This window comes from Rhineura floridana, chromosome 6 (assembly GCF_030035675.1).
Source record: "Rhineura floridana isolate rRhiFlo1 chromosome 6, rRhiFlo1.hap2, whole genome shotgun sequence".
NCBI lineage: Eukaryota > Metazoa > Chordata > Lepidosauria > Squamata > Rhineuridae > Rhineura > Rhineura floridana.
The window spans coordinates 4,793,753-4,937,475 of NC_084485.1; the positions used below are offsets into that span (position 1 = coordinate 4,793,753).

Genomic DNA, 143,723 nt, shown 5'->3' on the forward strand with positions numbered 1-143,723 from the left:
CTAGGAAGGGGATGAACCATAGGAAAAGGGGCAAACCCAGAGGCCTCCCAGCAGGAGAGAGAACGGCTGAAGGGAAGGAGCTTGAATGAGAGTGGGCATTTGAATAGCTGTCTGCCATTTTTGCTCCAAAGGAAAAACTGGACCTGCCAGAGGTCATGTCCTCCTCAGTACCATGAAAGAACAGCAGTGGAAGGATACTGGCAACCTGCAGGTTTGAGATTGTGTCGCAGCTGCAGCCTGTGGATGGCGCAGGTGTTGTGAATTCTCACAAATTTTTGGCGATCAGCACATTGCTAACACCAAGGAAAGTAGCCTCTTGTAAGCTCACCAGGGACTGGGGCCCTGGACGACCCTGAGGGCACAGCCCAGGGGAGAGTTCTCCTGCACAAGTGCCACTGAAAGGAACAGGTGTTGCTGCGCAAGAGCACAGACTGTGCCCATTATGGTTAGTTGCCCCAATCGCCATGGTGGTGCCCCTTATCAAGGATCCCTTCCGGCCAGCTTGCCTTTCTGTTGCATGTACACAAGTACAAATAAACACAGAAGTGAAGCTGTCTTTCTCCGCCTCATCCCTATTTCTGTATGTTTTTAGAAGGTGGACATTATACAGCCACGAGAGTAGGTAGCTTGGAAGAATTTGGTAGCATGTGCCTCTGAGCATATGGTGACTGGTGGCAACACCTACAATCAGCCCAAAGAATAGAAAGAAGACATGTGCTGTGCTGATCTTGTTTTAGCAGGGAGGAAGCAACATTATTAAGACAGTTGATATAATTCAGATGGTCACTTTGAATATGTCTGATTTCCTTTGCAATTTTAGTGACGTTTCCTATAGGAAATCATTTTCTTTTGTTTCTATTTCTGTGAATATGTGAAGTACAGCAACTCTTTGCAAAATTTAGACTAAAAAAACTCCAAACATAATTGTGGAATAATGGCACTGACTTCTGCAGAATAGTCTCCAGTGGACCTCAGGAGTGTCTCAATTTGCACAAGATAAAACAGTGGGAGGTGAAATATATTCTAGCAAAATTCTAGGTGTGCTCTATGTTTTTAATTGACCGTGCCTACCTTGCCTTAAATGAAGTGGTTTAAAGATAGCAGGCTGAAAACATGCATCCTCTTCTTTCCAACAGCTAGAGTCATTGCTGAAGTAGCAACATATTGGAATCAGTCTGATTTTTCATCAAACTGCAGTTTCAGATTCAACTGTTAATGCACCCAAAATAGAAATAGGACATAACCTCCAATTTGAAACACAAAGGGCTGTCTTCATTATCATATGACATTGACCACTAAAAAGGCTTTGAAATTAATAAAAATAAATTTGACACAGATTTCTGGGATGAATAATGAGGGAAATAAAATTTTCAAGTTTAGATTCTCTGTAGAAACATTAGTAACACAGGAAAGAAGCAATGTAAGAAGAACACCGACAAACATAGAAAAATATAATTCTCTATCTTTGGAGATGGCAGGTGTTGCCACCACTCACCATATGCTCAGAGGCACATGTTACCAAATTCTTCCAAGCTACACAGCAAGTGGATTGGACTGTGAAAGACAAACCCAAATGGTGTTTGTATTTTGACAGATTTGTAGGGTGGTCCAATATCTCAGAGAGGAGGTCAGGTCTCCTGCTTCCCTGGTGCATTCACTACAGCTGCCCAACTTCCCTGCTTTTTAAAGTTTGATAGAAATATCTGTGGGCTATAGGTACATTCTTAAACCGCAAGGTTTTTTGCCTATGAATGAATTTATTAATGAAGGAAAACACATTGGGCCACAAAGTAATGCAGAGCTGAGCATGCTTAAAATTGTTTAGGAGAGGGGTGGAAAGTAGGGTGGCCCACATTTTCAACTGGGCATTGCAGCTGTGTGTTTATAGGAGCCTTCACAGGAAACTGCCTTACATCGGGTGCGGCTACTTGTACATCTAGGTCAGTATTGTCTACTCTGGCTTGTAGCAGCCTGTCATACCACCTGCTGCTTTGGACTAGAGATGCCAGGGACTGAAGTTGGAACCTTCTGCATTCAAAGCATGTGTTCTGCCACTGAGTTATGGATGAAAACTTACAGATCCAATGCAGAGACATTTGCTGGCGATCATACTTTTATTCCATGCTGCAAAAGGATTCCCCTGCTCATTCCTGCACATCAAAATCTGTTGAAAGCACAAGAGGAAGCTGGCTTGGCTTTCTCCTTTTCTCTTATAGCCTTCTAAGTTCCCCATCTGCTTGCTTGCAGCATTCCCTCTATTTCCAATGTCCAGACTATGTGCTGTTCCTTACCTAGGCGAACCAGCACCACCCAAGCACAAGGGGGGGGGTCAACAGGTGAGGGAGAAGCCCCAAGGTTTGCCGTAGAGGGCTGGGCACTAGGACCACCCGAATCCCAAATCACTTCAGGACGATTCAGGTAGACCTGGGATCTGTTCAGATGGGGTTGAGGCAGCCCCAAATCATCCTGGATTGGATCAGGACCATGCAGAGCAATCCAGGGCTGTGAAAAGGGTGGGGCAGCAGTCTGGCAGGGAGGAGGGAGGGGAAGCCTGAGTTTATCCCCTTCTTCCTCGGCCTCTCATCTGCATGTTTAGTCTGAGGATGGTGAGAGTTGTAGTCTGACAACATCTGGGGACCCAAGGTTGAAGAACAGTATCTTAGGGTACTGCTGTTATAGAAGAAGGGGTAGAGCTGGATAACCTTTTGGGTCCCTTCCAGCCCAGTGGCTGTAAGTATCCAACTGAACAGCTCTGCTACTGCTAGCACACTTGGCTGCACAATGGAAATTTCCCGTCCTCTCCTGTCCTCGCAAAACCTCTAAATTTGCTGTGGAGTGTTGGAGGAATCCCCAGAACATATTTACTGCACAGGGCGTGGCAGAAGTGTTTGTGCTAGTGTAACTACTTAGTTGGATCCTGTCCTCTGAATGTTAAAGATTAAGGCTTGGGCAGTAGATGGTGAAGAGGACTAGTAGGACAGCTGGAGATGACCTCAATGGCCCTCATATGTCCTCCTGCTAATCATTCATTATGCACTTTTCAGTGAATTTCCCCATCACTTTCCTAGCTGCAAAACTTGATTTTTTGAAAAGTGTATTTGTTGCATTTCGTCAATGGAGCACATGAAGGCATTTTCTCTCATGGCAAATTGCAGTAGCGTAGATTCCCTCAGAGTCCCAACACTGATGTACAAAGCCTATTTGGTGTACAAAGCCCTATGCAGCTTGGGACCAGGATACCTGAAAGATCGCCTACCCCTTATATACCCAGTCGATCACTGTGCTCTGCAGGTGAGGGCCTCCCCCAGATACCATCTTATCAGGAGGTCCGTTCTGCACAACATAGGAAATGGACCTTTAGTGTGACGGAACCTACCCTTTGGAATTCCCTCCCTTAAATATCCTCTGTGGCGCAGAGTGGTAAGCAGCAGTAACGCAGCCAAAGCTCTGCTCACAGCCGGAGTTCGATTCCAACGAAAGGAGGAAGTCGAATCTCCGGTAAAAGGGGTCAAGGTCCACTCAGCCTTCCATCCATCCGTGGTCGGTAAAATGAGTACCCGGCATACGCTGGGGGGTAAAGAAAGGCCGGGGAAGGAACTGGCAATTCCACCCCATATATACAGTCTGCCTAGTAAACGTCGCAAGAAATGACTCGCACTATAAGTGCGGGGACACCTTTACCTTTTACCCTTAAATATTAGACAGGTGCCATCTCACCTATAAAGTTTTATTTCTGGATATTGCCAGGATGGGAGGGGTGGAGTGGGGTAGGTTAGTTTTATTATTTATCCATTTTTATTTTTATGATGCTCTGCTCCTTCTTCTTGTAGTTTCCTTTGGTGAATTTATTCTTCATTTTGAGATTCATCTTACTTTTGTTTTTGCAGATTTTAACGGATATATCTGTAATGGAATTTGTAAAATCTGTTAAACCAATAAAATTACATTAAAAAAAGACAGGCACCATCTCTGTTATCTTTTCAGCACCTACTGAAGACCTTCCTCTTTCAACAAGCCTTTTAAGTAGAGACCTCATCCCAGTCTGCATCTCTGTTGGAATTGCTTTTTCAACGTCTTTAAAGCTTTTTTAAAAGCTTTTTTAAAACGATGTTTTGTTTTAATATATTTTAAAGTCTGTTTTAAGATGTTTTAGGGTGTTTTTAGTGGTTTTGTTTGCTGCCCTGGGCTCATTCTGGAAGGAAGGGTGGGATATAAATTTAATAAATAAACAGTAATACATAAAAATTGCCTCTGGAGTTTAGAAGAGGCCTGGTGAGTCTGTTGTCCCTCTGTTTAGGAAGCCCCAGTTTCTGCTGATCCCAAGGGACACCACTTTGCCACCTTGCTTAAAAAAGTAAAGGTGTCCCCGCACTTGTAGTGCGAGTTGTTTCCGACTCTTAGGGTGACATCTTGCGACGTTTACTAGGCAGACCGTATATATATGGGGTGGGATTGCCAGTTCCTTCCCCGGCCTTTCTTTACCCCACAGCATATGCCGAGTACTCATTTTACCGACCATGGATGGATGGAGGGCTGAGTGGACCTGGACCCCTTTTACCGGAGATTCGACTCTCTCCTTCCGTTGGAATCGAACTCCGGCCGTGAGCAGAGCTTCGGCTGTGTTACCTCCGCTTACCACTCTGTGCCACGGAGGATCTTGCTTAGCCTTACATATTCTTGCTTAGCCTTACATATTCTCCATGTTTTCTTTCTCTCTTCTCTCCCCCCCCCCAGCTATGAAGATCCCAGTCCCTCCCAGTCTCTGCCTGGCTTCTTTCCCAAATCCCTACATGCTTCTCTATTTGGGTTGGCTTTCCTCCCATGCCTCATGGTAAAGGCTTCCAGCTGCTACCTTTTGTTTCCCATTCCTTTAACTATTTAGAAGGGTAGGGCTGACACTCTCATCCAGTCCTGGCTTCAATGGTCAGCCAGGCAATTTCCAGCCAGGCAGTGTTTATATTCAGCTGTGATGAGGCCAGTAGTGTAGTGGGAAACTCAGGAGTGCAGGACCCCTTTATAATAGTCACAGCTACGCCCTCCCCCACAGCCACAGCCCTTCTTAGATTATGCAACCTAATATTACAGAATAACCTGGCCAGGTTCGAATACTGCTTTCTGCTTCTATATTGTTGTCAATGCCTTTTCGTCTAAAGCCCGGAGTGGGTTCCATTGCTCAGCTGACATTGGAGTCACCAGCCTCCACTGGGCTTAAGTTAGCTGTCATTCACTGGCGATCATTCGTGGCCGAGTAAGATTGTCTTCCAGGGTAAGGTCTTTAACAGTGGGTCTTTAAGTGACTGTGGAGGCCAATTGTGGATCCACACAGCCTCTCAAATGAGGACATAGGTTTCCAGATGGAAGATGGTCACGATGAGAATTTGTTTGACGTGCCTTCCGCTTAGCTCGTTTGTCCCATTCGCCCTGTATTCGAACTTCTTCAAAGTCCAGAGCACCTTTGATAATAGCCGACCTCCATTTGAGACGCTCATAGGCCCAAACTTTCCAGTTCTCGATGCTCATGTTACATTTTTTTTAGATTCACTTCAAGAACATCTTTAAACCTCTTTTGCAGTCCACAGAGGTTTAAAGATGATTTTAAAGCTAATCTAAAAATTTTTGGCAAGGGGACTGATCTTCCTCCTCCCAGCTATGGAATGTGCAGCCTGGGGGCTGTATCCATCGTTCTCCATCCACGGGTGCAAGGGCTCTTGCTCTGGCAGACAGGGCAAGTTTTAACATTGCGCAACAGAGGAATCCAACGCAGCACTTGTGCCAGAGGAAACTTGTTACACAACAGAGTGTGAAATCTATTGTGCAATAAAGTTGCCAGGAACCCGCTTATGCATCTCTTGTGCAACAACATTCCAATGGTGACAACATTTCCCAAGTGACCTTAACGTAGCACTACACTGGATATAAGCCCGAGTCTGTGTACACAAAGAATGCAGTCTGAGGAGTTGCAGCTGGAAGAGAGAAAAGAGCCAGAGGGCAGGTCAGCAAGCAAAATGGAGCTTTTGGAATGGAAACATCTGTCGAGGGCAAGGGCCCCCTTAGAAATCCCATGTGGCATTGATGCTGTGAATCTCCACCTATGCACAGCTTATTAATATATGTAAATAAATGTATCACAAAATGCTTCAGTCTTCAGTGACCCCATTCAAAAGGAAGGACCCCTAAAATCCCTCACCGCTCAGAGAATTGCAGCGCACCACTTTAACAGTACTGTCGTGCAATCTGCTTTCTAACTTCTGCTTCTCCCTTTCTGTGTGATCTGCCCCAGTGCTTCAGTCCCAGCATTCCTTCGGTATTCATGTGCTTGGTTCCTTATTATCCAGCTCTGGCATTGACACTACACAAAGGCAAGGTGGAACAGTTTCTACTAAGAAATGATTAATAACTAGACAGTAGCAATCCAATATTTGATTGGTTACTTCAGATCAATATGTGAATTGCGCGCACGCACGCACACACACACACACCCGCACGCCTACCAGCCTAGGCTTCCCTGCTCCCCTTGGCTTCCCACACACAGTTCTTCAACCACCAAAACTCTGTTGCCTGTCAACCCCCTTACTGTCCACATAGCACAGCTCCTCCTGTACCTGTGCCCTGGGTGAGGTTCTTCCCACTACCCAGCCGAACTGACCATTCATTTCCCTCACAGAGGTTTGTCAACATCCCACTTTTGTCCTGTACAGTAGGGCCCCACTCATTCCAGACCCCCGCTGTAAAGTGAAAACCGCTGTAAAGCGGAACCCATTGAATAGAATGGGGCACAATGCCCAAAAACTGCCGTAAAAGTAGAACAAGCGCCGTACGAGTGGGGCTTCAGTCTAATTGCGTCTAATTGAGACCGCTGTATTAGCGAATCGCTGTAAAGTGGGGCCCTACTGTACAATTAGAATGTTCATCAGCATTCATTCAGTGGCTGTTATTATTATTACAAAATAACAACCCACCCTTCACCATGGTTACTAGCCATGGTGGCTATGTGCTATCCCCACTGTTGGATGTAGTAAGTCCCTGAATATCCATTGCTGAGAATCACAAGTGGGGAGAGTGCTGTTAGTCTTGCAGGCTTCCCACTCTCCCCGTTCCCACTGTGAAAACAGGTTACTGGAGTAGATGGGCCTTTGGTCTGATCCAGCAGCCAAGCTCTTATTTTTATTTCATGGCATCCCAACCATTTGTTCAGTGCAAAGAGTCATAGGTGAGAGAGAGAGAGAGAGAGAGAGAGAGAGATGAGAGCCAGTTTCCAAGTCTGCTTTTAGTTCTCTGGGTTCTGCTTGCTTGCTCGCTTGTTGTTTTCCTTTAATGAAAACGCTTCATTGATGCCAGTGGGGCACTTTGTCAGAAATGGTCAGATCAGATGATTGTACGCAGGAGTACTTCTCTGAGTCATGATGAGTTGTTTTCTTGGCCAACCTCAGCCAGGGCAGCAGTGCCAAGCTTAGCCACTGGTGCCAGGAGGTGGTAAAGGATCCGGGGAGATAGAATGCAGGAGAAAGAAAGGGCTAGCAGTGGAAAAGGGGAGAAGAGGTGAGCAGGAGATGTGCAAAGATTCACACACACACACACACACACACACACACACACACACACACACAGAGCTGGTTCAGAACATCTATAAGCAAAAAAGAGCACAAATTTCATAGGAGGAGGGGCGGAGAAGGCCCTTGGCTCAGAGGCATATGCTTTGTGTGCAAAGGACCCAGGATCAGTCTGCAACAATTCTAGTTCAGGAATTCCAGAGCTGCCTGGGAAAGACCCTTTGGGAACGCCTACCAGATGGCATGGACACCACAGGGTGAGATAAAACATGGGACTGGCTCTGTGTAAGGCAGATTTGTGTGTCTCTGCTGCCCTTTTGGTTCAAAGAGATTCTTTTGTTCCTTTCATTCAAAGAGGGCAGGCATCAGGTTCCTATGGCTGTCAGTGCACTACAACAGCCTTCACCAATCTGGTGCCCTCCAGATGTTCTGCATGATAACTTGGGATGACCGTAGCCCAAAACACCCAGAGGGCACCAGATTGGTGAAGGCTGCATGAGGCCACTTCCAGGTAAGAGCCATCTGTATACCGTCATATTCAGACTGAGCAATTAAAGTGATGTTGGCACTTGTTGGAAGTGGGGCAAGAGCAACTCCTGTTTGGGTTCTTTTGTTTGTATTCCAGATGGAAGATAGAGTTTGGGTCCTCCAGCTGGCTAGGCTTGCCTACCTTTACCTGTGCTCTTCTCTACCTAACTTCCTTTTATTGTAAACTGATATGCTCAGGGACTCTGACCTGCCCCTCCTTCCTTTGTCTTCATCTCTGTCTTTGCTCTCTCTCCTGAGCCATGAGGGCAACTCCCATGTCTGGGCATTGTGCCTCCAACTTAGTTAGTTAGAACTAGGTACAGTAGGGCCCAGCTTTACAGCACTTCACTAATACAGCTGTCTCAATTAGACTAAAGCCCCACTCATACAGTGCTTGTTCCACTTTTACGGCGGTTTTCGGGCATCGCGCACCATTCTATTCAATGGGTTCCGCTTTACAGCGGTTTTCGCTTTACAGAGGGGGTCTGGAACGTAACCTGCTGTATGAGTGGGGCCCTACTGTGTGTCTTTCATATCTCCTGTGTATTTCTATAAATAAAGTAGCTTTTCTTATTTTACTAAGTCTTAAGTCTCAGTGATCTAAATGCAGGGGAAAAGCCTGCTTCTAAGGTAAATACACACACTGGCACCCACGCAGCTCAGACGCTGAGTATCTCTGCATATTTCCATAACAAGGGGTTATGACCTAAGCTAAGTTGAACTGCAAGTTGTGTCTGAAAGCTAAAAAGGCTAAATACTGTGTGTGATTTACAAAAGAGATCAAAAGGAAACTTTAGGTTAGAGAAAGAAAAGCAGAACAAAAGACAGGAAAACATGGCTGAAGAACCAGCACTTCATAGAATCATAGAATCATAGAGTTGGAAGGGGCCTTGTAGGCCATCATAGAATCATAGAGTTGGAAGGGGCCTTGTAGGCCGTCATAGAATCATAGAGTTGGAAGGGGCCTTGTAGGCCGTCATAGAATCATAGAGTTGGAAGGGGCCTTGTAGGCCATCATAGAATCATAGAGTTGGAAGGGGCCTTGTAGGCCGTCATAGAATCATAGAGTTGGAAGGGGCCTTGTAGGCCATCATAGAATCATAGAGTTGGAAGGGGCCTTGTAGGCCGTCATAGAATCATAGAGTTGGAAGGGGCCTTGTAGGCCATCATAGAATCATAGAGTTGGAAGGGGCCTTGTAGGCCATCATAGAATCATAGAGTTGGAAGGGGCCTTGTAGGCCGTCATAGAATCATAGAGTTGGAAGGGGCCTTGTAGGCCATCGAGTCCAACCCCCTGCTCACAGCAGGAAATCCACAGCTAGAGCATCTCCCGCAGATAGCTGTCCAGCCTCTGCTTGAAGACATCCAGCGAAGGGATCCCACCACCTCCCTAGGCAGTCGGTTCCATTGCCAAACTGCCCTTACTTAAGCATTCCAAGGCTGGAGAAGGACAATTATGAGATTTGGAGTCTTCAAATGATGGCACTTTTAGAAGGGGAGAATCTGCATGAAGTCCTGACTGATCCTGAACCCTCGGCAGTGGATGAAGCAGCCACTGCATCCTGGAAGCATAAGCGTGTCAGAGTTCTACTTTATCAGATGAGGCACTAAATGTTTGCATGGGCTTTAGGAATGGTAAAGAATTATGGGGAAAGCGTGAAAATGTGTTTGAGAGAAAATCTAAAAATCATGTGATGTTTATAACTTTCTGTACACATTGAAACAGTGTAGCACAAATCTGAGTACATCTTGAGTACTGTGTCCAGGTCTGGACACCACCCTTGAAGAAGGATGCAGACAAACTGGAACAGGTTCAGAGGAGGGCGACAAGGATGATCAGGGGACTGGAAACAAAGCCCTATGAGGAGAGACTGAGAGCTGGGCATGTTTAGCCTGGAGAAGAGACTATGAAGAGATATGATAGCACTCTTGAAGTACTTGAAAGGTTGCCACACAGAGGAGGGCCGGGATCTCTTCTCGATCGTCCCAGAGTGCAGGACACAGGATAATGGGCTCAAGTTAGAAGAAGCCAGATTTTGGATGAACATCAGGAAAAACCTCCTGACTCTTAGAGCAGTATGACAACGGAACCAATTATTTACGGAGGTGGTGGGCTCTCTGACAGTGGAGGCATTCAAGATGCAGCTGGACAGCCACCTGTCAGGGATGCTTTAATTTGGATTCCTACACTGAGCAGAGGGTTGGACTCAATGGCCTTATAGGCCCCTTCCAACTCTACTGTTCTATGATTCTATAAATTAATACTCAATTATCTCAGTGTGTCTTGGCAAGAAGGCATGTCCACTGATTAATAGATGTTTCCAAGTTCACCCTTCCAGTACACATGTCTGGTCAGCTCAGTGGTGTGTTGTGTGCTCAGAAGCAAAGTATTTCCACAAGGACAGTAAAACAGGCAATTGTGGGGTTAAGCCAGCAATGTGTTCGTGCCAAGGCCAAACTGCAGATGTTGCAGAGCAAGGGCACGGAATGAGATATAAGCGCTGGGCAAACCGAAAGCAAAGTGTGGGGGGTTGTATTGGAGCTTGTGATTCTTGTAACTGAATGTCTTTTGGAATAAAGACTCTTAAACCTTTTAACGTGTCTGAATCTCTACCGGACCTGAAATCCTTTAACCGGGATATTCTTAGCAATCTCTTGTGCCAACTGGGTTCGCTGCATCACACAGAACAACATGGTGTTCCATGGAAAACTGTAGGGAGGCAACTGTTGGGAAGACGGGAAAGACTGAAGCAGGCAGCTGCATTAGATGCTGGAAGTGGAAGCCCAGCACAAGCACTCAGTAATAATAATAATAATAATAATAATAATAATAATAATAATAATAATAATAATAATAATAATAAAACTTTATTTTTACCCCACCCTTTTCCAATAGGACTCAGAGCGGCTTACAACTAAAAACAACATCATTAAAACATACAGAGCATATTATTAAAAAAGAATTAAACTATAAGGGAAAATTAAAAACTATAAGATAAAAGTTAAAACAGCGAACAATTTAAAATAATAAAATCATATAATATGATCACCAAGCCTATGAAACATTAATCCTGGTCGTTCACTGTCCCAAATGCCCGCTGAAATAAAACAGTCTTTACTTGTCGCCGAAAAGACGGCAAGGAGGGAGCTGATCGTACCTCACTCAGGAAGGAGTTCCACAACCTAGGGGCGACCACCGAAAAGGCCCTATCTCGTGTCCGCGTCAAATGTGCTTGCGAAGGTGTACGGAACACAAGAAGGGCCTCACCTAAAGATCTCAAGTCCCGGACAGGTTCATGTAGGGAGATATGATCTGTCAAATAGTCTGGACCTGAGCCGTATAGGGCTTTGTAGGTCAAAACCAGCACTTTGAATTGTGACCGGAAACAAATTGGCAGCCAGTGGAGCTGTTGTAACAGGGGAGTTGTATGGTCCCTGTAACCAGCCCCAGTTAGTACTCTGGCTGCAGCTCTTTGTACCAATTTAAGTTTCCGAACAGTCTTCAAAGGCAGCCCCACGTAGAGTCCGTTACAATAGTCTAAGCGGGATGTAACCAAGGCATGCATCACCCTGGTCAGATCAGGCAGGTCCAGGAACGGGCGCAGCTGGCGCACCAGTTTTAATTGGGCAAATGCGCTCCTGGATACTGCAGCAATCTGGGCCTCCAAATTCAAAGCTGAGTCCAGGAGTACACCCAAACTGCGAACCTGAGACTTCAGGGGGAGTGCGACCCCATCCAGTACCGGTTGAACCCCTATTCCCTGGTCTGCCCTCCGACTGACCAGGAGTACCTCTGTTTTGTCAGGATTTAATCTCAACTTGTTTACCCTCATCCAGTCCATCACTGATGCCAGACACTGGTTTATGGTCTGTACGGCTTCCTTGGCTACAGGTGGAAAAGAGAAATAGAGTTGAGTGTCATCAGCATACTGATGGCACCGAACACCAAAACCCCGGACAACCTCTCCCAGCGGTTTTATGTAGATGTTAAATAACATGGGGGACAAAACAGAACCCTGAGGGACCCCATAGGTCAATGGCCAAGGGGTCGAGCAGGAGTCCCCCAGTACCACCTTCTGGGTTCGATCCTCCAGGAAGGATTGGAGCCACTGTAAAACAGTGCCCCCAAGTCCCATCTCGGCAAGGCGGCCCAGAAGGATACCATGATCGATGGTATTGAAAGCCGCTGAGAGGTCCAGTAGAACCAGCAGAGACACACTCCCCCCATCCAGTTCTCTGCGTAGGTCATCCACCAAGGCGACCAAAGCCGTCTCTGTCCCATAGCCAGGTCTGAAACCAGATTGAAATGGATCTAGATAATCCGTATCATCCAGGAATCTCTGGAGTTGGGCAACCACCACACGTTCTATTATCTTGCTTAAAAATGGGATATTGGAGACTGGCCGGTAGTTGCCCAATAAAGAGGGATCAAGGGAGGGCTTTTTCAGCAGTGGTCTTATAACTGCCTCCTTTAAGCATGATGGAATTCTGCCTTGTTGTAGGATTCAGAAACCCTAGCTGGAAGTAAGTGATTTATCTTGGTAGAAACAAGGGCAAGGAATCATTTGGCAAGGGTAATCTGTTCTCTCCTAGCCCTGTCTGGAGATGCCATTGGGGATTGAAACCCCCTTCTGCATACAAATCATGTGCTGTGCCACTGAGTCATGGTTGTGCTCTGAAGATTCTCAAAGGGTGGATAAACCTTGTTAAGGGGTCTAGAAAACGGGACACAGAGCGGACAACCTGCATTTGAAGCCCTCTGAGACCTCTCTAGTCTTTATCTCCCCCATCCATTATAACATTCTTTTGGTAAGCAATTTGCCCCTCAATTCAGCTAGAGAGGTAGGCATTCCTTTCTTCTGAGACCTTCTGAGATAGATCGGTTTGTGGTAGGGCTTGCTACGAATTTTAACATGAAAATATAAAATAAAGGTAAGAGTGGCAGTTGTCATGAGCAGAATGTCATTTCTCCCTCTACAACCAATCTCCACATTTTTATGAGTTGTTGTGCATTGGGGGGTATGTGTGTATGTGTGGTTTCTCTACCAAAGGGCCTTCTGGGCAGGTTTGAGACCCGGCAACCCAGCAGGCCTCTGTATAGCCTGAGATCTTAATTGCAAAGCATATGTTTAATCTACTGTAGTTAACCATGCAGGAACATCTTTCACTTGTGTGTTAACTTCAATGACCATTGCCTCGCTCAGGAATGTATTTTCTCAGTTCCCCCTACCTGTTTGAGCATCTAGCCAGAGGAACAGTTCAATGTCACCTGAAAGCGGACATACCACTTTGTGAACTTGAATCGATCCTAAAAAACAAACCGACTACATTTCTTTCACTGATCCTGTGCGTATTGGTATACTCAACAGGCTGCTTTTGCAGCCTGATTTTAAGCTATGAGCACAGAGACAATCTTCTGTAGAGTGCATTTCAGATTTTGTTTTGGTGGTGAGTTATGAATAACTCTAATTATACTGCCCTCTGTGTTGTTCTTGATGCATCTTCATTTGTTTTCCCACCCTCTGGATGTGGAAGTTAAGGGTGGCAGGAGCTGTCAGTATTAAAGGCTTTTCCCTCAGGGGTGTCACAACCAGGGTGCGGAGGGTGCGGCCCGCACTCTGGTGTCACCATGAGGGGGATGACACCCAGAGCCACCCCGCCCCACGCCATTGCCCGGCAAGGGTGCTCCAACTCCTCCTCGGAGGTGGGCAGGCGGGCGGGCGAGACTGGGAGCAGCGTCGGTGGGGCGAGGGAGGCGCGCCGGCGTTCCCAGGCCTTCTCTGGCTGGGTGCCCCTCCGGCGTGTGCCCTCCCAGGGGCATGGACGGGGTGGCTGGCCTCGAGTGTGCGTGCGCATGCAAGCCCAGACACCTCGTCCATGCCCCTGGGAGGGCGCATGCCGGAGGTCCGCACCCCCACCCCCGCACTCCCGCTAGTGACGCCGCTGTTTCCCCTTCTCCTTAATGCAAGATATTATTACGGGATGAGTAATAATAAGAAATGACAGTGTGTTAACAGCTTGCCATCATGGGGTGTGTGTGTGTGTGTGTGTGTGTGTGTGTGTGTGTTTGTGTGTGGTCTCCGAGTGTGAAGCATGTGTGAAGGCCTGCTGGTCATCATGATTAACTAGCAAAATTCCAATCATCAAGGGGTGCAAGATGTATGTGCTGGAGGGCATTCCCTTCACTGTCCACAACAGCATCTAGAGTGTAGCTCTTTACTTCTCCTGTAAGCAGCAAATCAATGCCCTTGGGAGGCACTCTTGGGATGAGGGCTAAATTTCCCCAGTACCCCCCAAAACTGTGGCAAAGGGCAGTTGTAGCATCCTCCAACCGTGTCCTAAATTACAGCTGTTATATTTTATGCAATAGAGCCTAGTAAGTAAGTAAGTAAGTACTTACTTACTTTGCAATAGAGCCTAATGGGAACCACAGGGGATCAGCTGTAATAATGTTCTGTGTTTTGATGTGTTTTCTCACTGGGAGCAGGCAACAGAGCAACCCAGGAGTTGAACCAAAGTATAGTATTATCAGGTTCTGCTTATCAGCTTCCCATGGGCATCTGGTTGGCCACTAAGAGATCATAGAATCATAGAGGTGGAAGGGGCTTATAAGGCCATCAAGTCCAACCCCCTGCTCCATGCAGGAATCCAAATCAAAGCATTCCCGACAGATGGCTGTCCAGCTGCCTCTTGAAGGCCTCCAGTGTCAGAGAGTCCACTACCTCGCTAAGTAATTGGTTCCATTGTTGTATGGCTCTAACAGTTAGGAAGTTTTTCCTGATGTCCAGTTGAAATCTGGCTTCCCGCAACTTGAGCCCATTAGTCTGTGTCCTGCACTCTGGGACGATTGAGAAGAGATCCTGGCCCTCCTCTGTGTGGCAACCTTTCATAGATTCATAGAATAATAGATTTGGAAGGGGCTTATAAGGCCATCAAGTCCAACCCCCTGCTCCATGCAGGAATCCAAATCAAAGCATTCCCGACAGATGGCTGTCCAGTTGCCTCTTGAAGGCCTCCATTGCTGGAGAGCCCACTACCTCTCTAGGTCATTGGTTCCATTGTCGTGTGGCTCTAACAGTCAGGACGTTTATCAGAGTACTGATAGGCCTTTGGCTTGATCCAGAAGAGTTCTTCTTATGTTCATATGATCTTAGCATGTCCCTTCACAGCTGGGGATCTCTATTTAGCCTTTGGAGTACAACACCCATCAGGTTTTAGGGAGGTGATACCTGCCAGGTAGAGAGGATGGGACAGAGAAACAATTTGGAGCCAGTTTTTGCAGTTTGAATTCACAAGGGGGGCTCATTATTTGTGGTAATTAACTAAAGCTGAGGTTCAGCCTTGAAAGGGTGCTGCAGCATCTGACACAGGATCTGTGGCTGTGCTGTCTGCTAGTAGGAGTCTTATTTGCTTCCAACAGTGTCTATGTGTACATCTGTCAAAAAAACACATATAACAGCAACACTCTAAGTTCTCCAGTGCTCTCTCTCATCCAAAGACTAAGCTCCTTTAACGCTGCCCCTGGACTTCTCGCCCTCAAAATAATGCCATTTAAAAATCCTTACAATGTGTATTGTACTATTTTCAAAGTGCTTCACATGCACTATCTTAGGAATCCATGCAATAGCCCTGTAAAGTAGGCCTCCATGTGATAGGGGCGGGGTGGAGATGAAGAGGCCATGGTTGCCTTTGTGATGTGTTCAGGGCTAAATCTGTGCCAAGCCTGAGCCACTGCATATGTTTGCCATATCTGGGCTTAATCCTGGAACCTGTGAAGTCAGAGTAGATAAAAGGGCCTCTGAGGTGGTAAAGAGTGCATTTCCATATCAGGGATTAGGAGAAAGGGTTTCCAAATCAGAGGGAGGCTGTTATTTCCAGAGAATTGCCCAATGTCTTTTTCTTGAAATTAAGCAGCGCTAGACATGTTTTGCTGCTGGTATAGTACAGTGGGGAGGAGAGACTGTCTGGGAGTCCAGAGTCTGTGAGTTCAAATCCCCGCTCATGTCTCCTGGCCAGCTAAGGATCATCCCCACAGCGAGTGGCTCAGGAGTTACATGCCCTGCCACCTGTGCAGCCGTGGGCAAGCTGCATAGTCCCAAGGAGCCCACTTGCCCCCTAGCTGGCAGTTGCGGACAAGGAAGGTGCAGCTGTGGCAAGCTGAGCAGGCCCTGGCCAGCTGGGCAGGACTAGCCTCAGATGGAGGCAATGGGAAACCCCCTCTGAACGCCGCTTACCATGAAATCCCTATTCATAGGGTCGCCATAAATTGGGATCGACTTGAAGGCAGTCCATCTCCATTTTCAGACATGTTTATGTCACAGCCACAGGTCAGGAGCTTGAACTGGAGGCAAATATGCAGGAGGAAAGCAGCACCTGGTGAAGGAAGGATTAGGTGTGTGACTTCATCCCACCCTCTTATCTGCTGCTTTCCAACAGGAAACCACACCTTCCCACTGCTGTTTTGCAGCGGAAAAGCCGTGGCCACACCAGCCTCCCCCAACCTGGTGCCCTCCAGCTGTTTTGGACTACAATTCCTATAACCCCCAGCCAGGACAGCCAGCACTGATTGCATGTGATTTGGAAGCTGCACCCTTCCACCTCCACCTGCCCTATTTTGCAACACAACTCAACCTCACAACGGATTCTTCAGTATGTTGCTTTTCCTTCAGCCTCTGAAGTTGCAGTCACCATTGAAAACTGCAGTAGCATTGGACTGATTTCGAATAAGGAGCCTCATTTCCTATTCAAGACTTCCCAATGCGTCTGTTAAAATATTTAAATCACCAATAGCACAGTAACCCATATTAAAAAGCTGACTCACCCTCATCGGTAAAATCGGTAAAACATCATCCTTCAGGCTCGGCTTCCCACTTGTGAAATGGGAACTCTGTAGCTTAGCTTCACAGGGACAACCATGATGCAGACTTTAAGAGCAAGTGTACATCCCCAGACTTGGGCTTGTTTGCTCAGCATCCACTGCATTGCCAATGCTGAGTTTTGAAGGCATGTACACACATCTGCTGGTCCGTACATTTGGCACCATACATTTAAAGCATATTTCGTCCCCTAAAGAACCGTGGGAACTGTTGTTTGCTAAGTTGCTGGGAAGTTGTAGCTCTGTGAGGGGGAAACCACCGTGCCCAGGGCTCCTAGGGGGGAAGTTATGTGATTTAAATGTGTGATGGCCGTGCTTTACATATATGGTGTGGATCAACACATGCACATATATCCTGTTCTATCTTATAAAATACCAGCTTTGACATATTGCTAGTGAAACCAGCTTCACCCCAACTGGAGTCCTTAAGCCAGGCCACACTAGATATGATGCTCATTGCTCACTCACATATAGTTTGTCTCCTCTACCATTTCTTTTGTCTTACAAAATGCTGCCACGGAGGCTTTAGTCAGCAAAAGTCTTGCCGGAGGGAGGAGGGAGCTTCTAGACCAGGGGTAGCCAAGGTGGTGCCCTCCCAATGTTGCTGGACTCCAACCCCTATCATCCCTGACTATAGGCCATGCTGGCTGGGGCTGATGGGGCTTGGAGTCTAGTAATAACTGGAAGGCACCATGTTGACTAGCCCTGTTCTAGACCCCTCATGCCACCCCCACTAAAGTTGTTCCCCCTGCTTCCCCTTCTCCCCAACAGACAAGATACAGGTCCTATATCCTTGCATGACAAAAAGCTACTGAAAAAGCTACTCCTTGGTAGACTGTGGGAATGCTGTGGACGTAATATATCCCAGCTTCAGCAAAACATTTGGCAAAGTACCCCATGATATTCTGATTAGCAAGCTAGCTAAAAGTGGGCTGGATGGAACAACTGTCAGGTGGATCCACAGCTGGCTACAGGATGGTACTCAAAGAATGCTTATCAGTGGTTCCTTCTCAAACTCAGGGGAGGTAATGAGTGGGGTATGGCAGGGCTCAGTCCTGGGTCCAGTGTTCTTCAACATTTTTATTACAGAGGAGGGCCAGGATTTCTTCTCAGTCATCCCAGAGTGCAGGAGACAGAATAATGGGCTCAAGTTACAGGAAGCAAGATTTCAACTGAACAGCAGGAAAAACCTCCTAACTGTTAGAGCAGTTCAACAATGGGACCAATGACCTAGGGAGGTGGTGAGCATTCCAACACTGGAGGCCTTCAAGAGGCAGCTGGACAGCCACCTGCCCGGGATGCTTTAATCTGGATTCCTGTGTTGAGCAGAGGGTTGGACTCTCTGGCCTTATAGGCCCAACTCTATGATTCTATTCTATGATTCTATGAAGCGAAAAGATTTTAATAGGAAGATGGCATGAGGAGGGAAAGGATTAAGAAGGCAAACAACTTTCCTCACTGGGTGAGATTCATTCCATTGGAGGTGGCAAGGATTGAATCTGGGACCTTCGACTGCAAGGCACTGTTCTGTTCTGTTGGGCTCTGGGGGCTGGGCCCCTCCTAACAACCTCTTGGTCACCCTCTTCCCTTAACACCCTACTGACACACCCCTTCTCTGCAGAGCTTGGAAAAGTTACTTTTTTGAACTACAGCTCCCATCAGCCTAATCCAGTGGCCATGTTGCCTAGGGCTGATGGGAGTTGTAGTTCAAAAAAGTAACTTTTCCAAGCTCTGCGAGTCTAGACCCAGCATCCAGATTGGCTAGGTGCTGCCAATTGCAAGGAAAGAGGGCTAAGTGGGGGTCTTTGGGTCTCCTTGCTTCTCCCAAAGGCTATTTTTCAATCAGAATTGCTTGGGATTTTTTTTTAGTTAGGGCAGCAAGAGCAGAGAACAGTGATGTGGACTCCAAGGAAGAAAGCAGACAGAGAGTGTGTGATTATAGCAGGTGTGTGAGTAACCTTTGGCCCTCCAAATGTTGCTGAACGACAACTCCTGTCAGCCCCAGCAAGCATGGCCAATGGCCAGACATCATGGTGTCCTGGCCAAGGCCATGGGAATCAGTCTCAGACTTGCTGGTGATCTTTTCTCCAGTATGTTTAATGAGAAACTTCACTCTAGAATGTTTCACACTGATAACACAAGAGTCTGCATCTCTGCACAGTGTAATCAGCCATTAATACTCAAAGCTAAGATGTTGTCGCAGCAATTAGACACCCTCCCTTACACCCCTTAAGTAAGTTCAGGTGGGCTCTTTCTACACATGCGAGGAAGGTGTTAGAGAACGGGAATGCATGCGCATGTGACTGCTCCTCCAAGGTGGAACAGTGGGGGCTGGCTGAACCTGCCGGTGCAGTTGCCTACATGCCCAGGGCAATAGAGGCAGTGGCACTTCATTGAGATCCTCCTCCTCCTCTAAAGGAGGTGCACGCAGCAACAGCAGCAACCTGGGAGGAGCTAAAGGGGAGGAGCTGTCACTGTCAAAAAGTACTAAAGCCTCCTGTCTCTGCACTTCCTGGTTGCAACGGACTAGGACCCTTCCCCTGGTCCCATTCTGCATCTTCATCATCATCTTCTTCATCATCACTCCAGGACTGTCCCGTGGGGCTCATGGCAGATGGGAGTTGGAGTTCTGCAACATCTGGAGGGTCATGGCTTCCCCATAGTGTTGGGGAAAGGGGAAGTATGCTCAGATGTTGGGAGGGGTTCTCAGCTGTTGGGGGGCACTGCCCTACTTGCTTTAATGACCAGCCTCTCCCTCCCACAGTCAAAATGACTCCCCCCCATGTCAGCTGGGCGGATTGTCATCACAAAAAAGTCCTGCTTCTAACCAGGCTCCGATCCCTCCCTGCCTTGCCCAACAGAGTGGTCCCTCCCTGCTAGATCTCCTTGGTCGTGTTATTGGCAAAGATGAGAGAAGCTTTCAAGTGGGGGTGATCTGTCTGAGGTTGGCTCTGAGTCATTCCATCTCTTGTCAGGCCTTTTCTGGTTCATCACCTCCCGGAGGAGAGAGGTGGCAAGCCCTCGGCCACATTCTGAGCTAAGAGGAAACGCTGATTCCATTTATGCACCTCTGAAGCTGCTGACAGGCCTAGTGAAGCCAGTACAGGGTGTCCGGAGAAAACAATTTTTAAAAGCCCTCTCTGACCCTTTTATCTTAGATACGCAGGCTAATTAGCTACAACAGAACTGGGGGGGGGGGAGAAAAAGAGAGACCAGAGCATTGGATGTTTTTATTTCAAAAGGACTTAGACTCAAAACATTACATCAGCCTCCCCCCCCCTGGGCTTTTTGGATCGTACCTATCCTTTAAAGGGGGCAATCTTATGTGATTTCTGAACCATCCTTCAAGGGCGGTTTACACATCTATATATGTTGGACTTCTCTGGCAATTGTCCACTTACATATATGCTCCCAGTCAGTTTAACCACACTTACTTCTCACACCAGGTCCTACACACACAGAGGCATTTGCCCTTTGCATATGCTTTTTCTCCTCTCCCAGTGCATGCTCTTGAGAACATTTTTTTGGCAATCCTTTCTCTATCAAGAAAAAAAAACACCCGAGATGAGCAGTGTAACTCACAACTGTGATATTCAGCGGAAATTCTCTCATTCACGTCAGTTAAACGGGGATTTTGTTAAGTGCAGTTGTCCATTAGAAAGAGTTTCGCTTAGTTTAGCGTAGGTTGCTCAGGATTCTATGCAGGGTGAGTGTGTGGTTTACCTGAAAGAAAGAAAGCTTTCACCTCGCTTCGCATCACTAGACTTGTTTTAAAAATAAGAAAAGACTCCTTTATTAACAGAAATATACACTTGATAGAAAAGGCTCTGCTTCTAGCTAACTAAGTTGGTGGCACAACGGCCAGGCTTGCCTTGTCCCCATGCTAGAGGAGAGAGACAAAGCCAAGCTGTCTCTTTCTCTCTTGGTGGTCAAAGAAGAAAGAGGTAAACAGGGAGGAGAGTTAGAGATGAGGTCAGCTTCCTAAGAGTGTATCCGTTTACACAGCAGGAAGACAGACTAGATGAGTACAGAGCAGTGACAGCCTTGCTACTGGAAATCTATCTCCCCTCTGGCATGCAAGGAGAACCAAATGTGGGTTGGCCTTGCTGCACTTCAAATAGATTTCAATGCTACTTATCGTAGTATATCCACTTTCAGTTTTAAAAAGCCCTGTGCTTCTAGTCCTCATTGCTGTGAAGAAAAGTTTGATAATACAGTATGGACAATGTCTGGTGAAATCTGGGATGCCAGAGGGGAAGTGGCAAGCTGAGTGGCACCCCTCATCCCATTGCTTCATGTAGCTCCTTGCTCCTCCTCCCTGGTCAGCAGAAACAGAATACATTATGCAGTATAGCATGCACATTTGCACAGTGTATTCAAACTGCAGAATTTAGCATCCCTTTGTGCAGAATCTGGAGGGGGTTAGTGCAGAGAAATGTAATAATTTGCTAGAGGCCTTAACGAGCTAGGATAGTTTTAGACTCAGCGTTTCTAAACACAGCACTCTGTCCACTGAACCATACTGTCTCACTCTCAAAATGTCACTTTGGAGCTGACCCAGAAAGCAGCCTCCCCAGCCTGCAGCAAACAATGAAGGATATTTCAGATCAGGGTGCTGAGTACTGATTTTCCACTCATTCTTGGTCAACAAGAAGGGGAAAATGATCTCAGGGAGTTCTCAGCGTGTCCATTCCTTCACCAGCGTAACTGTTGGGAATTGCAATTCTAATCACACATGGTATGCACTTGCAGCACTGTCTCACTTGCACATCCTGTTGCTTGCCAGAGTGACATCTCTAGTTAACTAGAACAAATAGCCTTATGTGATTATGATCCATAATCTTCCAATTTAGGGGTAATCTTTCAGAAGAGTTTATCTATGAACAAAACTATGATTATTACCATGGGAGCACCAGTTGCCTTCTCTTGTGCTAGTTGACAGGCATGGGGACATATTCTGGCCATCATCCCATGTTGGGGATAATGAATAAGTCCTTTCAGGATCAGGGGTAGCCTAAGCTGAATCAATTGTGATGGAATTAGAAAACCACAGGCAGAAGAATCCCTGCAAAGCCCAGACATGGTTTTTTTAAAGTTCTTATTGCTGAAAGAGAGGGAAATTAACAATAAGTCTTGGTACGATTGGGATCTTCGAGATTGCCTGGTTGTATGTGGTGCAAGAGATAAAGCTGCAAGAGACAGCAGCCAAGCAGATGAGCTTAGCATGGAGGAAATGGAGTTGGGTTTCATTGCAAAACTGTTGGAAGTGGGGCAAGAGCAACTCCTGTTTGGGTTCTTTTGTGTGTATTCCAGAAGGAAGACAGAGTTCGGGTCCTCCAGCTGGCTAGGCTTGCCTACCTTTACCTGTGCTTTTGTCTACCTAACTTCCTTCCCTTGTAAACTGACATGCTCAGGGAAGCTGACCTGCCCTTCCTTCCTTTGTCTTCTGCTTCGCCCTTCCAACGAGAGAGGAGACATCTTTGTCTTTGCTCTCTCTCTGTCCTGAGCCATGAGGGCAATTCCCAAGTCTAGGCATTGCACCTCCAACTTAGTTAGGACTAGGTATGCTCTTCCTATCTACTATGTATATCTACAAATAAAGTAGCTTTTTTATTTTACTAAGTCTTAAGTCTCAGTGATTTAAATGCAGGGTAAAAGCCTGCTTTTTAGATAAATACACACACTGGCACACTGCCGCTGAGTTACTCGGCATATCCATAACAAAAGCTGCATACAGGTTGTGATTCTACAACTGCACAGAACATGGAACTGGTCCAGAACTCCGCTTCCTGGAAATATAAGCTTTTAAATTTATAATTTATACTACTTTTCAGGTATGCAGCCTCCCAAAGTGGCTTGCAGAAAAGATTTAATTTTTTTTTTAAAGCTAAGTTTTCCTGTCCTCATGGCTACAAAGATGAAAATGTGTGGCTAATGTCTGCTTATCTTGGAGGCCAAAGAGGTGGCTGGAAAAGATTTCCAGTGGTTGGGATCCATGTGTGGCTCCAGGGTCATGCAGAGGCCTCTGCCCCTTCCTGTGGCTAGAAAATGCCAAATAAATTGTGTGAAATAGCAGAATACCTGGTGCAAATTTTGCAATATATATTCAGGTTAGGGTTGCCAGGTCCATGGCCTGATCCTGATCCTGTATCTTTAGGAGAAGAGAAGGTCAGCCAAGTGCAGGTGTTCTTGAAGCACTGTAATGGGAAAAACCACAAGGTGGAATTCTCCCTTCCACCTGCACACCTTTTAAAGATACAGAAGACCTCTTGGAGGCTGGGCCTGGTAACCAAGAGGTCTTCTGCATCTTTAAAAGTTGTGCAGGGGGAAGGGAGAATTCCACCTTGTGGCTTTTCCCATTACAGTGTTGCAAGAACACCTGCACCTGGCTGACCTTCTCTTCTCCTAAAGATACAGGATCAGGATCAGGCCCTGAGCCCGGCAACCCTCATTCAGGTAGCAGAATTTAGCTTTCCTTGCTGGCCTCCACCTTTCGGTATAGCGTAACGTGTGCAGTTCTGCCTGTAGTCCAGATGGCATTTTTCCCAGGAACGTAACTTCACGAGTCCAGCCTCTTTAATGTGGACAAATTGTGACTTCTGGCAAGATAAAAGAGTCTTTCTCTCCCTTTTCCATTTCCACCAGAGGATGTATGATAAGTTTTTCGGCTGATGTTTAGACACTCCCGGGATGAATGATAAAAGCTTTCTTCTGGCTGGTGGTTAAGGACCTGCCTTAGAGAATCCCTGCGTGCCGGACCTTCTCCTCCTTATAAACAAAGACAACTTCATTTAGCAGGAGAGGCCCTTGCCTTTTCTTTGAAAGGGTGGTTTGTAGAAACAGCAAGGCCCCTTGGTTTTCCTTTCTGGCCTGGTCCAGATCTGAGATACTGACACCATGGCTTGAGTAGCTTTGTGTTTAATGCCCACCCTTTTGTGACTCCATAATGGCGCTGCAAGTGCATAGTGTTTGATTTGGGAAAAGAACTCATCCTCAGAGTTTCAGCTGGAGCTGATGGGAGTTGTAGTCCCAACTATCTGGAGACCATCACGCTGGGGAAGGCTGCTGTATGTTTTGCCCTGTATATGGTAAGTAGCAGTGGGGGGGGGATTAATTTGGGGAAATGGTTGCCTGCTGTCTCACCCTCTCAAATCAAGTACTTTAGCCTGGCTCTCTTACTTGGGAAAATCTACCCAGACAGTGGCGTCCATCCTATTGCTGTTCTCCCCAGGCAACCCACAAGCATCTCCAGGATGCAACATCCACTCTATGAGGAGGAAGCCCTGCCCTCTAGACTTAGATGAGTGCTGCACACCAGGTGAATGTGCTCAGAAAGGAGTGGAAATTATTCTGCATGTGCCCTTTTATTGCTAAACCATGCTATGATCTAGGGCAGATCCCTGAAATTAAGAGCAGATCTGGGGTGAAGTCCTAGTTCAACTAAAATGGGGGAGAGGCTGAGCTTCACCAGTGTTCCTCTTGTTTATTTTGAGAAATGTGTAGAACATTCCGTGTATCAGAGCAATGAACAGGAAACCAAAAATAGAATATAAATTATACACCAGAACAAATACAGTTACAACGCTACAAAGTGATCAGCAGACAGTAATTAAAACATTATTTCGGGGAAAGGCTTGGGTAAATAAATAAATAAAAGTCTTAAGCATGCATCTGAAAGAGTGGATTGTTGGAGCATGCCTTATATCAAAAGATAATGAGTGGCCACAAAGCTGAAAGCCCTACTACTTGTGCAGTGTTGCCGCGCTTGGAGAGGTTCCCACGTTGGAGGGTTTAGGATTTTGAACAGTATTTGCCAAGCAAGCAGCCGGGGAGGGACTGAGGATGGCTGAGATGTCTCTCTCTTTTTGGTCCAAAATTATTTCCCATTTCCTCTGTCGGAGTCTTCTTGAAATGCACCTGCTTCTCCTTCCTGCCTCTCCTCTCCCCTCCCCTCCTTCGACCCTCAGAAACCTGTGAGTGACATGGAATGGTATGACTTTAATCAGGAGAAACAAGGCTGGAATTGCAGGGGACGGGGGATGATGATGACTGCTCCAAAGCAGCTTTATGTGAAAAGGCTCAGGAGGCACTTCTGGAATGCTAAATTGCCTCTGACAAATTGTGTGGCAGTCAACAGCTGTTAAAGAGGGAGATGAGAGAGACTGGATGGCTCAAGGGGATCTGTAATGGGAGCCTGCCCCATTACACATGGCACAGTCTGATGGCTCTGGGATGATGCAGGCAAACCAATTGTCAGATCATTCAGGAGGAGGAAGGGTGAGTCCCAGCGGGATTAGGGGCCACAGTTGGGGCTGTTCCCCTACCTCTTCTGGTGACATTATGACAGGCCTGAGTAGTATCAGCAATGCACCCAAGGGTTCATAATATACATGCAACACCTCCATTTTCTTCTTTGACACCACTTTACAATAATGCCTTATCTATTAAGTACCTGACAATTTTGGTTCTTTTTCTCAGTCTTAAATTCAGTTCTCTGAGTTTCTGCAGCAATATGCAATTTTTTAAATAAAAAACCTCATGCAAATTCCCCAGCATTGTGAATCCTCCCAGTAAACCATTCTTGTCTGCAGTTTTGACTAATGTACACGTGTTTGCAAGCATTTTCTCCTAATAGAATGTATTTTCTATGCTATTTTCACCAATATGTTCATTTTTTATACCCCTTTCCCCCAATTGGTCGGGGATGCTTTAAGTTAGATTCCTATATTGAGCAAGGGGTTGGACTCAATGGCCTTATAGGCCCCTTCCAGCTGGACTATTCTGTGGTTCTAATATATGCATTTTGTAATCATTGTTTGGCTGGAGAACTGCATTGCAAAATATGGAGAAGTGTGGACTTTGAAGGATGGCTGGTGCTTCAGTTCTCCTGGAAAGAATTTGAGGAGCACATTGCTAAGAACATAAAAACCAACAACAAAAAATTCTATAAATACATTCAAAGCAGGAGACCATCTAGGGAGACGATTGGACCCTTGGATGATAAGGGAGTCAAAGGTGTACTAAAGAACGATAAGGAGATTGCAGAGAAGCTAAATGAATTCTTTGCATCTGTCTTCACAGTGGAAGATATAGGGCAGATCCCTGAACCTGAACTAACATTTGCAGGAAGGGATTCTGAGGAACTGAGACAAATAGTGGTAATGAGAGAGGAAGTTCTAACCTTAATGGACAATATAAAAACTGACAAATCACCGGGCCCGGATGGCATCCACCCAAGAGTTCTCAAAGAACTCAAAGGTGAAATTGCTGATCTGCTAACTAAAATATGTAACTTGTCCCTCGGGTCCTCCTCCGTGCCTGAGGACTGGAAAGTGGCAAATGTAACGCCAATCTTCAAAAAGGGATCCAGAGGGGATCCCGGAAATTACAGGCCAGTTAGCTTAACTTCTGTCCCTGGAAAACTGGTAGAAAGTATTATTAAAGCTAGATTAACTAAGCACATAGAAGAACAAGCCTTGCTGAAGCAGAGCCAGCATGGCTTCTGCAAGGGAAAGTCCTGTCTCAGTAACCTATTAGAATTCTTTGAGAGTGTCAACAAGCATATAGATAGAGGTGATCCAGTGGACATAGTGTACTTAGACTTTCAAAAAGCGTTTGACAAGGTACCTCACCAAAGGCTTCTGAGGAAGCTTAGCAGTCATGGAATAAGAGGAGAGGTCCTCTTGTGGATAAGGAATTGGTTAAGAAGCAGAAAGCAGAGAGTAGGAATAAACGGACAGTTTTCCCAATGGAGGGCTGTAGAAATTGGAGTCCCTCAAGGATCGGTATTGGGACCTGTACTTTTCAACTTGTTCATTAATGACCTAGAATTAGGAGTGAGCAGTGAAGTGGCCAAGTTTGCTGACGACACTAAATTGTTCAGGGTTGTTAAAACAAAAAGGGATTGCGAAGAGCTCCAAAAAGACCTCTCCAAACTGAGTGAATGGGCAGAAAAATGGCAAATGCAATTCAATATAAACAAGTGTAAAATTATGCATATTGGAGCAAAAAATCTGAATTTCACATATACGCTCATGGGGTCTGAACTGGCGGTGACCGACCAGGAGAGAGACCTCGGGGTTGTAGTGGACAGCACGATGAAAATGTCGACCCAGTGTGCGGCAGCTGTGAAAAAGGCAAATTCCATGCTAGCGATAATTAGGAAAGGTATGGAAAATAAAACAGCCGATATCATAATGCCGTTGTATAAATCTATGGTGCAGCCGCATTTGGAATACTGTGTACAGTTCTGGTCGCCTCATCTCAAAAAGGATATTCTAGAGTTGGAAAAGGTTCAGAAGAGGGCAACCAGAATGATCAAGGGGATGGAGCGACTCCCTTACGAGGAAAGGTTGCAGCATTTGGGGCTTTTTAGTTTAGAGAAAAGGCGGGTCAGAGGAGACATGATAGAAGTGTATAAAATTATGCATGGCATTGAGAAAGTGGATAGAGAAAAGTTATTCTCCCTCTCTCATAATACTAGAACTCGTGGACATTCGAAGAAGCTGAATGTTGGAAGATTCAGGACAGACAAAAGGAAGTACTTCTTTACTCAGCGCATAGTTAAACTATGGAATTTGCTCCCACAAGATGCAGTAATGGCCACCAGCTTGGATGGCTTTAAAAGTAGATTAGACAAATTCATGGAGGACAGGGCTATCAATGGCTACTAGTCATGATGGCTGTGCTCTGCCACCCTAGTCAGAGGCAGCATGCTTCTGAAAACCAGTTGCCGGAAGCCTCAGGAGGGGAGAGTGTTCTTGCACTCGGGTCCTGCTTGTGGGCTTCCCCCAGGCACCTGGTTGGCCACTGTGAGAACAGGATGCTGGACTAGATGGGACACTGGCCTGATCCAGCAGGCTCTTCTTATGTTCTTATGAAAGCATGAATTTGAAAATGTCGGCTTTGAATGCAAACTGAATTGAATTCCTTGCCCATTGTTGCTTGTCCATGATTTAAACAAGGGAAACAGGCCAGTGGATACAAACTGGACATTGGACATAGCAACAGAGATTTAAAAAATGTATAGATTATTCCTTATATCAGAACAATGAAGAGAAAACCAAAATAATTTATATTTATACACCAGAATAAATACAGTTCAACACTACAAAGTGATCAGCAGACAATAATTGAAAAATTATTTTGGGAAAAGTGAGTCCTCTTCCTGCATAGATTGGAGCAGGATTTGGCCTCCAAATGCTCATGCCACTGGACATTTGTAGCAGCCGTTTGCAAGTTTAACCATCTGTCTGCACCAGCCCTTTGATGCTGGTCCCTTAGGTTCAGGACGACTTCCCGGTGGCTGTCCAGTGGAAAAGTTTACCAGCCCTCAGCTGTGAACTGCTGGCTAGCAAAGTGTGGGAGCTGTGCAGTGGTCTGCAAAGAGAGCCCGTCCAGGAGTGGCAAAACGCCAGTGCCACAGCAGTCCTTGAAACATCAGCAGAAGAGCCAGATTTACCACTGGCAGGCTGTCAAGGAGGGATGAAGGGAAACAAGTGGCAATTTGTCACTGCCAGCCCTCTCCAAAATGCAGGCAGGAAGGGAAGAAGCTGGGAGTGTGAGTTTAAGGGCCAGAAGAGCAGCCCTAATGCATCACAGGCTAACTAGTCCAGTCTATTACAATCCTGGACAAAGGAAGTGTGTAATAGCCTCCTTGGCCATTAATATGGTACTTGTGCACGCCTGTCGATCAGGATCGAATTGTGTTTTCCATTAAAAATGCATGAGGGCCTGGGCTGCAGCAATCGCATAAAAGCTGATGGGACTGAAGAGGGCAGCAGCTGGGATGTGGCCGCTTAAACAGCTCCTCGTGAACACTAATGTTATTTAATGCCCAAATTAGCAGCAGTCCTGTCTGAGGGGCTGCCGAGAAGGCTTCAGAGTACATGAGCCCCATAGAGCGGTGAGTGGATCAACACATTGGGAGTCATGTGAAGGCTCCATTGCTCACTTGCTTCTCATAAATCCCACTACAAGGCCTCCATGTGTGGCAACACACGCACCGGCGGCAGACTCGCAGTGACAAATTAGCCCCCTTTTGCTCTTTGCAATTTGCTCTTCCCACTCAAGGCAACTAGCTTTGCCTCTGCCACTTTCAAGGCTGCAGAGAGGAAACATGAGTCATCGTCCATTCTTCTGCCTGTCTCTCACCTCCTGCCCCAGCCAGTTTTTGAAAAGAAAGAATTGCCTTACTGGATGTCAGAGCAAAGCGTCATCAAGTCTAGTACTGTGAATCTCAGCGAGGCCATTCAGACGCCCCCAGGAAACTCATAAGCTGGGCAAAATGAAGCCAGATATAGCCACCCTTGGTTTGGCCATCAACACAACCTGGGGCAATCAAAGATGTGCTGATAATGATGTTATTTGTTATTATAATGTTATTTGTTATTTAATTTGTAAATTGTATTGCTTTTATTGTATTTAATACCTGTTTTATACCTGTTTATTTTTCTTTGTAAGCCACCTTGAGGGCCTTTGGCTATTGCTATTGTGGCAGAGCCACTGATAGATCTACCCCCATGCGTCTGGTTTTTCCAACCCTTTCTTAAAGCCTTCTGAACTAATCACCAGCACTTAAGAGCAGCCCTAGCTGGATCAGAACAAAGCGCTTTCTAGTCCACCATCCTGATGCCCACAGTGGCCACCGAGATGCCCCTGGGAAGCCAATAAGCAGGACCGTGATGGCACTAGCTTTCTCCTGCTGCTGTTCCCCAGCGAGTGGTAGCCAGGCATGGTGCCTCCGGTCCTGGAGACAGCATATAGCCACCATGACTTGTTGCCTCATTGATAGCCTTGTCCTCCATGAATTTGCCTAATCCCCTTTTAAAGCTATTTGGTGTCTATGACCAGCACCTAGTGCGGAGCCTTGAGCTGGAGCTGAGGAGGCAGCTGGACACTGAGCAACTCAGCAGGGAAATGTTCACCTAGCAAGGGTGTCAAGGGCCAGCTCAAGATCACCCCCACAGTGAGTGGCTCAGGGGTTACGTACCCTGCCACCGATGCAGCCGTGGGCAAGCTGCATAGTCCCAAGGAGCCCAGTTGCAGACAAGGAAGGGGCTGGCTTGTTCAGCTGTGGCAAGCTGAGCAGGCACTAGCCAGATAGGGAGGACTAGCCTCAGAAGGAGGCAATGGGAAACCCCCTCTGAATACCTCTTACCATGAACACCCTATTCAGAGGGTTGCCATAAGTCAGGATCAACTTGAAGGCAGTCCATTTCCATTTTAAGTCCATTCACAGGTTTCCTGTCTGCTCCCGGAATTTGCATGTTTCTTGTTCTCTCCTTCCGAACCCCCCAAAGCCTTGCTCCTCTCCCTCTCCCTGCTCCTATTTCCTGACACTTCCCTTTCTGTGGGATTCATGATACTTCATGATTCATTAGAATAGACAATAATGCTGGGAAAAACAGAAGGGAGTAGAAAAAGAGGAAGACCAAACAAGAGATGGATTGATTCCATCAAGGAAGCCACAGACCTGAACTTACAAGATCGGAGCAGGGTGGTTCAGGACAGGTGCTGTTGGAGGTGACTGATTCATGGGGTCACCATAAGTTGTTGTTGACTTGGAGGCACATAACAACAACAACCCTTTCTGTGACCTGAACTCACCCAGTTCTATGGCCCTTGAGGGGAACCACGGGGAAGGGCCGTGGCTCCGTGGCAGAGCATCTGCCTTGCATGCAGAAGGCCCCAGGTTCAGTCCCCAATGGCATCTCCAGGGAGGGCTGGAAATATCCCCTGCCTGAAACCCTGGAGAGCTGCTGCCAGTCAGTGTAGACAATACTGAGGTAGACAGAGCAATAGTCTGACTCTGTATAAAGCAGCTTCCTACGCTTCTATGCCCTTGGCCATCCCAAAGTCTCTTGCTCTCTGAGACGGCAGTCTGTGTCTGTGTTGGAATTGCTTTTAATATGCTTTTTTTATATAAAAAAAACCTTTTCCCCCTCTTAAACAATATTTTTTAACCCTTTTTATTTAAGATGTTTTTAAAGCTTTATTAAAGAATGATTTTAAAGTTGTTTTGTTTTAATGTATTTTACGGTCTGCTTTTATAATGTTTTACGTGTTTTTACTGCTTGTGTTTGCTGCCCTGGGCTCCTGCTGGGAGGAAGGGCGGGATATAAATCAAAGAATAAATAAATAAATAAAATCTTCACCGGGGGCTCTGCGCAACTCCAAACTGCTGCCGGAGAGGGGGGTACTCTGCAAGGCAAATGCGCACAGGCTGGGGCTGATTTTGATGTGCATCCAGCGTGCAGTGTTGCACCAGGTACTCTACGACTGGAGACAGTTCAGGTGCCTTCCGACAGTCTGATGGGAGCCATTTGTCTGGGACATGCTCCCAGGCCCCCGGGGTGATGCAGGCCTCTGAATGGGGCAGGTCAGTTAGCACTCTTCCCTTCCAGTGTAATAATACAATTCATAGTACAACTTCTGCAAAGATAAAAAAAAAAATTAAATACTGGAAATGTGGTATTAGTCTAAATAAAAAAATCTTTATATCCCTTATATAAACTCATCCTTTAAAACTACAGAACTGAGATCTGGAGATTTCCTGAATGCCACAGCAAAATATATATAGAGAGGATGTTTTCAAACTCTGTAAGCATTACAGGACAGTCAGATGAGTTTATATACACTTGATATCGGTTACACTTATGCTGAATTGTATAGTTGTTGTTTGTATATTTATTGACCACTGAAGAAGACTTTGTCGAAACGCGTTTGGTCATATGTTTTGATATTCTATTTCAGAAGCTGTTTTTGTATATATTGGTTATATTTACTTTTGCGCAATCAGCTATGATAGATATATACATTTTTTTCAAAAAAAAGTTCTCATAAAGCATCCACACTCTTATCATAGGCAGCCTTGAGGGTTTTTTTTGTTCCCAATTCCTTGTTTTTCCACATTTTAGTTTGTTGGGACACACTTCTTGGTTTCTTTTGGTAGGGTGAACTTGGTCCAATCACTATCCCATGGATGCGGCCTTTTGCTCCCTGGAGGAAGGGGTGAGGTATGAATGTGATTCAGAATGAGTCTAGCCACCATCAGGTATATCCCCAACCACAGCTGGATCCCCTTCTTTAAGAATCATCGTTGTTATCCCTAACTCAACCAAGAATCCCCTTCTCTGGGACTCCATCTGTTGCTCCACAGCACAAATGTCTCCCATCCATAATGCAGTTTCAGCCAGAGAACTCAGGCAGCAGCTAAAGCATCTCCTCTAAGCCAAGAAGAGCTTGCAATCTCCTAATGACAATTGGCTGGCTATTTGGCAGGGACGAGCCTCTGAGAAGCCACAATTTCTCACTTTTATTGCTTTTCTGCATTTAGCAGATGCCTCTCATGAACCAAGTGCCCTGTTTAATTACATTAACGTAATCTAGGACGTCATGCAGCAGAGTTGCCAGTTCATCAAAAGTTCTGCTGACTCGTTTCCACAGAAATAGCCATCCTCCCCACCCCAACCCTCCTTTTGGCCTGCCAAATATTCAGAGGCCACTTCTACAGCAAAAAATCTATCACAGGATATCCTGGCAAGAGAAAGATGTCAATACAAGGCAAAGAAAAATGAGGCAAAAGCATGTGTGTGAGAGAGAAAGAGATGGGAACGTTATTTATTTACTGTTGCATTTCTATCCCACCTTTCCTCTAAGGAGCTCAAACTGGCATGCATGGCTCTCCATATTTCCCTCACAACAACCCTGCGGTTAGGCAGACAGTTGGTGATTGACCCAAGGCCACCCAGTGAGCTTCATGGCCAAGTGGGGATTTGAATCTCCCAGGCCCTAGTCCAACACTCTAATGAAGATTAAAATATGTGAGTCTCTCACGCAATTGTAAAAAATAAAAAATGAACTGTCCAGTGTATTAATTCATCAAGGAGCAGCACAGTGAAGTGGACAAAGGGCCAATTTTGGATGTCAGAAGTCTGGATTTAAATTCTTCCTCAGCTATGAGGTGGATAAATGAGGTAAGATTTACAACGTGCTTTTTTCACTAAAAGTTGCTACTGATATTATAAATCATCGAATCATGTAATTTGAAAAGAACATCTCATCCAACACTTTGCTGCAACACAATACTATCCAGGACAAAACAAGTCACTATCAGAGAGTGAGTGCGCAGTGAGTGTGTCATGGGACAAGAGGCACAAAGAGATCTCATTGCGTCTCAACAGAATTTAGGGACAATGTTCTTCCTGTCCCTCCACTATTATCACCACTCCAATTAGAAACTAAACACGAGCAAAATCCACGCAATTAATTCCCAACAGGCACCATGTGACCGCCTTCCTCCAATCCTTACATTTGCTTCCTGTTCCCTTTGATGTCCAGGCCTTAAAGCTATGGCTCTCCCTGGCCTTGCTCCAGCTTAACTTTCTGCCCTTAGTATTCAATATGGGTTGTAGCCAATGCTAGTCCTACTCTGAGTAGACCCATTGAAGTTAATGGGCACAACCAACTTAGTTCCATTAATTTCAATGGGCCTACCCTGGGTAGGACTAACTTTGGATACAACCCAACATCCCAGCCAGGTCCTCTAACTCTACCACCTTCAGTTGCCTGAGGATCTCCAGGTCTCTTCCATAATTCTGAACCTGCTCCCTTTATGCCTGGAATGCCTTTCCAGAGCTGCCCCCCTCCTCCTTCAAATCCCTCCTCAAAAGTCACCACGTCTGTGAAGCCTTTGGGCACCCATTAATCCTCATCAGCAAGTGAAATGAAGCCTAACTACATGCATTTGCTCCTATTCATGGTTTCTCGGCTGCGTGTACACAATACAACCTCCCCCCTCCAATCCTGGAACTGTACTACTGTGAGGACTCTCATGAGTGGAACTTTCCATCTGTATTAGGTTACTCCAGAGAACCACTGTGGGGTAGTGGTTAAGGTGTTGGACTGCGACCTGGGAGACCAGGGTTCACATCCCCACACAGCCATGAAGCTCCCTGGGTGACCTTGGGCCAGTCACTGCCTCTCAGCCTCAGAGGGAGGCAATGGTGAACCCCCTCTGAATGCCGCTTACCATGAAAACCCTATTCATAGGGTCGCCGTAAGTCAGGATCGACGTGAAGGCAGCCCATTTCCATTCCATTCCACTCCACTGTCCACCAGACAAGCAGGCCCACAGCTGCCGACCGCTCTGAGAGATGGGTTAGGCAGAGTATAAGCAGCAACCTGTAACACGAGAGGGAGCTCAGACCACAGCTGACAGCTGCTAGGCGCAGCTGGGAGGGGGAATGGAGACACACACAGCAGACAGACCTGCACAAGCCAGTGGTAGAGGCCTTTCCCAGCAGTAACAGAACCGCAACCCCCTGCCCGCAGAAGGGTTTCTAAACACTGTGAAGAAATGTGAGGTATCTATGCTTATTACTATGTATATGGTCAGCAGTAAAAGCTATTAGACTGCTTATCTCTTGGTGTTTTAATGGCCCAGCTTCGATTCACAAACTAACAGCCTCTAACCATTGAACTGGAAGTAACTCTTGCACTGGGGCTAGCACCCTGTAGCATTACTCTTGGCAGAAGGCTGCTTCCTGTGTCCTATGTTCCAAATCCTTTTGATGTGAGCAGAGAACTAATGGATCAGCAAGATTGAGCTTACCCATTGCCTGGTCAGCTGCTACAAGCTGTGGCACAGGCAAAACCCTCTAGCATCCACTTCCCAGTGTAAAGAGCAGCAGAGATTTTGGCAGGTCCTTCCCTAAACAATTTCACAACTCAGCTGCTCACTCTGAGACATAAAGTACTCCTCCTCCTCCCCCCAGTCTGTGAGCAACATCAGAAGTTCTGTTGAAGTTAGGCAGCTAGCTCTACTCTGCTAGTCTTGGCTCTTGCATGAGAGCAAACATTTGAAGTGCAGGAGGGGAGAACTTATGCCAAAGTTGTGCATCCTCCAACATGTCAAAGATGAAAATAGAGACATGCTCCTTATATCAAGGATTACTACCCAAGCCCACCGTTACACACTGCTGTTACATGTTACAGAGCCATTGTGGCATAGTGCTTAAGGTGTTGGACTACGACCTGGGAGACCAGGGTTTGAATCCCCACATAGCCATGAAGCTCACTGGGTGACCTTGGGCCAGTCACTGCCTCTCAGCCTCATGAAAACCCTATTCATAGGGTCACCATAAGTCAGAATCAACTTGAAGGCAGTACACACACACACATTTACCCTGCAATAGCTTATCATCCATCCACAGCTTTTTTTGTAAGTTGTTGTTTGCATTATATATGCTGAAAAAATAAAACTATCCCGCGATCCAATAGTTCCCAGTGGACCCTACCAGCATGTGAAACAACCTGGCACGTTAATATCCATGCATATGTTTACATGTATCTGTACTGGAGACAAGATGCATCTACCTCCACGCAGAGTGCTGCACCCTGAAGAATGAGTGACAACTCTGGCAACTCATATTAACAAATGTTAAAATATTCCCAAAAGACAAAAGACAGGGATAGTGAGTAATCTGGGATATGTTCCAGAAAAGAGGGACGATACCTAATAAACAGAGACAGTTGGAACTCCTGCAATTAATATTTCATCTTTTCTGTGCTGGAATACTGGCTGCTGTTATGAAGCAAGGTTCATGTTCCAGGTTATAAGGGAGAGAAAAATGTCTCATTCTCAGATTGTGTGTGTATTGGTGCCAATGGGAACTTCCTACCGAGGCAAATAGTGAAAGGCTTAACACACACTGTGACCCTCATTCCCTCCCCAACCCCCAGCTGGTGCTATATACAGGTGTTGTTGTTTAAAGACTCACACAACTACAAGTGATAAAGTACTATTTTTTAAACCAGGACTGAGCCAAGACATTTTCCTGCCTGAGCCAATACAGGAATACCCCGCATTAACGTACGCAATGGGTCCAGAGTGAGTACGTAAACCAAAAATGTACTTAAAGTGAAACACTGCCTTTTTTCACTGATCGATGCATGTACTGCACTGCAATCGTCATATACGGGCATCACTGATGTAAATAATGCATTTATAACTAAAATAAACACAGTAGGCCTTATTTTAAGAAAAGGTTTGTCGTTGGAAACTGATTGCGCGGTGGCGTCACGCCGTTAAGTGTCCGTTCTTGCGAAGCGAGCGTACGTAAACAGGGGACTGGTGCTACTGTAAATGTGTCCATACTCACGAGCGCCCGTAAAGTGAAGGTCCGTATAGTGGGGTATTCCTGTACACAAGATGGCAGCCCCCTTTTTCTACTAACTGAAGCCCATTAAAAGACAGTTGAATCTTACGTCAACAGTGGTGGCGGCACAGTTTCTTCCACCAAAATAGAGATGACTGCCCCACTCTGCCTAACGGTAAGGCCAGCCATGCATTAATGTCAGATGCAATTTGGTCCTCAGGTTCCTATCCACTGTGGAAGTATGTAAACCAGCCTTCCTCAACTGGACTCCTTCAAATGACTACAATTTCCATGGGAATGGTAGGTCAAAACATCTGGAAGGCACCAAGTTGTAAACCATTTTCATACCTCCTCAGTTTAGAAGAGGAGCGACAACTTAAGGTCACCACCTCCCCCCCACACACACTGCTCCTATGCTTTTAAAAGCAGCTTGACGTACAGAAATCTGACCTTAACAAACTGAAGCTTCACCTAATACAGAGATAACTAATAAGAAAGTCTTTTGGCAACTGTCTGTATGTGCACTAGCAGGAGTTCAAGACACAGTAGCAGGGACAAAAAGAAAAAATAAATTGCAACCTTCACCCCTGGGAGTAAAAAGAAGTGGGATCTTTATGAAGCAGCCCTTCCTGCAATATGTAAAGGTGTGAGGAGAAAAAAAACAGCTTTCAACCACCACCATCCCAAACTGATGCCACGACTGTATGAGTTGTCCAATATAGTTCTACTCAGAGTAGAACTATTGAAAATAATAAAGAAGACTACCTTTGGGCCATTAATTTCAATGGGTCTTCTCTGAGTAAAAACCTAAGTTCAAGACAGCTTTCCAAATGAAAGTAGAGGTCTCTCTGGGTACTTGTAACACCCCAATCCTGCCTCAAGGTTCACTGCCTACATGATGCCCCCTCCCATTTGCACATGGCTGAAAGATGGTCCTGTGGGGCTCCTGGCTGGGCAACCAGCAGCCTGTCCTGCGCTTCCATCCTGGAGCAAAAGAGCCAGTCCAGTCCAGTCCCCCCTTTTTATCTAAAAAATGTTTCCAGAGCAATCCCATACATGCCTCGTCAGACGTCAGTCCCACAGCATCTAATGGGGCTAACTCCCAGGTAGGTGTTGTTGTTGTTATGTGCCTTCAAGTCGATTACGACTTATGGTGACCCTACGAATCAGTGACCTCCAACAGCATCTGTCATGGACCACCCTGTTCAGATCTTGTAAGTTCAGGTCTATGGCTTCCTTTATGGAATCAGTCCATCTCTTGTTTGGCCTTCCTCTTTTTCTATTCCCTTCTGTTTTCCCCAGCATTATTGTCTTTTCTAGTGAATCATGTCTTCTCATTATGTGTCCAAAGTATGATAACCTCAGTTTCATCATTTTAGCTTCTAGTGACAGTTCTGGTTTAATATGTTCTGACACCCAATTATTTGGCTTTTTCACAGTCCATGGTATCCGCAAAGCTCTCCTCCAACACCACATTTCAAATGAGTTGATTTTTCTCTTATCCGCCTTTTTCATTGTCCAACTTTCACATCCATCCATCGAGATCGGGAATACCATGGTCTGAATGATCCTGACTTTAGTGTTCAGTGATACATCTTTGGATTTGAGGACCTTTTCTAGTTCACTCATAGCTGCCCTCCCCAGTCCTGGCCGCCTTCTGATTTCTTGACAACTGTCTTATTGTACTATGTATTGTATTACACACAATGTATTATTATAATACACGTAATGTATTATTATTTACCTTTATTAGTCCCTTTCCTTGCCAAGCAACCCAAAGCGACTTACAAGATTAAAACCAATTATAACAAACCCATTAAAACAACCACAACATAACCTAGAGTTCAGTTTTGCAGCCTTCTAGCGCAATCCTAACCGTGTCTACTCAGAAGTAAGTCTTAATGACTTCCAATAGGGTTCACTCCCAGGTGCACCCCCCCCCGGCTGCAATCCAATATACATTTACCTGGGAGTCCCAATGGAAGGTGTTTCTGAGCAGGCATGCATTGGATTGCATCCCTAATATATTTTGCCCACCTAGAAAGATACTTCGCCTCTTCCATGCCTCCCCTTTTTTTGATGCCGCCATTGCTTACTCCCAAGTAAGGGGTTGCAGCTTGAATGTCACCGTGGATCTGGCTGTACTTTCCCTGCAACTCATTAGATGGGCAGCGTCCACTTTCTGGAAGGTAACCCCTCACGGGAGGTGCAAGGGAAGCTGTCACACGGGCGAGGGCAGGCGGGCAGCCATTCCCCTTCTGGTGATCTTGGCAGGGTCGGGGTGGGGAGCTCAAGCACCTCGGCCCACGACGGCCGTCCGCTGGGGGGGGGACGAAACCACGCCCGCCTTCTTCTCCCTTCCCGGTTCCGGGCGAGGGAGGCGCACTACGCCGGCCCGGAGGAGGAGCAGCGGAGCCGGGCCTAGTCGGTTGCCATGGTTACCGCCGTCCCCAGGGAGGCGAGGCGCCTGCGCGCCTTCCACTAGGCCTCTCCGCCCGCCTTTCGTTTACGCGGCTTCGGTGCCATCGGCAGCGGCCCTTCTTCGCCTTCCTGCCGCCATGGGCGAGCGGGACCCGGCCTTTGTGCTCGGTGATTTGGCCGAGGTGGAGGCGCTGGCCGAGGAGGTGATGGCTGGGAGGCAGCAGGTAGGCCGCGGGCGAAGGGAGGGTGCTCAGCCGGTCAAGCGACACATCACACGCGCCCCTTGCCTTCTCCCCACTTCACCCACTGGGCCTCCCCCTCCATATCTTCCTCCTCGCAACACCGCCCCCTCCCAGTATAGGGCAGGTGTTGGTTCCGCCTCCCATAGGCTCAGGAGACCCCCCTCTAACCTTCGTGCGAATGATGCCTCAGCACAGCCTTCGCCAACCTGGCGCCCTCCAGAGGTTTTGGGCGACAAGGGAGTTGTCCAAAACATCTGGACGCCCCCTGGTTGGGGGAAGCTGCCTTTATTTATTTATTATTTAATTTGTATTCCGCCCTTCCTCCCAGCAGGAGCCCAGGGCGGCAAACAAAGCACTACACTTTAAAACATCATAAAAACAGATCTTAAAATACATTAAAGCATAACAGCATTAAAAACATCTTTAAAAAAAAACTTTAAAAAGGGTTAAAAACATTATTAAAAAACATATTAAACAATTCTGACACAGATGCAGACTGGGATAGGTCTCAACTTAAAAGGCTTATTGAAAGAGGAAAGTTTTCAAAAGGCTCGGAAAAGATAACACAGATGGCACCTGCCTAATATTTAAGGGGAGGGAATTCCACAGGGTAGGTGCCGCCACACTAAAGGTCCGTTTCCTATGTTGTGTGGAACGGACCTCCTGATAAGATGGTATCTGCAGGAGGCCCTCACCTGCAGAGCTCAGTGACCGACTGGGTATGTAAGGGGTGAGATGATCTTTCAGGTATCCTGGTCCCGAGCTGTATAGGGCTTTGTACACCAAAACTAGAACCTTGAACTTAGCCTGGTAGCTAGTAGGTAGTCAGTACAATTCTTTCAGCAGTGGGGTGACATGTTGGCGATACCCTGCCCCAGTGAGCAGTCTCGACGCCGCATTTTGCACCAGCTGCAGCTTCCGGACCAACCTCAAGGGCAGCCCTACATAGAGCGCATTACAGTAATCCAGCCTGGAGGATTAGTATTTTGAGTGCTCTGAACCTGTTCCAGTTTGTCTGCATCCCTCTTGAAGTGCGGAGACCAGAACTGGACGCAGTACTCAAGATGAGGCCTAACCAGTGCTGAATAGTTCACGCTTTTTGGAAACTAAGGACTTCCTGACTGTTAGAGCCATACGACAATGGAACCAATGACCTAGAGAGGTAGTGGGCTCTCAGACACTGGAGTCATTCAAGAGGCAGCTAGACAGCCATCTGTCGGGAATGCTTTGATTTGGATTCCTGCATTGATCAGGGGGTTGGCCTTGTAGGCCCCTTCCAACTACTATTCTATGATTCTATGACTTGTGGATGGTTCCAGAGTCCAGGAATTGAGCAATTTGCCTGCTCTAAAAGGAGTTGTGCTTCCTCTAAAGGAGTATATGTATAGTCTGGGAATGCAGCTTTGGCTGTTCCTGGGTGGGAATAGCTGTGCCACAGTGACTACAAGATTGGGCTACTGTAATGTACTCTATGTGGGACTGCCCTTATGGTTGATCCGGAAGCTGTAAATAGTACAGAATGCAGTGGCTAGGTTGCTAAATAGAGCATCTTACCATAAACATGTAATGCGACTTTTGAAAGATCTGCGCTGACTGCAGATCTGCTGCCGGGCCAGATTTAAGATTTTATGACTGATTTATAGAGCCTTAAACAGCTTTGGATCAGACTATGTATCGGAATGCTTTCTCCTGTGGACACAAGCCTGGTCACAGGTTATGCTGTAGCCTGCTCAGGTAATCTTATTGATGCAACCTGGAGGTTTTATCAATTTCTCTTTTAGATTGTGGATCTGGATCAGAAACGAAATCAGAACCGGGAGGCACTGAGGGCTCTGAGCAATGAGATAGACTCTTCAGGTGAGGGGCCTTTTTGAACATATGAAGCTGCCTTTTGCTGTCTAGTCTGATTAGTAGCTGTTCTCCAATGCCTCAGGCAGATAGAGGCCTTTCCTAGACCTGCTGCCTAAGATGCTTCTAAAAGTAGATGCCAGAGTTTGAACCTGGTGCTTCCTGTGTGCAAATCATGTGCGCTGTTGTTAGGCTTATGGCAGGTGTGGGGAACCTTTGGCCCTTCAGATGTTGCTGGACTGCAACTCCCATCAACCCCAACAAGCATGGCCAATGGCTTATGGTCCCCTGTCCCTTTTCGATCTGTGTTGAAGTCTGCAGAAACCCACTGCTTCCTAAAGGCATGGTACCTGATAGTTTGAGAGCTCTGGTGTGTTTCCAGGTCTCCCTATGTACCAGTTCCAGTCATGAGCACCCCTGCTGATAGGCTGGTGCAGCTGTGTGTTGTCCTATGTAGCTTGATTTGTAAGTGTCTTTGTTAAAGAAGAACATAAATGCAACTTTCTCCAAGGGTCTGGATTAGCCTGTTTACCTTACAACCAGGGCTGTGGAGTCGGTACGCTAGACCTTCGACTCCGACTCCTCTATTTTTCTACTGTCCGACTCCGACTCTGACTCCTTCATAAATGACAAATGTATATTAACTAGTAATAACAAATTTAAAATGGTAGCACAAGGCATTTCATCACCACCACGTGAATCCAGAGCTTGGAAAAGTTACTTTTTAGAACTACAACTCCCATCAGCCCCAGGGATTGGGCTCGTGAGAGTTGTAGTTCAAAAAAGTAACTTTTCCAAGCTCTGGATTCACGTGGTGGTGATGAAATGCCTTGTGCTACCATTTTACTACAGTAAATTTGTTATTACTAGTTAATATACATTTGCCATTTATGAAGGAGTCTGAATCGGAGTCGGTACATTTCTACCAACTCCGACTCCACCCAAAATTGCTCACGACTCCGACTCCACGACTCTGACTCCACAGCCCTGCTTACAACAGCCCTGTAAATTACGTTAGGCCGAGAGGTAAAGAGTTCCCAAGATCACCTGTATGGAGGAGTGATTTGAACTTGGTACTCTGGCTATTGGACCACACAGATCTGTGCAGTTGTGCATAAAGTTCACTGTTAATCCCTGCAGTTTCCGTTTCCTATATGTTTCCTATACCTCTGTGCTGGTCTAGATTGTTTTGGGCTCCTGTTATCTCGATATTCTCCTCCTACAGTATTATTTACTGCTGGAACCACAAATGTAGATGCCTTCCCCACTGTAGGCACTTCCCCAATGGTAATCCAGAGCGAAACCTAAAATGACTGCCCATTGCTAGACCAGCATTAATTTGAAGAATACATGGGAAAGACGTCTTCAGAGGATAATAATAATATAATAATAAAATTTTATTTGTTAGTCGCCTATGTGTCCGAATTAACGGACACTCTAGGCGACTTACAGCAGCATAATAAAATACAATACACAATTCAACCACATTCATCAATTAAGCTAACATCAAAAACATCACTTAATACATCAAAAACTAATCTAGCTCGAAGTTCCTGTAGGCCTGCCTGAATAGCCAGGTCTTTAAAGCTCGGCGAAAACTCATCAGGGAGGAGGCATGTCAGAGGTCGTAGGGGAGAGAATTCCAGAGGGTGGGAGCCACTACCGAAAACGCCCTCTCTCTGGTCCGCGCCAGCCGAGCTGTTTTGACCGGTGGGACCGAGAGGAGATCCTGTGTGGCTGATCTTGTAAGGCGGCTTAATTGGTGATACTGGAGGCGGTCCTTTAGATAAACCGGGCCGAAACCGTATAGGGTTTTAAAGGTCAATACCAACACCTTGAATTGGGCCCGGTAAACCACTGGTAGCCAGTGAAGATCTATCAACACCGGGGTGATATGTTCCCGGCGACGGCTACGCGTAATCAAGCGTGCCGCCACATTCTGTACCAGCTGGAGTTTCCGGACCATTTTCAGGGGTAACCCCCACGTAGAGCGAATTACAATAGTCTAAGCGAAAAGAGACCAGGGCATGTATTACTCGTGGGAGTAGCTGTACAGGAAGGTAGGGTCGCAGCCTCTGTATCAGATGTAATTGATACCAAGCTGCCCAGCTCACTGCTGAAACCTGAGCCTCCATGGACAGCTGGGAGTCAAGAATGACCCCTAGGCTGCGGACCTGGTCCTTCAGGGGTAATCTCACCCCATTAAACACCAAGTTGATGTCTCCCAACCTTCTCTTATCACCCACAAGCAACACCTCAGTCTTGTCGGGATTTAGCTTCAGCTTGTTCTCGCCCATCCATCCACTAACGGACTCCAGGCACTTGGACATGGTCTTCACAGCCAACTCTGGTGAGGACTTAAATGAGAGATAGAGCTGAGTGTCATCCGCATATTGGTGACACTGCAGCCCAAAACTCCTCATGATGGCTCCCAGCGGCTTCACATAGATGTTAAATAGCATGGAGGAGAGGATAGAACCCTGTGGCACTCCGCAATTAAGAGGCCAAGGGTCTGAAACCTCATCCCCCAGTGCCACCCGTTGGTACCTGCCTGAGAGATAGGAATGGAACCACCGTAAAACAGTGCCCCCTATTCCCAATCCCTCTAGGCGGCTTAACAAGATACCGTGGTCAACGGTATCAAAAGCCGCTGAGAGATCCAGGAGGATGAGGAAGGTATATTCTCCCCTATCCAACGCCCTCCTCATATCATCTACCAGGGCGACCAAGGCTGTTTCAGTTCCATGTCCAGTCCTGAAGCCCGATTGGAATGGATCTAAATAATCCGCTTCATCCAAGTGCGTCTGTAGTTGTTTAGCCACCACTCGCTCTATCACCTTGCCCAAGAATGGCAAATTAGAGACTGGGTGAAAGTTATTCAACTCTTGGGGATCCAAGGAGGGCTTTTCTAAGATGGGCCTTATCACTGCCTCCTTGAGGGCTGATGGCATTGCACCCTCTTCCAAGGATGCATTTACCATCGCCTTGATCCCTTCGCCCAGTTTCTCCTTGCAGCTCACAATGAGCCACGAGGGGCAAGGATTGAGCAGATAAGTGGTTGGCTTCACAGTAGAGAACACCTTGTCCACTTCCTCAGCGAGAAGAGGCTGAAACCGATCCCACCGGACCGGAGTGCAACTGGCCGGTTCTGGCCCACTTCTTGTACCCACGGCGTGCGGAATCGTGCACTTCAGGCGCTCAATTTTATCGGCAAAGTGCTTAGCAAATATGTCACAGGAGGCTTTAGAATGTTCCATGGGTTCCTGCGCAACTGGACCGACCAGGCTTCGGACCACTTGGAACAACCTCCTGGGACAACACTCTGCCGACGCAATAGAGGCAGCAAAGAAATCCCTCTTTGCTGCCTTTGTTGCCACATGGTAGGCCGCTATTGCTACTCTAACCAGTGTCCGATCGTCTTCAGTGCGAGATTTCCGCCACCGGCACTCTAGTCGTCTCACCTCCTGTCTCAGACCCTGCAACCGAGGTGTGTACCAAGGTGCTGTCTGAGTTCTATTCAGGGGGAGAGGACGTTTCGGAGCCACTCGGTCTATCGCCCTGGTGATCTCCCTATTCCAATCCACCACCAGGGTTTCAACCTAGTGACCTTCCGACAGCTCCAAATCTCCCAGCCCATTCAGGAATCCCTTAGATTCCATCAGGCGTCTGGGGCGGACCATCTTAATAGGTCCTCGACCCCTGCGGAGGGTGAGCGGCATTGAGAGGCCTATATTTACCAGATAGTGGTCTGACCATGACACGGGGTTAGAAGAAACAGCCCCCATTTCCAGATCATTTCCCTCCCCTCCCGAGACAAACACAAGGTCAAGAGCATGACCGGCTACATGGGTGGGCCCTATATTACTAAGGTGCAGTTCCCAGGAAGTCATGGTTTCAATGAAATCTCGAGGGGCTCCCATGAGAGTGGTCTCAGCATGCACGTTGAAATCCCCCAAAACTAATAGGTTAGGGGAGAACAATCGCACAGCCGAGACCACCTCGAGCACCTCCGCCAGGGAGTCTGCTGTGCAGCGGGGTGGGCGGTACACAAGTAGAATCCCTAAACTGCCCTTTGGGCCCAACCTCCAGTACATGCAATCGACAAACTTGGTCTCGTGGAGGGGAGGTCTGGCAAAAATCAAGGACTCCCGATAGATAACTGCCACCACCCCCTCCCCGCCTACCAATCCTCGGCTGCTGTGCATATCGGAACCCAGCTGGACACATGGCCTCAAGTATGGGAGCTGAGGCCTCGTCCAGCCAGGTTTCCGTAATACATACCAGGTCTGCGTCCTCATCCAAGATCATATCGTGGATGAGAGATGTCTTCTGTACCACAGACCTGGCGTTACATAACAGCAGTCGAAGGTTGGATGGAGTCCTGCATCCCCCAGTTATCGTCTGGTTGTGTACAGGCCCGGAACAAGGGATGGGTATAACGTATCTATCCCTTGTTCCCCTAAATTGGCGTGGCACTCTTGTATTTTGACTAGAGCAAGATTATTAAATGCAGCTGCCTCCTGTATCCTTTCATGCGCTGCAAGAGAGCCTAAGCATGAAACAAGCTCAAAATTGTAGAAATGAGTAATTGTTGCAGATGTTACTGCAGAAGTTGAATGCAACGTGATTATGCCAGGAAAGAAAGAGATGTCCATTGTCAAGGCCTTTTATGTTCCTTGTAAAATAAATAACTAAATCCAAAGTCTTCATTTAGAAAACTCAAATTCCACACTCAGAATAAATAGTGCAACTTAGTGTGTATTTTTATTCATCTTTAGAACATGATCTCCATAACCATGAGGACAAGAAATGTGCTGTTTTTAAACAAATTAAGTGCAAACACAAGCTCAAATTCTCAAAGTTCTGCACCAGGTGCCAGTTCTGTGGAGATCCCATCCACAGGAAGGAGCAGGTGGGCAGCCAGGGAGTGCTTCTGGGTCCAACTGTCACTGGAGATGCAGGTGTCCTCGGGGGTCAGAAGTGCCTTTTGCCAGCTTCAGTTGTTCCTGGGCCAGCATGGCTTGACTACAGTTCTCCATGCATTGGTAACCTCCAGGTTGGATTACTGCATTGCACTCTGTATGAGGTTACCCCTGAGATTGGTCTGGAGGCAGCATCTAGTGTAGAACATGGTGGCTGGGCTGCTTGACTACACCTTGCCTGTGGGTCCTGCCTTGGCCGCTTATCTGCTACAAGGCCCTATGCAGCTCAGGCCCAGGTTACTGGAGAGGCCACCTTACTCCTGACATATATCCAGTAGGTCATTGTGTTCTGCTGGAGAGGTTCTCCTTCAAGTCCCTTAAATATCAGAAGCCTGCCCCCATAGCAGCTCAGAGCAGGGCTTCCAATGTGGCTGTCCCTGTTTTGCAGAACCGTATTCTTATTGAGATATGACAGGCAGCCACCACTTTCTGGAAATGATTGAATACATTTTTGTTTCGGCAAACTTTTCCGTTTTTTTTTAAAAAACAACAACAAAGGTCTCTGCATTGGGGGCTTGTATTGCTTTTAATCTTATTTTTTGTTTTTATTGAATTGTAAAATGCCTTGAGACTTAGGTGAAAGGCAATTCAATAATCACCATACATGCTTGAAATCAATGGCTGTGCTTGCAGCCTAAGTACGTTTTGGCACCCATTAGCTTTTTGGGTCCTTGGTTCCCACGTATCAAACATCCTAGGTGTTCATGTGATGCCTCCTCCTTCTGACTGTCTTGCAGTTTTCATTTGGATTGGCTGTGAGTTCAGTTTTGAGTTTACCATCTGTCTCTCCCTTCTTAGGCCAAGAAGGGTACAGAAGTCTTGGTGATTGTGCCACAGCCGTGCCACAACCCTGCAACACCCCACCCCCTGAGATTTGCAAAAGGTTCTGGAAATATTACAACCCCTTTTTGTTTTGCCTTAGGTTTCCTATACTTGTTAGGTTTTGTTTAAATTGGTTATGTGTGTGAGTTACTGTTTTAGGATATGGTACACTGGAAAAAAATCACCTGAACACCTAGAAATTTGATGTGAAGTTTTAGGAATTTTGAAATCTTCAGCTCTGTGATGGGCTGTCTCCTAATAATTTTAATTTTTCCCTACACCTGTCTAAATAAACAGAGCTTGGAAAAGTTACTTTTTGAACTATAACTCTCATCATCCCAATCCAGTGGCCATGCTGGCTGGGGCTGATGGGAGTTGTAGTTCAAAAAAGTAACTTTTCCAAGCTCTGTAAATAAATCACCTGTAAGGTCAGAAATAGGAATTTATGTTTTGTTCGCAGTATCAGATCTGAAAAGCAAATAGCAGAGGCAGAATCCTGATTTGGTAGCAGGAGGGGGAATCGGCCTGACCCCAGTCTCGACTCTCGCCGTCATGAATTTTTGCAGCTCTGCTGGTAACTACAGAGCACTTCCTAAAAGCTGTAAACGCAGGAGCTTGCTACGGGAAATAGTGCAGCAACTGCAGCATTCTGTGATAACTTGTAATAGTTGCTGTTACATTTCATAAGTGGTGCTGGTTCCTCTCTCTTCCTGCCAATTTTGAGCATGCCTGGCCTTTCCAAATGGTGACTAATGTCTGCCGCAAGTGACAAGCAGTGGCTCCTTTTCTCCCTGGGGAAAGATTGTGCTCAGCAAATTGCCTGGCTTCCCTAACATGCGGTGAGGCTTTTGCATTAATGAGGGCAAGGTGGAATAAATGTGCTTGGCGTGTGATGGAGCTTCGGTTCATGTACATTTTAGACCAAGCCTTTGTGCTGGGTCTTTGTCCAATGGGAGATCTACATTGTCTGCTTTACCTCCCTTACACTGTGGAATATTTCTCCCTTCCTGGTCCTAAGGCAGCTTTTTAGAAGCTATCAATTCCTCCCCGACCCAACACCTACAATGGTTAATGTTATTCCAGTCATCTGGTTTGGTGAAAGGTAGGGCAGATCTGGGAATATGTTATTTTGTAAGGTGCCATTATAATGAGTCTTAGAAATGAGCCTGCTACTTACATGCCTTTATTTGCTTTAAGTAACCCCCTTAATGTGAGCTTCTTTCCTTGCTTTCAGATAAAGTCATGGTTTGCTTTGGGAACATGTTTGTGCAGTTTCCAAAAACAAAGACCAAGGACATGCTGCAGAGAGGTGAGATCCCAGCGATGCCTTTGTAATCTGCTTGCAAAGTCTATGATTTCCAGAGCCAAGGCACACAACCCCGAGAAATACTGAGGATGATGGTCAGATAGGAATCATTTGATGTTTGAGCAACAGGAGTCCAATTTATAGTTCATAACCTTGTTTACTTTGCCACTCTGTTACCATTTTGGCAGCTTTGTATGTTGGCCAAGTTGCAGATTTGGTGCATGCTTCTTTCTAAGGCTTTGTCACACGCTGCCCCTGGGTTTCCAAACTCCCTCTGCCTGAGGATTATTGACCAGCTTGGTCTTGTATAAAATGACAGCTGAGATTCTTGGGGTGCCTGCCTAGTGGACAATACTCCCTGGGGCTTAGGGGGGAAGGAGCCGGACTACTGGCTGCTAAAGGGGAGAGAGGAAAAATAAGATTAACAGAGAAAGGTGGCCAGTGCCTCTCTTATGTGTTTGCCTGCATGCACTGCCTACCTCAGAATTCTCCACAACCAGTGTGGCTGTTAATGTCTCTTTCTCGTGTGGTATATGGAATGTCTAGGCAGACTGTTAGAAGGCTGCACTAAAGAGCCAGCACTTGTATATGCACCTATTGGCTACCTGCAGTTTTGCTTGAGCAAGAATGCCTGGTTAAGATTTTCATCTTTGCTTTCAAAGGTCTGTTTCTGGCTTTAGTATACCAAGTGAGCGCAGAGTGGTGCTTGCGTGGAATTGATTCAAACTTGTTTTTCCTTTCCTTTTCCTCCTTATATTTAGTGTTGGCTGTGTGAGTTTTTAGAAGAAAACCTAAATAATTTAAACAACTTCTGAGGCCTGAAGTAACTTAAAGCAAATCAGCCAAATTGCATAGTACACAGAGCCACTGAGACCGTTACTCATTCTGCCCTGATGGAAAATCCCAACGTACTCTCAAATATGGCAGTGTGCTAGTTCTATAGTAAACAGTAAAATCCGTGTGTTGAATTTCCTTAAAATTATTGGGATACCAGACCTGTCCCCAAAATCTTGTATCTAGCTGTGATAACTAAAAATCTTTGGTTCATAGATTGTAGTGAGATGTGACTCAAATTGTTCTAAACTGAAGCTGGAATGGGTGTGTGTGTGCATGTAATGAGTTGAAAGGAAGATGGTGTCTTAATACAACAGCAAGTTTTCAAATATGGAGAAAGAGCCCTTCTATCATAATGCTTGCAACTGAAAAACAAAGCAAGTTAGATTAATTTGGGTAGTGAGTCTGAATAAAGCAGTCTCTTAAATCTTCCAGATGACTTGTCAAGCCCTTTACTTTCTCTACAGATCAAGAACTCCTAGATGAAGAAATAGCCAAGTTGCGGAAAGAGCTAAAAGTGAAGGTCAACCATCTTTTGGAAGCTCAAGGTATTTGCCAGACAGGCTAGAATCACGTGGTTGTGTTCAGCAATGGGTAGGGGTCTGATCAAGTGCTCAGGCCTAGAGACCACTTTCCCTTATTGCCTCCTGTCTTCATGCCATCTCAATAAGTGGTGTGAGCTTTTTTAAGAACAGGTGCATTTTAAGTATTTGGGAATAAGCTGGCTGACGTCTACCTTTCAGGATGTGCTCCTCTCCAGGCAAAGGAGGGGGAGCAGGAAGTATATGGGAGACTGAGGTGGGGCAGGGTAAGGCAGGTGGTGAGACTCGAGGGGCCTTGGAGCTATCGGGGAGGGCTCTGGAGGAACCTGCTTTGGTCAGGGGCCAGAGGATGGAAATAATTGTAAAATGCTTTTGCTGAATAGAATTAGTAGATGCCATTCCTGTGTGAACGGCTTTTTAAAAGTACATAGCAACTGTGATGGGCTCAGTCTGAATCAGAATTCTGGTGTTAGGGAGGGAGGCGTTAACCCATTGCCTCTAGCTACAGTCTTGACCTGGGACTTGGCCCCGTGGACCTGCTGTTTGCATTGGAATAAAAGCTCCCATTTCTGCCAGTGGAAGCTTTCCTTGCAATCTAAACAGTGAGCATTTTCCACTTGAACTTCTAGTGACACCTCCTTAATCTCTTCCCCTCCTACACTGGTGCATGGTATCCTATTACTGGTGTCCAAGCAAGGATGCATCATTAAGCAAACCTGTAGCTGCATTGCTACGGTGGAATATTTTTTTCTGAGTTACTGAACGTTCATAAAACTGCAGGGCCTGAGGGTTGTTGATATCTTTGTGCTATTCTAGAGCAGGCTCTTTCCTCCTTTCATCTGTCCCCCACCAAATGACCTGTAGTTTTCTGAGTGGCCTTTGGCTGAACCTGGATCAATTTAAATTGCATTTGCTCACATTCATTCCACCTATAAGCTTCTTGGGCCAAGGATTTGTCCTTTACTTATGTGAACTTTGTGAAGTGCCAGCGATGGTACATCTAGTTCCTGACAATCCAAGTTGTTTCAACAAGACTTTTAAGTTGATACCTTATCCCAGTCTGCGTCTGTGTTGGAATTGCTTTTTAATATGTTTTAAACCTTTTTTAAAAAAAACAATGTTTTTAACCTTTTTTAAAAAAAGATCTCTTGAAAGCTTTTTTTAAAAAGTGTTTTTAAAGATGTTTTGTTTTTTAATGTATTTTAATGTCCTTTTTTTAAAAGACCCTCCGTGGCGCAGAGTGGTAAGCGGCGGTAACGCAGCCAAAGCTCTGCTCACGGCCGGAGTTCGATTCCAACGGAAGGAGGAAGTTGAATCTCCGGTAAAAGGGGTCCAGGTCCACTCAGCCTTCCATCCATCCGTGGTCGGTAAAATGAGTACCCGGCATATGCTGGGGGGTAAAGAAAGGCCAGGGAAGAAACTGGCAATTCCACCCCATATATACGGTCTGCCTAGTAAATGGCGCAAGATGTCACCCTAAGAGTCAGAAACGACTCGCACTAAAAGTGCAGGGACACCTTTACCTTTAATGTCCGTTTTTATGATGTTTTAAAGTGTTTTTAGTGCTTTTGTTTGCTGCCCTGGGCTCCTGCTGGAGGAAGGGTGGGACATAAATCAAATAAATAAGTAAAGGAGCCACGCCACACTTTGCAAAGGAAGGCACAAATTCCCCAGTAACTTGGCTAGTACTTCTACTAGGGTTCTTCCCAGCATTTTATTATCTCCTTTCTCTTTCCTAAGGTAAGCCGGAGCTGAAAGGCTACAACCTGAAACCCTTGAGCTCTGAAGAAATGTGGTTCATGAGAAAGGTGGTGGATGCGTAAAGCGCCATCCTTGTGTGGATTTTGCCGTTTCTGCCTGCACAGAAAACTCTTTTGAGAATTGCTCACTCTTCAAAAGGCAGCTTTGGTCGCAGACACATGTGCCTCAAGCAGGGTGTTTCTGAGCTATTGAGGATCTGATTACTGGCATCTTTTGCGGGAGAAGTTCGGGTTTGGATGGAGCAAAATGCCCAAGCTGATTTCTTTCTGCAATTTTTACAATCTGCCTCAAGTACTAGTATTAAAACCTGAGGTGTAAGAGGTTGCAATTTTGTCATTGTAAGATGCGCTGTTGACTTCAGAGTGCTGGAAATGAAGTGGTAGGAACAGAACTGAGATTCCACTATCTTCCAGGACATGCAGTTAAAATGCACATGTCTTTGTGATACTAAATTGTACACTCAAATCCAAAATGTGTGCAGCTGGTGGTGAGCAATAGAAAGTATTCTCTTGTCCACCTTGCTTGTGTTAATATTCTTTGTCTAAACTCAGCAATGCTCGTGTGTTAAAACTCTGGGCGTAGAGCCCAGAAAGCCATAACTGCCCCATTTGCCCAAGTCTGTCTTGCTGTGCTGTGAAGAGTGTTGCAGGCCAGGTATGTAAAAACCCCAAATGGCACAGCTGGGAATGCTTACCTGATCCCTCAGTTCTGGCCAAACAGCTGGTACTTCTGCACAGGTTCCTCCAGCTTCAAATTGCACATACTGTATGTAATTGTAGAGTCTGGTAACTTATGTTAAGATAATAATTCCTGGGTATCCTAGTTTTGCCATATCCCTGTAGAGAAACTTTGCCAGAGCCATCAAAGAATGCCTGTACACATTAAATTACTTGGTGTTTCAGAGAAAGGTAGGAAGCCTAAAATCCCACCTCACAAAGTTGGGAGCTCTTTGTCCCTTTCAGCCTGTACTTTAGACCAGTAGGTGGCATGCTTCTCCATTCCCTGTTTTCCAGTAGAGCTTCAGACTATGTTAAATGACCGTTATCAACCAGCAATACCTGTTTTGACGCAGGTTTTTATTTTGGTCTTCCTGTGGGGGCTTAGGGTTAACTAGGGATTATGGAAGAGTTTCTGTGAAGGCATTTGAATCCTGGCCTGGGCATCAAGTTACTGTTACGTAAATTTTGTATAAATGAGCAGAGATCGTCAACAGTCTGAAATGCGTGTGTGCCAGTGTGTGTATTTACCCAAGTAGCAGACCTTTACCCTGCACTGAGATCACTGAGACTTAAGACTTAGTAAAATAAGAAAAGCTACTTTATTTATATAAATACATAATAGATAGGAAAGGCATACCTAGTTCTAATTAACTACATTGGAGGCACAAATCCCAGATGTGGGCATTGCCCTCATGGCTCGGGAGAGAGAGCAAAGATGTCTCCTCTCTCTTGGACAATTGAAGAGAAGGAAAGGGCGGAAGGAGGAGGGGCAGATAAGCTTCCCTAAGCATATCAGTCTAATGACGGAAGGAAGTCAGTCAGAGCATCACTGGTAGAGGTAGTCAAGCCTGTCCATCTGGAGGACCCTAGCTCTATCTTCCCTCTGGAACATAAACAAAATAACAAACAGGAGTTGCTCTTGCCCCACTTCCAACATTTACTTCCTTGAAACCTGTAGTTGCCCTGCCTTTCAGCTACCTATTCCCATTCTCATATCATAGTTATTTCATGTACAATCCTGCAGGTATATTTCTGCTTCTGCGAGGACGAAATTGTGTTTGGAATAAGCATTATTACAAAAACACCAACATTTACGTCAGCCGCCAAATCTCTTCAGCTCTGGAGAAAACAGAGCTCCCCGGCAACTCCCGGCAAAATGGAAGTTACTGGAGCGATTTATGTTGGCTCTAGGGGACAGCTGCTGCAGATGTAATTGGCTACAGTCAAAGGGGGAACCAGTGCATTGGACCCAGATGACCTTGTGACTCCTTTGGTCTGCATAAAATGTAAGTTTTGTCTGCTGGCTGCTCGTTAAGACTTCAAGCCTGAGAATGACAAATTTGTGGCCTTCCAGATGTTGCTGGACTCCCATCATTCCTCACCAGTGGACATGCTGTGTGGGGCTGATGGGAGTTGCAGTGCAGCAATATCTGGAGATTCAGTTTCTCTATCCCTGCACTCACTTTTCTGTATCCTGAAACTTTCAAAATGCCCATTGAGCCACTACTGGAGGTGAGCTGGGCTCTCAAGAGCATTTACAAGACAACCCACCAACTAAAGTAGCACCCTTAATTCTTGCTGCCAGGGGAGATTGGCAATGCGAAGTGACCCACAGAAGTGATGTTAAGATCAGCTTATCCCACTGGAGAGGATGGGCGATTGCTCTGTTCCATCTGCAAACTGCAAGTAGTATACCTGACTCCGCCATCTCTATTGCTCCTGCCACTAGGCTCAAAACTATTCTGCCAGCTAAGGATAGCAGGGGATCTCTAGGAGCAGCCATTTTTTCTGGTGTACTCTGCCTTTTCCAACCCTGTAACATTCTCTGGACAAGAACAAAAGGAGGCGGCTTCTGGATTCTTAGCAGTACTATGGCATTAACTTTTATTCACACTCACTGCTATGCACATAAGTCAACATGGGAAGAATCTTCACATCTGACGTCCAGCCTTCAATGTGGATAATGGCAGCTGCCCTGCTGTGATCGGTTGGCAGAGCCAAAATCATATTCCTGTGCATGCACTGATTCTGTCAATGATAAGCACTGCTTGAACCTGTCCTGGTGAGTAGCACACCATCTCATTGCCAAAGCACTGACTTGGTGCATAGAGCCGACTTTGCAACATACCCAGGGTGACAGCTGTTCTGTGCCAGTGCTTGGTTTTGCCTGTTGGGAACAGGAATCTTCTCGTCAACCGTGCATCTGAAACTCCCTAAAGTGGGGGAAATCCCAGCATGCTGAGACAGGAGAGGCGGCAAGGGCCCCAGTTCAGCTCTGCAACACTCAAGGAGGAACCTGCATGCCTCTGGCTTTTGACCGTTTCTGGCTGAGCGTTAAACTTTCTGCTGTGTCTGAAAAGGCTTGAAAAGTTGTTTCAGCTGTTTCTTCCTGTCATTGTTGTAGCCTGAAATGAAAGTGGTAAGAGGGTGTACATGTGACTTGTCCCTACCATGGAGTAAGAAGATAATTGGCCTCTCTGAGCTGTGCTTCAGTCAGTTTGAAAGTGCACCTGGAGGAAATGCTTCAGGCCCTTTCGTACAACCTGACAGCCTGTGATGGGTGCTGAGCTTGACAGAAGCAGAGGTGGGAACGCCGAGTCTCTTCAATACAGCATCAAGCCAAGAATGGACCACGCTATTGTGATGTCTTTATTATGTGCCTTTCAGAAGGTATTTTTCAAGTGAAATGGGTGGTGAGCCTGAGAGAGCTGTGGTGGCTTAACAGCTATGCATAAGCAGAAGTATGATAATCATGAACGTCTTCAAAGATACTGAATGAATCACTAGCAGCCACTTAGAACAGCTAGGCTGATTCAGAAATAAATATCCTGAATAACCTGTCAAGATCTATTCCCATTAGGCCAGTCAGCACTCTCCAGTAGTGGGGAGTTCGTATACCTCATTTGGGTTTAACACACCTAGGGGGAGAAAATCCAGCAAAACCTGCAGCCTCCAGCATGTTACAGAACTCCACCCTGACAGACTCCTGCCCATGCCTCCTAAGAGCCACCCGCCTGAATACCTAGATGGGTGTTTGCGACAAAGCCGTTCATTGGTGTATCCAGATTCCCATCTTCTCTGCTGACGGGACCGTCGTTCCACATCAGGTCAAAACCACCAACACGTTTCTCCTTCCCCGTCAACCTGCAGGAACAAAAGTTTAACAATCAAGTACTTGATACCTCCACTAAGGTTTATTTGTGGCGAGCATGGTTTGTTCAGTGTGCCAATTTCTGCACCTGGACTAGAGTATGGAAAGTGTGTATCCTTACCCTGTAATGGTTTAAGGTGTGAAGCTGAAGCATTTGGTGTAAGCAAACATGAGGGCTCTAACGCTGAGCTCAGCCTGCCCTTTTGTGACTTGCCTGTGTGCCCTTGACTGCACATCTCCCGCTGGATGGACTTGCTTATTCCTCTCTAGTCCCTGACCCTGGATTCCATCTGAGGGTATGGCAAGATGGTGGCTTGGTTCTGATCTCCTATGGAGTCCCCCATGCTCCTCTGTATTGCAAACTTTGGTAAGAACAGTGATCACCCATGAGGTGTGACCTGTGTGGCTATAGTACTGCAACTGTCCTAGAGAGGTTCCTTCATGCTGTAGGTCCAGTTTTTGATTAGTTTCCTACCCCTTTCTGTTTAGTGACAAAGGCTGGATGGAGAATTCAGAAAACCGAAACCTAGAACATCTGGGTTCTAGGTCATCTGATCCATCTGGCTTACCGACCCAGCACTTGCTTGGCAACATTTGCCAGTATTGTCTTCCTAGAGTATTAACTCCTTTAGTGGGAGTGAGTAAGGAACACAAATAGATATAGCTTCAAGTGAAACCAAGGAAGAAGAAAAGTTCCTGCAGAAGGGGGTTGGGGAGGCAGAGGGGCAAACACTTTTCTGGGACCTGGAGGATTGGGTGGTCTTCCCCATGGGAAAAAAGGATCTACAGATGGGAGCAGAGCGATTCAAAACATCTCCCATGATTTTTCGCCTGGCTTTGATTTATTGTACAAGGTTAAGGTCTGGAGCACTCAAGACGGCAGGAAAGCTGTGGCTGCCGTAAGCAGAGCTCGCTTACACTCTTTCCACAGGTCATCTGCCTCTTTTCACAGGGCAAACACTGCTGACGCATCCCCATTTGAATTGACAATGCAAAAGGCAGATTAAAATGTTAATAGATCTAAACCAGGGGTTCCCAAACTGGTCCGTGGACCACTGATGGTTCACAAGCGGTCCACGGCATGTCTGTGGATTTGTGGTTAAAGGTGGGAGAGGGCACATCCATCACATTAAATATTTGTGTTGATTTTTAATTACACTTTTATTGCTTCTTTTATTATATTGTATTTTCTTGTATTACATTTTGAATTCTATGGAATGCAAATGGTAATACAATAAATAAAAGCAATCATACAGCTCTAGCACGTCACATTACAATTGCTGCAGCAGGCAGAGAAATCGTTAGGTGATCTGCCAATCAGCAATTTTCAAGTGGTCCGTGGGGGGAAACATTTGGGAACCACTGATCTAAACGAATGAAAAGGCACACGCTGCACACCCCAAGCGCTCTACTCACCTGCCCTCCATGTCCACTATATTCAGCGTGTCCTCAAGAAGGTGGGTCTTCAGTTCATAGTCCTCCTGGCTGCTGGCGGTGAGGGATGGGGAAGCATTCACTTCTAGCAGCCACCTGCCGGGGAGAGCAGGACAGGATATTGGGGCCTAGATTCATTTTAGACAGATAGATAGATGGGGCTGTGCTGTCTGTGTAATATGCCCGTAGCTAAAGAGATGGTGTTTGTCTTTGCAATAGTGGACCCATGCAGGATGAGATGGACTGCTGACGCGAGGCTGCCCCATGCAGGTTGACTCGTGGACACAGGTGTGAGCAGAGCACAATCTCACTTCATATAGGGCCAGCCTACTCTCTTCAAAGAGGTGTCCCCATGGGGAGAAGAAAGTAAAGGGGGGGGTCTGAGGACACTATAGGGCTGTGCCCCTAGTGCTAGCAATTGCTTGCAGGGAGCAGGTATGGGGCTTTCCCCAACAATCTGGCCAACTGCTTCATTCCTAGAACTGAATGGAATCACTGAGAGTTCAGGCTTGTCTAATGTCCACAGCCCTCTACTGGATTCTGTTTCTTGGTTGCATGATCACACACACACTAAATTAGGGCTCTCAAGTTTGAGGGGAAGAAGAGGGGGGGAGACGAACTGTCTCTTTACTTCTACAATTCCACACCATCTCTCTCTTCCCCCTCCCCTCCATCCTTGAGGTGAGTGCCTTAAGCAGAGGAGTACTGGAGCCCATGTAACTCAACGAGCAACAATTAAATCCAAGCCAGCCCCAATCTCAGCCTCTGCCAGCCTCGTGCCCTCCAGACATTTTGGGCTATAGCTCTCATCAGTTGTAGTCCAAAACATCTGGAGGGCACTAGGTTGGTGAAAGCTGCCCAATCTAAATAGCCTGGCCCTGGATTCTGTTCTAGTCCACGCTCACTGCCTTTTTACATGTATATTTATTTATTATTTTATTTATATCCCACCCTTCCTCCCAGTAGGAGCCCAGGGCGGCAAACAAAAGCACTAAAAACACGTTAAAACATCATAAAAACAGACTTTAAAATACATTAAAACATCTTTAAAAACATTTTTTTTTAAAAAAAAAAAGGTTTAAAAACATTGAAAAGCAATTCCAACACAGATGCAGACTGTATAGCCACAGATCTCTACCCAGATGCACTTTGGAAAGGCCAGTAAAATAACAAAGCAGCTGGGCTATTATTATTGTTGTTGTTTATTACCCACCCTTTACCCAGAGGTCCAATTTTAAAACACGTAATTAAAAAACAGAAACAACCTAAACAACATCACAGAAAATAGGGTGGGTCCTAAAAATACACATCTCAGGTACCAAAGGCCAGAGTAAAGAGGTGCGTCTTACACAGCTATGCACTGTACAGTCCCAGGGTCTGCTATTCATTCTCTCAACTGCCGAGGGAGGCATGCCCCGTGTGGCTCTGAGCGCAGCAGATGAGAATGTGGAGCTGCTAAGGCCTGGCTGCTCCAGCCTGTGGCTGCCTGGCGCCTGCTCATTGCCTCCTTTTAAATCAAGCTGTCCCCAGGGTTGTGGCAGAGACACTGGAGCAATACTGACAAGCCACTAAGGCGCTAATTGAGCCAGCAGACGCAGCAGAGGAGGGAGCAGAGCAAAGAGGGCAGAGCTCAAAAGGAGAATAGCAGGTTTCAAATGGAGTGCGCCGGATTTCCATGCCAAGGGAAAAAAATGTGGCTGCCGGGCAAGAATATGGCTGGAGACTAGAATGGCAAGAAAAGGCACATTTCTGTCCTGCTGATCCTTTCTCCTTTTTCTTTCTCTCACTTTGATAATGCAAGAGAATGGTCAGAAGCAAATAACATTTAGCTCTTCCCTTAGACTACATTTAACCCTACAAACAAAAATGTGTTTTAAACCAGGTTCAGTTTTCTCAAAGAACCCACAAGATTCCTAGTACTGTGAGAACACAGTTAAAGATTCCTATTCTCTAAGGATCGTTATCATCTGCTTGCCACCCTGGGCTCCCTTTGGGAGGAGCGGCAGGACAAAAATTTTAATCATCATCGTCTATATTTTCTTTGGGGTACAGCCACAACAGTTAAAATAGCCAAAGGCTGTAACCCTATAGCTGTTTATGCTCAATGGAATGTCCTTCTGAGTAGGCATGTATGGGATTGTGCTGTAAGTCTGAATCAGCCTTGGCCAACTTGGTGTCCTCTGGATATTTTGGACTCCAACTCCCATCAGCCCCTGCAGCTAGCACAGGCAATGGCCAGGCACGATGGAAGTTGTAGTTTAGAATCTCTATGGCACGATGGAAGTTGTAGTTTAGAATCTCTGAAGGCACCAGGTGGTCAGGCAGGGGTGCTGTAATCATCCTTCCATGACGTAAACCTTCTTTGGTTATATTGAGATCATCATGTGGCCCTGATTTAGCTCTGCATCAGCATAAGCGTACTTTTGGGGCTTTTTATCTCAGTGTTTGAAGTTACATTCTTTTCATTGCTCTCTTTGATTTTAACACATACCAGCTTTTTTGGATGATGATGGCAACTTTCAGGAGGCTGCCTGAGATACCAGAGCGCTCTGCATGCCTGAAAAAAATTGCTGTCCATCTAAGTCAAACCATGCTATCTCAAGGAGCTGGACATGGGAAAATAGGCTTTCATTGGGCTGGATCCAGACCTAGTTGAACTTGGATCCCATTAAAATCAATGGCATAATTAATCAAGTTAAACTACCTTAGTCTGGATTCAGAAGAAATGGACCTACTATTGGATGTGGCAGTTTTAAAAGGTGTTGGGGTGCATCCAAAGTGCAGGGAGGAGACATTGCTCAGTGGCACAGTACATGCTTTGCTTCTGAGGGCCTCAGGTTCAGCCCCTGGCATCTCCCAAGAAGGATCTCAGATAGCAGCTTGAGACCTTGGACAGCTGCTGCCAGCTGCCTACCCTGGCTGCCTGTGTGCTTTCGGGCCAAATTCAAGGTGCGAGTAATCCCTTGTAAAGCTGTGCATGACTTGGAACTGAAATACTGATCTCTGTTAATCTGTGCATTAAGCCTGTCTGTTAAGGTCTCCTGAGGAGACCCTTCTTGGTGTTCCACTCCCAGGTGAGATACATTATGTGGTGGCAAACGGATTTCCCTGTGGTGGTTCCCTGTCTTTGGAATGCCCTCCCTTCAGAGGTGCGGTTGTCACCATCACTCTATTCATGTTGGCACCAACTGAAAACACATTTATTTGCTCAGATTTTTGTTGGATATTAAATAGTTTTGGTTATTACTGTTATTAGAATGTTATTCCATTTTTAGGATGATTATGATGAAGGGTGGATTAAAAATACTCTAAATAAATGAATAAAACGGGTAATAAGGAGCTGGAGAGTCTACTGATCTTGATTAAGTGCAAGACAACTTTACCAACTTTAGCTCATGCTGGTCATTTGTCTGCTCCTGTCCATCAACACCACAGCATCAGGACTAATTGCATATTATGTGATATTGGAAACAGCCACAGAATTACATCCTGGGGTTAGACTAGGTATCTGTGAATCCTTCCCTCAAAAAACTCCTATTCCCACCACGGTGCAAACTTTTTCTTTCTTTCCACAAACTGCCTGTGGTCACCACTCCAGTTCCAGCCAACTCACCTCCCCCCCCCAGCAATTTTGGCATTCTGGAGGACAGGCTTCACAGCCACTGAGCTATGGCCCTCCTTAATAACCCCTTACTTTGAGAGTGCCTTCCGACCCTTCCTCCTCTAGGATGCACACTTTAACGTGGTGAGGGGGTTTGAGAATGTCGAAGAAGCTGAGAGCAATGCCGTCAGGAGTCTTGACCAAGAGGCTAGACTCCTAGCAGGGGCACCCAAGGCGGAATGGTCAAAGCTGAGACACCAGACTAAGATGCATCCAGACTCGGAGGAAGGCAATGGTAAACCACCTCTGAATACCTCTTACCATGTAAACCCTACGAACACAGTATCCAAAGAAGGTCACTGATTCATAGGGTTGCCATAAGTCGTAATCAACTTGAAGGCACATTAACAACAATCCGACCCTCTTTCCCCCTTACGGCTTAAGGTCTTGGTCGATCAAGATATCGTAACCATACAACTCAAAGCAGTGCTTGTCACTGATGATCACTTTCTGGACGCTCTGCAGGCTCTTGATGAAAATGTTGTCCATCTCGGCAAAGAGGATCTCCACAGCTTCGGCCCCGTGCTTGGCTGTCAGGTAGAGACGGAACTGCTGGATCATCCACTTGCAGCCCTGCCAATGAAACAGAGCTAGAGTGGCGTGTAGCACAGTGGGCAGAGTGTAGACTTTGCCTGGGGAGACCTGAGTTCAAATCCTCCCTCAGCCAAGCAGCTCCCTGGTCTGCTGCCTCTCAACTTAATGTACCTCACAAGATTGCTAACAGACTAAAACAGATTAATTCTCATGGGCATTGCTCTGAACTCCATCGATAAATCAGCCACAAATGGGATAGACGGGATGGACACATGCCAAAAAAAAGCACACACAACCCAAACAAAAACCAGGATTGGACTCTCCCCAAGACACACTCTTTACCAGCTCTAATCCTTGAGGGTCCTTGCCTGGCTGCAATGTGTCCTTGAACTGTGATAATGCCCCCTGCTTGCCAAGATGGAGGAGTGAGGGCGCAAAAACCTCCAACTTTTGCATGGCTGGAATGTACCTTACTGTACAAATATATGAGTTGCATCTGTTGTTCTTCTCACTTTGGCCTATGAGAAAATGTGACTGTTAAAGGCTGAAAAGGGTCCCCTACTCCCATGTTACACTGAAGAAAAGAGCGGAAGAATGACACACGAGGCATGAAGGATGGGGACAGGGCTGATGAGGTGCACAAGGTCACGGTGAGGACAGGGTGTTTCGGAAGATGTGTTCTTGGGGGAAAAGGAATGGAAAGGAAGAGACTTTGCAGCATGGTGGACAACATGGAGGTGAGAAAATGTGGAGAAAAAGGGGGCCAGTGAACTTGTATGGAGAGGAGAGACTGAGGATGATCCTTATGTTGTGGTAGAAGTGTGGATGCCCCAAACCAGGGGCTCCATCTGATACTTCCCTAGAAATGCATGTGAGGACCAGGGTCAAACAGGGACCACACCAATGCTGCTGCTCCTATACTGCAGGAACCTGCGCTCAGATGAGGTGCAAAGAGGAACATAAGGAGATGAGAGCCAGGAGGGAGGTGCAGAGCTTAAAAGTACTAGGAGCCTGAAGCTGATGCAGAGTTCCAGGGAGCCAGTGCAGAGAGAACAAGAGGGAAGATGTAATCAGTAGCCAAAGGAGAGACGGGTGCAAGACCAGAGGAGTTCTGAAGAGAAGAGAGATGGCAGGAGTTACAGAGAGACAGCTCAATGACTTCCTGATGTTGGTGGGCTTCAAACTCATGCTTGGGCATTTCTGGTTCTCCCAGCTGTAGATGAGAGCATGGGGGTGGTTTTGAAGTGCCCTTTCTGTGTTCAAGCCAAATATATCGTTACCTCTCCTGAAGTGAACAAAAAACCCCACCCCAACTCATTCTGAAATGATTTGGACTGTTTCAGTTTGAATTAGAGAAAGCTGGCTGTGGATGGTACAAATCAGCTAGCACCTGTGACGCTGCCAATCCAGTTTCTTCCCACCCCCAATCTCCTGAACGGTTTTGCAATAAAATAAAATGGAAGCTCAATATATGTATGCCACTTTAAATGCACGTGTCACTTAAAAAAACGTTTTTGAAAAGGTGGATGACCCACCTGATATTAAGGGGAGAGGCAAGACTTGAGGCTGAAACTAGGATTTGACTTCAACGTATAGAGCCCACTGGGGCTACAGTTAAAATGTTGCATCTATTTTGCCTCTTGAGCCACTGATCTTGTTGCTATTGCTGCAGCCACTTCTTGGGCAAGGATTTGAACTGTGGCTTCCCCTACTCAAACCACCTCAACCCTTGATACAGAAAGGGCTGGCGCTGGGCCATAATTGCCTACCTTCTCGGGATCATAGTCAGGGGCTGTCTTCTGCACAGCCACATTCGTCAGGTGAACATCTGGCAGGAGGTAAGGATGGTGCGAAAGGAAGGGATGCTCCCCATATCTGGTATATGACCTTGGTTCCTAAAACAGCCTCCTTTGGCTCTAGCTGCCAATTCATTTATCCTCCCACCCACCTACTTGGCCACAGATCTTCAATGACTGAAGAGAGAGAAAAAGATGGACAGTGCTTTGCTTTATTATAGGGAAATATAAATCTCAGAGAAACATGTAACTTGGTGTAAATATAAGAGATTTAAAGCTCAAACTGTATTTCTGGAGGCCCATCTCAAAGACCGCCCACTTTCATTTGAAGGCTAGAGGGCTGGTCCAGGCATCAATTCATGCATCCTGTTATTTTAGGTGTACACCAAAGATACTTTTAGGTGTACACTTGACAATATAAAGGGTAAACGGCAAATGGGGACAAATTTGTATTTGCAAATATACACATATGACACATAACACTAATTAGGAAGCCAGTAATGGCAGTGGCACCTAGTGGAGTGTCCTTTCAATGGCAAACCTGGGCTTGCCTCGCATAATGTATGAAAAGACCCGAAGGGCCAAACTACTCTTGATGTTGCAGGTCTCTTTTTAAAACTCTAAAGCAGGGGGCAGAGGAGACTGGGACCACAGCAAACAGTGATACATTCAGGATCATGTACAGATTGGTCCTCAGTGGCCTAAAATGGACTGCAAAGGTTGTTTTGGTGCTTAAAACTGCTGCCTCCATCTCCTTAATATGCCAGTTACTTCAGACAGTGCTGTTCCCCTTGGTGGCCGACCAGCTCAGCATTAGTGGGTCCTGCAGCCTTCCTGCGCTAAGCACATGGGCACCCTGTTACAAATGTCCCCACCTTTCCCACCATTCCTGCAGCTGATACTAAACGTTTCATCCTGAAGCAGCCCACGTAAAGTGCAGACAGGTCAGGATACAGTGGTCATCGATGGTATTCAGAGTGAAGCGTGTGTTGGAGAAACGAGCAAAGCCATCCCGGTATAGCCAGGCTTTGAGTGGGATATACTGGGGAGGAAGAGAACATGGTGGTAAAAGGCAAGTCCTTCCAAGATAGCTATCACATCAAGGGGGCGGGGGGGTGGCATGGCAGGGGTACAGGCCTGTTCACTCACCGACATTACTAGAACATACACTCTCAAGTCAAACTTCCGACCTGTGGACCAAAGAGAAATCACTTTATAAAATACTGTTCCACCTGTGCTATTTATTCCTCATGCCCCTGGGATACAGAATGGTGAGGCTGTGTGGATCCAGAATTGGCCTCCACAGTCACTTACGGACTGTTAAAGACCTTATCTTGGAAGACAATCTTACTCGGCCACGAGTGATCGCCAATGAATGAATGAAAATGAATTTATTCCTCACGCTCCTGGGATACAGAACGGCATTACGTTTAGGGCCTCTCCAGATGTCCTTTTCATTGTGCGTTCAGTGATTTTTGCTCATGATGCTATCCGGGTGGTTATATGTGATTTAATTCAATACTCTGTGAACCTGCTAAAGTCTCAGAGCAGACATACTGCTTGATTTCCAACAGTGCTTGTCCCACAGCTCCCTGATGAAATCCTGTAACTTTTTATGCCACAAATGTTCTGGGGTTGAGGTGCATCCCACTTTTGTTATGTTCCTCCAGGCAGCAGTAATGCGGTAACTCTGGGGAACCACAGCAGAACGAATAAAGTAGAATGAAGCATGGATGGTCCAGTCTAAATCTACCAGAAACACAATTGTTGTGTCAATGACATGTTGCAGAATATACCCCACGCAAAACAAAAAGGGACTGGAGGAGCCCTTGGACTGTAAGCACCTTGGGGCAACAACCTGTCTTCTTTGTTTCCGTAAAGACCATCATGTATACTGACAGCATGATGACAAATTATGAAAGAATTGACCCATGGAAATCCAAAGCCCTGCTGGGATATAACAGTCTCATCGATGAAGCAGCTGAAAGGTTAAAGGAGGAACTGAAGGCTTTATCATTACAGCTCAAGGCTGTGTAATTGCTTCTGTGGAACTCTTCATGCTTAACTTAGTAGAAACTGCCAAATGGACAGAAGTTTATTTCAGTGCAGATATACTGATGGCCATCAGGAGAGAGTGCCCAGTGACAGTCCCCTGATCACCTTGGGAAAGCATATAAATGGTTAGGGTCTTCTGAGGAAGGGTCGAGACCAGCCTTCTGCACTTCCAATAGCTGTCATCGTTAAACAACAAAAACCACAGATACAGATACTTGTAGAACAGCTTACCAAGCAAGTTGCAAACATCATTCGCCTCGAACTGGGTATGCAGTATCATTTGCACAGGTGGAATTAGTGGAAGTTGGAACTTCTCTCTGATTCCCAAAGAGAAGTGATCTGCTAATCTACCTACAGAGGGCAAGAATGGGCACAAGCCATTCACTACGCTCCCCCTCTCCCCTATTAGGCTAGTCATTTCAAGTCTGATATAGGAAATATTCTCACAATTGGAGAGCTGATCGCATCAAGGCTGGGCGGGGGGAGAAAGGCTGTGCATATACGTGTCCCACCTTATTAATGAGGGCATGGTTAGCAGGGAAAGCCAAATTTTGGAGAGAGGTGCATTTTGTGTGTCTGTGTTTGTGTATGTACACGTTATGGACTGATATGGAGAAAGCAAGCAGGCAACTCACCACCTATTAAATATGGATTCTCGATATAGCGCTGCGCTACATAATTCTCTACTGGAATTTCATCTTTCTGGTCATCAAGGCGAACACCATCCTGTGAAAAAGATCACATGACTTGCTTAGATCAGGAAGAACAGAGCCAGCATTTAAGATCCTCCTGAACTTTGCCCTTGCTCATCCTCAGGGTCAGGTTTCCGAGGTCAGATTTAGTGTTGAATGTGGCTTCGTTTCCAGCTCCTGCCACCTGCTTGCAGCATGCTAGTGTACAAAGCAGAGAGATACAGGGTGGTATTCCATGTCAAACTCAAAAGTAGACCCATTAAAGTTAACAGACATGACTAACTTGTTCACTGATTTCAATGGGTCTACTCTCCATAGGACTTCATCGAATACAACTCATCAGTCACAGGAGGGACCAAAAGGGCATTTAGTCCAGATTGCAGACTGCCTATTGATCCAGGTATTCAGGCCACAATGTGCCATAAGAAAGCCAGAAAGGACACCACCACCACCACCACCACCACCACTGAAGTGCTGCAGCGCAATGAGGCCAGAGGATGTCTTCAAGCAAATGTGCCACAGGGCATAGCACAGCTTTTCCCAACCCCTTTTCACCTGGGGGAGGATCAGAGGGTGGCTGCATGGGCTTTTTCAGTGGTGGCTCCCCACCTGTGGAATGCTCTCCCCAGGGAAACATGCCCGGCCCCAGACTAAGGCATTTTTATTTACCCATGCGGTAGTTGGATAGCAAAGCTGGCCTCTGTTGTGGTGCTCATCTTTTTGTGGGGTGGGATAGGACTTGCCCTTCTTATTGTGTTGTTGGATGAGCATTTTTAAGAATTTTGTATTGTATGCTCTTTTAAATTTGGCTTTTAATTGATTTTAGCTGTTATTTTTTGCTTTGTTGTTATGTCTCTGAGACATTTCTATTTTGTATAAAGCAACCAACAGATGCAATAAATAATAGCAATAGTAATAACAATAAAGGTAAATTAAAATAAAAAAATTAAAATAAAAAAATAACCTGGTGCCCTCCCTATGTTTTGAACCAGAACTCCAGCCAGCAAGGCCAATGATCAGAGGTCTTGGGGATTGCCACCCAAAATATCTGGAGGGCACCTGGTTGGGTAAATCTAGCATAGCAGAAGTCAAACATCCCCCCCAGACTGAACTCAAAACTGAAGGTTTCTGGACCTGGAGGAAAATTCCCTTCAAACACCTAATATGGAGATCAGCCATCCCCTGAATAACCTGGACTTGCCAGTCCAGCATCCCAGGGCACCCCTAGACACCTTCCTCAGCAACCATGGAACCCCCTAACCCTCCCTAATTTTTAAAAAAATGTTTTTTAGCAGCCAGGCAGCCAGGTTGTGCAACTAGGCTAAGCACTGACCTCCAGCTGCCATCTTTGTTTCCCCAGAATGCCTCTGGGCCCAAATGTGTGCCTAGAGGCATTCTCAGGGAATAAAGATGGCAGCTGTACTGGCTTTGGAGCAGGCCCTGGCCACCTGGTACAGATGAACAAAATGGTTTCTTCCCCTGCTACTTGGTGAAGTGGGACAACCCAATGAGGGGAGAAAGGGGGTGTCTCTATGTGTGTTTTCTATGTGGGGTGAATGTTTTTTATGTGCCAGCAGGTGGGAGGGTGTCAAAGGAGCACTTTGTACTCAGTTTCTTGGGTGAGTTACTTGTCTTTCAGTCTCACCAGTTGCCTTCTGTGAAAAGTGTGTTTTGCAGCTAGCCACACTCAGCATGACACACGCTTCATGGCCTGTCCACACACAGAACCCATTTTGTAACACCCCCACAACATTTTCTCAAAATTCTAAATGTGCCCATTGGCCCTTGAAGTTTAACTGACCACATGTGGGGCTCAAAAGGAAAAAGACTGTGCAGTTGCTCATTATGACTATTAGAAGATTCTGGTTATAAGATCCTGGGTGTGCTATCCAGAGTGAGTAGCATTGCCGCTCACCACACTCTCCAGACTAGAGCTGGGAGCCAAGACATGTCCTAAAATCTCATGACACTCAAAGAAACCCAAAACCTCCAGGCTCAGCACCTCTCCCAGCGTGGGATGACCCACATATATTAGCCACACATACACAGCAGAGCAGGAGGATATATGGGGCCCCAACATCCAGCAGCTGATGCAAAGGCCCTGCTCACCGAGCAAAACTTTAAGATGGGCTGTTCCCAACTAATCCCTTCCTGAGAGGTGAGAAGAAGGAGGCATCTCACCTTCCTCCAGTCAATTACATCCTTGAGTTTCCGGAAGAGAAAAATGCCTCTCCCTTGAGACCGGGCAACCTGCAAGAGGGGAGGAAAACGTTACTAGCCCTTCATCCGACTGCTGCTTTCCTCTCTTGGCCTGCAAAAATCAAGCCATAGAGTGAGTGTGTTCAGCGCTATCTGCGTTTTGCCCTTCATAAATAAATAAACTAACAAAATAAAATAAATACGTTCTACCCTAAAGCAACTCACGTTATGCACTAAGAGAAACTGGATTCTGCAACCTCCACCAGTTAGGCGGATATCAACAGTTTCTGCATCTTTTTACTCTGCAGCATTGCTTACTTGCAAGACTCATTCTGCTTCTGATTCATTCTGCCACCGTCTCTGTCTTCTGAAACTCGCCCAGATGATGCCCACATACTTTATCCATATTTTCATGGGCATAATGCAGGGGTTGCCAATGTGGCACACATGGGTGCAGCAGCACCCTCAAGGTCTTCCCCAGCCCCTCCTTCCGCTCGCCTCCTTCCGTTCGCCTTAGTCACAAGGTGGTGAAGGGGGTTACATTTTTCTCCCTTGAAAATACATAGAGCTGAAGGAAGTGTGCATCGAGGGGAGGGGCAGAGAATGATATTAGGTGGCACTATTTGCCCATCTAGCCTGGTATAGTCCACTGTGACTGGCAGCTTCTCTGCAAGGTATCAAGCAGAAAAAGGCCTTTCCCAATACTTACTACCTGACTGATTTTTGAACTGGAAAGGCCTGTGATTGAACCCAGGACCTTATGCATGCAAAGCATGCACTGTGCTACTGAGCAATGGCCCTTCCCTTATTCAAAAATAATAAGCAAAATTGTGATTAATGCCAAGGATTTCAACCTCATGCCTACAGCAAGTCATTTTCTGTAGATGCCCATGCATGGAACCTAGACTTTGGGCAGAGCATATGTCCAGTCCTTATGACAGCAGAACTGTATGTGTAACAATGCAGATAGCATGCTACAACGTGGAGAGGAGAGTTACCTGTCCTTCACGACCTCTAGTCCTGTCCTCCCACTCATACTTCTTACTAGCCCTTGTTCAGCTTTACTGGCCCACTAGTTTAGGAGTAAGATTCTCACATAGGGTACAAGAAGTCTCCACTTCAAATCCTGGCCACAAAGCGGGATAGGGAAGCTATATAGGGAAGTACTTTCAGATTTTTTAGAACTGTTGCAATATAAAGAATACAGCAGGGGTTCCTAAACTGTGTTCTGCGGACCATTTAGATGATTCACAGTGTATCTATGGATTTGTGTTGAAGAGCCATCACACTAAATATTCACAGTGATTTTTTATTATATTTGTATAGCTTCTTTTCTTTCTTGCTATATTTTATTGTATTTCAATCTGAATTCTATGGAAATCATACAGCATCTAGCACAGCACATCAAAATTGCTACAACAGACAGAAAAATCATTAAGTGTCAAGACCCTCTACCATTTTCAAGCAGTCCATGGAGAAAAAGTTTGGGAACCACTGGAATAAAACTGAGGAGTTCACAATCCATAGTCCCTTGTGACGCTTGCTGAGTGACCCTGGATCAATCATTAGCCCTCAGCATAACCTCCTCTGCAGGATTGTTCTGAGGATAAAAAGGTATAACCACATGCACCTTGCCTTGAGTTCCTCGGTGGGATACAAATGTGATAAACAATACTGCTCCTTGCTAATGCATGAAAAATTGTAAATATTGGCTTTGGAACAAAATGTTGTATCAACGCTAGATAGTCATTTTATGCAAAATAAACATGCATATCTATACACACCACTGAATTGCACAATTTGAACAGAGGGGTTTTTAGTGCAGAATATCTGGATCCATTTCTTGCTACAGGGAGGGAATAACTTAACATGCACTTGCTAAGACCCCATGAAGACCTTGTGAAAAGCCTTATGCTCTTTGGGAAGAAAGCTACAAAAAGGAGCCGGATTTGTCTTTTAAAAAGCCATCCACAAATTTTCCAGATGCAGCTCAAGGGAATGCCAGGGCTAATTGCCTTCTCCCTGCTGTCTTTCTAAAGCTGACAATGCTATTTTTTAGCAATATAAAAGGGAATGCTTGATGGTGTGCCATGGTATACGTTTTATGGCACAAATTTGGGATGGTGGCATTACTCATGAGTGGTGGTGCCACAGGTGAGTTATGCTGGCCATTCCAAAAGAGAGCTTTACAGCTCTGCATGTGGCTATACAGCCTGTCTCTCCCGTAATTTGGGCCAAAAAAAATTTCCTTTGCTCTTGCAAGTATTTGGAACAGTTTTTACTGGGATTGCTTCCCCCCCCCCCAAGATATTTTGTTTGTAAATCAAGAGCTGCCAATAACCCTTGGAGTATGCACAGTTGCTCTTGGGCCATCGTAAGAACCCAAGAGCAGCCCTGAAGGTGGATCAGACCAATGGGGGGCCATCCAGTTAAGCACCCTGTTCCAAACAGTGGCCAGCCAGATGCCCCAATGGGAGGCCCCCAGGCAGGGCATGAGAGGACATTGGAGGTCCGTACATGGACACTGTATCAGGCTACCATGGCAAATAGCCTCTCCTCCTCCTCCATTAGTTAATCTAGTACCCTTTTAAAGCCATCAAAGCTAGTGCCATCACCACACCGGTTGGCCAGCTCTTGGGATGCCGTAGCCGTGGGTTTCCTGCATCAGGAGTGTTGCAGAGCAGTGAAATTAGAGAACATCTGAGTGAGCTTTGTGTGTCTGAATCCTTGCTAAAGATTACAGCTTCCCTGGAATTAGTCAGACTGAGACAAAGAGAAAATGTCTGCTCTCCCTCTCAAGAGAACGAAGAAGCCACCACAAGAAGCCAGAAGATGTGGTCAACATCCTGAGAATATCAGTCTAACAGGAAGGGAGAGTCAGCAGGAGATCAAAGGACAGGTATAGCCTAGCAATCAGGAGGTCTCCTCTCTATCTACCCACTTTAACCCCATGCAGCCCCAACCCACCAGTTTGAGTTCAACCACATATTCCAACAAGGAGAGCATTGGACCAGATTACCTTTGAGGTCCCTTCCAACTCTATGATTCTATGGGTGCCACTTACTTATTTTAGAAATGTATACACTGCTTTTCACTATTTGCCTCAAAGCAGCTTATAAAAAAAGAGTAAACCATACAATATACAGAATTTAAAGCACAAAACATATAGAAGAAGTGCATCCTTCTGTCTGCCTGGAATCTCCCACAATTCAGCTTCACTGGGTGACCCCGGGTTCTAGAATGAGGAGAAAGGGAGAAAAATCTCAATTTCTCTCTCTCCCCACTTTCTCCACACCAGGCCGAATTTGATACACCTCTTCCACTTCCCAACTGCCACCTGTTTTGTTCCCTAAACTGAAAACCCCCAAGGACATCCATTCCTTAGGGGAAAGAGATAGAAGACTGATAAATGGAGGTTCAAAAAGAAGAGGCAAGGGGTCTGAGGAACTGAGAAATGAGAGTCGTGGAACATAATATTGTGTATTATATGGCATTTCTAGGTGTTCAGAAGACTTCATTGTGTCTGTAATCTTTACAACCACCAGCCAAGGCCAGCCGGTGCTGTATTATTCCCTAACTTCAGATGGAGAAGCTGGAGGCTGAGAGTATGCACCATGCCTAAAGCTGCCTCACTGAGTTTAGGCGAGATCTGAATCTGGGACTCTCACGTTCACAATTCTGGGTGCAACAAGATGAGACTGGATCTCCCCTATATTCATGACTGGATCTTTTAGGGAGGGGTTAATGGTAAATGCAGTTATGGGGCTGGGGGTGATTCAGATCAGCGCTGTGGTGTTGGGGGATGAGGTTAACCCTCCCCTCCGCTCCTGTGTCATATCCCCAGGTGAAATAATCACCTGAGGCTATTAGCAACAAGCTTTAGAGGGGATGATTTTGTTGGAAGTGGGGCAAGAGCAACTCCTGCTTTGTTATTTTGTTTATGTTCCAGAAAGGAGATAGGGTCCTCCAGATGGATAGGGTTGATTACCTTCAACCTGTGATGCTCTGACTTCCTTCCTTTCGTTGTTAAGACTGGTACGTCTTAAGGGAAGCTTATCTGCCCCTCCTCCTTCCGCCCTTTCCCTCCTTCTTCTTTTTTGACTGTCAGAGAGAGAGGAGACATCTTTGTTTTTGCTCTCTCTCTCTCCTAGCTATGAGGGCAATTCCCAAGCCTGGGTGTTGCGCCTCCAACTTAGTTAGTTAGTTAGATTAGGTATGCCTTTCTATCTACTATGTATTTCTATAAATAAAGTAGCTTTTCTTGTTTTACTAAGTCTTCAGTGATCCTAACGCAGGGTAAATGCACACACACTGGCACACACGCATTTCAGACCGCTGTTACTCTCTGCTTAACAAATATACAAATTTGCACCACAACAGATTTCAACTGGGAAAGAATTCAACCTCATTCTCTCAGGGCGACATCCCACTGTGCAGTTGGATTTCCTACAGGAGATCCAATAACGGATCTCCTGGCTTTCTGGCTAGTTTGGCTCTCCACAGCACATTATTTCCCTCAAAGAAACCCGGGAACTGTAGTCTTTTAAGGTGCTGAAACATTGTAGCTCTCTGAGGGGTTAAGTACAGTTCCCAAGATTCTTTGGGTGAAATAATGTGCTTTGAATGCATGTACACAGCCAGAAAACACATGCGAGACCAAGCCAGGATGGAAGAGCTGCTGGGCTTGGCATTTGCCTGCCCTCTCCCGCTGCTGTCAGCAGCAACCTTCCTTTATTGCCACGGACACCCCAACCATTCACTGGCCATTTTCTTACTATATAAATCAGCCACAGGCAAAAAGGCAGTGAAATCACATTGGGCTGCATGTGGCTCTCTGGCGTCTGGCATTTTTGTGGCCAACCATGCATGTGGGCAGCCTGCCACCAAGCTGATTCCCCATCTGTGCCCCGAGCATTGTACAAAACCATCAAAAGGCCCCAGCAGCCCTCTGAATTTCTGTGGCCTTACCTTGGCAGCCCTCCTTGAAACCAGCTCTGAAATCCCAGAGCCTCGCATAAAGTGAGATATTGGGCTGTTAAAACCTCCCTGGTTCAGGCTCATATAATACCTTCCTAGTTTTAAGGCTGATGTATTTTTCCCCCAGCAGAACGTTTTGTAAGGCAAAGAAATAAATATTTTTGTTGCAGACTCTTTTCACGAGATCCCCCCCATTTAAGCCGCCGGTGTTTGAAGCAGCACAGAACTCAGCCCTGTAAGGAGCCATCAGGGCCAAGGTGGCTGGCCTTCAGGGTCCTGGGAGAGGATTGACAGACGCTACCCCACCAGGAGGGGGCCATGGACCTTGTACTAGGCTGACCCTGCAGATTACTGTGCTTCTTTCTACTGCAATGTTAATTAGTGCAGCCTAAAGAACATTTATATCTGGTCTCTCACTTATGCCAGAGATCCCAGCTAACTAGCGATAAACAGATCTCTGGGTTGGCAACTAGAATGGCTAGTGAACTAATTAAAGGCAAAAGTATACAGAGGTAGGGACCATGTTCTTCCCCCTACCCACTGGTTTTGGGGTGGGTAAGTAGAGAGGAAAGGGACATAGCAGAAAACACATGAGCTACGCAGCCCCAGCATTTTCTGACCAGCAGGGAGAAGGCAACCTGGGAGAGAAAGGATCATTTTATCTCCTGGGAAGGCAGAGGAGAGATGTGGGCCAGCTGGACTAGCCATCATTCCTTGGCTACCGCTTCTTATCACCACAATAAGGATGAGCTGCCAAGGAACAAAATATACATTTAAAATCACTTTGGGCAGAGTTATTAGCACTGTTAAGAAATTAAAACCAGTGATTAGAGTGACTTTAGAAGTAATAATAATAATAATAATTTAATTTGTGGGTCGCCTATCTGGCCAATGGCCACTCTAGGCGAGGTACAATTTAACAACAATACATTACATCATAATAAAATACATCATAAAATACAATATAACAATAAAACAATAAAACAGTTCCAGTACAGAGTAGTAGGCTATTGGTCGTAAAAATTTAACCCTCCCCGTAAGTCCCAAAGGCCTGTCTGAAGAGCCAGGTCTTCAAAGCTTGGCGGAATACATTCAGGGAAGGGGCATGCCGAAGGTCATACGGGAGGGAGTTCCAGAAAGTAAAGTAAAGGATGGATTCCCTGGACAGAGGATTATTTGCCTTACAAACCAGCCCTGCTCTAAACTCTCTCTGGGGCTGCAGGCACATTTGCAGTTATACTGGCTTCATGGCTTCTTTGTCGGAGAGTGGCGATACTGGGAATGGAGATTTCTGAGTGAGCCTATATGCGCGTTTGAATCCTTGCTAAAGATTCTACCTTCCCTGCAAATTAGTCAGACAGAGACTTTAAGCTTTAAAATAAGAAATAACTACTTTATTCTGGAAGTACATACAGGCATACCCCGCTTAACGTCGCCTCGCTATAACGTACATGCTCCATACGCCTGTATTTCTCCAGAAACGCAGCGCAGCAGCAGAGGCTTTAGAGCGCGGGGGTGGAAACAGACGCGATTGCGCACCACAAATCAGCTGGGAGGCGCAATCGCGATCAGCTGAGAGGCGCGGCAGCGCAGCAGCAGAGGCTTTAGCGCGGGGCTTTGAGGCTCCGCATGAAGGAGAGGGGAAAAAAGTTTTAAAAGGTAGCGCTTCACTTTAAGGACATTTTCGGTTTATGTACTCGCTCTGGTCCCATTGAGTACGTTAATGCAAGGTATTGCTGTACTTGATAGGAAAGAGTCCTATATCTAGCTAACTAGCTAAGTTGGAGCTGCAAACACTGAGCCCAGTGCTTGCCCTCATGCTTGGAGGAGAGGACGAGACAAAGAGAATATGTCTGCTCTCCCTCACGAGAGAAAGAAGAAGTAAGAAGGAGGGAAGGAACTGGGATCAACATCCTCTGCATATCAGTCTAGCAGGAAGGGAAGAGACAGCAGGAGATCAAAGGACAGGTATAGCCTAGCAACCAAGAGGTCTCCTCTCTAGCTACCCTTTTTAACCCCATGCAGCCTCAACCCACAAGTTGGAGTTGAACCACATATTCCAACATTCTTCACCTCATGGCTTTTCCACCTCTGTTTTTTGAATCTGAGGACAGATGGTCATCATGCTCTGCCTCTTTTTGCTCCAAAATCTGGGATTTTTGAGATCAGAGGCATTTTCCCTTCAAGCCAGCTTCATACCGACCTGAAAACTGTTTGATCTATCAACCCGTTGTGACTCCGAGGTGTGTCCAATGGAAACCCTTTGCAGTGGGCGGTCCTAAAAGCAGTGGGGCTGGGTGTATTCTATGAAACAATAAAGATGTACTGCTGAGTGCAGATTCGTTTCAAACCTCACCCAGACAAAACAGTCTTGCTGCTTTTTAAGTAACTAGTGTACACCAAGCCTGAGATTCTCCTTTTTCCTTTCTGCTTTACAAAGACCTCTTTGCAACTTAGAAGCCAAACCCCTGGCACAGTGGTCTAGTAAAAGAGGCATGCAGCCAAAAAAATGGCTGGTTATTTCAGATCAATGTGTCTCCAACTTCAGCTGGATTCACCTCTGAAGCTTGTGGCTATGCCCCCTCCTCTCTGTCCAGAGGGCCAAACTAGACTTGATACTAAACATACTTCCTATTCCCTGTTGAGCCACCACAATGCAGAATTTGGCTGCATGGGTCACACCTTGGGATCAGTGAAATATTTCTTTTTAACAAATTACCAAAAGAAATCATGTCAGATTTTTAAAAGTTTCATTGTAGGCACAGTGGGTCAATTTTCATCAGGACCCATCCCTCCCCAGCTGGGATCCTGACAAAAATCTCGAGAAGAAAGAGGAGGGAGCCAGGTGCAAGTCTTCTAGCCTCCTGAGAAGACCCCTCCCCTCGGAACTGTTATTCAGGCCAGGCAGAGAGGCTTCTTGGAGGGCAGCAAGACTGGCTCTTGGAATGTTATTGTCTGTTGACTTTCTTCTTTTGCCCTGTGCTTATGTGTTTCAGTCTAGATTATTTCTTTTGTAATACTGAATTTATTCTATGTTTGCTAAATGGTTGATTTTTGTAGTACTTGAATTTATGGATATGTTTTGTGAACTGACTTCTCCACCCAACCCAAAGGCTTTGTATTTTGATATTTTGAATATTTGTTGTAAGCAGCTTTCGGCACAGCGCACTGTGGAACAGCGGCATATAAACCAACTAAATCAATCAATCAATCCATCGATCAACAACCCCCCGCACAACTATTACCCTTAAGGAGAGGAAAAACTCCCACCAGCCCCAAGTTTCCTACCCCCCTTTCCCCTCTCCCTTCTTCTCCCCCCTCCTTGTTCTCAACCACTCCTTGTTCCAACCCTCCTTTTCTAGACCACCTCCTTTCTCATGGTGTCTGCTGCTGCAGCTCCTGCTGCCTCTTCTAGTTTTTTCCTAGACTCCAGTGCTGCCAACATCACAAAATCTCTCTCTGCATGTCTACATGCTGAGAGGCTCTCCTCTTTTGTTTCCCATTCTCCAACAACAAAGCAAACAATGAGAAGTTCTGGTTTAATAGACTGTGCACATAAAATACGAGTTTTCAGCTTGCAGAATTTACATCTCTCTCTCATTAAGTCCAACTCAGTTCCAACCACACTGAAAAAGCATCAGCTTTATCTGTTATTTCAAGGGTTTCTAGGACATGCTATGTGAATAAGATATTTAAGCAAAACATTTAGATTAATTTTTAACTTCATTTTTATCTCCCCCTTCTTAAGCTCTACAAAAGGTGCAGGATAATAAAAACAGATACATTAACCAGAATATGAGGAACATTCAACTCCTCCCTCCACCTCCAGAGCCTTCTGCAACCTGCGTCCTTCCACTTGTCGGCACAAAGTTGATAATTGTAACCTTTTTAATACAGTCTCATTTAGCGTATCTTGCTTTTCTCCCCAATGTTAATTGAGGATGTGGGCCCAAATCAGCTTAATGTAAGGTTTCTTGCTGGCAATTAACGCAAATTATCATTTGTAGACTTAGATAATCGCTGGCTGTTATCCTCCTGGCAGTAATTCACACGCTCGTTTGCATAATTACCTCCCATTCCCCCACTCGGAAACCCGCCCCTTATTTGCAGGCGAAAGGCGGCTGCTGCCAGCTTTTATCTGCCCAGCAAATGACCTGTCCTGCTGCGAGCCTCACAGATGGGTGTGGAGGTAATTATGCGCCATGGTGCAGTATTCATGATGTTAAACGTCTCTCATCATCTGACAACAACAGCAAGCCTTTCTTTGGCTCCGCTCAGCATCTTGCCAGCCTCAAAAAGAGGCAGAGTTTTTCCTACTCCATTAGAGAAGCGAGTGAGCAGAATCAATTACAAAGTACAGGAAAATCTGATTTCTCTTAAGGTCTTGGAAAGGGGCAAATGAAGCTCCAGGGGATGGAAGAAGACAGTGACTCACTACAGAAAAGTCCCAGGGTTTTACTGGTTATGTTTATACTTTTGGAGAAGGGATGGGGGAGAAATTCGATTCAGTTCACATTTGAAGGCAAACCTACCTAATGCACACTTTCTGAAACAATATGTGAACCAAACCACAGCCAGCCTTTGAAATGTGCACTGCTTAGATTGTGCAATGCAGTTCTCCAGCCAAGTAACATGAGCAAAAATGCATATACTGGGGTAAAGTGTGCATAAGAATATTTATGTATTAGTAAAAATAACATACAAAAATGCATTATATTAGGGAAAATTGCTTTGTAAAAATGTGACAGCAAAATTACATACAAAATGTATTAGGAGAAACTTGCACTAACATGCTGATGAATCTTCATGAGAACTTTTTTTTAAATCACAGACTAATGTGGAAATGTGGAGAACTGAGCTTAAGACTGGAAAAATGAGAAGCCAAGAGAACCCGAAATTTGTGCTTTCGTACTATTTTGAACGGATGACCTCAAAACAGTTTATGTTAGCTACCAAAGTGGTCATCTATCTAGCCAGGGTCAAAGTCAGGCCCTTTTAGTCTCAGTAACTAAACTGCTGTCATGTGCTACTCCAGGCCATTCTATAGTGTGATCCAGCAAGTCGAATTTGGGAAATAAGGGTTCAAAATCCAGCCCAACTATAACTTTAATGAGCAGCCTACTACTTTGCAGTCTTGGTGTCCCTTCTATTTAAGAGGAATAGTAATTACCTACATACAACATATATGATGTGAGCTTATTTCCTGCCCCTCAGCCTGAAACATCTGGATGTATTTTTTGTTGTTATATGCCTTCAAGTCAATTTCGACTTATGGCGACCCTATGAACGCATTTTTTTAAAGCCCCAGGTACCACATTACAAATACCTATTATTTCATAAAACCATGTAAATATAAATAACCAGGGAAAATTCAGTGAAGAGCTGCCTGAAATCTGAGAACAGATTCAAAATTTCAACCCTCTGCTTGTTGGAAGTGGAGCAAGAGCAACTCCTGTTTTGATCTTTCATTTGTGCTCCAGAAGGGAGAGAGAGCTAGGGTCCTCCAGATGGCTAGGCTTGCCTACCTTTACCTGTGATGCTCTGACTGACTTCCTTCCGTAGCAGACTGATATGCTTAGGGATGCTTATCTGCCCTTCCGCCCTTTCCTTCTTCTCTTCTTCAACTGTCCAAGAGAGAGGAGACGTCTTTGTCTTTGCTCTCTCTCCTGAGCCATGAGGGCAAGATCCACTTCTGGGCGTTGCGCCTCCAACTTAGTTAGTTAGAACTAGGCATGCCATTCCTATCTACTATGTATTTCTATAAATAAAGTAGCTTTTCTTATTTTACTAAGTCTTAAGTCTCAGTGATCCTAATGCATCACTGCCACTTAGGTAAACGCACATGCTGGCGCACACACACATCTCAGACAGTTGACGATCTCTGTGTTGGAAGTGGGGCAAGAGCAACTCCTGTTTTGTTCTTTTATTTGTGCTCCAGAAGGAAGATAGAGCTAGGGTCCTCCAGATGGACAGGATTGTTTACCTTTTACATGTGATGCTCTGACTGACTTCCTTCTGAAGCTAGACTGTGACGTCTTTAGGGAAGCTTACCTGCCTCTCCTCCTCCTGCCCTTTCCACTCCTTTCCTCCTCCGACTGTCCGGGAGAGAGGAGACATCCCTTTGTCTCTTCTCTCTCCTAGCATGGGGCTGACTTCCGCACCTGGGAGTTATGCCTCCAACTTAGCTAGTTAGTTAGAACTAAGTATGCCTTTTCTATCTACAAAGTATTTGTCTAAATAAAGTAGGTTTTCTTATTTTACTAAGTCTCCAGTCTCAGTCATGCTGATGCAGGGTAAAAGCCTGCTTTCTTAGGCAAACGCACGCACATGCTGGCACACTCGCATTTCAACATCTGCTGTTATCTGCTGCTGTGGTGTTGCTTTAAACGAAATTAAGCACACAAATTACACACAGCGCAACACTGTATGAAAGCTGAGCTTCTCAGATTGCCAAATCGTGTGCCAGAAATACTGCTGGGAGGAAGGGGGGGGATATAAATCAAATAATTAATAAATACATATTTGGAAAAAAGGAAAACCAAAGCAAGTGTCTAGCCCTGATGGATGAGGAAATCAATCTGTGGGAAATTTCTGATACGGATCAGAGTGTGAGGTGAAGTACAGAGAGCTTCAGTCTCCTGGACACCTACCTCTATTAAGGGTGATTGCATCAGCTCAACAATTTGACTGCCAGGGTTGCAGGCAGAATTCTCTCTTCTGCCCCACTACCTGAGATCCTTTAATTAAACCTGAGGCTTTCCACATGCCAAGCATGTTTTCTACACCTGAAGTATAACCCTGTCTCTCTGCCTTTTCTCATCTGCCCGGATAGTTCCAGGGCTAGAACAATGGTTGAGCCAGCCATGATCTCTTCTAGTGGAGGTGTAAGTTTAATTCGTGCCAGGACGATTACTGAGCTGTCACTTTCTGCTTTCCTTCAGACAGCAGTTCTCTTACCGGTTTCATGATCCAGGTGATGCCAGGGTTCTTGCGAAACTCCTCCACAAACAAGTGGTACTCTGAAGGCATCTCAAAGGTCTTAGGGAAAAAGTCACACTTCATAGCCTCCAGCTTCCCAGCGTCTCTCTCCAGCTGCTTCCGAAACCGCTTCAGGTTCTTCACTACGTAGTTCTTCCGAGTCAGCTGTATATGAAGGATAAGAACAGCCTCAATACATGAGAATATAAAACAAAATCAGTATAGGAAGCTGCCTTATACCACAGGTGTGGGGAACCTTTGGCCCTCCAGATGTTGCTGACCTTCAGCTCCCAACAATCATTTGTTGGCTGACCTGTGACAGAATTTAGAAAAGGCCCTATAAGTAGGAATGATTGGGCAAACCACATGATAAATCCAGGTCCATCAAAGGATGTAAATAAATTCTCAGGAATAGATGGTCAAGAAGTTACAGAGCTCTTTGTTCGTGCCTCTCAACATCACAAGAACAGCTCTCCTGGATCAGCCAAAGGCCTGTGTAGTCCAACGTCCTGTTCCCAAAGTGGCCAAACAGATGCCCATGGGAAGCCCACAAGCAGAACCTGTGCACAGCAGAACTTTCCCCACTTGCAATTCCCAGCAAGTGGTATTCAGAGGTATACTGCCTCTGGTGGAGGTAGAACATGGCCATTGTGTTTTTAAATTTGTGTATTTGTTCTTAATGTTTTTAATTGTTGTAAACAGCGCAGAGAGCTTCGGCTATGGGGCGGTACACAAATGCAATAAATAAATCGTGGCCAATGGCTAGGGATGATGGGAGTTGTAGTTCAGCACCATCTGGAGGGCTAGAGGCTCCCCACACCTCATACCAGGTCAGACTATTTGTTGTCCATCTAGCCCAGTATTGCCTATGCTTGATGGGCAGCAGTTTTGCAGGGGCTCAGGCAGAGTGATGTCTTCCACCGTCAGCAGCTATCTGATCCTTTTAACTTAAGATACCAGGAATTCATCATGGGACCCTTTGCATGCAAAGCAGGTGTTACCACTGAGTCAGGGTTGAAGTGCAGAGAACCACAGCCTCCCGGACACCTATTTCTACTGGGGGCAGGTAGCACATGATCCCTCCCCTTGAGCTGTTTCTTACGAGAGCTGGTGTAATACAAGGTTGAAGGTAAGAAGTCTCCCATCCAAATCTTGCCTCAGCCATGAACTAAGCAAGTCATCTGAGGCATCTCTCAGCTCAGCTGCCACCCCCATCCCTGATCTGGGGAAAATGGCATTGCCCTTTCCACAAGGCAGCAAACAAACAACGGTCTATGGTCTGTAGGCCCATGAGGCCAGCACCCTGCTGAAGCTAAGCAGGGTCAGGTCTGGTCAGTGCCTGGATGGGAGACCACCTGGGAACCATATGTAAGCCACCTTGGGTTTCTAGCATGAAAAGAAAGGCAGGGTATAAATGTAATAAATAAGTTAATAATAATAAAATCACCATTTCTAAAACAATATAAATTAAAACCCAACAATCTTGATCATTGCAATAACATATATCAAAGTTAAGTAACCAGAATGGGAGGGGCCATGTCAGTATTATATTCAATATTACTGGACCTTAGTAGTAGCCCTCCTGCAGGGCTTAAGGCCTTTGAGGAAAGTGACCAGTGTATAAACATCAATGAGGCTCAATGGAAAAGCATCTGGTTTGGCAATCCATATCTGTATCTGCATATGTAAGGGAATTCTCATTGAAAGTGTTGCACAGCTGTCACGTATTACGTCATCACTGAGCCCATACTGCTGGCATGTATGTGGGGGTCAAAGAACTTCTTTCAATTTGTGGTGGGAATGGCCTGTAGTGCATGATTTTTGGCTGAAGGCTTACGTGGAAATTTCAACTATTTTTTATTATGATATCGCAATGTTGCCTCAACTTTCTCTTGCGAATCTTTGGGATACTCATATGGTACAATTTCACTCTAAAGAACTTCTCACTTGGATGTTGGCGGCTGCCAGGATCTCTACAGCCCAAAAATTGAAGACGTTGCAAGATTAAAATATAGGACTCTGATACAAGCATTTACAAAACCTGCTTATTTCTGAAACTATAACATATGATTTGAAGATCTCAGAGGGTACAGCAAACCCTGAAGGCTTTTATGATGTATGATGGGACTTTGTGATTTTTGTTACTGTAACCAATACTCTCAGCTCACTTCCTGCGCCATCATGTGAGGTTTGGATGGTATGGCTGTGGTTAGGGACGAGAGCTCTCCCTACTTACATTTGCTTGTAGTCTGACACTGTACTCCTGCAGTTTGTTTTTGTATATTTCTTTTTTGTTTGTTTTTATATTTACTTGCATATACAATAAGATTTTGTTTTTAAAAAAAGATGAGTACCAAGGACAGGAAGAAAAAGAAAGCTAACTGATGTTACACCTCAAAACAAAGCCTGTACTAGAACAAATGGGTCTTAAGCTGCCTTCAGGTTAATAATTGTATCTTGAAGTATCTTGATGACTCTATAAGTGCTATCCTAATTTTATGACGATGCAAGACCAATATATTAGACTGTTTGTATATAATGTGTAATTTGCAACAAAGACACTACTACCCCCCATCTCCACAACGAGGGCCAAAAACGTGTTTTCAAGAAACAAACTCCGATTCTCAGAATGCTGAATGGGGCTGGAGGAAGAGGTTCAAATCATGCCCTCTGCACAGTCTGATCCAGACAGCACCAAAGGCCCTTGTCCTCACACTTGGCCCCTCTCACCTCATAGTGATTGCGGAAGTGGCTAATGCGTACATGCTCATCCATGTAGGTGTGGTCAAAGTTCTCCTGCAGCCAGCGGACATCACACCAGTAAAAGTCCCACTCGCCTTCCCTGCCAAGAAAAGGTCAGACAACATCCAGTTGATGAGTTATGGCGACCCTATGAATCAGCAACCTCCAATAGCATCTATAAACTACCCTGTTCAGATGTTGGAAGTTCAGGTTTGTGGCTTCCTTGATGGAATCAATCCATCTCTTGTTTGGCCTTCCTCTTTTTCTACTCCCTTCTGTTTTTCCCAGCATTATTGTCTTTTCATAGGGTCGCCATAAGTCGTAGTCGACTTGGAGGCACATAACAACACGAACAAGTGAATCATGTCTTCTCGTGATGTGTCCAAAATATAACCTCAGGTTCATCATTTTAGCTTCTAATGATAGTTCTGGCTGTTTCAAAACATAATAAACATATTAGGCCTTCAATTTAAGAGCACAAGTTGCTCCCATGACTGGTTTAATCTGAACATATCAATTTTCCAGAATTTCAAAGAAAAGTTATTTTATGGCAGTGGGTCTATTGGAAACTATTACATGAAAGTCTATCAAATGCTCTGTGAATTACAATCATTTCAGTTAAAAGTGTAACTGGAGTATTTTACTATGTTCTAAATAAAGGTTTGAGGTGGCTTCCCTTCTATGATTATCAAAAGAAATAATTACCAGATAACATGGTTGTGTTTCTGCTATTCTGCAATGTTTTCTCTCCCAGAAATTACACTGGAAATGAGGTTGTTGTTGTTATGTGCCTTCAAGAAGATTACGTCTTGTGGCGACGCTATGAATCAGCGACCTCCAAGAGCATCTGTTATAAGCCACCCTGTTCAGATCTTGTAAGTTCAGGTCTGTGGCTTCCTTTAGGGAGTCAATCCATCTCTCGTTTGTCCTTCTTTTTCTACTCCCTTCTGTCTTTCCCAGCATTATTGTCTTTTCTAGTGAATCATGTCTTCTCATTATGTGTCCAAAGTATGATAACCTCAGTTTCATCATTTTAGCTTCTAATTGTTGGAATGTATGAGGTTCAATTCCAACTTGTGAGTTGAGGCTGCATGGGGTTAAAAAGGGTAGCTAGAGAGGAGATCTCTTGGTTGCTAGGCTATACCTGTCCTTTGATCTCCTGCTGTCTCTTCCTTCCTGCTAGACTGATATGCAAAGGATGTTGATCCCAGTTCCTTCCCTCCTTCCCAGTCTTCTTCTTTCTCTTGAGAGGGGAGGAGACATACTCCTTTGTCTCTCCCTCTCCTCCAGCATGAGGGTGAGCACTGGGCTCAGTGTTTGCTGCTCCAGCTTAGCTAGTTAGCTAGATATAGGACTCTTTCCTATCAAGCATGTACTTCCAGAATAAAGTAATTATTTCTTATTTTAAAGCTTAAAGTCTCTGTCTGACTAATTTGCAGGGAAGGTAGAATCTTAGCAAAGATTCAAACACACACACATAAGCTCGCTCAATACTTTCAGTTCCGCAGCGCAACTCTGCGGGGTCCTACAGGACAATGGGCCCAGCTTCCTATACTAATGACAGTTCTGGTTTAATTTGTTCTAACACCCAATTGTTTGTCTTTTTCGCAGTCCATGGTGTCCACAAAACTCTCCTCCAACACCACATTTCAAATGAGTTGATTTTTCTCTTATCTGCTTTTTTCACTGTCCAACTTTCACATCCATACATAGAGATCGGAAATACCATGGTCTGAATGATCCTGACTTTAGTGTTCAGTGATACATCTTTGCATTTGAGGACCTTTTCTAGTTCTGTCATAGCTGCCCTCCCCAGTCCTAGCCTTCTTCTGATTTCTTGACTATTGTCTCCATTTTGGTTAATGACTGTGCCAAGGTCATGTTGAGAGTGTCAACAAGCATATAGATAGAGGTGATCCAGTGGACATAGTGTACTTAGACTTTCAAAAAGCGTTTGACAAGGTACCTCACCAACGGCTTCTGAGGAAGCTTAGCAGTCATGGAATAAGAGGAGAGGTCCTCTTGTGGATAAGAAATTGGTTAAGAAGCAGAAAGCAGAGAGTAGGAATAAACGGACAGTTCTCCCAATGGAGGCCTGTAGAAAGTGGAGTCCCTCAAGGATCGGTATTGGGACCTGTACTTTTCAACTTGTTCATTAATGACCTAGAATTAGGAGTGAGCAGTGAAGTGGCCAAGTTTGCTGATGACACTAAATTGTTCAGGGTTGTTAAAACAAAAAGGGATTGCGAAGAGCTCCAAAAAGACCTCTCCAAACTGAGTGAATGGGCAGAAAAATGGCAAATGCAATTCAATATAAACAAGTGTAAAATTATGCATATTGGAGCAAAAAATCTGAATTTCACATATACGCTCATGGGGTCTGAACTGGCGGTGACCGACCAGGAGAGAGACCTCGGGGTTGTAGTGGACAGCACGATGAAAATGTCGACCCAGTGTGCGGCAGCTGTGAAAAAGGCAAATTCCATGCTAGCAATAATTAGGAAAGGTATTGAAAATAAAACAGCCGATATCATCATGCCGTTGTATAAATCTATGGTGCGGCCGCATTTGCAATACTGTGTACAGTTCTGGTCGCCTCATCTCAAAAAGGATATTATAGAGTTGGAAAAGGTTCAGAAGAGGGCAACCAGAATGATCAAGGGGATGGAGCGACTCCCTTACGAGGAAAGGTTGCAGCATTTGGGGCTTTTTAGTTTAGAGAAAAGGCGGGTCAGAGGAGACATGATAGAAGTGTATAAAATTATGCATGGCATTGAGAAAGTGGATAGAGAAAAGTTCTTCTCCCTCTCTCATCATACTAGAACTCGTGGACATTCAAAGAAGCTGAATGTTGGAAGATTCAGGACAGACAAAAGGAAGTACTTCTTTACTCAGCGCATAGTTAAACTATGGAATTTGCTCCCACAAGATGCAGTAATGGCCACCAGCTTGGACGGCTTTAAAAGAAGATTAGACAAATTCATGGAGGACAGGGCTATCAATGGCTACTAGCCGTGATGGCTGTGCTGTGCCACCCTAGTCAGAGGCAGCATGCTTCTGAAAACCAGTTGCCGGAAGCCTCAGGAGGGGAGAGTGTTCTTGCACTCAGGTCCTGCTTGCAGGCTTCCCCCAGGCACCTGGTTGGCCACTGTGAGAACAGGATGCTGGACTAGATGGGCCACTGGCCTGATCCAGCAGGCTCTTCTTATGTTCTTAAGGTATTGATAATCCTTGACAAGTTCAATGTCCTCGTAGTCAACTTTAAAGTTACATATCTTTCAACATCATTCGTTTCAAATCATTACTGGTTTCTGCTAGTAGTATGGTAGTGTCTGTATCTTAAATTATTGATATTTCTACCTCCAATTTTCACACCTCCTTCATCTTGGTCCAATCCCACTTTCCATACGATCTGCATAAAGATTAAACAAATAGGGTATAAAATACACCCCTGTCTCACACCCTTTCCGATGGGGAACCAATCGGTTTCTCCATATTCTGTCCTTACAGTAGCCTCTTGTCCAGAGTATAGGTTGCACATCAGGACAATGAGATGCTGTGACACCCCCATTTCTTTTAAAGCATTCCATAGTTTTTCAGAATCTACACCATCAAAGGCTTTGCTGTAATCTAGAAAGCATAGGGTGATTTCCTTCTGAAATTCTTTGGTCCATTCCATTATCCAATGTATTGATTGATTGACTGACTGATTGATTGCATTTATATACCGCCCCATAGCCGAAGCTCTCTGGGAGGTTTACAACAATTAAGAACATCAAAAACAAGTATACAAATTTAAACCATTAAAACCCATAAAAAACGATAAGCAAGTTAAAAACACGTTATTCAAATGCTGTTAAAATGCCTGAGAGAAGAGGAAAGTCTGTTTGCTATATGATCTCTGATACCTCTTCCTTTTCTAAATCCAGCTTGGACATCTGGCATTTCTTGCTCCATATATGATAAGAGCCTTTGTCGTAGAATCTTGAGCATTACTTTAGTTGCATGGGATATTAAGGCAATAGTTCGATAATCACTGCATTCCCTGGGATCCCCTTTCTTTGGAATTTGGATATATATTGAATGTTTCCAGTCTGTGGGCCATCATTTGAAAATGGAAATGGACTGCCCTCAAGCTGAACCCAACTTATGGCGACCCTATGAAGGGTTTTCATGGTAAAGTGGTATTCAGAAGTGGCTTACCATTGCCTTCATCTGAGGCAGAGGCAGTGACTGGCCCAAGGTCACCCAGTGAGCTTCATGCCTTTGTAGGGATTCAAACCCTGGTCTCCCAGGTCATGGTCTAACACAATGTCCAAAGTATGAGTCCGATTCAGTCTCAGTAACTTGTAGCAACTCTACTGGTATGCCATCTGTTCCTGGTGATTTGTTTCTTCCAAGTATTTTAAGAGCAGCTTTCACCTCACATTCTAAAATTTCTGGTTCTTCATCATATGGTTCCTCTGTGAATGAATCTGTCATCCTGGCATCTCTTTTACAGAGTTCTTCAGTGTATTGCTTCCATCTTTCTTTATTTCATCTCGGTCAGTCAGTGTGTTCCCCTGTTGATTATTCAACATCCCTACTCTTGGTCTAAATTTTCTTTTAATTTCCCTAATCTTTTGGAATAGGGTTCTTGTTCTACCTTTTTTGTTGTCCTCTTCTATTTCTATACAATAACTATTGTAATAGTTCTCTTTGTCCCTACGTACCAATCGCTGTATTATTGTCGTTCTGACCATGTTTCTATCTCCTTTTGCTTTTGCTTTCCTTCTTTTTTAACCATTTGAAGAGTTTCTTCAGTCATCCATTGAGGTCTTTTTCTCTGTTTAACTATTGTTTTTTGCATTCTTCCCTGATAATGTCTCTGACTTCAATCCATACTTCTTCTGGTTCTCTATCAACCACCTCTAAAGCCTCAAATCTGTTCCTTATTTGATCTTTATATTCTTCTGGGGTGTTATTTAAATTGTATTTTGGCACTATAATTGCTTTGTTGTTCTTTAGTTTTACTCTGATTTTCAATATTATCAGTTCATGATCTGTACTGCAGTCTGCTCCTGGTCTTGTTGCCCAGAAAGTAAGGAACTTCTCCATCTTCTGTTACCAATTATATAATCAATTTGATTCCTATATTGACCATTTGGTGATGTCCATGTGTACAGTCGTGTTTTTGGTTGCTCAAAAAATGTGTATGCAAGAAACAAATTATTGGCTTCACAGAATTCGATAAGTCTTTCTCCTGCTTCATTTCTATCTCCTAAGCCCCATTTCCCCACAATTTCTAGTTCTTCTCTGTTCCCTACTTTTGCATTCCAGTCCCCCATGATTATTAGAACATCAATTTGGTGTGTGATCAATTTCTTCCTAAAATCTCTCGAATTCCTCTTCTTCTGTGTTTGCTGTTGAAGAGTAGACTTGGATGATGGTTATGTTACTAGGTTTCCTGTTTTTTCATTGATATAACTTGCTCAGACCTTGCATTATAGCTCCTAATTGCTTTTGCTACATCTCACTTTTAAAGCAACCCTGTTTCTTCTTAATTTCTCATTTCCTGCATAAAATATTCTGTAGTTGCCTGACTGAAAGTGTCCCATTTCCGTCCATTTTAATTCACTCACACCAAGTATTGTAATGGTGATGCGTTCCATTTCTTGCTTGACAATTTCTGACTTTTCCTGGTTCATGCTTCTCACATTCCATGTTCCTATTGTGTGCGCCGTACAACTCCGGACTCTCCTTTCGCATCTGTGCGCATCAGCCTCTGGGCTTCCTTTCGGCTTTGACCCAGCTGCGTCATTAGTCACAGCGCTACTCGTACTCGTTCTTTGTTCTTCCCCAGTAGCTCGCTGAGTGCTATCTGACCTGGAGGCCTCATCTTCCAGCACTATCTCGTGTTGCATTTTGGATACTCTGTTCATAGGGTTTTTATCGTAAGAGGTATTCAGAGGTGGTTTACCATTGCCTTCCTCTGAGTTTGGATGCATCTTAGTCTGGTGTCTCAGCTTTGACCATTCCGCCTTGGATGCCCCTGCTAGGAGTCAAGCCTCTTGGTCTAGACTCCTGATGGCATTGCTCGCAGCTTCCTTGACACTCTCAGACCTCCTCACGACATTAAGGTGTGCATCCTAGAGGAAATGAGGAATCCCAGAAAACTCTTCGCATCTATTTTCTGAATAGACAAAGCAGCTCTACTAAAGTTTCTTCATCTTTGGCTGGCACAAATGTGATTGTACATTATTGAATGGCACTCTGAAGATTGTTCTTAAGGGAATTCACAGTTCACACTGTCAGTAGCAATTTAAGTTAGCAAAAGCTTTCCAATTCTAATCTCATTTTATAAGAACTATAACTTTAAAGAACTGACGTGTAAACTTGCTTTTCCCTCTCCTCCCTCCTCTCATCTGTTTTTCGTCATGCCTTTTTAGATTGTAGGCCTCAGGGCAGGGACTGTCCTACTACTAATTACTGCACGTTGCTAAGGGCTGCCTTTTCAGCTAAACAGTGGAGTATAAATGCTTCAAATAAAATAAAATTTAAAAATATTCATACAATATGCAGGGTAGGATTAAGATGGAGAACAGTGCTAAAATATGTCAGGAATAAACTCATATTGAAATCCATGGCAGGCCTCCAAAGTGGTTTGAAGATGCCAGACTTGCCTTGTCTCACTTCATCTGCCTAAGCAAGAGGAAATGGTCCCTTGTAACAACACAACCCTCACCCTGGGCCATCTACCCACTGACCCATAATTCAAATGGTCAAACCCCACCCCAACAAGGCCAGAATCAAGATCCTTTGGCTGTGGGCATGGGGGCGCTTTTGAAATGCAGCCTTGGGGAGCTGCAGATTTGATTGAAAGGGTGGACAGGAGGAGGAGGTTTGTCACTCTTTCCCTGTGGGCCACTTTTACATTCACCTCCCCCCCCCCCAGCAGCTTTTCTGCCTCTGGGGGAAGAAGCACAACATGCCCATACTCACTCCCCCCCTGCACAGGCAGGAAAGGTGGGAGGGCATAGGGAGAGAAATAAAATAATAATATTAATAGTAGTTTAAATCATCATTTATTTATTTATTTATTTATTAAATTTATATACCGCCCGACTAGCAATAGCTCTCTGGGCGGTGAACATAAAACAGCATAAAAATACAATAAATAACAAAACAATACTAAAATACAAGCAACAATCCAACACAATAAACATTTTTAAAATTAAATCAGTGTAACTTAAAATGCTTCAGAGAAGAGGAAGGTTTTGACCTGGCGCCGGAAGGAGAGCAGAGTCGGCGCCAGGCGTACTTCCTCAGGGAGACTGTTCCATAGTTCGGGGGCCACCACTGAGAAGGCCCTATCATCATTTCTATCATCATCATAGAAATGGACTGTACGGAAAGGTGAAGCGTCGACTTTCCTTTGCAAGGCTGCATCAAACCTGGAAAGCTGCATGCTTTTTAAAAAAGGAAATGACCACAGGTCTCTCCCACCCCCACATGATGTGTGGTCTGCCTTTAAATAGGTCTACAGAAAATAGCATTTTGCTGGGGGTGGGGGGCAGTTTTCCTCCTTATGGTGCTCAGTCCAGGACTCCGTCCAGGAAATGTGGATGAAGCAAGGGGTGTCACCGGGCAGCCGGCACAAAGGCATCCATTTATCTGCAGCTAGGGAGGCATCTGCTTTGGCATGTGTGGTCTCAAAGCTGGCTGGATCCAAGGCACTTTTTGTTTTAGAAGCTGGTGGTGAGGGCTAGATGTGTATCCTGGGACCAGAGAAGACTTTGGCTAACAAGTCATGTTTGGAAAAGATTGGGGAGTGGGGGATAGAGAAATGTGTTTCTTGAGCTCTTGAGGGGACTTGAGGGGAACCAAGAGTGCAGTTGGAGTGTGTCTACCGAAGGAAGAAGATGCAGTTGTGAATGTGATGCAACAAGCTGGGGCCAGAGGGAAAGACACAGAGGCCAAGGAGGCCTGAAAAAAGGAGCCCTCCCTTCCCCCCGCTAGCCCCTATTGCCCTTTCTGGGAATTCAAATCTCCTGCTGCTGCTGCTTTGATGAAAGTGGAAATGGCCTGCTCTCAAGTCGATCCCGACTTATGGCGACCCTACGAATAGGTTTTTCATGGCAAGTGGTATTCAGAGGGGGTTTACCATTGCCTTCCTCTGAGGCTGAGAGGCAGTGACTGGCCCAAGGTCACCCAGTGAACTTCATGGCTGTGTGGGGATTCGAACCCTGGCCTCCCAGGTCGTAGTCCAACACTCTAACCACTACGCCACGCTGGCTCTTCTACAGCATTGAAAATGAACTGCCTTCAAGTCGATCCCGACTTATGGCGACCCTACGAATAGGGATTTCATGGCAAGTGGTATTCAGAGGTGGTTTCCCATTGCCGTTCTGAGGCTGAGAGGCAGTGACTGGCCCAAGGTCACCCAGCGAGCTTCATGGCTATGTGGGGATTCGAACCCTGGTCTCCCAGGTCGTAGTCTAACACTCTAACCACTAGGCCACACTGGCTCTTCTACAGCATTGAAAATGAACTGCCTTCAAGTCGATCTCGACTTATGGCAACCCTATGAATAGGGTTTTCATGGTAAGCGGTATTCAGAGGGGGTTTCTGTGATGTTCCTATATTAATGTATATATGGTAAGTGTTGTTGTTTTAGAAGATACATGGTAAGTGGAGTGAAAGAGGAGGGGGAGTGAATGGGCAGTAGAATGCGAGATGATTGGCTGAGTGTTTAAAATGGCTGAAGGTATAAAAGGAAGAGTGAGAGTGGAATCTGGGGGGAGAAGAGAACTGAGTGGGTTGCTTGGTGGGGTTTAGAGAGTTGTTTGCCAGGAGGGAGGTGGAGTTCGGATTAGTATTGAGTAAAACCATATGCTTATGTGCCTTAAGAAGAAATCTTGTTAATCTTGTTAGCTTTGTTATCTGTAATAAATACTTAATTTGGTTTACCAAAGGCCTGATCCTTGGCTGAGGTTTCACAGACCAGAAGGGAGGGTAAGGTAATGACCAAGGCTGAAGGGGAACTGTAACGAATGGTGGCAGCGGTGAAGAGAATAACAATACCAGTATTCAGAGTCTCTGGGAATACTAGTATTGGGACGTTACTGGTGGTTGCCTAGCAGGGGGATCTGTTGAGATCTGTGCTAGAGCGGATAGGTAAACCATAAGAGAGTGCGGTCCAGACTGGTGGAGTCCCTGGTGGTGCCTAGAGATAGGCAGTAACCACGAGCAGGTAGGAACCTGACAGGGAGAGCCAGGGAAGGACGCATCACAGTTTCCCATTGCCTCCCTCTGAGGCTGAGAGGCAGTGACTGGCCCAAGGTCACCCAGTGAGCTTTGTGGCTGTGTGGGGATTCGGACCCTGGTCTTCCAGGTCGTAGTCCAACACTCAAAGCACTATGCCACACTGGCTCTGACAGACAATATAAAAAGTATATGCCCTGCTGGCTGGCCTCTACAGTAGGCAGGCAGGCAGGCAGAGGTCATCATCTATACTCCTGCCCCTACAGACTCAGATCTCTAAATAAGTGAAGAGTTCACTGCGTACCCTACCCTTAGCAACTATGAGCAGAGAAGACAATGTCTTTCTATGGAGCTGAAGCCAGAAAAAGGGGCTGCTGGGAGCACTAAGTGAACCCCAGTGAATCATGAGTCCATTGTTAAGTGCTGATTGTGTGTATTATTCTCTGAGCATGTGCAAACGTCTACACTGTGTGTTTGCGTTATTTGTACTTGGCACATATCTGAGTGGTTCATGCCTGTCTCAGTGAAAATCCTTCACAAGGCCACAAAAAGCTATCAAAAGATGAGGACGTGGAAAATGAGAAGCCAGCTGTTTGTGTGCAAAGGGGGGCAGGTTTGGTCACTCAGGGTTCATTCACCCTTTTAAAATGATAATTTTCAGCAACTGCATCTCCATTTCAAGAGGCTTGAAGTTAATGACAGTAATGATGAAGTATTTTAAATGACTTTTATATATATATAAAATAAAATACAGCTGTTTAAATGTTCATTAAACAGTGTTGGTACAATTATTGCTGCTTAGTTATCAAGCGCCATCAATGCAGATAATGCTTTATAAAAAAATGTACTGCCTTCAAGTCGATTCTGACTTATGGCGACCCTATGAATAGGGTTTTCATGAGGCTGAGAGGCAGTGACTGGCCCAAGGTCACCTAGTGCGCTTCATGGCTATGTGCGGATTCGAACCCTGGTCTCCCAAGTCATAGTCCAGCACCTTAACCATGACACCACACTGGCTCTTCTACAAACCATAGAAATGGCCAATCGCATTCCTGGAAAACCTGATAGGGATTTCATCTGCAGTATGATGGAGGCTTTTTTTTTTTTTTTTTTTTCCAGCACACAAAATGAGAAAGCAAGCTTCATTTCCTAGTTCTTGTCAGAGGAGCAGGGAGGGTTCAGTGAACCCCCTTGATCTGAGACAGGAGCCTCTGTTGAAATGAGAACCTCGGGAGGAAACGTGTCACCCTGGTCATGCCCATAACAAGAAAAGCACAAAACCTTACTCTTTCACTTCAACCCATCCTGGCCGTTGTCGAAGGACATCTAAAATGGTGTTTGTGAGGGCGCACTTGAATCGGATGCAAGCTCGTGGTTCTCTGTATATATAAAAAACATTAAGCCCGTTACATCCAGGGCTGTGCAATGTGCATTGCCAACAACCTATCTGTCATTCTTTTTCACAGTAATCTATACATTTTAAAAGATGTATAGCTCATCTTCCTGCCTGAAAATAGGCCTTCCAGGTGGCTGGCAATAAGAGAAAATGATTATGCAATAAATACTTAAGATGTTTGATGGTGACTAATGGAAGCTCTGGGAGGTAGTATGTAATAAGATGTGATATGCCCACTCGCCAGTCCTTAGAACATCTTTTTCCCAGCCTGTTGCCCTCCAGATGTTTTGGACTACAGTTCCCACCAGTTCTAACCAGCACAGCAGTGTTGGCTGAAGTTGATGGGAGCTCCAGTCCAAGGCATACAGCTCCAGAAACTGCTGAAGTATAAAAAGGCATAATCTACACTACAAGTCCGTATCAATTGTACCGCAGTTTAGTTGCCATGACTTCCCCCAAAGAATTTTTGGACTCCTACCCAAGCCTGCTACATATCATTTATGCAGCACTTCTCATTTCTCAGATCCCATAGGCCACAGCGACTGTCACAACCTTCCCTTGGCCATTTGTTTGTAAGCAACATGGGGCCCAGAGGGAATTCAGAAGAAGAAAAGTTTTTCACTCTCCAGCAGGCACAAAAAAGGGGTCGATTTGGTCTGTGTGATCTGTACCAGGGCCAGGATCTAAAGTATAACTTTAGGCACACCCAAGCGACTGGATACAGTTGGTACAGCACAGTGGGGAGGAGAGCCTGGCTGGGAATCCAGAGTCTGTGAGTTCAAATCCCCACTCATGTCTCTTGGGTGAAAAGGGCCAGCTAAAGATCACCCCCACAATGAGTGGCTCAGAGGTTACGTGCCCTACCACCTCTGCAGCCGTGGGCAAGCGGCATAGTCCCAAGGAGCCCAGTTGCCCCCCAGCTGGCAGTTGCGGACAAGGAAGGGGCTGGCTTGTGCACCTGTGGCAAGCTGAGCAGGCCCTAGCCAGCTGGGGAGGACTAGCCTCAGAGGGAGGCAATGGGAAACCCCCTCTGAACACCGCTTACCATGAACACCCTACTCATAGGGTCACCATAAGTCGGGATCGACTTGAAGGTAGCCCAAATGATTGGATATTCAGAGGAGAGGAGTGACAAAGCCCTGCTGCTTTTTAAGTGCCCGATGGTCTCAAAAGAAGTGTTGCATGCAGATGTGGAGGGAATGTTTGATGAACTACAATCATGGGAATGTGGTAGTCACGGCACAGTTCTTTGGATCCAGGCAATATCTCCTAATTATAAGGTATCTCCTCTCATTTGCTCAACCGTCCTTTCATATTGAACATGACAAACCATTCTTGGCAGGAGACTTTCACAATTGTTATCAAAATAATGTGCAATGCCTGAGCCTCATCATATGGAGAATGTTTGGAGAAGGTCTCAACCCAAATTATACGCTGCCTACCTGAAAGGCATTTCAATGCAGATTTCAGCTGCCTGGGTTTGGGGACATGAATGGTAAGTAGGCAAATACCAGATGGACCAATGGTCTGATTTGGTACAAGGCAGCTTCCTCTGCTGTAATTTTCATCCACTGTTGCCCTTCCGTCGCATTTCTTTTGAGAGTTGTGCTTAGTTTTACTCCCAGACTGCTAGGTAGCCATGCGCCTGGTTGTCTATGGTGGATGCAAACTGCCTCTAAGGACTAGACAAATAAGCTTTACAAACATGCTTCTTCCTCTCTCTCTCTCTCTTTCTGGTCATATGACTGCCAGGATAGGAATATGTGTACAGTGGTGGCTGGTGCCAATAATGAGTGGTAGGGCAGAAGGCAGGGAGGCCAACAGTAGGCGGAGCCAGAGCCAATGATAGGCGGAGCCAACTGACTCTTGTTTGTCCCTGCTGAAGTCTACAAGGGCAAAACTGAGACTAAGGAGAGGGAGGCTGACAGCCACTGTCAATGCTTGGGCTGGTTGTAAGGAAGAAGGCAGTAAGGAAGATGGAGGCTGACTGAGGGCAACGTGAGTTTGGTGGGACAGTACCCCATTCACCCCTCGTGAACCAGCCTCCACTGTGTGCCTAGGAAGACAAGCAAGTAATAATTTTTCAAGGATAATAGCTTTTTTGGAGTATGTTGTGAGACTGGTTTACTTCTGAGAGATACCTGACAGTATGGGGAAATGGACCTGTTTGAAGCTTCCACACGCTGATAACACCTGATAGGTTTTTCTGTTATTTGTGCAGAAAATCTACCCTACTTCACATTTTGGCTTTTTAAAAACAACAAAAGCAGCTTCACTTTTCCTGCATCAAAACACTTACAGATGTTTCTGTTTGGAATGTCCCCACCATCACCACCTACTACAACAGATTCTTCATAAAAATACCTCTTTGTTCCTCCATTGATGCTGAAACAGGAAATGATGTTAAAGTTATTTGACAGGGGTGGGACAGTGACAACCACTCACCGTTCTTTCATTTTCTGGTAACCGTAAGGCCCTTTATAGTTTACGTTCTGTAATGAGATAAGCAAAGAGGCAAGTGAAATGGGAATGTGAAATAAGGAACACACTAAAAAAGAAATTATATTTATATTCCATTATAGCAGAAAACTACTCCGGTGCCCTCAAATATAACACAAAAGAAAAAAGGTTGTATCCAATGCTAGTCCTACTCAGAGTAGACCCTCTGAAATTGATGGGCATGACTAACATAGGTCCATTAATTCCAACGGGTCTACTCTGAGTAAAACATAGTTGGATACAACTCCAAGATATCAGAAATATTTTTTCCAGTTCTATGTGTGGCTGCTGGTGATTAAAATGTGATGCTTGATCCTAAAAATGTCACACTGATATGTAGCAACATGAAATATTCTATTCAGCTCTGCCTTTTATATATTCCCCAGTCTATAAAAGAAAGCACGTTGGTGGTATGATCACTTTCTCTCTCTCTCTCATCAGAAAACGCCTTGGGTCTAGCAAGCCCAGCTACATTAACCACGCAACACAACTTGCCATTTGCTTCCACCACCCCTTTCTTATGTTGTTGTTGTTATGTGCCTTCAAGTCGACCACGACTCATGGCGACCCTATGAATCAGTGACCTCCAAGAGCATCTGTCATGAACTAGGGAAGGAGGCACACAGTGAGGGAGGTTCAAGGGTGGCACCCCTCCCAGGTGTTTATCTGCTAATCTATTTTAACGTGCAAATTACCTTATGACAAACATATTGCCTCCTTGATTTGGGTGGTCTCAAAAAAAAAAGAATTTTTGCAATATGTAACTTTAATTGGTTAATTAATTTATCAGTTAAATGGAATAAGTTAATTGGCTGAAAAATCTGTAATCTGTTGGCAGTACAGATGTTTACCCACCCATCTATGCAAATAAACTGTCTGCCGATCATTATGTTTGTATGATACCTGCAGGATCAGAGGCACCATGTTCCTCTGAATACCAGTCACTGGGGAACAACAGCAGGTGAGAGCTATTGCCCTCATGTCCTCCTTGTGCGCTTCCTATAGGCATCGAAACAGAATGCTGGACTGGGGGTGCCTTTGGTGTGATCCAGCAGCCAGGCTTCGTCTTATGTTCTCTAAGAAAAAGGGGAAGTTCCTCCATCTGCCCTGGACACACATATAATTTTACCAGACTCTTGTTTTGTCATTAAGACCCGAGATAGTCTAGCCCAGCAGAGTTGAATAAGACACATTTATTTCCATCACAGGAACTGCCACTATTGTGTGCCAGGTACATGAGCAAGTAGAATCTATTCCTACTTAGCCACTATTGTGAAGAATTGTGAAGAATAAGGGCACAATGCTTCCCCCCCCCAAGGGCTAGTATTAGCTCCTGAGACTCTTGCAAACCTAAGTGTGCCTAGTAGCCAAATACTGATGCACTACTGGTCCTGCCCCTGCCCGTGGCAGGGATGTCTCACAAATGGTCTGAGCAGTCAGAAAACACCTTGGCCAGAAACTGGTTAGTGTCACTTTGGCCAGAAACTGGTTAGTGTTAGTGACTACATGCCCTCTGGCTCATGTGGTATGAAGCCAGCTCCTAAGTATGCCTAGAGTTTGTTGGCGTTTGATTGCCTTAACTGGCATGTGGGGTGCGATGGGGTGTTGCATCAATGCAGCTGAGCACTTCTGTAAGATGATATTGTACTGTTTTATGTTGGCTCCGCTCCTTCCTGGAGGGTCGAACCCAGAAGGTAATACTCGGAGACTCCTGCTCAGCCCCCTGGCCTTTGACCTGCGGGATTCCACAGGGTTCTATTTTGTCTCCTTTGTTATTTAACATCTATATGAAGCCGCTGGGTGAGGTCATCCGGAGGTTTGGAGTTCGTTACCATCAATATGCAGATGACACCCAGCTTTACTTCTCCTTTCCTCCTGATGCCAAGGAAGCCGTTCGACCCCTGAACCAGTGCCTGTCCTCAGTGATGGATTGGATGAAGGTGAACAAGTTGAAATTAAATCCAGACAAGACAGAAATGCTCTTCGTCAGTCGTGGGGCCAAACTAGAAACGTGGAATGTACCTGTGTTAGACGGGGTTACACTCCCCCTGAAGACTCAAGTCCGCAGCTTGGGTGTGCTTCTGGACTGGGCTTTGAACCTGGAAGCTCAGGTTTCTGCTGTGTCCAGGAGCGCTTTTGCCCAGTTAAGACTGGTTCGCCAGCTGCGCCCGTTTTTAGAGATGTCTGATCTGACGAAGGTAACTCACGCCCTAGTTACATCCCGGCTTGACTACTGCAACGCACTCTACGTGGGGCTGCCTTTGAAGACAGTTCGGAAGCTTAAATTGGTTCAACGTGCAGCAGTAAGAATGCTGACAGGGGCTGACATTCGTGCCCATACAACCCCCCTGTTGCAACAGCTCCACTGGTTGCCAATTTGCTTCCGGACTCAATTCAAGGTGCTGGTGCTGTCCTTTAAAGCCCTTCACGGCTTGGGCCCTGTCTATCTGTCCGATCGGTTGTCTTCTTATGAACCCCCCCCCCCCGTTCTCTCAGGTCCTCCGATAATTCGCTCCTTAGGATACCCTCAACCTCACAAGTTCATCTTTCAGGAACCAGAGATAGGGCGTTCTCTGTTATCGCCCCTAGACTCTGGAATTCCCTGCCAACAGAGGTCCGGTCAGCCTCCTCGCTTCCGGCATTCCGTCGCCAGGTCAAGACGTTCCTTTTCCGTCTTGCATTTAACCTGGACTGAGGAATAGGAAATCTCTTGACCATGAGAGATTATGGAGTAATTATGTGTTTATTGTATTGTATACATTTTTTACTATTTTAATCTTATCTTATAAGTTTGTATCTATGGTGTATGTCTTGCTTTTATAAGGTATTCTCGGTCTATGTTCTTTTATTATAGAGTTGTCTGCCGCTCTGAGCTTTCCAGGAAGATAGAGCGGCATAGAAATGTTTTAAATAAATAAATATTCTAAGCACGCATGTACCTTCCTATTTGTCACGCACAGTCCACATTATCTTCCCTCTTGGTAGTGTTTTTGTTGTGCTGATGATACCACATACTCTGAGTACACTGAAGCGGCAATACTCTGTGATTGGGAATATACGATGCATCTTTCTTCGCCAGATCACACATTTTCTGCAATTGTGACTGCTAAATGAGACGTGATTGTCACAGACATCCACTCAGTGTTTGTTTGCTCATATGGACCAAATTTTGAAATGCTGAATGGTTCTGTGGCTGACAAAAAGATGCAATGAAATGTATGACATCCACATACACTCTAGCTGTCTATTTACCAAAGACAGTTCCTGCTCTCTGTCCCTATCAAAGCACTGCCCCTGTTGTTTTAGGGGATGCCATGGCAAAAATTTGTTTGTGTACGTTGCTAAAGGTATTGCCATTTTTTAGGTGTTGGTTTCTTCCCCAGGGTCTCTAAGTAGCAAAATCACAGAGTATGTAGGTGGGTGTATCTTGCCTTCAGCAGAAGTAAATGAATGCACACGAACAATTAAGGGCTAAACCAGACATAGGAAATCTTTGATCTGGATTGCCACAAGTTTTGAAATATTAATACCAGCCACAGGGGTCGTGTGGATCAGAGCCAAAGGGCTGGTGGAGGGAATCAACCTTTCTCCACTACAACATTAACTTGATGCAAACTGCCTTCCTCTCAGAGAAGCTATTTGCCCTGTGAGGAAAAACTTACAGGAATATTTGGGGGGCAATAGCGGGAAAGGGTGGTGGTATAATTTCAATTGATAATGCAGTGTGGGAGAAATGTTCCTTTCTCTTGGCCTCCCCAGGTATTGGGGTCCCAATCCAACCTGCCCTCCTATTAATATTTTAAGAAAAACTGCAGGAGATCCTGACCACAGACCTCCTATGGCTTGTCCGGTTGGATGCTCTGAAGGCACCATGCAGTGCGCAGCCTGCCATTTGGGACACTGCAGTTACTGAGGCATATGTTGAACTGCTGAGAACACATTTTTATGGAATATTGTAGAACACTTATTTTTTTTCCAGACAATATTTAACTAAAAAGACAAACACTCGTGAAACTTTTAAATCATTGGAAGACTGGATATTTATATACTAAAAGACACATACAAGCCAGACCTAGAAGAGAGAGCCTTCAGCAAAGTGTTAACACAGAGGAGGGCGTAGACCTTATGATATACTCTTCCATATGATAATTGGGGTGTTGCAATCATGTCCTGATTTCCAACTGTTCAGTGCTGGTGGGCATGCATCTAAATGTTATCTGCCAGATAGGCGACACACAAATTAATTATTATTATTATTATTATTATTATTATTATTATTATTATTATTTAAAGTTACTTCCTTGGACATGCCACAAGGCCATATGGAGGTAACTCACTTATCTAGCTTAATCGCTATCACATCACAACTTTCAAATGTTCACAGGCACATGATCGCAAGGGAGGGGGCAGCATCCATATCCACCCTACACTGTTCTTTGTAGTACATTTTGACAGAGTGGGGCTTTTACTGCCTACCCACCCCATTTTGTGATTTTGGTTGTTTTTAATTGCTTTTAACACTGTATTTTAAAGATACTGTAACCCATCCTGGGACCTCTGGGTAAAGGGTGGGCAATAACAACAACATGTTCATAATCTCTGCAATTTCACCTCCCCTCTAATCTCCCCGCCCTCAACAGTCTGAATCGGTGTTGGAATTGCTTTTTAATGTTTTAAACCTTTTCTTTTAAAAAAGATGTTTTTAAAGCTTTTTTAAAAAAATGTTTTTAAAGATGTTTAATTTTAATGTATTTTAAAATCTGTTTTTATTATTTTTAAGTGTTCTGAGCGCTTTTGTTTGCCGCCCTGGGCTCAACGGTGAGATATAAATCTAATTATTATTATTATTATTATTATTATTATTATTATTGGGTCACAGCCTGATCTAAGGTAAGTCGTAACAACACCACTACCATCATACAAATATATAGTAAAAAATGAAAATATGGGACCCCAAATGCACATTTGGGTTTAAAGGTGGGTCCCAGATCTGAAAAGGTTGAAGACTACTGTTAAACATGATACTGAGCTACATCTGACTCCCAATTTCCTATGAGTTACAAACACATCCCAACTCATGTGTGTGTGTTTATATAATATGAACCTAACCTACCTCTCAGGGTTGTTGTGAGGATAAAATGGAGAGGGAGGAGGACCATGAACTCCACCTCGAGCTCCATGGAGGAAAGGTGGGATATAAATGTAATAAATCAATAGGCTGGTATACAATGCTAGTCCTACTCAGAGTAGGCGCACTGCAGTTAACAGACATGACTAACTTAGGCTCAGTAATTTCAGTGGGTCTACTCTTGAGAAGAATTGCAACCCAGGATATATGCAAAACAAGCCCCATCTGAGGTTCCGTAATTGGGGGAGAGGAGATTAAAGCGTACTTGGGGGAGCGTTTGGGGGGCAGTCGTGGAGACGGGGGGCACAGAGTCCTCCTGACCCACGTCAGGCCACCCACCCCTTCCTCCCTGCCCTGCTCTCTGCGCCCCCTTCTCTATTCCTCCCCCCTCGCCTTCCTTTTCTCAACTGCATTTTTAGGAATGAAAAATATCTTTTGGGGGTGTCATGAGGCGACTCTCCACACACACTGCTCCTCCCCCCAAGGGCCTTATCAGCCCCCACCCTCATAACGCCTTTTAAGGCGAGGGGGGGGAGTAATAAGGCTTGAGTCCCTTAGCCCCCACCTTGTTTTTGGCCATGGCGCTCCTTCCTGGCGGGCTGCCTTCCTCCCTCCCGCTCCGGCGGGGATCAGCCTAGAGCCGCCACCACCCGGAGGCGTCCCGTCTCCACGGCAACCGGAGCAGGCCTCAAGGGCGGTGGGCGGCGCCTGAGCACTGTCGGGCGAGGAATGGAGAGGCCCGCGGTGGTGCGGGGTGGGGGCGCGTTGCAAAAGGAGCGGGCGATGGGTGAGGGGGCGCGTTGAGACCCCCCCCCGAGGGAGGGCTTAGCCCCGGGAGGGGCTTTGAAAGGCAGAGCTCAGCTCTGGACTGAGGCGTAAGATTTACTGGGACAAGAGTGACTCTGAGCATGCATGCCACGACGACGACATCTATTTTGCCCTGCCCCTCCTTATTTATTATTAATTATTTTGTTTATTTATTTATTTAATTTGTATCCTGCCCTTCCTCCCAGCAGGAGCCCAGGGCGGCAAACAAAGCACTAAAACACTTTAAAACATCATAAAAACAGATCTTAAAATACATTAAAACAAAACAGCATTAAAAACATCTTTAAAAAAAAACTTTAAAAAGGGTTAAAAACATTATTAAAAAACATATTAAACAATTCTGACACAGATGCAGACTGGGATAGGTCTCAACTTAAAAGGCTTATTGAAAGAGGAAAGTTTTCAAAAGGCTCGGAAAAGATAACACAGATGGCACCTGCCTAATATTTAAGGGGAGGGAATTCCACAGGGTAGGTGCCGCCACACTAAAGGTCCGTTTCCTATGTTGTGCAGAGCAGACCTCCAGATACGATGGTATCTGCAGAAGGCCCTCACCTGCAGAGTTCAGTGATCGACTGGGTATACAAGGGATAAGATGGTCTTTCAGGTATCCTGGTCTCACGCTATATAAGGCTTTGTACACCAAAACTAGAACCTTGAACTGTGGCCCGGTAGCAAATGTGCATCCAGTGCCGTTCTTTCAGCAGCAGAGGGACAAGTTGGCGATACCCTGCTCCAGTGAGCAGTCTCGCCACCACATTTTACACCAGCTGCAGCTTCCGCACCAACCTCAAGGGCAGCTCCACATAGAGCGCATTACAGTAATCCAGCCTGGAGGTTACCAGTGCGTGGACAAGAGTGGTCAGGCTATCCCGGTCCAGAAACAGCCGCAGCTGTCTCACCAGCCGAAGCTGGTAAAAGGCACTCCTAGCCACTGAGGTCACCTGGGCCTCTAGCGACAAAGATAGATCCAGGAGCACCCCAGGCTACAGACCTGCTCTTTCAGAGGGAGTTCGACCCTGTCCAAAGCAGGCAACTGACCAATTATCCAAACTCGGGAACCACCAACTCACAGCGCCTCCGTCTTGCTAGGATTCAGACTCAGTTTATTGGCCCTCTTGCAGCCCACCACCAAGTCCAGGCAGCGGTCCAAGGCTTGCACGGCCTCTCCTGATTCAGATGTTACGTAGTAATAGAGCTGGGTATCATCAGCATACTGCTGACACCTCGCCCCAAATCTCCTGATGACTGCTCCCAAGGGCTTCATATAGATGTTAAACAGCATGGGGGACAATATGGTACCCTGCGGCACCCCACAGCACAGCTGCCAGGGGGCCGAAAGACAGTCACCCAATGCTATTATCTGAGAGCGACCCTGGAGATAGGATCGGAACCACTGTAAAACAGTGCCTCCAATACCCATCTCACCAAGTCGGCCCAGAAGGATATGATGGTCAATGCTATCAAAAGCCGCTGAGAGATCAAGTAAGAACAACAGGGTCACACTCCCCCTGTCCTTCTCCTGATAAAGGTCATCCATCAGGGCGACCAAGGCCGATTCAGTCCCATAACCAGGCCTGAACCCAAACTGGGATGGGTCAAGATAATCTGTTTCATCTAAGAGTACTTGCAGTTGCTGCGCCCCAACCCTCTCAATCACCTTCCCTAAGAAGAGGGTATTTGCAACCAGTCGGTAGTTGTCACAAACCAATGGGTCCAGAGTGGGCTTTTTCAGGAGTGGTCGAATCACCGCCTCCTTCAAGGTGGCTGGAACCACTCTCTCTTGCAATGATGCATTGACCACACCCTGGATCCACTCGGTCAGACCCCCTCGGCAAGCTTTAATAAGCCAAGAAGGGCAAGGGTCGAGAGGACATGTCGCTGGCCGCATCATCGCAAGCACCTTGTCTACGTCATCAGGCCGCATCAACTGAAACCGTTCCCAAGAAGTTGCAGCAGACATTGCACTGGACACCTCACTGGGGACTACAGTAGATGTGGATGGGGCATCAAGACTGCTATGGAGGCAAGCAACTTTACCCTCAGAGTGCCTAGCAAACAATTCACAGTGGGCCTCCGAAGGGTCTAAGACTCCATTTCCTGGAGCTGATGTCAACAGACCCCTGACAATACGGAAAAGCTCCACTGGACGGCTACTTGAGGATGCGATGGAGGCAGAGAAGTGGGCCTTCTTTGCTGCCCTCACCGCCACACAGTAGGCACGGTGATGATTTTTTACTCGTGCCCGATCAGCCTCACAGCACGTCTTTCGCAACTTGCGCTCTAGCCGTCATCCAGCCTGTTTCATTGCCCTTAGCTCACTGGTGTACCAAGGTGCAAGCCGGGCTCCACAGTGCCAGAGAGGGTGCTCGGGAGCAACCGTGTCGAGAGCCCGACTCGCCTCACTGTTCCACAGCTTGACAAGGGCTTCAACAGGGTCACCTGCTCTATCTACTGGGAACTCCCCCAGGGCATTCAGGAATCCAGTGGGTCCCATGCAGGAAAGGATCAGAGCCATAAGTCTGAACTTCACCAGGAAGTGATCTGACCATCAATACAGACTTACCTGGGAATAACTCCCACTGAACCCAATGGAGCTTACTTCTGAGTAGACATGTGTTGGATTGCAGCCTAAAACAGTTGGAGCTGCTGGTGGACCTCCCCACATAAGCCGCTTGTCAGGAAGCTTTTGCAAACTTTTCTGACACCAAGAAGCAAGAGTAACTTCTGAAAGGGGACCAGCATACCTGGGTCATACCTGGGACTACAAGTAAAGTGATCTATTATTATTATTATAATTTATTATTGTTGTTGTTGTTCCATAGTTTTACTACATTTCAAAGTGCACGGATTTTAAGAGACCCATGTTGCATTGTTCAGACCTGAGCATTTGCGTTACCAAGAGAAGATAGTTTCTGCCTCATTATTTTATGCACATTATTAACTTCAACAGCCAGGGGTCTTCTTCCTCCCATTCCATACCAGCCAGCTGAGAATGGATGCTGATAATAGCTTTCTGGTCAGCAGCAGGTGGGTGTCAAAGAAATAAAAACTGGCACGCTGAATCGGAGCAATAAGTCTATTGCAACATTGCTATTATTTTACTTAAACTATTTATACCCTCACCTTTAGAAGGTGGTGGGATCTCCTTTATTAGATGTTTTTAAGCAGAGGCTGAATGGCCACCTATCAGGGATGGAGTAGTAGTGAATTCCCCACATCAGCAGGCGGGCTGGACTAAATGACCTTTGGGGTTCCTTCCAGCTTTCTATGATTCCTGCACCCCAAATGGGACTTTTTATTATTATTTATTACATTTATATCCCACCTTTCCTCCAAGGAACTCAAGGTGACATGTAAACATGGTTCTCCCCAATTTTATCCTCACAACAACCCTGTGAGGTAGCTGTGGATGGGAGCAATTGGACTGGCAGTGGAACCTTACTTTAACACTGATGACAGGATGAAAAAAAGAATGAAATGGACTGCCTTCAAGTCGATCCCAACTTATGGCAACCCTATGAATAATAGGGTTGCCAGGTTCAGGGCCTGAGACTGATCCTGTATCTTTAGGAGAAGCGAAAGTCAGCCAAGTTCAGGTGTTCTTGAAACTCTGTAATGGGAAAAACCACAAGATGGAATTCTCCCTTCCCCCTGCACAACTTTTAAAGATATAGAAGACCTCTTGGTTGCCAGGCCCAGCCTCCAAGAGGTCCTTTGTATCTTTAAAAGTTGTGCAGGGAGGAGGGAGAATTCCACCTTATGGTTTTTCCCATTACAGGGTTGCAAGAACACCTGCACATGGCTGACTTTTTCTTTTCCTACAGATACCGGATCAGTCTCAGGCCCTGAACCTGGCAACCCTAATGAATAGGGATTTCATGGTAAGTGGTATTCAGAGGGGGTTTCCCATTGCCTCCCTCTGAGGCTAGTCCTCCCCAGCTGGCTAGGGCCTGCTCAGCTTGCCACAGGTGCACAAGCCAGCCCCTTCCTTGTCCGCAACTGCCAGCTGGGGGGCAACTGGGTTCCTTGGGACCATGCTGCTTGCCCACGGCTGCACAGGTGGCAGGGCACGTCACCCCTGAGCTGCTCGCTGTGGGGGTGATCTTTAGCTGGCCCTTGACACCCAGGAGACACAAGCGGGGATTTGAACTCACAGACTCTGGATTCCCAGCCAGGCTCTCCTCCCCACTGTGCTATACCAGCTGTTGATGACAGGATAGCATCCTGCAATTAACCTGAGGTGGCAGGGCAGATTAGGGGCCTCAGGACAGGAGATGTGGCAGAAGAGCAGACAGGGGTGCTCACGAAGAACAGCATCTGCCACCTGCCTCACTCTGCCTAATGGAAGGGCCGGCCCTCCTTTAACCGCACTGCCTCCAAATCCCAGTTTGGACCTTCGACATGCCCCTTCCCTGAATGTATTCCGCCAAGCTTTGAAGACCTGGCTCTTCAGACAGGCCTTTGGGACTTACGGGGAGGGTTAAATTTTTACGACGAATAGCCTACTACTCTGTACTGGAACTGTTTTATTGTTTTATTGTTATATTGTATTTTATGATGTATTTTATTATGATGTAATGTATTGTTGTTAAATTGTACGTCGCCTAGAGTGGCCATTGGCCAGATAGGCGACCCACAAATTAAATTATTATTATTGTTGTTGTTGTTGTTGTTGTTGGGAGAGTGCTGCTGTTGTGCTCAAGTCCTGCTTGCAGGCTTCCCATTGGAGCATCCAGTTAGCCACTGGGAGAACAGGATGCTGGACCGCATGGGCCCCCTTTGCCCTGATCCAGCAGCCAGGCCCTTCCGACGCTCTTAGGCGGTGCTCTGTTCACAATGGGCATTGTTCGTGAGTAGACAGAACAGAGTAAAAGGGCAGTCTCGTGCCTCTAGCTTTAAAGGCAGGGAGATGCACCCACACTCCCATCAACAACTCTACAACTGCCACTATTCCTCCTCCCCCTGGAAGTGCCAGTCGCTACAAAGTTGTCTCACTCCCCCGCCCAAGGTGGCCTTGTGCTTACGGATTCTATTTTTGTGAAGTGACATCCAAGGATGTAACCAGATCTGCTGCCAGCAGGCAGGCAGCCCTTTGCTCGTACATTCCGCGCTGGGAACATTGTATTCCATGGGCCTCCCACTCTCTCGCCTGCTGGGGGTGAATCACAGATTTCTGGCACCCGAGGAGCCTTCTGCCTACCTGCGCGCATCGCATTATAGGCCTGCCATGTCCCCCCATTATACTGAAGCCCATAGTGGGACGGCTCCCCTGAAAGCTTGGGGGTGTCCTTGGAACTGAGCGGAGAAGTGGCAGCCTGGCTCGCTCCTTGTGCACCGTAAACTGGTCCAAGCATGGAGGCAGGAAGGCAGATCTCACGACATGCCTTGACAGCCATTACTTCTCACAGAGCCAGGAAGACAAAAGGTTTTGTTCTCTGAACACTGGAGCTTTGTAAGAGCAGCAGGAGCCACGCCTGGCCTTGGCACACACCCACCCACACGATTACGAGAGAGGTGGAGTTTTTCCTCTGCTGTCAGCATGCCAGCCACAGAAGACGGACAGGAAAAGGCATTTCCAAGAGTACCGTCTTTGCCATCTCAGAGGAGAGAAGCTTTTTCTCCAGAGGAGGAAAAGAAAGATTGGGCAGCGGTGGGCATCTGCCGCTGATTTATTGATTGCCAAGGGATGTGCAGCTGTCACTAGGAGTTCTGCTTTCCTGCCAGTCCTAAGAGGCGGAGGGCGGTGACAAACCGTACCGGGCCTAGTGGTAGAAAGACACCTCACCTATGACCCCAGCTGATACCTACTGCTGAGCATTTTGGTGAAGAGGAGAGAATCGCAGACAAGGACTCCTGCTCTCTTCCGACGGCCTGCTGAGCTTCCTTTGGACCATGGGCAATGGCATGAACAAGGTATGGGCAATGCCAGGGACACAGAGGAGCAAACTTGGTCTATTGGCAAATGCTGTTGGGAAATGCTGCTGTGAGTGTGCATTTGTGGCTGGCTAGAGCTGCTGGGAGTTGCAGACTCTGCGGGGAGCACCAGGTTGGGGAAAGCTGGTCACAGGTTTTCTTTAAAAGCAGGGGTGGGGAACGGCTGGCCCTTCAGGTATTGCTGGACCCCAACTCTTACCAGCCCCAGTCAGCATGGCCAGCAGTCAGGGATGTTGGGAGTCCCAGAGGGCCACAGGTTCGACTCCCCTGACTGAAAGGCGCTGAGAGTTTGTAGGGCACAAGGAGCCTCTGATTTAGGGGGCAGGCTCACCCCTTAATACCCCCCCAACCATCAGGGCTGGCCCAAGACATTTTGCAGCTTGAGGCAGAGGGCGAAACAGTGCCCCCCTCCCCATTCAGCTGTGACGGCAGCTGAATCTTCCTTCAACACAACCAGTGATGGGGTAGGCCTCCTCCACCACATGTGAGGCAGCAGGCTAGTCTGGGGAGTGGGAAGGATAGTCCAGGCAGCCTACACAGCTCTGTCCTCCAACAGAGGAGAATGGCCCCGGGGGTCAAGAGAGAGACAACCGGGGGATTGCAGCTGTGGTCGCTTCACTCCACCCAGTGGTAGGGCCAGGCCCAGCAACCACGCTTCAGTGCTGATAAGAGGTGGGCCAAAGGGTGTCATCCCCCCTCCCCCCACCAAATTGTGTTGGTGACCACTCACTGGGACCAAGGACTGACAGTAATCCCAAATGCATTTGTGCAGAGCGAAAAGGCATGTCTGAGCATCTGCCCCAGTCGTTTCTGGCTTAATCCTTCTTACACACCTTTTGCTGAAGGCACTGATCCATTTGCAAGCTCAGTCCAAACAGAGAGCGCACCTCAGTAGCCCAGGCACCAAGTTACGGATGCACAGCAGCCAGGATTTGGTCAGAAAGGAAAGGTTGCAGCCAGCTCACAAGCCATAACCGCTGAAAGGTGCTCCTCACAACCATCTCCTGGGAATCCGTGAGCACGGAGATGTCAAACAGTATCCCCAGGCTGTAGAACTTGTCCTGGAGGGAAAGTGTGACCCCATTTAGAGCAGGCAACGCCCTTCATCCCAAATCACCAGAGCTTGGAAAAGTTACTTTTTTGAACTACAACTCCCATCAGCCCAATCCAGTGGCCATGCTGGCTGGGGCTGATGGGAGTTGTAGTTCAAAAAAAGTAACTTTTCCAAGCTCTGTAGTGCTAACCGTCATCACATCACCTCTGTCCTGTGCCTACTCTGCAGAACGAAACTGGTTCAATGGATATTCCTTCTGCCTAGGGAACTGCTGTCTGTGAGGAGACCTGTGGGAGAGGAGGTGTCCCTAACAGTGAATCCATGGCACCTCCTCCAAACTACAATTCCCAGGATTCCTTGGGAGAAGTCGTGGCCCTAGGCTGGTCTAAAGCCAACATAGCTGTGACACGTAGATTTGCCCTCCACTCTTTTTTTTTTAATACCATGGTTATGCATACACTCTGAATAGGAATGGATACCAACAGGGCCATAGAATGATAGAATCATAGAATAGTAGAATTGGAAGGGGCCTATAAGGCCATCAAGTCCAACCCTCTGCTCCATGCAGGAATCCAAATCAAAGCATTTCCGAATCCAGCTGCCTCTTGAAGGCCTCCAGTGTCGGAGAGCCCACTGCCTCTCTAGGTCATTGGTTCCATTGTCGTATGGCTCTAACAGGAAGTTTCTCCTGCCGTGAAAGACTATATCTTCAAAGAGGTGCTGGAACTCAGTGGGTGAGCATCTGCCTTGCGTGCAGAGGGTCCCAGATTCGATCCCCAGGTTAGGCTGGGAGAGACCCCCGCCTGAAAAGATGCTGGAGAGATGCTGCCAGTCAGTGTAGACAGTACAGACCTAGATGGGCCAATGGTCTGACTCAGTATACGCCAGCCTCCTCTTCTCCTATCCTTATCAGATCCTAGCCTCCTGGGCCAAATTTGGCAGGTGGGGAGGGCTGATCACCCGGCATCACAATTACGTTGAGGGTTTGGGTACTTTGAAGTCCTCAAGTCAGGACTTCAAAGGACCATGCACAGCTGACCAAGAGCTCTGCCCGGTGCTTGGAAGTGCGTGAGGCTTCGGCTTCACTGCTTTGCACGCAGAAGGCCTCAGGGTCAAACCCTGGCATTTCCAGGCAGGATTGGGAATGCCCCCTCCCTGAAGCCCTGGAGAGCCGCTGCCAGTCAGTGTAGACAGTACTGAGCTAGATGGGCCAATGGTCTGACTCGGCAAAAGGCGGCTTCCTATGTTTCCAAAGTGGTGATGGTGACCTTGGTGTTGTTGGAATATATGGGGTTCAACTCCAACTTGGGTTGAGGCTGCATGGGGTTAAAAAGGGTAGCTAGAGAGGAGACCTCTTGGTTGCTAGGCTATACCTGTCCTTTGATCTCCTGCTGTCTCTTCCTTCCTGCTAGACTGATATGCAGAGGATGTTGATCCCAGTTCCTTTCCTCCTTCCCAGTCTTCTTCTTTCTCTCGAGAGGGGAGCAGACATACTCCTTTGTCTCTCCCTCTCCTCCAGCATGAGGGCAAGCACTGGGCTCAGTGTTTGCTGCTCCAACTTAGCTAGTTAGCTAGATATAGGCCTCTTTCCTATCAAGCATGTACTTCCAGAATAAAGTAGTTATTTCTTATTTTAAAGCTTAAAGTCTCTGTCTGACTAATTTGCAGGGAAAGTATAATCTTTAGCAAGGATTCAAACACACACACATAAGCTCGCTCAATACGCTCCGTTCCCAGCATCACGACTCTCCGACAGGTGTAGGGTTAAGGGGATGTGGAGAAGTGGGCGGAGTGCGCACATAGGACTGGGGAGGTGGGAGGGTTAGACTCAAGGCTTCCCTTGGAGGGCTAGAGGTGCCCCTAAGACCTGGGAGCTGCTGCCGCTGACTGACCTGCTTTTTGTGCCCCACAGATTCTCCCTGGACTTTTCCTTGGCAACTTCATAGGTGAGTCGTGACGTGAGCAACAGATGCGCCACAGAACCTGGGTGGGAAAGCAGAGGCCTGCATTTCTTGCCAATTCTGCTGCAAACCTGGGAGCTTTTATCTTGGCGGAGGTCCCACACCTGTTTTAAGCAATGCCTAGCAGGCAGAAATATGCCAGATGCAGTTTACCCCATGGCTGCATCTCTATGGCAGGAAGACATCACCTTTTGCATTTCTGCCTGTTATCCAGGTGATAAAAGCACTGGAGCCATGCCAGAAAAAAGAGCAGGAAATTCCAGTTGTGCCCTGGTGTCGTCTTTAGCATGTTTGAGCAGGAGACACTGTTAAATAAATTATGTACAACAGTGGAGGGGGGGGCAGAGACCACAGGACCAGGGGCCTAATGCAGCCGTTCAGGTTTCTCTGGCTGGCCCTAAGGATTTCCCCAAGGCCACACATCCTCACCCCACATTATGGCCCTCACTGGCTGGAATATTTCCTTGAGCTATGATAAAGCACCTTGTTTGCCTGGTTGGGGACATGTGAGCATGCACTTCTGGAGTGGTTGGATTGTCACCTAGTGCAGAGGTTCCCAAGCTGTGGTCCGTGGGTCACCAGTGATCCACAAGCTTCATTCAGATGCTGCACGACACATCTACGGTAAATATTCATATTGATTTTAATGGTATTTTGATTGCTTTGATTGTATTTTATTTTATTACAACTCGAGTTCTATGCAATGCAATGAAATACAATTTGAGCAATAAAAGAAGCAACCAAAATACCGTTAAAAACCATGCAGCATCTAGCACAGTGCATCACAATGGCTACAACAGGCAGAAAAATCATGACCCAGACCCTCAGAAATTTTCAAGTGGTCTTTGAGGGAGGGGAGTTCTAAAAAACCTCACTTAATGAGAGCCAGTGTGGTGTACTGGTTAAGGTGTTGGACTATGACCTGGGAGACCAGGGTTCGAATCCCCACACAGCCATGAAGCTCACTGGGCGACCTTGGGCCGGTCACTGCCTCTCAGCCTCAGAGGAAGGCAATAGTGAACCCCCTCTGAATACTGCTTACCATGAAAACCCTATTCATAGGGGCGCCATAAGTTGGAATCGACTCGAAGGCAGTCCATTTCATTTTTCAATGTACACAGGTAAACATCACATCTGTTGCTCTGGTCACTTTTGTCTCTGGCTCAAGCCATTTCTTGCCCTTCCCACCACTGGCATGTGCCCCCCCCCCCAAGTTGCCCTTGAGGAAATGCAGCCCTCAGGCTGAAAACGTTCTCTACTCCTGAAGCAGCAGAAGCAACTGTTGTAGTGTCCCGCCTGCCCGCCCTAACAGCACATTTACAATCTGCTAGACTCAAGGATTGCTTAGGAAAGAATGTCAACTGTGTATTGTGGAGGAGGGGCAGCGGGGGGGGGAGGAATATTGCCAGCTGCTTCTGCCCTCCCTGAAATAAGACCTGAGCATTCATCTGTCTGGGATTCCAAGAACTGCTTAAGAAAGTTGCATGTTCCTGCTTGCATGCTGAGAACTCATGGGCCCAGCCAGAAATGCACAAACAGAGAGACATGAGTCTGACAGAGGTACTTCAGCTCTTGAGGGTGTTTGTGCAAAACCTCTAAAACCACATGGTCTCCAGACACTGTAGCTGATTGCCGGTCCACTCGATGTGGGTCTGAACCTCTATTCTGGGGATCCCTGGCCTTAGCAAAGGCAGACAGTGGTGGGGAGGGACCATCGTTTCTCAGCAGCGCATGTGCTTTGCATGGAGAAGGTCCCAAGTTCTGTCCCTGGTATTGCCAGTTAAGTTCAGGTAGTCGGTGATGAGAATGCCCGAGGCCCATTCCTGGGCCTCTGGGAAGCCACTGCCAGTCAGAGTAGATTATACCAGCCACAATGGACTACTGACTCACTGTTAGCCAGCTTCACCTATTCACAAGCTTGCTAAGCTTCCGACGCAATATACAGCCACAAGGGGCTAAATTTGTTGTGTTTACATTTTGATGCAAGCCTTCTTGAACTTTAAAATTCTCACTTCTCCAAAGTTTGTGATGCACTTCTCCAACCACACACTGTGCACAAAAATGCATATTTTAGTGAAAATATCATGCAAAAGTACATTCTTGTTACATATTTTAGGCAACAGAGTATATTGGAACAAACGTGCATGAAAATGCATACTAATTATACTGTAAACTTTTTAAAGGGGAAAAAACGCAGATTGATGCAGAAATGGGGCAAGCTAAACTTGAACAGCACTTTGGGCAGCGCCTTGAAAGTTTGGATGAAAACCTGGAGTGGATTCCACTGCCCCACTGACATGGAGCCAACATCTGTGACTGCTGTGTTCCCAGCAGTTCACCCAGGGGGACTGTGATGCTTGGCCGGCAGGGATGCTCCTAAGTACTTAAAAGAGTCAGGCACAAATTTGCATTAAATTTGAATATGGTAATTTATTTGTATAGATGGCTCTATGGTGGGCTGCTGGGGTCTGCCTAGGGCTGTGTTTTGCAGTGTGCACTGTAACCAAAGGGATTGTTTTAAAGTTGGAAATGGGGAGGGTATGATGTTTGGGTCCAATGCCAGATCACAAGGAGAAAGTGACAAGGCTGGGAGGAGCTCTGAGCAAGTAACTGCCTCCAGCAAAGGTTGGAACCAGACTGATGCTTTTTCTGCCTCTGCCTCCAGCCTTTCTCCTCCAGGCTCCACCCCCTGTAGAGAAAGTCAGAGCCTTAAAGAGCCAAACCTCTGGCCTGAAGACACTCTTCCTCTGTTCCATAGTCTCCCTCCTGATGCACTCCTTGCACTGCTGGACTGGTGATGTGTGGTGGGAGGCATCTGGGTCCTCAGGGGAAGGTGCCCGTTGTGGCCTGGGCTCTGGCCCTATAGGCCCCAGTGGTCTGGGAGCTTCCTCTGGGGCTCCAGCCCAACAGCCTCAGGGGCACTGGTCTCCCCATGTTCAGCAGTTGGTTCTCAGCCCTGACTCTGACCTAGCTTCCCATCGGGTGCCCCTGCATTCTCCAACTCCGTGTCCAGATCACTGCTAGATTCAGGGGTCAGGACAGAGGTAAAAAAACAAGAGATCTGGGGTTTGGCAGAAGAGATTATGGCCTTGGACCCCTGGTCCATCCAACAAACAACACCCCTGTTGGCTAGCATGACCTGAGTGTGGCCCCTAGAAAATGCCATAGAATCCTCAGCACGCAAGCTGACTTGGAAAGGCTTTGCTAAAGAGAGCTTGCAATCCATGGACCGACTCCTGCGGCCTCTGTGCATCCCTTGGCAACTCCAGACTCTTTCCAAGCATGCCTGCACCTCCCTCCCCTCCACCTCCCCGGGCTCTCTCCAGCCTTACTCATCTCTGACAATGGGAGCAGCAGGAGGTCATGTGTGCGGATGGGAGGGAACTGTGTGGCTTCAGACCCATCCAAGGAAAAGGCATCTGGTGCCTTTGCAGTGGCTGCATTAAATATTGACAGTGTTCCATTAGCATACATAGACAATGTGTTAGCATAGCAGTGAGTTGGCTTCTTGGAACTTCAGGTGTGCGCACATATCTCTCTCTCTCTCTCTCTCTCTCTCTCTCTCTCTCTCTCTCTCTCTCACACACACACACACACACACACACACACACACACACACACACACACACACACACACACACACACACACACACACACACACACACACACACACGGGTTGCCAGGTTCTTGGCCTGAGACTGATACTGCATCTTTAGGAGAAAACTCAGCCACGTGCAAGTGTTCTTGCAACTCTGTAATGGGAAAAACCACAAGGTGGAATTCTCCCTTCGTCCTGCACAGCTTTTAAAGATACAGAAGACCTCTTGGTTGCCAAGCCCAGCCTCCAAGAGGTCTTCTGTATCTTTAAAAGTTGTGGAGGAGGGAGGGAGAATTCCACCTTGTGGTTTTTCCCATTACAGTGTTGCAAAAACACCTGCACTTGGCTGACTTTCTCTTCTCCTAAAGATACAGGATCAGTCTCAGGCCAGGAACCTGGCAACCCTAACATGCACGCACGCACGCACGCACGCACGCACGCACACATGAGAGAGAGAGAGAGAGAGAGAGGTCTGAGGTTGCTTCTGTAGTATCAGCAGCTGAAATCATTGGTGATCGTCCTGAGTGCCATTCTGCAACCTTTTAGGTGCAGCAGCAGACTTCGGATGCTGCTGTTGCAACAGAATAGGAGGCAAATCTGATTCATGGGTAGGGAAGGATGAATCTGTCAATACTGGTTCCTTTCTCATATTTCCAGTCTTAAGTTCAGTTCTCCACAATGCCATTTAAAACAAAAACAAGCCCATCAGCATTTCAGTGTGAATTTTTCCAGATATACTTAGCTGTGAAAAGAGAAAAGACTAAGGATCATTAGCAATTGAAAATAAAACTGCCGATATGATAATGCCATTAAACAATTCTATGATGTGACCGCATTTGGAATACCGTGTGCAGTTCTGGTTGCCTCACTTCAAAAAAGATATTGTAGAGTTGGAAAAGGTTCACAAAAGGGTAACCAGAATGATCAAGGGGACGGAGCGACTCCTCTACGAAGAAAGGTTGCAGCCAGTGAAGGCTGGTGGCTGCGATGTCAGTGGGGCAGTGAATCCACTCTGGGTTTTACTCCAGACTTTGGAGGTGCTTCAATTTAGAAAAAAGGTGAGTTAGAGGCGATGTGATAGAAGTGTATAAAATTATTCAAGGCATGAAGAAAGTGGACAGAGCAAAGTTTTACTCCCTTTTTCAAAACAGTAGAACTCGTGGCCATCTGATGAAGTCCTGTTTGCGGGCTTCCCAAGGGCATCTGGCTGGCCACTGTAAGAACAGGGTGCTGGACTAGATGGGCCATTGGCCTAATCCAGCAGGGCTCTTCTGACATTCCTATGACTGGAACACATGTGTAGCCTATGTGAGGGAGGTAGCTGAAGTCACCGATTACTGCAAGATTTCCCTTTTTGGATGTTTCTTTGATTTCGTATGTGAGCCAGTGTGGTGTAATGGTTAAGGTGCTGGAGTACGATCTGGAAGAACAGGGTTTGATTCCCCACACAGCCATGAAGCTCACTGGGTGACCTTGGGCCAGTCACTGCCTCTCAGCCTCAGAGGGAGGCAATGGTAAACCCCCTCTGAATACCGTTTACCATGAAAACCCTATTCATAGGGTCGCCATAATTCGGAATCGACTTGAAGGCAGTACATTTCCATTTTTGATTTCATACTGCATCTCAGGATCTCCCTGAGCATTTTGATCAGGGGAACAGTATAATGTCCCCAGTACTAAATTACTCTTGGGGCCCAGTATCACCACCCACTTGATTCTGTGGAGGAGTCCTGCACATCCTATTTCCCAGCCAAATGTTTATGGAAAGCCCACACGCAAGGCATGAGTGCAAGAGCACTCTCACACTGATGATCTCCAGCAACAGGTATTCAGAGGCACGCTACTTCTGATCCTGGAGGAAGCATATAGCCATCCTGAGTAGCAGCTGTTGATTTGGGGGGGGGAGTTGCTCTTGCCATGGAAGCAACCATGGATTTGGATGGACTGCCTTCCAATTCGATCCCAGCTTATGGCGACCCTATGAATAGGGTTTTCATGGTAAGCAGTATTCAGAGGGCGTTTACTATTGCCTCCCTCTGAGGCTGAGAGGCCCAAGGTCGCCCACTGAGCTTCATGACTCAAGGACCAGGATACCTGAAAGACCGTCTTACCCCTTTTATACCCAGCCGATCACTGTGCCCTGCAGGTGAGGGCCTCCTGCAGATACCATCTTATCAGGAGGTCCGTTCTGCACAACATAGGAAACAGACTTTTAGTGTGGCATCACCTACCCTGTGGAATTCCCTCCCCTTAAATATTAGATGAGCCAGTGTGGTGTAGTAGTTAGAGTGCTGGACTATGATCTGGGAGACCAGGGTTCGAATCCCCCCACAGCCATGAAGCTCACTGGGTGACCTTGGGCCCGTCACTGCCTCTTAGCCTCAGAGGAAGGCAATGGTAAACCACCTCTGTACACCACTTACCATGAAAACCCTATTCATGGGGTTTCTATAAGTCAGAATTGACTTGAAGGCAGTCCATGCATGCAAATATTAGACAGGTGCCATCTCTGCTATCTCAAATACATGATTTGAGAATTGCGCCCCCAGCACCCTCTGATTATTGTGAATCTGCCCAGGAACACTTGTCATTTGGCAGCGTATAAATGGTGTACATGAGTAAGTGTGCAAGTGCTTGGCTCACATTCCTTTCTCATGTTAGGGACTGAGCTGGGATAGTGCAGTGATAAGCCAGCATGGGGGGCCTGTGACTATCCAGGTGTCGTTTGACTCCAAATCTCATCTGCCTCAGCTGGCACAGTCAGGGATAATGATGGGAGTTGGAACCCAATGACATCGGAAGGGCCACAAGATCACCAGCCCTGGCATAAGTCAAGAGAGTGAGGCCCCCAGTTCAGACTTCACCTCGTTGGGTGGCCTTAGACAAGCCCGTTCCTGAAATCCTCCCCCTAAAATACCCCAGATTTAATCATCCTAGCTTATGACAGATCCCAGGCACAATTCACCCAGTTTTCCAGAGAAAACCCTATTTTGGAGAGTTGTTACTTAGGGCGTTGCACCTGCAGCTGCCCTGCTTTTAATTCCCTTTTATGCTGGCTGATTTTTTAAATGATGTTCTTCTTATTATTGAAACATCTTTAAACAACATCTTAAAAAAACTAGAAAAGGTCCTCACATGCAAAGATGTATCACTGAACACTAAAGTCAGGATCATTCAGACCATGGTATTCCCGATCTCTATGTATGGATGCGAAAGTTGGACAGTGAAAAAAGTGGATAAGAGAAAAATCAACTCATTTGAAATGTGTTGTTGGAGGAGAGCTTTGCGCATACCATGGACTGTGAAAAAGCCAAATAATTGGGTGTCAGAACATATTAAACCAGAACTGTCACTAGAAGCTAAAATGATGAAACTGAGGTAATCATACTTTGGACACATAATGAGAAAAACAGAAGGGAAAAACAGAAGGGAGTAGAAAAAGAGGAAGGCCAAACGAGATGGATACTCTCCATAAAGGAAGCCACAGACCTGAACTTACAAGATCTGAACAGGGTGGTTATAACAGATGCTATTGGAGGTCGCTGATACATAGGGTCGCCATAAGTTGTAATTGACTTGAAGGCACGTAACACACACACACACACACACACACAAATGTTAAAACAAAACATCTTTTTTTGTCTGCATCCTTCTTGAAGTGCGGATACCACAACTGGATGCAGTATTCAAGATGACACCTAACCAGTGCTGAATAGAGGGGAACTAGTACTTCACACGATTTGGAAACTATACTTCTGTTAATGCAGCCTAATATAGCATTTGCCTTTTTTGCAGCCACATCACACTGTTGGCTCATATTCAGCTTGTGATCAATGACAATTCCAAGATCCTTCTCACATGTCGTACTGCTGAGCCAAGTATCCCCCATCTTAGCCCAGGGCAGCAAACAAAAACACTAAAAGCACTCTAAAACATCTTAGAAACTGCAGTAAAACTTATTACAACAAAACATCTTAAAAACAACTTTAAAAAACATCTTAAAAAGCAATTCCAGCACAGATGCAGACTGGGATAAGGTCTCTACTTAAAAGGCTTGTTGAAAGAGGAAGGTCTTCAATAGGCGTCTGAAAGATAACAGAGATGGTGCCTGTCTAATATTGAAGGAGAGGGAATTCCCCTACACTAAAGGTCCGCTTCCTATGTTGTGCTAAGATGTTATGTTGTACTGCTTTACCTTATTTGTAAGTTATTTGTAACTTGGGCTGACTTAGAATGATAGTATCTAAGATTAATTACAAGGGTCCCAGGTAGTAGGGGTTTAGAGGGAAAACCCTAATCAGGGCTTTTGAGAGCTCCTGCCAACAGAAACAGGCAACAGACTGCTAGATGAACCATTACTGCATATTTAATGCTGTGAATTATTTTTCCAGGCAAAAGTGTTAGATAACCATTGCTTAGGAGAGGAGTGGGGATCTATGGCCTCCCAGATGTTGTTGGACTACAACTCCCATCATCCCTGAGCATTGGCCATGTTGGCTGGGGCTGATGGGAGATGAAGGTCAACAAAAACTGGAAGGCCACAGGATTCGAGGTTGCCCTGGCAATAGTTTCAAACAGGATGCAAGTGCTCAGTAGAACAGACAGTGTCCTTTCGCTTGCATTTGTCACTGAAGAGAGGGCTTTGTGCACATGCCTGCACATGTTTTCAGCATGTGATCCTACACATTCAGATTTCTCAGCCAATCAGCAACATGAGAGCACACATATAGTTGCCAGCAGATCATGCAGACGACTGAAACAATCACACTGTGTTCCTCCTCCACTTTCTCCTAGATGCGAAAGACATGGATCAGCTGAGCCGGAACAATATCACCCACATCATTTCCATCCATGAATCCCCACAGCCATTTATTCCGGTACGCGTGGATTGTAGGTGGAGGTGTTGGGGGGGGGAGGAAAGGAGTGCGCCATCGTGAGACAATGTGGGGAGGTGGCTCCAGGCAGCAGAGTGTGGACCCCTCTGGGGATAGCAAAGCAGGAGACAGATCTAATCCTTGGTGCACAGTCCATTGGAAAGTTCTGCACACTCGGGCTTTGGGGGCCTGATGGGGGAGCACTGTTATAGTGGGGCAAGGCAAGGCAAGATTATTTATTTATATAGCCCTATCAGTGTGAATGGCACTTTACAGAGTAGAAGAGAGAGGTCCCTGCCCTGAAGAGCTTACAGTCTAAAATTCAACCCAGGATAACAACAGGAGAAGGGGAGGTGGAGTAAACAAGGCATTATTATTATTATTATTATTATTATTATTATTATTATTATTATTATTATCATTATTATCATCATCATCATCATCATCATCCTGCCGTTCCTTCCAAAGGAGTCCAGGGTGACAAACACATTAACAATAAAAGCCGAGTTACAGTAGGGCAGCCTTTGCCAACCGAAGAAGTGCCTGCTGGCCCAAAGGCGTCCCATCTAGTCCATCATCGTGTTCTCACAATGGCCACTCAGGCGCCCCAAAGGGAAACCCAAAAGCAGGTCCTGAGTGCAACAGCAACGTCCCTACTTGCGGTTCCTGGCAACTGGTATTTGGAAGCATTCGGCCTCCCAACAGTGGAGGTAGTCCATAGCCATCAAGGCTAGTAGCTTGTAGCTTTATCACCAGCTAATAGCTCTGCCAGTGAGCTACTGCCCTCCGCATGAGTCTCGTCTCAGTCGTGCCTTTGCTTTTCCAGGGAATCACTTATCTCCGCATTGCTCTGCCGGACACACCAGAGGCAAACATGTAAGTAGCTATTAGGAAAAAAGGGAGGGAGGGGCAAAGTATGATTCAATGAACAGATGACCGGCGAATGAACTGAAACGTAACCCAGACAAGACCGAGGTTGCGGATGTTGGTGATTTGGGAAACTGCTATGGATGGGGTTTCCCTGAAGGAGCAGGTGCACAGTGTGAGGCTACACCTGGTCCCAGCGCAAAGGTGGCAGTGGTGGCCCAGAGTGCTTTTCACCTGCTGGTTTGCCAGAGAAGACAGACTTGGGCATCAGTTATTCGTGTTCAGATCTTGTAAGTTCAGGTCTGTGGCTTCCTTTATGGAATCAATCCATCTCTTGTTTGGCCTTCCTCTTTTTCTACTTCCTTCTGTTTTTCCCAGCATTATTATCTTTTCTAGTGAATCCTGTCTTCTCATTATGTGTCCAAAGTATGATAACCACAGTTTCATCACTTTAGCTTCTAGTGATAGTTCTGGTTTAATTTGTTCTAACACCCAATTATAGGTCTTTTTCATAGTCCATGGTATGTACAAAGCTCTCCTCCAACACCACATTTCAAATGAGTTGATTTTTCTCTTATCCACTTTTTTCACTGTCCAACTTTCACATCCATACATAGAGATCGGGAATACCATGGTCTGAATGATCCTGACTTTAGTGTTCAGTGATACATCTTTGCATTTGAGGACCTTTTCTAGTTCTCTCATAGCTGCCGTCCCCAGTCCTAGCCTTCTTCTGATTTCTTGACTATTGTCTCCATTTTGGTTAATGACTGTCTAGGGCAATGTCTCACATAGCTCTGTTCTCCAGAATTTGGCCCGCAGGCCCCCATTCCCTGCCACCCCACCCCACAAGCATCTGCTACCAGAGGCAGCCATCTCACCCTTCCTAATGGTAGGGTTGGCCAGACTGATTATACAAAAATCCCATTTGCACAATCTGCAAAAGCCCCTTTGAAGTCCCCAAAGGACCCAGAGTGAGCAGAGCTTTGGGAAAGGCAAAAGAAAGGCCGGAGGACCACTCGTTCATTCTCCCCCTCCCCATAAATCTAAGTAGGTTTGTGGAAAGCGTGAGAGTCACATTTGTTATTTATTTGCAAACTCTATACTGCCAAAATTAGACAGACAGACAGACAGACAGACAGATAGATAGATAGATAGATAGATAGATAGATAGATAGATAGATAGATAGATAGATAGATAGATAGATAGATAGATAGATAGATAGATAGATAGATAGATAGATAGATAGATAGCATCAACAATAAAACTGCATTCATAGAGCAAGAACAAAATGCATGTTTCCCTAAAGCCATTCCCTTTGGCTGAAATGTAGGACAAGATTGTCAAAACTGTAGGGATGATGCTGGAATAGGGAAGCCTGCGGTGCCAGGATGGGGTGGGGTAGATGATACTGGAGCTGGTTACTAGGCCCCAGTTCCATATTTGCACGAAAGTTTGGAACACAGCTCAAAAGGAAAACTTGTTAAAACAACAACTAAATTGTATATGCCCGAGCCCCAGAATAAGCTTCGGTCATCTCCATTTCACGTATGTACCAGGCTAAGTTCAAACTGCTGGTTTTGGTGTATGAAGTCTGATGCAGCTTGGGAACAGGATACCTGAAAGATCGTCTTACCCCTTACATACCCAGTCGATCACTGCACTCTGCAGGTAAGGGCTTCCTGCAGACACCATCTTATCAGGAGATCTCAAACTGTTTGAATATGTGGTTCAACTTGAACTGGTGGGTTGAGGCTGCATGGGGTTAAAGAGGGTAGATAGAGAGGAGACCTCCTGATTGCTAGGCTATACCTGTCCTTTGATCTCCTGCTGACTCTCCCTTCCTGTTAGACTGATATTCTCAGGATGTTGACCACATCTTCCGGCTTCTGGTGGCTTCTTCGTTCTCTTGAGAGGGAGAGCAGACATCTTCTCTTTGTTTGTCTCTCTCCTCACAACATGAGGTCCAACACTAGGCTTAGTGTTTGCATCTCCAACTTAGCCAGTTAGCTACATGTAGAACTCTTTCCTGTCAAGTATGTACTTCCAGAATAAAGTAGTTATTTCTTCTTTTGAAGCTTAAAGTCTCGGTCTGACTAATTCCAGGGAAGGTGTAATCTTTAGCAAGGATTCAAACGCACAAAGCTCACTCAGACGCTCAAAATACCTAATTTTGCTACTCGGCAACACAAACAACATAGGAAGTTCACCTTTAGTGTCATGGCACCTCCCCTTTAGAATTCCCTCCCCTTAAATATTAGACAGGTGCTGTCTTTGTTGTCTGTTCAGCTCCTGCTGAAGACCTTCCTCTTTCGATAAGCCTTTTAAGAGATACTTTTATCCCAGTTTGCATCTCTATTGTAATTGTTTTTAAGATGCTTTTAGTGTTTTATCACTTGTTGCTTGCTGCACCCGGCTCCTTCTAGAAGGAAGGGCGGGGTATAAATTTAGTAAATAAAATAAACAACAATAAATAAATATATTTATTTATGGACTGGGAATTGTCCCATTTGAGATCTACAGTCGTTTTCTCCACTCAAAACTATCATTTTTTGCGCTATGCTCATCAGCGGATGATGACTCCATATGACAAGCGCAAATACAGTAGGGCCCCGCTTATACGGTGGGTTCCGTTCCGGACCCCCGCCGTAAAGTGGAAATCGCCATAAAGCGGAACCCCATTGACTTTAATGGGGCATGCAAAAATGCCGCAAAAGCGGCTTTAAAAGAGGGGAGGAAAGCCGCGGCATTAGTGGAACGCCGGGAAGCAGGGCACCGGGAAGCAGGCCCCACTGTAAGGAACTGGGGTGTGCACCCCACGGACAGTTTTGGGCCACTCAAATGATACACCAGCACCTCCAGGAAAGTGTTCTAGGACTAGTGACCAACGCTGAAAGCAACTTGATATGCAAAAGTTGGCCGGTGATGTTGTTTTATTTTTTTACGGCACAGGAGGCGACAGGTGGGGAGCACCTGTTACTGTCTGCTTGTGAAGCTGTTGCTAAGACCCAGTGAAAGTTACCAGTGAAAGGTCAGCATCTCTAAAGGGTAGGGGGTCAGCCCTTTGCATCAACCACACAGCCTTCCTTTCTTGGAAGGCAGAAATGTGGGGAAGAGAGACATTAGTTCTGTACTGTCCGTTTTTGGAGGGCTCCTGAACAGGCAGAAATGAGTATGAGGGGAGAGAGACTCTGTTTGTCATCAGGGGAGGCTATTTCCACCTGCCTTGCCCCACCCTCCAACCCTGGAAGCCTTCAAACGCAGCTTCTTTCAGAAGACTTTCTGGCCCTTTGGGTTGAGCAGCTATGGGGGTCGGAGGGATGGAAGAGATTTCTGTATCAGCTTGGGGGCTAGTTTTTAAATATTTTTGCCTTGGCTTTGTTGTTGAGCTTTATGCCCATTTATACTTTGATGTATACATCTTTTTCTTAATGTTGTAGTGATTATACTTTTTATTGTGTGTTGTTGTGCCTACAGCATTTGGACTGTTTCTGTGCACCGCTTTGAGCACTTGTGTATTTGTGGAAAATGTGGTATATAAATATATATTTTTTTAAATGTAAGGGTGTTCCTTTCCCCATAACTGCGTAAGCATTAGTGTTGCCAGGTTCAGGGCCTGAGACTGATCCTGTATCTGTAGGAGAAGAGAAAGTCAGCCAAGTGCAGGTGTTCCTGCAACCCTGCAATGGGAAAAACCACAAGGTGGAATTCTCCCTTCCCCCTTTAGGACTTTTAAAGATACAGTGTGGCTGGTTAGCCAGCCAGATGGGCAACTAAGAAATCCAATGAATAATAATAATAATAATAATAATAATAATAATAATAATAATAATAATAATAATAATAATAATAATAATAATAATACAGAAGACCTCTTGGAGGCTGGGCCTGGCAACCAAGACGTCTTCTGTATCTTTAAAAGTTGTGAAGGGAGAATTCCACCTTGTGGTTTTTCCCATTACAGGGTTGCAAGAACACCTGCACTTGGCTGACTTCCTCTTCTCCTAAAGATACAGGATCAGTCTCAGGCCCTGAACCTGGCAACCCTAATAAGCATGGTGGAGGACGGCAGCTGTATCTGTTTTGACTTCTGCCAGCCATGCAGCATGTAAAAGGTGGCGACTCTGCACTCTTAACAGCCCACAGAGGGGGATTCCCTGCTTGCCTTGTGGGTACTGGAGAGGGGCAGAAAATGAATGCATCTCACGTTACCACCGGCTTGTTGGAGAGGGACAGCTGTCTAGGAAATCATATTTCAATATGCAGATTTTCAGTTTAAAACAGTTTCAGACTGGAGGGAGTCAATGACTTTTTAAGGTGGCGTTCTTGTGCTTGCCTGCCAGGCAGGAATTCAAATGGTGAAGGTTCCATCCTGCAGTAACAGAGAAATATCATGTTTCATGGCCTTCCTCAGACTGGTTTGGGCAACAATAGCTGTGCTGGCTGAGCTGATGGGGGCTATGTCCTTGCCCCCACCCTCCACCACCAATTGCAAAATTCAAACTGGTGCATTAGGGTATGCATGCATGTAATATACAGTAGCCCTATTGCTCAGCCACATGGAGTGTCCCAGTAAACAAAATAACTTATGTAATCCAGTTGCCTGGAGCAATATCTTGACAGTATCTTTTTACTCCAGTTCTACAACTTTGTGTTTGCGCAGGTGTCAATGAAAACAAGGAAAACCAGGTCAGGGAGTTTTGATTCTGTTTTCACTGAATGTGGGACTTCAAGCTGAAACCCAATTCCAAATCCTGATGGAAATTTTCAAGTGTGCTTTCGAACGGGGCATTTCATGAGTGACTACAGCCTTTTGCAAAAAAGAGGGCATCTTAGGGTTGCCAGGTTCATTCCCTGAGACTGATCCTGTATCTTTAGGAGAAGAGAAAGTCAGCCAAGTGCAGGTGTTCTTGCAACCCTGTAACAGGAAAAACCACAAGGTGGAATTCTCCCTGCCGCCTGCACAACCCCCCCCCGCTCACCCTCTCCTTCTTCCTGCCAGGCCTCCCTGAGCCCAGCGCTCCAAATCCTGTTTGCGACCAACTTTCTAGGTATACACCTAGAAACCAGTAACCAACTTCAGCACGGTGACTTCAGTTAAGGAGGGTGAGGTGGCCCACTGTCATGTGACTGATTTAGAGTGTCATGAAAATATAGCAAATTGATAGTTATTTGTTGTTATGTGCCTTAAAGTTGATTACAATTTACGGTATGAATCGGTGACCTCCAACAGCATCTAACCAGCCTGTTCAGATCTTGTAAGTTCAGGTCTGTGGCTTCCTTTATGGAATTAATCCATCTCTTGTTTGGTCTTCCTCTTTTTCTACTCCCTTCTGTTTTTCCCAGCATTATTGTCTTTTCTAGTGAATCATGTCTTCTCATTATGTGTCCAGTTTTGGAAAAATGGTGGGGTATAAATAAAGATAATAATAATAATAATAATAATAATAATGATAACAACAACAACAACAACAACCTCAGTTTCATCATTTTAGCTTCTAGTGATAGTTCTGGTTTAATTTGTTCTAACACCCAATAATAATCGTTGATAATCCTTAATAAGTTCAATGTCCTTGTTGTCAACTTTAAAGTTACATAAATCTTCTGTTGTCATTACTTAAGTCTTCTTGACGTTCAGCTGTAGTCCTGCTTTTGTGCTTTCCTCTTTAACTTTCATCAGTGTTCATTTCAAATCATTACTGGTTTCTGCTAAGAGTATGGTATCGTCTGCATATCTTAAATTATTGATATTCCTCCCTCCAATTTTCACACCTCCTCCTTCTTGCTCCAATCCCGCTTTCCGTATGATATGTTCTGTGCATAGATTAAACAAATAGGGTGAAAAAATACACCCCTGTCTCACATCCTTTCCGATGGGGAACCAATTGGTGTCTCCATATTCTGTCCTTACAGTAGAATCTTGTCCAGTGTATAGGTTGCGCATGAGGATAATCAGATGCTGTGGCACCCCCATTGCTTTTAAAGCATTCCATAGTTTTTAATGATCTACACAATCAAAGGTTTTGCTGTAATCTATAAAACAGAGGGTGATTTCCTTCTGAAATTCCTTGTTCTGTTCCATTATCCAATGTATGTTTGTGATGTGATCTCTGGTGCTCTTCTCTTTCTAAATCCAGCTTGGACATCTGGTATTTCTCACTCCATATATGGTAATAGCCTTTTTTGTAGACTCCTGAGTGTTACTTTACTTGCATGGAATATTAAGGCAATAGTTTGATAATTACTGCATTCCCTGGGATCCCCTTTCTTTGGAATTGGGATGTATATCGAACGCTTCCAGTCTGTGGGCCATTGTTTAGTTTTCCATATTTGTTGACAATTTTTTTAAAAAAATTTGGACAGATTCAGTCTCAATAGCTTGTAGCAACTCTATTGGTATGCCATCTGTTCCTGGTGATTTGTTTCTTCCAAGTATTTTAAGAGCAGCTTTCACCCATTGTGCATCATACAACTCCAGACTCTCCTTTCTCATCTATGCCCATCAGCCTCTGGGCTTCCTTTCGGCTTTGACCCATCTGCATAATTAGTCACAGTGCTACTTGTACTTGTCCTTTGTTCTTCCCCAGTAGCTAAGTGAGTGCCTTCTGACCTGGGGGTCTCATCTTCCAGCACTATCTCATGTTGCATTTTGGATACTCTGTTCATAGTTTTTGTGGTAAGAGGTATTCAGAGGTGGTTTCCCTTGCCTTCCTCTGGGTTTGGATGCATCTTAGTCTGGTGTCTCAGCTTTGACCATTTTGCCTTGGGTGCCCCTGCTAGGATGCCCCTGCCTCTTGGGTGCCCCTGCCTCTTGGTCTAGACTCCTGACGGCATTGCTCACAGCTTTCACCACTTTAAGGTGTGCATCCTAGAGGGGATGATAGTTATTTAGTGTATTATTATTGTATTGACTAAAGTAATAACAGAAGATTTCTGTAAGTTTAAATTTGACAATGAGGACATTGAACTTGTCAAGGATTATTAATACCTTGGCACAGTCATTAACCAAATGGAGACAATAGTCAAGAAATCAGAAGAAGGCTAGGACTGGGGAGGGCCGCTGTGAGAGAACCAGAAAAGGTCCTCAAATGCAAAGATGTATTACTGAACACTAAAGTCAGGATCATTCAGACCGTGGTATTTCTGATCTCTATGTATGGATGTGAAAGTTGGACAGTGAAAAAAGCAGATAAGAGAAAAGTCAACGCATTTGAAATGTGGTGTTGGAGGAGATCATGGACCATGAAAAAGACATATAATTGGGTGTTAGAACCAGTGTGGCGTAGTAGTTAGAGTGTTGGACTACAACCTGGGAGACCAGGGTTCAATTCCCCACACAGCCACGAAGCTCACTGGGTGATCTTGGGCCAGTCACTGCCTCTCAGCTTCAGAGGAAGGCAATGGTAAAACCCCTTCTGAATACCGCTTACCATGAAAACCCTATTCATAGAGTCAACATAAGTCGGGATTGACATGAAGGCAGTACATTTACATTTTTTTAGAACAAATTAAACCAGCACTATCACTAGGAGCTAAAATTATGAAACTGAGGTTATCATACTTTGGACACATAATGAGAAGACATGATTCACTAGAAAAGACCGTAATGCTGGAAAAAAACAGAAGGGAGTAGAAAAAGAGGAAGGCCAAACAAGAGATGGATTGATTCCATCAAGGAAGCCACAGACCTGAACTTACAAGATCTGAACTGGGTGGTTCACGACAGATGCTATTGGAGGTCGCTGATTCATCGGGTTGCCATAAGTCGTTATCGCCTTGAAGGCACATAACAACAACAACTATTGTATTTTTACTGCCAACGAGATGTACTGGTGGGATTTTCTGCCTCGGGTGGCAAAAACAGCTTGACCAGTCCTGAGTACCATGCACCTTGACTGGAGGTGGGGGGTAGGTGGCCATCATTTGCTGCTCGGCCTGAAACAGAAAAGTGTCTTGGACCTGCCCTGCTGTAGTGCTTTGTCGTTTGCCTGGCTTTGGCCACTTCTGACATCAGGGCTGGGGAACCTGTGACCCTCCAGATGTTGCTGGACTACAACTCCCATAATCCTTCACCGTTGGCCATGCTGGCCGGTGGGGCTGATGAGAACTGGGAATCCAACATCACCTGGAGGCAGGGTTGGTTGAACTAAGGAATAGAGCATAACCACATCAGCATTACAAGGATGAGCCTGGGAGCTTGGGGGGGGGTTGCAGTGAGAAAAGCAGTGCTGCTCCATGTGGGGTGGTGGGGCACAGTAAGAGCTATCCTGCCCTAAGGTCCTTTGGGACGAAAGTGGCATGACGCCTGCTCTTGAGATTCAGTGGTCTTTAATGTGTTGCTTGGCTTTGCTTTCCACCCTTCCAGCAAGAAGCACTTCAAAGAATGCATTCATTTCATCCATTCCTGTCGCCTGCGTGGAGGAAACTGCCTCGTTCATTGGTGCGTTCACTTTTGGCGGCTGTTGCACTCCTCTCCTGCTTGTGGGTTTCTAAGGGCACCTGGTTGGCCACCGTGAGACACAGCAGGGCTGCGGAACCTATGACTTCCCAGATGTTGCTAGACTACAACCACACCAGCAAGTGGCTAGCATATGAAACCAGGGGAATAGGAGGAAGGAAAACCGAAATGCTAGAAAAATAAGTGTTTATTTGTAATCCAAGCGCAATGTGTTTCAGCTTTTGTATATTTAGGCCTTCATCAGGGGCTGTAGATAAAAAGGCAGGGACAAATTTACTACCATGAAAATATAAAATAAAATCATACATGTAAAATCTATCTGTAAACAATCTTTTCACTTACAATAAAGGCTGGCAAGAAGTATCTTCCAATAAGCAAACTGCTTTCACCAATGCAAACGCTTCAGAAAAGAGTTAATTAGGCCTGTACATATATATCTACCGAAGAACATTATGCGCTTAAGAATTACTTGATCACAGACAGCTGAAGGTAGAGACCCCAGATGAAGGCCTAAATATACAAAGGCTGAAACGCGCTGGGCTTGGATTACAAATAAACACTTATTTTTCTAGCATTTTGGTTTTCCTTCCTCATATTCCACTAGACTACAAGCCCCATCATCCCTGGCCACTGGCCATGCCAACTGGGGCTGATGGAAGCTGGAGTCCAACAATATCTGGAGGACCATAGGGAAACCGGGGGGGGGGGACTTATTTGAACAGGCCCAGAAACAACTCGATCAGGAACCCCATTCCTCACTGATGGAAAACACTGAGATTGTTTGTGAATGAATGGGTGTTTGGCTATTGGTCCTCAGCAGCGTCAAAGAACGTAATGAGGGGCAATGCTACTACATTTATATCCCGCTTTTTCTCCAATGAGCTATAGGCAGCATACATGGTTTCTGTCCCTAGGTTTTCTCAGCCCTAACCACTATGCCACAGTGGCTTCCCAGTGTGCTGGCTAGAATTCAGCTCTGGAGTCTATTTTTGAAAGCCTTGGATGAGCCCTGAAATCTGTGTGCTATAATTATAAGAAGAGGGTGCTCCGACCATGTGCAGGCGGTGTTCCAGTCACACTGAGCCACCCCCACACCAGTCAGCCTTCACACACCTGGAATAAGGGAGCATCTTTCCTGCTGTATCGCAGCTCAAGGCTTTTCTTGAAATTGTGCACGTGCTCACTAAAGAGCCACAACACAAGTCTGCAAATGTAGGTTTTCTTTTGTTTGTGGGAAGGAGGGCAGAGGGTCTTGCCACGGGCAGAGAGAGAAGGCAGAGGGCTCTTCTGATGGCTTCCCATTCCTGCTTCAGCCTCGCAGGGATCTCTCGCAGCACCACCATTGTCCTGGCATACATCATGGCCGTCACACAGCTGAACTGGCGCGAAGCCCTGGACGCCGTTAAGGCAGCCCGGCCAGTTGCCAACCCCAACACGGGTTTCTGCCAGCAGTTGGAGGACTATGGGGGCAGCCGGTCTGCACAGAAGGTGAGAGCAGGAAACGTGTATGTGTGTGTAATTAATCTTGAATTGGAGGGGGGCCGGGAGGGTTGAGCAGAGCTTGGAAAAGTTACTTTTTTTGAACTACAACTCCCATCAGCCCAATCCAGTGGCCATGCTGGCTGGGGCTGATGGGAGTTGTAGTTCAAAAAAGTAACTTTTCCAAGCTCCGGGGTTGAGGCTTGTTCCTAAGCACCAGCATCCCATTTACTTATCAATTTGCAGATTTATAAGCTGCTTCACAGCCAGAAGCTACCAAAGTGCTGTACAATAAGAGAAATACAAAAGATTGCCAACCCAGGTTAACTAAAAGCAATGAAAGCATTCTTACAGTTGTTCAATTAATATTCCATAAAATGCGTGGGTCACACTGTGGGGAAAGCCTTCTTAAACAAAAATGTTTTCCGTAGCTGCCTAAATACCTGGGATAGTTGAGAACACCTGGAAGCAAATGGAGGTTCAGGAGCAGCTTTTTCCCACAACTGTAGTTCCCTTCGAACAAGGTTGATAAATAGACGCAGACAGACGCTGGCAGCAGAGCTATGGCAAAAGAAAAACAGATCCTGCAAGCCAGGAGTGGCTGTGGCATGTTAAGAGACCAGATGAGGGGCTGGAACTAGACTTGGCGAAAAACATGGAGCTGCCCCCACAAGTGGGAACCCTGTGCCCAGTGCCCCACTTTTTGTTGCTGTGACATGTAGTTAAGGGACCGTGTGATGTGACATCATCATTTTCTTGTCACTGAGAAGACAGGTCAGGATGAAGACATTCAGGGGATTCACACATGCACACCCCACACTTTATTCTACCATGAATATGTATAAACACACGTGCATGGCAGCTTCACTACAGTGAATGATGAATTGAAGATACACAAGGCAGTCTTAGAATCATAGAATCATAGAATAGTAGAGTTGGAAGGGGCCTACAAGGCCATCGAGTCCAACCCCCTGCTCAATGCAGGAATCCAAATCAAAGCATTCCCAACAGATGGCTGTCCAGCTGCCTCTTGAATGCCTCCAGTGTCAGAGCCCACTACCTCTCTAGGTCATTGGTTCCATTGTCATATGGCTCTAACAGTTTTTCCTGATGTCCAGTCGAAATCTGGCTTCCTGCAACTTGAGCCCATTATTCCGTGTCCTGCATTCTGGGATGATCGAGAAGAGATCCCGGCCCTCCTCTGTGTGGCAACCTTTCATGTACTTGAAGAGTGCTAGCATATCTCCCCTCAGTCTTCTCTTCTCCAGGCTAAACATGCCCAGTTCTTTCAGTCTCTCCTCATAGGGCTTTGTTTCCAGTCCCTTGATCTTCTAACTAACCACGACAGCTGTTCCATCTAGTTCAGAGTAGTGCACACTGACTGGCAGAGGCTCTCTAAGTTTCAGTCAGGGAAGCTGTCCCAGGTGTACCTGGAGATACCAGGGAACCTGCCTTATACGGAATCAGGCCATTGGTCCATCTAACTGACTGGCAGCAGCAACGGTGGTTTCTCCCCTCCATACCTGGTGATGCTGGGGACTGAACCTGGGACCTTTTGTAGGCAAAGTGGGTGCTCTGCAACTAGGCATGGGGGAGAAATTCAATTCAGTTAGTGTTTAAAGTCAAATCTACCAAATTTGCACTTTCCAAAACAATGCAAAAAATGAAAAACAGCCATCCTCCTGAAATTTGCAAATATCTGAATTTTGCAATGCAGTTCTCCAGCCCAAGAATGTTTACAAAAATGCATATATAAGTGGAAAGTGCATGAAAATTAATTGTTATGTGCCTTCAAGTTGATTACGACTTATGGCGACCCGATATGAAGATCAATATATTAGTGAAAATAACAGGGTATCGCCAACATGTCACCCCAGTGCTGAAAGAATTGCACTGGCTGTCCATTTGCTACCGGGCCAAGTTCAAGGTTCTAGTTTTGGTGTACAAATTCCTGTACAGCTTGGGATCAGGATACCTGAAAGACCGTCTTACCCCTTATATACCCAGTCGATCAGTGCGCTCTGCAGGTGAGGGCCTCCTGCAGATACCATCTTATCAGGAGGTTTGTTCTGCACAACATAGGAAACGGACCTTTAGTGTGGTGGAACCTACCCTGTGGAACTCCCTACCCTTAAATATTAGACAGGCGCCATCTCTGTTGTCTTTCTGGCGCCTACTCAAGACCTTCCTCTTTCAACAAACCTTTAAGTTGAGACCTTATCCCAGTCTGCGTCTGTGTTGGAATTGCTTTTTAATGTTTTTAAACCTTTTTTAAAAAAATATGTCTTAAACCTTTTTTTAAAGTTTAAAAAAATGTTTTTAAAGATGTTTTGTTTTAATGTATTCTAAAGTCTGTTTTTATGATGTTTTAAAGTGCTTTTGGTGCTTTTGTTTGCCTCCCTGGGCTCCTGCTGGGAGGAAGGACGGGACATAAATCAAATAATAAATAAATATTTAAAATAAACACCTTTGAGCTGGAGATGGAAATGGGATGATCATTTCTCATCCATTTTTTATCCTTGTGTGCTGGAGACAAAAAGAAAAAGAAAAGGACAGATCATGAAGTGCAAACGGAAGGCAGAGAGAGACCAGTTCATAATGATGTCATGGCTGTTTGGGTGATGGAAGAGACGAGGGGGAACTTAAGGCAGGGTTGCACTTGTCAGGGCAGCCTCCTGGTTTATTTATCACATCTCTAATGTCTTCAATACAGACAGCTCTCTGAACTGTTTGTAGTAAAATACAAGAATGGAGCTGTTGTGAATTTGACAAGTTGGCATTAGGCAAGTTCCTCGCCACTCAGCCTTTGCAGTTCAGGAATAATGCATTTATTTATTTATGGTATTTCAATAATAATAATAATAATAATAATAATAATAATAATAATAATAATAATGCCTCATCCCCTGCACTCCCAGCGTTCTGCAAGAGAGGGCATCCCACAGATACCATCCTATCAGGAGGTCTGTTCCGCACCATGGCAGAATCAGGTCTTTGCGTTGCAGCCTTTTAGTACTTCCTCCCATTGCATATCAGACAGGCGCCTTCTCTGTGGCATTTTCAACACCTGCTAAAGGCATTCCACTTTCAACAAGCCTTCTAAAATCTTTATCCCAGTTGGTATTTGTCTTGGATTTCAATTTTATTTTATGCATGTGCTGCTGTTGTGTTAAATCCTTTTTATAGGTATAGCATTGGATTTTTTAAATTGTTTATATATATATGAGTTTTAACTGCTTTTATATATGTAACTTTTGTAAATCATATGATGTGATATTGTAAATTGCTTCAGGATGCTTCTCATTAAATGATTCATAAATGAAAATAATAGTAAGAGAAATAATAACAGCTTGCATTATAGAACTATGATTGAGGGGGTCTATTTATTTATTCTCTTACATTTTTATCCCAACTTTATCCTGTCATGGAACCCAAGGCAACCTACATGTGGTCACCCATATAATACCAGACCACACGCATGTGTCATGTTTTGAACAGCTCTGAGTGCTATAGCAATGGTAAACAGATGCAAAGCTCTGAAATATCTCCTCCCCTGCCAATACACGCTCTGCCTGTATCGGGAGTGTGCTCTAAGATTAACATTATTGTCACAAGGACTAGCAACTTACTGTTTTTTTAAGAGCCAGATTCTGGGTTTGTATCATGTAATTGTACACATGCAGGTATTCTCAGAGCTCTATTTACGGGATGTGGGTCTGTGGCCAGGATTTCAAAGGACTATCCATAACAGGCCTGTTTTAAAATCCATTAAGTATGTTCTTTTATTCTCAAATGTATTATTTTCCTACTTTATTGCTTGCTACCCTGGGCTCCTTTGGGAAGAAAGGTGGGGTAGAAATTTATTTGTTTAATAAATTAATAGCAACCACCCCTTGTGTCATTGTCAGATCCATCGGCGACTTGAGCGCAAATATGGAGCGTCCCCTTTTAATGACAAGGAGGCGGTCAGAGCCCTGCTCCCAACTGGCAAAAGGCGTCTCACCTTCCAGGCTGATGGGACTGCGCAGACTCTGGTGCGAAAGAACCAGGGCACCAAACGCAGAGGCCCATTTCTGTTGCGGGTGAAGCAGACCTTCTCCTGCCTCCCTGGGTGTTTGAAATGAAACCTCCCAAGGCTTTCCAGGAAAGCACAAGAGGTTGCGACACTGGACTGGCCAGGGGAACTTCATTCTGTGGAACCTTGAGAGGTGAAAAAAACTGTGCAGGGCTGACCAAGAGGAGCCTCCCGGGGTGGCAATCCAGACCCATCTGCTCCGTGAGTTCCTCATGTTTGAGGAGCTGGTCCTAAGGAACCCCTTTGCAGATTCTACCAGCCCTTCGGGAGAGTGTCTTGAGTTAAAGGGCCCCAAACAACACAAGTCATGCACCCCAGCCATGTAGAATCCTTGGGTCTCACGCTGGGGAGTGGAGCCATCTGCTGGCCACCCAAAGGCTTCCAGAGGCAGATCCTTTGGCAAGACTTTGGCAGTCAAGGAAGAATACTGCGGTTACCGTTGCTGCTCAAGATCAAGAAATAAAAAAAGGAGATACTAAAACAAAACAAAACAACAATCAAGGAAGATGGTTCTTGCACAACAAATGGCTTCCTTATCCAGATGGTGCATCAGGTCTCTCGGTTGTGTGTGTAGGTGTGTGTGTGATGGCGAGAAGTGAAAATAGCAACACTGAGTGGAACAAAGTAGTCATTAGCAAATGAGCAGACTCAATATGTACACAGACTTAACAGTTGCACATAAAGGAGAACTTCGGCCAGTGTAGCTTCTCCCACTATTCCTAGACCGGTGATGTGAGAAGCTGCACTTGCCAATATTCTCCTGTGCACAATTGTTAAAGTAGGAATGTAAAGCACTCCCACTTTCCTTACTGAATAAAGAAACATTGCACCCAGTGGCCTGCTTCTGGACAGCGCAGACACCTCCCAGAGGTAATCGGACCTCTCTCTCTTTGATCGGTCCCTGCCCTCTGCTGCGCTGTTCGAACAAGTAAGCTTCCAGACTGAGGAGGACAGTCAGAATCTGGCGCAATTCCCCAGACCAGAGAGGGGAAAACAAGCTGATATGCTCTGATTATTTCCTACTGGTCTGTTGTGGGAATGTGAGCTTCTAAACTGCGTTCTTAAGGGGTCCTTCCATCCCACAGAATGCAAAAGACAGGCATTCAGCAGAGGCATCATCATCTCCAGAGGGACAAAAATGATGAATCTGCTCACTCCCTTTCCAAGAAATGCAGCAGTCCAAATTGTTCTTCTCAAGGGAGTGATCATAACGGATATGCCACAGTAATGATCAGGGTAAAAAATTATCCTGTGCTCAATATAATGCAAGCATATCCCTTGCCTGTTGCATAGGATGCTAAGTCCCATTCTCTTAGCAGCTCTCTGCCAGGAGTCTTCCGGTGGTTGGGGGACCCTCTGAAGAAGACTGGGGGGGTTGCAAGGAGAAGTCTTGTGAAATATTGCTTGTGCAATATCAGATATTTCCCTTTCTAGCTACACCATCAAGCAGCCTTTTCTCGCCACTGACCCACACTCTGTTTAACATTTCGAGTGATGAAAATTTCTAGACAACTTGGAAGCTTGCGTACTATTGTATCATTTTCCTGGGGCATCCTAATAAAGACATTGCCCAACCAAGGATTTTGGAATTTTTCTTATGGACTGGCAACCTTCCTTTGCTTTTTATCAAACAGTTGTTGTTATGTGCCTTCAAGTCGATCACGACTTCTGGCGACCCTATGAATCAGCGACCTCCAATAGCATCTGTCATGAACCACCCTGTTCAGATCTTGTAAGTTCTGTGGCTTCCTTTGTGGAATCAATCCATCTCTTGTTTGGCCTTCCTCTTTTTCTACTCCCTTCTGTTTTTCCCAGCATCATTGTCTTTTCTAGTGAATCATGTCTTCTCATTATGTGTCCAAAGTATGCTAGCCTCAGTTTCATCATTTTAGCTTCTAGTGATAGTTCTAGTTTCATTTGATCTAACACCCAACTATTTGCCTTTTTCACGGTCCATGGTATCCGCAACGCTCTCCTCCAGCACCACATTTCAAATGTGTGGATTTTTCTCTTATCAGTCACTGTCCAACTTTCACATCCATACAGAGAGACTGATTTTTTTTTAAGTATGGATATTCAAGAGGTAGAACGATTTTTCCTCACTTTTATCACTGGGATAAACAAACAGTTACGTTTTTTTAAAAAAAACATGCAGTTCAATAAAAGTACAGAAGTACTATAAAAGAGAATGTTAATTTTTAATTATATGAAGTGAAGAGGAAAGATATCTGCAACCCAAATGATCAAGGTGATTGAGCAACTCCTCTATGAGGAAAGGGTACAAGATTTGGGGCTTTTCAGTTAAAAGAAAAGGTGAGCAAAATGAGACATGATAGAGGTGTGTAATGAGAGCCAGTGTGGCATAGTGGTTAGAGTGTTGGACTACGATCTGGGAGACCAGGGTTGGAATCCCCACATAGCCATGAAGCTCACTGGGTGACCTTGGGCCAGTCACTGCCTCTCAGCCTCAGAGGAAGGCAATGGGAAACCCCCTCTGAATACCACTCACCATGAAAACCCTATCCATAGGGTCACCATATATCAGGATTGGCTTGAGGGCAGCCCCAAGCCTAAGAGGTGTGTAAAATTATGTATGGCATAGGAAAGTGGACAGAGAAAGGTTTGTCTGTCTCTTTCATAACACTAGAATTTGGGGACATTCAATGAAGCTGAATGCTGGAGGATTCAGGACAGACAAAAAAAAGTTGTCTGTTTATTATTAAATTTATATCTTGCCCTTCTTCCTGAAGGAGCTCGGGGTAGCAGACAAAACAATTTAACAACAACAACAAAGCATTCTAAAAACAGTTGCAAACAAAAACATTCTAAAAAAGAGTTACAGATAAAAACATTCTTTTGTCCAGTGATATCTGCATTGCCAAGAACAGTCTCCTTCAGCCATCAAATGCCTGGTAAACAGGAATGTTTTAAATTCATCCTAAAAGTAATTAATGTTGGAGACAAATGCACCTCAACAGGGCGCCACCACTGAAAAGGCCCTGTCACAAGTCAGTGCCAACCCAGCAGCACCCAGGGGTGGTACCACCACCACCACCACCAAAGGCTCACGTGCTGATGATAGGATCCAAGATAGTTGGTACTGGGGAAGGTGCTCATTTAGGCACTTGGCTCCCAAGCCATTTAGGGCTTTACATGCTGGTACTAACACTTTGAACTGGGCCCAGTAGCTCACTGACAGGCAGTGCACTGCTTTTAGGACCAGTGACACATGGTACTTCACACAACACATAGTTAAACTATGGAATTCAGTGCCACAAGAGGCAGTAATGGCCACCAACTTGGATGGCTTTGAAAAAGGAGTAGACAAATCCATGGAGGATATGACTATCAATGGCTACTAGCCATAATGGCTATGCTCTTCCTCCACAGTTGAAGGTGGTATGGATCACAGAATCATAGAACAGTAGAGTTGGAAGGGGCCTATAAGGCCATCAAGTCCAGCCCCCTGCGCAATGCAGGAATCCAAATCAAAGCATTCCCCACAGATGGCTGTCCAGCTGCCTCTTGAATGCTTCCAGGGTCGGAGAGCCCACTACCTAGGTCATTGGTTCCATTGTCGTATGGCTCTAACAGTTAGGAAGTTTTTCCTGATGTCCAGTCGAAATCTGGCTTCCTGCAACTTGAGCCCATTATTCCGTGTCCTGCACTCTGGGACGATTGAGAAGAGATCCCCGCCCTCCTCTGTGTGGCAACCTTTCAAGTACTTGAACAGTGCTATCATATCTCCCCTCATTCTTCTCTTCTCCAGGCTAAACATGCCCAGTTCTTTCAGTCTCTCCTCATAGGGCTTCGTTTCCAGTCCCCTGATCATCCTTGTTGGCCTCCTCTGAACCTGTTCCAGTTTGTCTGCATCCTTCCTGAAGTGCGGATACCAGAACTGGACGCAGTATTCAAGATGAGGCCTAACCAGTGCTGAATAGAGGGGAACTAGTACTTCATGCGATTTGGAAACTATACGTCTGTTAATGCAGCCTAATATAGCATTTGCCTTTTTTGCAGCCACATCACACTGTTGGCTCATATTCAGCTTGTGATCAACGACAATTCCAAGATCCTCCTCACATGTTGTACTGCTGAGCCAAGTATCCCCCATCTTATAACAGTGAATTTGCTTTCTTTTTCCTAAGTGTAGAACTTTGCACTAATCCCTGTTGAATTTCATTCTGTTGTTTTCAGCCCAATGCTCCAGCCTATCAAGGTCCCCTGAATTTTGTTTCTGTCTTCCACGGTATTAGCTATGCCTCCAATACCAATTACTGGAAGCTGCAGGAGGGAAGAGTGCTCTTGAGCTCAGGTCCTGCTTGCGGGCTTCCCAAGGGCATCTGGTTAGCCACCTTGGGTTGTATTCAACATAGCGTTGAGGGAGCAGAGGGGGGGAAAGCTCTTGTGCTAGTGCTAACTCTAGTGCTAGCACAAAAGTTAGTTGAATACCATCCTGTGGGAATAGGATGCTGAACTAGATGGGCCATTGGCCTGACCCAGCAGGCTCTGCTTATGTTCTGCTGCTAAATGATATGGTTCTTTCTGTGTGCACTTTGGGAACTGAGGAACCCCCTTCTAGAGACCATCATGCTGCATTTGTGTGTATGGTATGTGCATGCATGCATATGGATGCACATAAACACACTACCATCCTGGGAAGTAACAAACAAATGACATTTATTGTTATTATTAGAATGACAAAAAATATTGTCAAGCATGGGAAATTTTGGAGCTTGGCACATGATGGTCACGATTCCTCTTTCCCACCGCACGTGTGCTGACATGCACCTGGGCTCATGTTGCTTCAGGCCAGAGTTAGGAGATACTCTAGCTCAGTCATGCACCTTTCAAGGGTGTAGCTGGGAGCATGTGGCCATTCGCTTATTTCCTTCTTAGAACCCAGCACCTCTCTGACACACCCTGACTGCATTCAACTAGCAGCCATAATGCAGTGATCTCCTTTCTCCTGCCTTTTGACTCCATTCCCCAAGCTTGCCCCAGTCATTTCTGGGATATTGGGGCAAGCTCTTTGAAGAATGGGGAGAAGTCTGGGGTGGTCCTGAGAAGGAGTTGAATATTCATCATGCCATCTCTGCCCCCGCTGCTGGTGATGAAATTTAAGCCTCCCTTTGTGCTCCTGCCAGCATCATGTGCTGCTTGTGGGATGGAAGCAGTGTGTTCATCTCACAAAGGCCGCTCAGATTTTAATTGGGCAGTGCCAAGCCTTTCCCATCTGCTGGAGTAAAAGCAGATTAATGGATCCATGCAAACCAAGACAAAATGAGCAGTGTATGTCAAATCCTCTTTCTGCTACGCCAAAAAGCTTCTAGCGATGTGGGAGCCCCCTTTAGGGGGGCTTGTCATCATCTGAAAATGCTCCCCTCTTGATCACAGTATGGGTGTTCCTCCCTGGAGCCCCAACTTCATGCTAAGTATTATCATGCTACCTTTGGAAGGCATGTTGACCACTCCCTGGAGAGCCCAGGACAGTGTTTGCTGTGAAGGCTACCTGGGCTCTTTTGGGAGGAAGGGCAGGATCAAATTGAAAGAATGAATAAAGTAAAATATCCAGAGGGGTTTTCTGGAGTGAATCACTGATGCAGATCAGGGCCCCATCTTCTTCCTTAAAAGAAAAAAAAGGGGGGGGGGACAGATGGTATATAACGACGCTTGGGAGTAGTCAAAATTAATTGAGAAAATTTATTTCGCACAAGAGCCCACAACACTGATGAGAACCAGCCCTCCTTATGAATTCGTTTTAATAGCTTGTGCACCACCTATTGACAAACTGCACTCAAGAAAGCTTCAGAGCGAGCGAAATGTGTTCTCTCAATTTTGGAGAGTGACTAGATTCATTCTGCAGGGTTCCAGTAGACAGTTGCTTTTGAAGCATGCAAAATTATGTTGGCTCTCTGTCGTTTTTCTAACAAATCATTCAGGCTCTGAATGTTATTTATTTATTTAAATAATAGAACCATAGAATAGTATGGAAGGGGCCTATAAGGCCATCCAGTCCAACCCCCTGCTCAATGCAGGAATCCAAATCAAAGCATTCCCGACAGGTGGCTGTCCAGCTGCCTCTTGAATGCCTCCAGTGTCAGAGAGCCCGCTACCTCTCTAGGTAATTGGTTCCATTGTCATATGGCTCTAACAGTTAGGAAGTTTTTCCTGATGTCCAGTCAAAATCTGGCTTCCTGCAACTTGAGCCCATTGTTCCGTGTCCTGCACTCTGGGACGATTGAGAAGAGATCCCCGCCCTCCTCGTTGTGACAACCTTTCATGTACTTGAAGAGTGCTATCATATCTCCCCTCAGTCTTCTCTTCTCCAGGCTAAACATGCCCAGTTCTTTCAATCTCTCCTCATAGGGCTTTGTTTCCAGTCCCCTGATCATCTTTGTTGCCCTCCTCTGAACCCATTCCAGTTTGTCTGCATCCTTCTTGAAGTGCGGATACCAGAACTGGACACAGTATTCAAGATGACACCTAACCAGTGCTGAATAGAGGGGAACTAGTACTTCACACAATTTGGAAACTATACTTCTGTTAATGCAGCCTAATATAGCATTTGCCTTTTTTGCAGCCACATCACACTGTTGGCTCATATTCAGCTTGTGATCAATGACAATTCCAAGATCCTTCTCACATGTCGTACTGCTGAGCCAAGTATCCCCCATTTTATAATCCCACCCTTCCTCCCAGAAGGAGCCCAGGGCAGCAAACAAAAACACTAAAAGCACTCTAAAACATCTTAGAAACTGCAGTAAAACTTATTACAACAAAACATCTTAAAAACAACTTTAAAAAACATCTTAAACAGCAATTCCAACGCAGATGCAGACTGGGATAAGGTCTGTACTTAAAAGGCTTGTTGAAACAGGAAGGTCTTCAGTAGGTGCCGAAAAGATAACAGAGGTGGTGCCTGTCTAATATTGAAGGGGAGAGAATTCCAAAGGGTAAGTGCCACTACACCAGGGGTTTAGTCATCCATGGCCTCAGGAGGTCTTAGACCCCTTACTTTTTTGGGGAGCAGGGACCCAGCATGGTCCCTGTGCCTCCAGCATCCTACGAGCCAATCAGCACGAAAGGGGAATGTGTTAGCCACTGAAAAGAGCCTTCTAACATGCTTCCTTGCACTTTACTGCTGATTGGAGCCAATGAGAGTGAAAGGAGGTATGTCAGCCACTGAGAAGACTCAGCAGCTAACACTCATCCCTTTCTTGCTTATTGGCTCCTGGGGACTTCTGTTGTTGTGGGGCAAGAGGACACATTGCTTGCCACATTGTTGCAAACACCTTGTCCATGTCATCAGGCAGCATTAACTGAAACAGATCCCAAGAAGTTGCAGCAAACATTGCACTGGACAGTAGATATGGACAGGGCATCAAGATTGTTACAGAGGTGAGCACCTTTACTCTCAAAGTGCCTTGCAAACAATTCACAGTGGGTTTCCGAAGGGTATAAAACTCAGTTTCCTGGAGTTGATGTTAACAGACCCCTAAGAATACAAAAAAGCTCCACTGGACAGCTACTTGAGGATGCGATGATGGCAGAGAAGTGGTCCTTGTTCACCGCCTTCACTGCCACAGAGTAGGCACAGTTGTGATGTTTTACTCATGCCTGATCAGCCTCACAGCATGTCTTTCGCCATTTGCACTCTAGCCATCATCCAGCCTATTTCATTGCCCTTAGTTCACTGGTGTACCAGTGACTATTATTTCACAATATCTGACAGGACAATTGATTAACTGGTCAAAGGCCAAGTCTAATTCAACATATGTATCTTTAAACCCTTTGGACCATTTTGGATTAAATACCGCATGTGCTTCAAGCGCATACTGGAACTTTAAGTTTGTACAATTTAAGTGTCACCCTAGCACAACAAATCCACTTTTTTAAAAAAGAGAGAGGACTTTTTGCAGTAAGGAAAGTCATAAGTTTCTCCCCAGATATAACAAAACAAAGTATTTTTATAAATAGAAAACTAAAAAGCCTGCTTTGGCACGAGGAAGACAACTGGGTAGATGCCACAGCTAATGTACCATCTATACAAACATCTTTAGAAATCTGATATAAAATTAAAACCACACTATGTGCTGATTTATCCCCCAGAATATTGCTCTTCTATAATGAAAATCTGAATTATATATATTATGAATGCTAGGAGACCTCAAAGGATGGTATCAGGCCAGCCGGTTTTCTGTTAAACAAATGTGAAATGTGCAAGGCATCCTATCATATAATGAAGAAGCAAGGGCATCCAATTGTTATTGGAGATGTACAGCCCAAGGGGCCAGCTTTATGCATCTATTTTGGGAGTGTTCAACCATTCAAACCTTTTGAAGTACAATATGTAACACAATTACTGAAATGACAGGACACTCATTATCATTAGGTTACAAAATATTGGTGTTATAAATCTGTTAACAGCAGCAAAAGTCTCCACTGCAAAGAAGTGTGGCGGGGGAGAGTGTCCCATCCATATTGGCTTGGTTTTCCAAAGTCTGGTCTACCATAACATTGATTAAACTGACATATTATAGGAAAATACAGGATAATCAACCAAACAGATTTATGGAAAGATGGTCTCTGTTCATTATGTTTTGGAATGATAAATTTCAAGGAACTATCCACCGATATAACATTTTTTGCCTTATTATAAATACGTAAGCACAATTTGTGCTTATTTTATGATGAATGCACAAATCTGTTTCTTTTAATGAAAAAAGGCGTATCATTAAAAAGCACAAAAGTATCCCATGGCACAGATGGATAACTGACAAAGTACTGTGATTGCACTAGAAGTCACACACTGCTTCTTATTTTTAAATACAAAATAAAATATATTTGGACATGCACACCTCAGAATGTGGGATAAACAAAGTGATTACTGGGAAGGCATGTAAACACCTGTGCAAGCAAGTCAGGATGAATGCACATTGTCGTACAACTTTCTCACAAACAATCAGAATAAACGCTCAATAAACAGGTTGTCGCACCACCAAGCTGAAGCTCCATACTACAAGGCCCTTAGTATTTGCCAGGAAATCAATCAATCAAAGTTTAGAGACTCCTCTTTCCTCCCTACGATCAGGGCAGGAGAGCCCGAGGCATTTGTATTCAAAACTCATCATGCAAACAGTGTTCAATTATTCATTCTGGCTAATTGCTGAACAGAGCCTGAAATGCACATTAATCGCCTCATCAGCTTGAGAGCTGTTAGATGAGGTCATCCATTTGGCTAGGCTAGGCAAGGCAAAGCAAATCGGTCCTTCCCTCACCTCTCATGATCTCCCATCTTGCAGCAGCTGAATTTCTACCTCTGACATCCACACAAATTAATCCAAGGAAGCTTAGAAGGCCAAACTGTACTGTTAAGGGTGCTTCCTAATCACTCAATATTAGCTGCTGGATGAGGCCAGCTGCCAAATAGATGCCTCTGGGAAGCCTGCAAGCAGGACCTAAGCGCAAGAGCACTCTCTCCACTTGTGATTCCCAGAACCTTACTGAGGCAGACTACCTCCAGTCATGAGGATAGAACATAGCCATCATGACTAGTAGCCCTTGACAGCCTTATCCCAAGAAACTTCCACCCAAATATAACATAGGAAGTCAGGCCTGAACCATCTAGCTCCACCATGACGGCAGTGGCTCTACAGGGTTTTAGACTGGGCTCTTTTCTAGCCCTGCCTAAAAGTCAGGGACTGAACCCGAGGCCTTCTACCACTAAGCTCCAGCCCCATCCCTGAATGGCCATTCCTTGCCAGGGTTGCTGCCTTTTCGTGGACAGAGGCTCTGTGCCTTTAACAGTGGTTTTACAGACAGATATTCAGCAGGTGCTGCTTTCCTCATCACTTCGCTTCTATGTCAGGAAAAACTTCCCCAGGAGATTTCTGCCAGTTATGCAGCTGTTAGGGAGAGCAGGAAAGCCTCGGCCCATCAAGATAGCAAGCCTATTCATAGCAAAAGGTTTGCCTGTTGTAGCTGTTAAACTAGTGTGTACCTTGAAACACTTTGTGCATGTGGCTTGGGAGACTCAGCTTTAGGGTTGCCAGGTTCAGAGCCTGAGACTGATCCTGTATCTTTAGGAGAAGAGAAAGTCAGCTAAGTGCAGGTGTTCTTGCAACACTGTAATGGGGAAAACCACAAGGTGGAATTCTCCCTTCCCCCTGCACAACTTTTAAAGATACAGAAGACCTCTGGGAGGCTGGAACTGGCAACCAAGAGGTCTTCTGTATCTTTAAAAGTTGTGCAAGGGGAAGTGAGAATCCCACCTTGTGTTTTTTCCCATTACACTGGCAACCGCTTCCCTGGGAAAAGGAACTTTCCTGGTACACATACACTCCACACCAACATCCCAACACCATCTGTGTGAACTCCACAGTCTGGACCAAGTCTCACAATGCCACCCACCACCACCCCATTATAGGAGGGGGAGAGCTTCAGCGCATGCAATACACATGTAGCCGCTGCCACCATGATGTGCCCAGTTTTGGAATGCTTTTGATTAGGTTTT

The 143,723-nt window shown here is 45.8% G+C and overlaps 3 protein-coding genes and 1 long non-coding RNA gene across 10 annotated transcripts; 2 read left to right on the plus strand and 2 right to left on the minus strand.

Moving 5' to 3' along the window:
- Window positions 1–24,451: 24,451 nt before the first annotated feature.
- On the minus strand, window positions 24,452–38,491 carry LOC133386975 (uncharacterized). 2 transcript variants are annotated; one of them, XR_009763326.1, is made up of 4 exons: window positions 38,151–38,491; window positions 33,986–34,137; window positions 31,110–31,386; window positions 24,452–24,924 (listed from the first exon to the last, which is right to left on the minus strand). It is a non-coding gene; the product is annotated as an uncharacterized LOC133386975 (long non-coding RNA). The 2 variants fall into 2 exon arrangements; XR_009763325.1 differs by lacking the exon at window positions 24,452–24,924 and having other exon boundaries at window positions 27,587–31,386.
- On the plus strand, window positions 38,459–52,081 carry PDRG1 (p53 and DNA damage regulated 1). Its single transcript, XM_061630820.1, has 5 exons — window positions 38,459–38,758; window positions 40,558–40,633; window positions 47,663–47,737; window positions 49,036–49,116; window positions 50,851–52,081. Exons 1-5 carry the CDS (start codon window positions 38,672–38,674, stop codon window positions 50,931–50,933), a joined length of 402 nt encoding a protein of 133 aa, XP_061486804.1. The 5' UTR covers window positions 38,459–38,671; the 3' UTR covers window positions 50,934–52,081.
- A 1,366-nt stretch (window positions 52,082–53,447) lies between these two features.
- On the minus strand, window positions 53,448–100,932 carry TTLL9 (tubulin tyrosine ligase like 9). 6 transcript variants are annotated; one of them, XM_061630813.1, is made up of 14 exons: window positions 100,641–100,932; window positions 94,894–94,940; window positions 92,339–92,431; window positions 81,831–81,909; window positions 79,047–79,232; window positions 67,023–67,163; window positions 64,857–64,947; window positions 63,316–63,356; window positions 63,121–63,208; window positions 62,140–62,198; window positions 60,213–60,409; window positions 56,158–56,271; window positions 54,613–54,734; window positions 53,448–53,995 (listed from the first exon to the last, which is right to left on the minus strand). In XM_061630813.1, the coding sequence occupies exons 1-14, from the start codon at window positions 100,653–100,655 to the stop codon at window positions 53,925–53,927; spliced, it is 1,344 nt and encodes a 447-aa protein (XP_061486797.1). In that variant the 5' UTR covers window positions 100,656–100,932; the 3' UTR covers window positions 53,448–53,924. The 6 variants fall into 6 exon arrangements, with proteins under 6 accessions (XP_061486797.1, XP_061486798.1, XP_061486796.1 ...); XM_061630814.1 differs by having other exon boundaries at window positions 60,252–60,409; window positions 81,798–81,909; window positions 100,641–100,931; XM_061630812.1 differs by having other exon boundaries at window positions 81,798–81,909; window positions 100,641–100,928.
- Window positions 100,933–106,017: 5,085 nt separating this feature from the next.
- Window positions 106,018–134,785, plus strand: DUSP15 (dual specificity phosphatase 15). The gene is made up of 7 exons (XM_061630821.1): window positions 106,018–106,819; window positions 109,807–109,840; window positions 118,248–118,330; window positions 119,154–119,203; window positions 127,561–127,635; window positions 128,967–129,141; window positions 133,041–134,785. Exons 1-7 carry the CDS (start codon window positions 106,799–106,801, stop codon window positions 133,254–133,256), a joined length of 654 nt encoding a protein of 217 aa, XP_061486805.1. The 5' UTR covers window positions 106,018–106,798; the 3' UTR covers window positions 133,257–134,785.
- The last annotated feature ends 8,938 nt before the right edge of the window (window positions 134,786–143,723 follow it).

Coding starts and splice junctions, on each gene's coding strand:
- TTLL9 (XM_061630812.1), bottom strand. Junction 79,233..81,797: donor ACTTCCGCAATCACTATGAG/GTGAGAGGGGCC, acceptor CTTCATATACAG/CTGACTCGGAAGAACTACGT. Junction 56,272..60,212: donor ATCGACCAAGACCTTAAGCC/GTAAGGGGGAAA, acceptor TCTCCCCGGCAG/GTGGCTGCTAGAAGTGAATG.
- PDRG1 (XM_061630820.1), top strand. CDS start 38,672: ATGGGCGAGCGGGACCCGGCCTTTGTGCTCGGTGATTTGGCCGAGGTG. Junction 38,759..40,557: donor TGATGGCTGGGAGGCAGCAG/GTAGGCCGCGGG, acceptor TTTCTCTTTTAG/ATTGTGGATCTGGATCAGAA. Junction 47,738..49,035: donor CAAGGACATGCTGCAGAGAG/GTGAGATCCCAG, acceptor CTTTCTCTACAG/ATCAAGAACTCCTAGATGAA.
- DUSP15 (XM_061630821.1), top strand. CDS start 106,799: ATGGGCAATGGCATGAACAAG. Junction 109,841..118,247: donor TTTCCTTGGCAACTTCATAG/GTGAGTCGTGAC, acceptor ACTTTCTCCTAG/ATGCGAAAGACATGGATCAG. Junction 119,204..127,560: donor GACACACCAGAGGCAAACAT/GTAAGTAGCTAT, acceptor CCACCCTTCCAG/CAAGAAGCACTTCAAAGAAT.